We start from the raw sequence: 121,896 nt of genomic DNA, 5'->3' as shown, positions 1-121,896 counted from the left end.
CAAGGGCCTGATCTTTCTGGGTCCTATTTTCTTGTATTCGTAGCTCAAAATGCACTGACCCCTCTCTGCTTCCGCCTTGCTGATGGTGAGCTAAGTAAATGGCGGTGGAGAGTAAGGGTGGAGACATATTGACATAATAACTCATATTGCTAATGTAATGTATTTAAAGCAATCGTTATTGTTAAATCATAGATGATGGGGTATTTGTATCAATATTGTTGTTGTTTCTCTTAAGAGTATAAAAAACAATTTAAATAACATAGTATGACATACATTACAATCGTTCATTTTATTCAACAGCATGTATGGTAACAAGCAAAATACATTTCATTTCTTAATTTTTTTATTTTAACAAAAATGTTAGTACAAATGTTCTGATATGTAAATTTTCCAGTGTATATGTAAGTCAAATTACAACATGAAATGCAAACAGTAAAAAAACATTTAAAAGCCAAATCAGATCAATTCTATATACGTCATGGCTTAGCATACTGTAGGCTTGGTAAATCTGTAACCATACATACAAACATGTCTTCTCTAGCATAGCAAGCTAATAGTATGAGCTAAACATTAAGCTTTATCAAGCTCCCGGTGAGCTGGTTGGTGCCTTGCATGGCAGCCTCCGCCACCGGTGTGTGAATGTGTGTGTGGATGGGTGAATGTGAGGCATAACTGTAAAGCGCTTTGGTACTCGTACGAGTAGTAAAAAGCGCTATATAAATGCAGTCCATTTACCATTTACCAAGGTTTTAATAATAAACTGATGTCCAAAATAGCACATTTGTGAGAACATTGATCCACAAATAAGGTGTCAACCACTCTTATCTTCAGTCCTTCTGGCTTTAAATAAATCAGTTGGATATATATATAAAAAATCAAGTAACTACGTGGATGTTTTTGGCAGTATAAGCTGAGTGCTACATAATTAAATGAATGAAAACTGAAGACAGTGATCGCTGCATATTTTGGTCTGTTACCGAGCCAAAATAATGATGAATAATTGTAAATAAATCTGTGAACATTAGATCATTAGACATTAAATCTAATTAACCTGCTGAAGAAAAGTTTTAAATTGATCTCTAGAATAGAACCAATAATATCCAATCATGAATATCCTTCCAGGTTGTACGCTAATAAACAGACATACTTACTCTCTGGAATGTAAACACTACGTGAATGTTTTGTCTGCACACAGAATGCGTGCATGTGAACTGCACAGTGAGGAACTTTCCATGAAAGATGCTGACGCTTATGGTTTCAGAGAGACTAGCAATCTTTCTTCCCTGAGTTTGGTAGATAAAAACAAAATGTTATTCATAGGCACTCGTGTAAGCCAGTAATATTGTAACCGTACTAAAGAAATTCAGGATTATTTTCTTTGAAATATGTGTATCCATTGAACAAAAAAAGACAAGGAATAGATGTCCAGACTGTCTTACTGGAAACTCTGCATCATTTCATGGTTCATCGTCATGGTCACTGTCGTTCCTCTGCTGTCTGCCTGATTCAGCACCCTAAATAACCCTTCTGTGGGTTGAATGACTAACTGCAATATAACTAGGTTTATGCTGGTTTACGTTGTAGCATAGTAGTTTGCAAAAGGTTGGCTGTTGATGGTTAATATGAGACAGAGCCTGGACACCTCGGGCCGGAGATGGGCGCCTCAGCAGAACTTATAATTGTTGGTCTTCATCAGTGGTTGCTCCTCTTCCTCCTGATCACAGGAGCCTTCGCAGTGCTTTGGAGCCTCTTGTGTTTCACTGGGTTCTTCATCTGGAGCATCCTGTTGAACATTTTGGTAAATCTGCTGTGGAGAAGGCATGGAAAATGGCAGAAATATCCATACAATATCTGACGGCTGGTCTGAAGTGCAGGCTTAAACACTGAGCCCTGCGTTAGTATAAATCGGGCAAACAGAAATAACATTAGTGTACTTAGGGATCTGAATCAAATTAAGTCATAACAGACTTCAGTTTAAAAAGTAGGCTTTGTTTTGAGATGTTCAGTCTAAATGCTGCCTCTTGCATATTGGAAAATGTGTTTGATCTTTCTCTATGCTAGATTCTTCTCATCCTATGGGAACTACGACTCACCTGGTCGGGCTGCTCTCCGAGAAGCCTTTCGATCAGCTGGCTGATCTTGCTGAAAGTCGGTCGCTTGGTAGGCTCCAGGTCCCAACACATTTTCATGATTGTGTACCTAACAGGAGAACTTCCAGGTTCAGGCGTTTTATAGATTGGGTTGGCGTACCCTTCTGCTAATTGTTCCTGTAGCGGTTAATTAGCAAACTGAAATTACCCATGCTCCTCTCTGTCCTGATAGATTATTTTGATGATGTTGATGATAATAATAATAATAATAATAATAATACATTTTATAACTGACTTATTGCCATGAAATTTTTAATTTTATTCTAGCTCACATAAAACAGACTAAAACAGTGTAAATGTGACCAGTATATGGTACCAAAGGCTGTCACTCTCTGACAAAACAGAGAAACTTTCTTAAAGTATGAAATGCTCTGGGAGATGAGATCCCAGTCTTTCTCTTATTTGGTTTCAGAAAAGGAAAGTAATGGGCAAATCCAGTTATTCTGTTCTTATTCGGTTGTTAAAGAGAATGTTCCTAAAAATGTGCTATGTTTTCAACTATATTAAATAGAAGTACACCCAAATAGGGAGCTTCTGAAAAAATGTTGGCCTAAGACCAACAAAACAAGATGAACTTACATCTCCGGTGGGGCGTAGTCTGGCCTAGACATCTGGTAACCACATTTGATCATCTTGTAGAATTTGCCATCCACAAGGACGCTGGGGTATGGGCCCTTACCTGACAGAATGATGTCATGTAAAAGCCCAGTGAATTCAGAATCACAAAGACAGATTTTATACAGGTGTTAGAAGCAGCTTGTGTTTATGTTTGTGAATTTCCCATCTCACCCAGCGAGAAGATCTCCCACAGTAAGATCCCATAAGACCAGACATCGCTCTGCACAGTGTAGACGCAGTCGAAGATGCTCTCGGGTGCCATCCACTTAACAGGAAGGCGAGCCTACCAGCAGAACGCCCAACACACACAAAGCAGCATGTCTTAGTTTCAGCTATTATAACTTTTATGCCGGAATATGCATGTAAAGAACACTGAGGATTGTCAAATGAGGTTTTTATTGCTGTCATAACTTAAAAGGGAAGTTGGGTAAAGTTGGGTGTGCAAAGACTTTTGTTGCAGTCTGCAGTCTCACAAAGGAAACCACATTTCTTTGCTCCTCTGATTTATATTTTATCAGAAACCTATAAAGAACCACAAGAGGAGCACTGGTGGCCCATGGTGTCACAGCAAAAGCAGTGGGAAAAAAATGTAAAGAATAAGTATGTGAACAAAACATGCAACTTACGTTTCCTTTTACCACGTAGTTGGAGTCGTTCATGATGTCTCGCGCCAGGCCGAAGTCACAGATCTTTGCTACGCGACTGTTTGCCAGAAGCACATTCCTGGCAGCTACATCTCTGTGGATGCACTGTACAGATCATCACAATCAGTTGATGGAAGCCTTGATGTCCCTCAAAGTGCCCCCACAATTGATGGTTACAGCTTTTTCTAGTTCATCAGCACCATGATCTGATGCATAGAGACATAAAAACATCCAGCCACAAGTGAGCAGTTGGGTTCTGCTGCTGCCTGCTCACATTTTTGGCAGTGAGGAATTCCAGTCCTTGTGCCACCTGGTAGGAGAATCTCAGCAAGTCGTCAATGTCCAGTGGCCAGTTGTCCTCCACAGTATTGTCACACAGGGGCACTAATTAAAAAACAGAAAAGTGACATAAGTCTCCCATGTAACCAGCTGCCCTCCCTACTGCCAGACCTCCAAACGAACCGGTGTTTCTGCTGGGAACATTTCTCCATCATGACCCACCTTTGCCACCACAGCAAAGAAAGAAAGAAAAAAAACAACATCTATCCGAACAATCAGTCAAATGTAAAACCTTTGTGCCCAACTGCAAGCATTATAGCATTCAGCTGGTTAACAGCACTAATAGGCTATATTACACTATATCACGCTGTCATTTAGCAGATGTTTTTATAAAGCTGTAACAGAATGACCTTATTTAGGTATTTTTCAGAACAGGCATTTAGTTAAGTGGCGGTGATGACACATGTCTCTCCATTCTTTCAAATACACCATTTACACACACATACCCCTTTGCAAAGCAAGGTAATGAAACTGTTACATCCATGTAAACGTGTGTGCAGATTAGTCTGGGATTGAAATTGTCACTCCAACCAGGTGACTAAAGTTGCCAACCCTGTATTATAACGTTATGATGCGGGAATGCGGTAAAGTCTCCCAGTTAATCTATACCCGGGTAGCATTAGCCGTGTCTTCCTATCTATCCCATGTTGTTCTTACCTGACGACAACAACAACAACAACAACAACAATAATAATAATAATAATAATAATAATAATAAAAGCATTTACAACAAAGGTGTGATGTCTACATTGCCCTCCACATGAAACCTCTTGATCCACAGAAATAAATGAAACCTAAGGAACAGGGAACAGCATGCTCAGATCTGCGTGCCCAGCAGAAAAAATTTATCCAGGTACTACAGCCAATAAAATGTCTGCTCATAATATGCATTGACAAATAAGATTTCCTGCTGATTTCATGACCGTTATATCATTGGCTGACACTGAGATGGATATCCTCTCTAAATAATAGCACAAGTGCAAATGAAAACAAAACTACTATAGCTAGCCTCTAAAGCAAGGGTTCTGCTGTGGAGTGGTTATGGAGCAGCCAAAAGCATGCAGATGGGGGAGGGGGGGAGCTGTGTTGCAAATGTTGTGGTGTGGAAATGAAAGAAAAAACACTTTGTGAAACTCCAGAATCTCACAATACACAGAGAGAGATAAAAATACATACTGATTTTGTTACTTGAGTATCTAATTTTTTTCCTAAATTCATGTTGGTTGTCGTTCCATCTAGAGATCAGGAATATCCATGCTACAAAGTTAAACTGCTGATCTAGCGCGCTGTAAAAATTTGACAAGAATGATATCCTGCTTACCATTTGCCGAGGCTGGCACAAGTAGAGGGACTGGCTTCATCTCTTGGTAGTTGTCAGAACATGAACTCGAGATCCCACTGTCGCTGTAGACACCACATGGGATTAGCAGTCAAGTAAGTAAAGAAAACCAAGGAAATTTGCATGCCAAAGAAAATGAATTCTAATCAAAAAGTGCTAACATGGGAGAAAGTTGCAAAACTCTGTGGAAAACGTGCATATACACTCACCTAAAGGATTATTAGGAACACCATACTAATATGGTGTTTGACCCCCTTTCGCCTTCAGAACTGCCTTAATTCTACGTGGCATTGATTCAACAAGGTGCTGAAAGCATTCTTTAGAAATGTTGGCCCATATTGATAAGACAGCATCTTGCAGTTGATGGAGATTTGTGGGATGCACATCCAGGGCACGAAGCTCCCGTTCCACCACATCCCAAAGATGCTCTATTGGGTTGAGATCTGGTGACTGTGGGGGCCATTTTAGTACAGTGAACTCATTGTCATGTTCAAGAAACCAATTTGAAATGATTCGAGCTTTGTGACATGGTGCATTATCCTGCTGTAAGTAGCCATCAGAGGATGGGTACATGGTGGTCATAAAGGGATGGACATGGTCAGAAACAATGCTCAGGCAGGCCGTGGCATTTAAACGATGCCCAATTGGCACTAAGGGGCCTAAAGTGTGCCAAGAAAACATCCCCCACACCATTACACCACCACCACCAGCCTGCACAGTGGTAACAAGGCATGATGGATCCATGTTCTCATTCTGTTTACGCCAAATTCTGACTCTACCATTTGAATGTCTCAATAGAAATCGAGACTCATCAGACCAGGCAACATTTTTCCAATCTTCAACTGTCCAATTTTGGTGAGCTCGTGCAAATTGTAGCCTCTTTTTCCTATTTGTAGTGGAGATGAGTGGTACCCGGTGGGGTCTTCTGCTGTTGTAGCCCATCCGCCTCAAGGTTGTGCGTGTTGTGGCTTCACAAATGCTTTGCTGCATACCTCGGTTGTAACGAGTGGTTATTTCAGTCAAAGTTGCTCTTCTATCAGCTTGAATCAGTCGTCCCATTCTCCTCTGACCTCTAGCATCAACAAGGCATTTTCGCCCACAGGACTGCTGCATACTGGATGTTTTTCCCTTTGCACACCATTCTTTGTAAACCATAGAAATGGTTGTGCGTGAAAATCCCAGTAACTGAGCAGATTGTGAAATACTCAGACCGGCCCGTCTGGCACCAACAACCATGCCACGCTCAAAATTGCTTAAATCACCTTTCTTTCCCATTCTGACATTCAGTTTGGAGCTCAGGAGATTGTCTTGACCAGGACCACACCCCTAAATGCATTGAAGCAACTGCCATGTGATTGGTTGATTAGATAATTGCATTAATGAGAAATTGAACAGGTGTTCCTAATAATCCTTTAGGTGAGTGTATATATATATATATATATATATATATATATACTCAGATTTTAACTGGTAAAGTCCAATTAATTTGATTAATTAAATTAATTGCATGAGTGCATAGCAGCATAGGGCTTTGTCATGGACTTTTACCTTCTTATGTACTTCTTATCTAAACACACATTCTTGTAGTTGGTGGTCTCCTCCTGGCAGTCTGGCATGTTCATTACAAAGCTGAGGAAAGTGTCGGCCTTGTTCCTCAGGAAATTAAGGAGGTCACCATGCCTGCAGTACTCAGTAATCACCAGGACAGGACCTGGGATGGGACACAAGGACAACAGGACTTGAGTCCACAGCACCATGACCACACAGATAGCTGCACTCATCACATTCATCTGCTTAGCTCCCAGTTCCAGGAGTGCAGGAATACTTTGTTGTTTTTCCCGGTGTTCCCTCTGGCCATTGGACCAACCTCCATGAGTGCAGGCGCCCAGTAAGTTCACAATGTTCTTGTGCTCCCCCAGATGGCTCAGGATCTTCAGTTCAGATATCAGGGCTTCTTTCTCATCAGAGTGTGCACTGGCTGCAAGGGAATTCAGTCATGATGGTACCCAATACCATGCTACAAGATGCTTCTGATCAACAGAGAAATATCCCTATGTGTGAGGTGTCTGGGGTCCACAGCTCCAAGGTCACTCAAGGACAAGGGAGCTGTCTGTCACCCCAACTCACGTTTGAGCATCTTCACAGCAACACGTGTGACGTTGTCGTCCTTTCCCAGGCCGAATGCAGTGGCCTCCACAACCTTCCCAAAAGCCCCAGCACCCAGAACCTTCCCTGGAAGATGCAAATAACAGGGTGCATTTTTTAATATGACCATGAAGATTTCTTTTGGATGTATCATCATATGCCATTTTAAATCATATATACAAGTATGTGGAGTAAGGAGGGAGTACCTAGCTTCAGCTGGGTCCTGGGAAACTCCCATTTCTCATTATACGGCAGATGCATAGGGTCAATAAAGGTGTAGTTGTTCCCATTGCTGGCTTCAATGATCTTCCAGCGGATTTCATACCTGGGTTTCTGCAGATCAAAATATATATTCAGTCAGTTTACTTGCTCCAAGATGGCTGTATGCTGTCCTACCAAACACAGCTTGTTTTGTTAGTGTACAGATATGGTCACTATTGGGCTACACTGTTCCCCGGACCAAGAGTTACTAATGTTAAAATATACGACGTCCTTTTTCTTGAGAGAGAATTTATAATGGTCATCATTACGGGGGGGCTGGAAGTGCCAGAGCACGTGCCCCTTTTGGCCAAACGATTTGAAGAGCCTCACTTTTTGATCACCAGGTTAGTAAGAGGGACCCTAGACATCCAACATTATGCTTGATTTCAGGGAGGTGGATGAGAGCCATTCCAAAACAGAAACCATAGTTCATCAGTGATTTCTGAGACAACTCAAAATGTGACATGCAGTCTTCAGATCAGACAACACTAAAGCCTACAGTGACGCCAGCTCTCCACACCCATCGCCAAGGGACGTGTCACTGCTGGACAAGCTGAACTTCTTTGTTCGTGTTGATAGAGAAAACTGGAAGCCTGGCCCCAGGACCACACCTTCTGAGACTTAGCAGGCACCTGTGCTCCACACCAACCAAGAAAGGCAGACCCTGCACAGGGTCAACGCCAACAAAACAGTTGAGCTGAATGGAGATTCTGGACTTGTTCTCAAGGCCAAGGGTGTCACATGTTCAGCCTCTCACTAACACTGTGAGCAGATAAAACCTGTCTTAAATCAACAATCACTGTACTGATACCCAAGAAAACTGCAGTCTGTTCCCTGAATGACTAAAGCTCAGTTACCCTTAACTCAATAATTGCAAAATGATTTCAAATATGGATACTTCCTCTGGAGCTTGGTCAACATTGCTGTCATGTCTGTAGCTATCCAAACTGGTCTCCAGATTGCTCAGCCTGGGCCTACACCAATCTATAACTGGATTAGGGACCTTCTCCCAAACTGACTGCAGCATGTAGTTCACTTTGACCCTCAATATCGGTGTCCTGCAAGGCTGTGTGCTGAGCCCAATACTCAGTTTGCTCTTCATTTATGACCGCATGCCCACCCATAACACAAAGATCATTATCCAATTTGCAGACAACAGCACCATCCTACGATTAATCTCTAACAACGATGAAAGAAGAAGTGCTGAATCTGACCAGATGGTGTGTGTTCAACAACTGGTCACTCAATGAAAATGGGAAAAAAAAGTACTTCAATAATTTAATATGAATATTTTATATTACAAGTCTGTCTGCTTCACTGTTTACCAAGAGGACATTTTGCATCTGTTTTTCCTACCTGCTTGTACTTGTAGAGCAGTATCATCAGGAGCAACAGGAAAAATGCTGCCAGGGCAGAAGCTCCAACCAGGGTTGGCATGAACAGCTTGTCTATGGAGTAACACATAGAGTATTAATTTATTTCATAGTGACACATACTGTAGGTACCCGGTTACTAAGCAACCAGTCATTATTACTGGACAATTAGAATGCTACAAATTGTGGGCAGCAAGCTACCATCTTTTATTACTGGGTGGAAAAAGGACAGCCGGTTGGGGGAGACGTACTTTGAGAGACCTCCATGCTGAATGCGTCACTTGCCTCCCCCACTAGGCTGGAGGCCACACACTCAAATGTTGTCCTGTGGCTGATTGGTCCCACGGGCAACGTGCTCTCCACCTCCTCTTGGCTGGACGCCTCATGCAGGACCTCCACTGTCTGCGCTGGAAGCACCTTTAGAGCATCTGTGGTATTCTCTCTGCACCTGCCCAGCCAAAAACATTGGAATCACCACCAAATATATAACATTTTGTTCAAAACCAACCACTAGAATAGGGGGTAGAGATTTAGTGAGCAGAAAACAATATATCTATAAAACCACTAATATATTTTGATATTGTGCTATAATTAACATCATACAAGCTCAAGGGAAACATCCCCTCCCATCCCTGAACCTCAACACATACGTGGTTCTAATTCCAGAGCACTGGTACCAGTGGATGCTGGGAGCTGGGAACCCAAAGGCATTGCAGGTCAGTGTGGTGCCATTTTCCCACCTCACTGTGGCAGAAGGTTTCTCTAGAATATTAGAGAGAGAGAACACTGAAGGACATGCCAAGGTGATGAATGGAGAATGAGAATTGCCTTTAGTCTTCCAACATGGAGGGATGGTTTGATCTAACCGAGTTCTCTGTTCTTGATCCAATAAGTCTTACAATACGATTACAATATGATGTAGCTTCGAAACCAGAATTGTGTGGCAGAGGACAAAGTCTTCTCTTTTATAATAAGATCATTTAAAAGTGTCACCAAAATAGGAACTAGTTGAACTTTCATCATAAAAGTGTGTGTGAACTCATTTCCTGACTAGGGGAATGTGGTGGCTTGCTTACGGTAGGTCTGCACTCTGAAGCTGATGGAATTGTTGATCCTTTCACTCCTGGCGTAGAAGGTATACCAGCCCTGTTCCAGGGAGGTCATCCTTTTCAGCACAAGCTTTGCCGCAAACCTGCCACAAATCAGGCCAGCTGATTCAGCACAACAGGAAACTGCTCTTTGCCCAAATGATAAGGGTTTAGTTTAGCTTTTGTCATGCAGGTTGTGGATTGGAGAAATTTATCAAAGAAATAAACTGAATAAAAAAGATCTTGAACTACCAAAAGAAATAGTTTTGTACATGCGTTATAGTGAATATGACAAAATGCCCGTGTGTGTGAATTTAAGTGAGGAACTATACAGTAGCTGACCTGTTGTTGTAGCGATTGAAGCTGCTTGACTCTGAGAAGTCATTCTGAGATGCAGAAGTCATCCACCCTTGATCCTTGATCTCAGGGTATGCTTCAATATGGACGCCAAGCTCCAGATCATCCCCCTCATTGACCTTCACAGACATATCCTCTCGAGTAACTTTTGGTGAAAGCTCTAGTGAAAGCCTGATATACGGCTTCTCTAAAGAGTAAAATAGATGTACCATGAATTCATACTTACTATAGGACTTACTCACCTGGCACTGTTAAAAATGTCAGTGTACTCTTTGGAACTTACCCACAACCTCCAAGTAGGTGGTCGTCCTGTTAACACCTGCTTCATTACTGCCAGTGCAGGTAATGTTTCCAGTATCGGACAGGTTTACTGCAGGGATTGTTAATATGCTCTCAATGTCAAGACGGTTGCCCTCAGTATCCACTGCATTCACAATTTCTTCCACGTTCAGTTTCTAGGGAGGAGATATTAGCTTAGTGAGAGTAACAATCAGAACACAGGCAGGAAGTAACAAGTCATTAATGGAGCACCAATGTCTGTGGTGGCTGCTTTTGAATTCAGACAAGACCAAAATTCTTGTGTGGGGGGTGAACGTCTCTGCATCTGACAGACTGTGGAAAGTTCATGGGAAGTCTGACACTTACAGTGCGGGAGGAGTGTTTCCACGTGACATTGTAATTGAAATTGGGGTTGTGAGTTTTGCAGGAGATGCGAAGACTCTCTCCCACAATGCGAACGTACTCGACCTCGTCCAGGAATACATATGGCGGGAAACGTAGCCCTGAATAAAAAACATGAAAACTCAAACTTCTTACTGCAAGGCTCCAGAACCAAAGTAAACTACAATAAGCCATTTTGTCTTCGCATCAAGTGGAGTAATATAATTCATTGGCTCACTCTGAATGACGTTGATAGAGAAAGGTCTGGAGATTTTCTCCACCCCGTTGATCCTGGCAGAGCAGACATAGTCCGCAATGAAGCTAGGCTGAAGGTTCCAGATGAAGATACCCTTCCTGGGGTCAGTGGTGTAGTTCATGGCCTGGGGCACAGAGGTGCCATTGTCCATACGAAGGGAGAAGTCAGTGGCATCAGGGTCCGTCAGAAGACAAGGTAACAGGAGGTCATCGCCTTCTTTCTTTACTGGTCTGTACATGTATCCCGACGTGAAAAGGTTTTGGGGGTCTGTCAAAGGAAAACACATACTGAAAACGAAGGACAGCCTAACAGGCCGCACTCGAGGTTGAACTAGCAAACTATTCATATTAGCTAGTGATAACAGAAGAAGTTTTATATTTTATATATAATTGGTTTGGTTTCGATGCTTACCTTTGACGTAGACATGAACCGAAGAGCCCAAGTCCGGCTGGTTCTGATTGTAACACCTGTATGTGCCTGTGTAGTCCACAGTAGGATTGTCCACCTTGAAGATGCTGCGTGCACCATTGATATCCGAGATGTGTCTTCGGTGCTTGGACAGCCTGGGCATCCATGTCACATTCCTTCCCACACAGGTAAGGGTTAAGGGCTTGTTGACTCTCACAACCACATAGTCTTGAGCCACAATCACAGAATTCAGTTTGATCGTGGGGGGTTGCTGTGCTGCTGGTCAGAGAAGGGAATTGATTTAATGTCACCCAGTATATAGAGTTTATAAGCTCAACCTCTCCAAATATAAGTATAATTAAAACATATAAAAGAAAAAAAGATACACAATGAAAAAGGCATTGTCGTAACAACAACAACAACAACAACAAAAATTAATGGATATCTCCATTGTACATTTACTTTGCAATAAATAAATGTTCTAAATGTGTGAACAGCACCTAAAATTTGCATGTTGTACACTCCCAGTGATGGTGAGGTTCATGCCTTGGGCTTTGGAGGTGGCACTGTATATCATGATCACATAGTTCAGTTTGTTAGGGTTTTTACATGACATGATTTAGGGATGGTGTGTATTATGCATGGAGGGAAAGGAGGAAATGAAAGTACCGGAACCAGCTTCTGTGGCAGGACAGACTCCGACTAAAAGGCAGCAAAATCAAATTCAGGAAACACATCGCACAGTTATCTATAGAACGTGGAGTTTGGCACTCTTCTCATTTCTCCTTTCTCTGTGACCAATTGCTAAAGGAGTCTTGGATCTGGGACTCAATTTGCACAATGTCAGTTATCTTAATACGATAAGGTAAGGTATGTACATTTAGAGTCCAGTATCCCGGTACTGGATGGACATATTAATAAAATGGTTTTCGATCCATCCCCCCATGCAGGAAGGTCATCAAGGGCTTCATAATTAGTTGACAAACAACATCATGTGGTGCATTAGAAATCGAATGTGGCTTAGCTGGGTTGCCTGAGGATTGGGACAGGAATGATTGCACTAATGTCAGAGTAAAACAGCTTCGTTTGATTTTTCCATGTATAACAGATTTTTTTACAAAGGTCAGTAACATAATATGTTGTAATATCTTGTGCGTAAATAAAGTTCACGACTTCTGTGTCATCGAAACAAAAACAATCAGAACTTTGGAGATGCTGCTGCCTTAGTTAAGTTCCTCAGAGTTATGCTTACATTTTTTACCTGATGTATCCATGTTTTTTAGTAATTCTCGAAAGTCAAAGTGATAAAATTCCAGAAGGTAAAGAAACCACTGAACCCCAAACAACACTTTTCATATCAGGCACTAACTACTGGAAACGTGGCTCAACAGTTATGAATTCTGTGCTCGCTAATAAGGTATGTGATTGTATAATTGTCCTATATAAAACTATATGATTATTATTTGGGATAACTTGAGATGAAATATGAGATGAATAAATGTTTTCAAAGCACTTGCGGGGTGGTGCTTCAATTCTGACATGAACCTCAGTTCTTTCAGAAACTCTGACTGCTTTTCAAATATCTAATATATGTGGTCTAGATGGATTGGTGTGTGTAAATTATGTGTTTCATTTGATAGACTATAATCCAGTGTGTCCTGTTCATCATGCCCTCTGCTTACTGGAATAATCTCCTGGCTCACTGTGACCCTACCTTAGATACATGTGATGGATATACAATCACTTTCTGAATATATGTACACTATATGGACAAAAGTATTGGGACACCTGGTCATTACACCAACAGGAACTTTTATGACATCTCATTCTGAATCCATAGATATCAACATAGAGTTGGTCCCCCTTTTGCAAGTGTAACAGCTGCGACTCCTCTAGGAAGGTTTTGCAGTGTGTCTGTGGGAATTTTTGCCCATTGAAACAGAAGAGCATTTGTGAGGTTTAGCATTGATGTTGCACATGAAGGCCTGGCTCCCTATCTTTATTTTAGTTCATCCCAAACGTGTTTGATGGGGTTCAGGTCAGGGCTCTGTGAAGGCCAGTCAAGTTCTTCTACACCAAACTCACCCAACCATGTTTTTATGGACCTTGCTTTGTGCACTGGGACACAGTCATGCTGGAACGGAAAAGGGCCTTCCCCAAACTGTTCCAACAAAGTTGAAGCATAGAATTCATAGAAATGTCTTGGTATGCTGACACTTTCAGAGTTCTCTTCACTGGATCTAAGGGGCCTAGCCCAACCCTTGAAAAACAACCCCATACCATTATCCCTCCTCCACCAAACTTTACAGTTGGCTCAATGCAGTCAGGCTGGTAACGTTTTCCTAGCATCTGCCAAACGCAGATTCGTCCATCAGACTGCCAGACAGAGAAATGTGATTCATCACTCTGCAGAACACATTTCCACTGCTCTAGATTCCACTGGAGGTGAGCTTTATACCACTCCATCCAACACATAGCGTCGTACTTGGTGATCTGCATGCAGCTGCTCGGCCATGGAAGCCCATTCCATGAAGCTCCCAGCGCAGTGTTTGTGCTGGAGTTAATGCCAGAGGAAGTTTGGAACCATGCAGTTAATGAGTCAACAGAGCGCTGGCGACGTTTATGCTGTATCTACCTCAGCTCTTGTTGATCCCTCCCTGTTACATTACATGGTCGGCCATTTTGTAGCTGAATTTCTGTTGTTCCTAAATGCTTCCACTTTGCAGTAATACCACGTACAGTTGACTGTGGAATACTAGCAGGGAAGAAATTTCACGAACTGGCTAATTACAAAGGTGGCATCCTATGAGAGTACAGTAACACACTTGAATTCACGGAGCTTTCATAAATGTTGATAAACCTGACTGCTTGGTTAGGTGCTTGATTTTACACCTGTAGCAATGGGTCTGAATGAAACACCTGAATTCAGTGGTTACGAAGTGTGTCCCAATACATTTGTCCATACAGTGTATGTTTGTTAACAAAAAGAAAATTAGTACATAGAAAAAATACCTAGACTTTAATAATAAAACATAGGTTTTCTAACCATAAACTTATAAAATTATGAGAACAATAGTTTGCATTATTTGAATATTTGGTGACACTTTACATTAACTGCACCTTCATAATGCTTTTATATTGCATTCATAAGATGTTCAGTGCACCTTCATAATGTATTCATTAAGTATTCATAAAACATCCTAACATCTCTTAACAGCTGTAATATACATTAATAACAAACATTATATAATAATAACAAACATTATAATTGTATAATCATGTAATATTTGATATTATTGTATATTAAACCTGTTAAGGGATGTTAGGATGTTAAGGTATACTTGCATGCTGCTTATGAATGTTCTATGAATGCATTATGAATGCATTATGAATGCATTATGTAGGTTCACTTAATGTAAAGTGTTACCAAATATTTTTTCATTCTAAATCAATGTCTGGCTAATATAAGAAGACATAATTATATTCACAGGAAAGTTGTCCAAGAGCAGTATTCTCAGTGGGAAAGAAGTATCTGGTTATTTCAATGCGAAACCTGAATATACATATTTTTTTTTTACTTGAAAAAGGAACTGAAACATGGAATGCTCAGCAAAATCGGAATTTTGCACCATATAATTTGGATTAACCACAGGATGCATTATTTCCTTCTAGCATAGAACTGTTTGGTGCCTTTATCATTATTTTGTAGTAAGCCTTTTGTAAGGTGTAATATTCATTAACTTACAAAGAGGAACAAAAAGATTTAAACAAAGTCACACTGCATAGCTCTACTTCACACATCATTACTGATTTACATTTTGTCACTTGTAAATATTCTAATGTACATCTTATAGATTTGCCAGTGTTACGGATTAATCAAACATTTAGTACCTCTGTTAATACTGCTTCCAGCAGCACAAATACATGCAGCCCAAATTTCATAGTGACAGGAAGAAATAGCTAACTGAGACAGTGCTATTTTATCCTGTCAATATCTCCATGGTGGTTTGAGTCAAGTGAAAATAGGCGCAAGTAATGCAAAAACAAAGTTTCCTTAGATAGAAGCCATTGTTATGGCTGCAGAACGCTGACCATACGATTAAAAAAATTTGTTAATAATATTGAAAATACAATAAAGTAGTCATGGAGGCTACTAGAGTGGTTAGTGTTGTTGTGCGAACAACAGAACATTTTTGCCCCGACAACCAGATTGGAAGACATTGCTCTAGAGGGTTGATTTATGAAGTCAAAGAGTTCAGGACCGCAAATATGTCCCATTTGAAACAGAACAATTTCATAACGGACTTCCTGTTTAACGACTTTGAAGTCCAAGATGTCAAATGTCGCTTACCAAAATATCTAAAACATATAACTCGAAAGTACCCCAAATGTATGCCATTTGCTCATATTAACGTTAAATATTAATTATAATTTTTACGAAGCATTAATTCTGTAGTGGAGAGCGCGTAGAAGTACTGTATGAAGCCAAATTAAAAGTCTGGACAAAGTAATATATCAAGGCAGAAATGTGCAACCGATCGCATGACTTTCTCTAGCTTTACATGTATTTACATTTACATGCATTCATGGATTTAGGTGGCATGAAGATGGCAATAGTTCATTAGCAGGAGACAAAGGAGAACAGGCTTACCGTCGCACAGGAAGGTCAGAAAAGAGGCCACAAGCAGGATAAACATCCTGGCCGCCTTTCAGAATGAGAAAATAAGATCAACGTCCACTTGGGTCGGGTACACTGCGGGTAACTGGATGTCTGAGATGATTCAGTCCTCATCTTCAAGCCAAAGTTACTTCTCCTTTTCTTCTTGATGTTGGGAAACCAATAGTAAAGCACAATGAAGACAGCATGCAGCAAGAAGCATGTAAGCATGCAACTGAGCTATATGACACGCTATTCAAGGGTACAATGGACATCAGGACCACAGGTGGATTTCAGTAACAGTTTATGTAAATATGCGCTTTGAGAAATAAAATGCATCTGATTACAATGTGCTGTGCTGTGTATAGTCTTAGAAAAGGGATCCATCTATCTTCAAACAATGAACCAAACGTGTGCCAAAGACCAGATTGTCTGTTGTGTATTTTACCAGATAGAGCTGATGTTTTACATCAGTCATTTCAAACATCAGTCATTTCAAACAATTTGGATGAAACAAACACATCACTGTGCATTACTCTGACAACTGACAATCCTTCTCAGTCTGAGACCGTGGCAAGTTATGACTAAGTTATCAATGAAAAACTTCTTTGATGTTTGCAGACCTCAAAACCTCATGAATCTTTGTGAAGATTTTGGGTTTGAATTAATTGGTGTAAAAGTATGTGCCATTAGTTTAAAAAGTATCCTTTTCAATCATTTCAGCCTAAGGGTTTTTTGTCCAAAATTGTGAATCTGATCAATTATATTATTGTGCAGAAATCAAAATAGTTTTTATTAGGTGTCTGTTACACTGCAACTATCCAAAGTCAGAGTTCAGTGACTTCCAGCTTTCCACAATGTTCCATATAGGAGAACATGGTACTGTGATGTAATATGGTAGTTTTTTTGATCTCCTGTGGGCAAATCCTCTTTTTGCACACTCCATCTCAATCTTCATGAGGCATCTAAACAAATGCAGGTGAGAGAATGCTTGGGGGATTTCAGGGCAGGGTCAGCCACCTGTGGCACACATGGAGTTGGTGGGAGGGGCTTCGGTGAGGTCGTTTTCTTGAAATATCTTTGTAATGAAAAGTTATTGTTTCATATTCCAGGTATTCCTTAAATAACATGTTTTTTTATATCATTCCATTAACATTTTTAAGTTATCTCTTATACTTTTTAAGAAATTGTAATATTTGTATTACTACCCCAAGCTTCCATAAGTGGGTCAAAAATGAGCCACATGCATTTCCCATACAATTTCATGAGAACCTGTGATTCTTAACAATTGTGACTGTCAGCGATATATTTACTGTGGACCACACACCCTATGTCAGAAGTGTCACCGATCAGGAAGATTATTTTACACAGCAAGACCTGATGCACGCATCCCATACACAATAGACGGGATGGTTTACACAGGGAGACAACCAGGGGAAGAAGTTCAGAAGAATCTGGGGGAAAACACTGTGCCGCAGTTGTGCAGTAGATTCAGAAACACAGGTTGCAACATCACCACAGATAACTTTTTCACTAGTGTGCCTCTTGTGCAGCATCTCCTGGAAATGGATCTCACTATTGTGGGGACTCTACGACCACAACAAGCCAGACATCCCTGCTCTGATGAAGGCTTTCAAGTCCAGGGAGGTTCACAGCACAGAGTTTGGATTCAATGGCAGCATTACCATGGCCAGCTATGTCAGAAAGAAAGGAATGGCTGTTGTCCTCCTGAGCACAATGCACCACGATAAAATGATGGATGACAACAGCAGAATAGTAAAAACCAGAAGTGATCACATTCTAGAACAAGACCAAAGGAGGTGTTAACACCATGGACCAGATGGTTGGCACCTACACCTGCAAGCAACAAACACAGAGGTGGCCCATGCTGCTGTGGTACAACATCCTAGACATCGCTACCCTAAATGCCTATACCTTTTTCACCACTCAGCACCGTGAATTCAACAGAGGTGTCACCAATGCACAACAGCTCTTTTGCAAAGAGCAGTGGTGGCTTAAGGGCCTTACTCAAAGGCCCACAGACGTGTGACTATACTGTGAAGGCCAGGCTGGAACTGACGACCTTCAGATTATAGGCACAGAGGCTTAGCCTGCTGAGCCACACACCACAAGTCTCCATAAGCAACAGTAATAGGTATCAAAGCATAAATTATGTCTTTTTCTTTCCATGGTGTACTGGGAACAAGGCAGTGTTTTTAATTACATGCTATATATTTTGAAAATGCTGCATTATTGTTCTACTGATCATATCCATTGAAAATATGTTTATTATTTTAAAAAATGTTTAAAATATGCAATTAGAAAGGTGTTTATGCAACAGGGAACAAGGTTAAAGAACACAGTACAAGAACGTAATAGTAACATTATTTAATATACTTTTTTTATAATGATTTTTAAACATTCATAGAATACTAAATACATACAAAATACAGCTGTAAACATTTTAAATGCTTTGGTACCACAGCGTATATGAATGTCTGTGTACTATAGTATGGAACACGCATTGTGCATATTCAGGTTTGCTAAATACCTAATAATTGACCTACAGTACTTTTAGTACCTTGAGCAGAGACAACGGAAATTCTGCCTGAAATTCTGGACTGATATCTTTAAAATGAGCTAGTAGGAATCTGCTTGCTATCTATAGCAAAGAATTGTGTCCATTAATACAGGCAGATTTATAATTCAGACTTTTATCTTCACAAGGCTACAAGCTTCATCCCTGCTGGCATCTAAACACGCAGCCTTCAGACTTGAACAATTACACGTTTATTCTGTATTCTAACGCCATGTTTGCATTTGTCTCACATAACAAATGAACATATTAATTTACCTGTAAGCACGTTTGGTCTCACTGAAAAAAAAAATAGTAAAAGTTTTCAGAATGTATCTACTACATTCATGAAATCATATTGCTACATTGATGCAGTGTTGTTAAGAATATAACAAAAATGTTATAATACAGTTTAAAGGAGCACAATGCATTAGCTACCTTGTCAAAATAAAACATAATATTGAATGTTTTTAATATAATACAAAGAAATTCAATGTATAACGTAACATAACGTAAAATATCACCAAAAATAGAATCTTGTGGTAAATAATGATGCATGCTTAGTTTAGATGACTTGAAACTGTCGAGGCTGGGTAAATTGTTGCATATTAATTTCAGAAGGTGCCAGAAAATATTTCCATGGGTCTCAGCCTGTTTGGCGGAATGCTTCAGGGAACAAACATACACTTATGTTTTTTACGTCAAATTGGATTTCAGAGCTGCCATCTCATGACGGTCACGGCACTGATGGATGGAGGCCCTCCCGTCAAATGGAGGATGCGGACAATACTGTCAATCCCGGAGAGGGTTCCCTTAAGAAAAGGTTGGATTTTCACGAAACACAAGTGCATATTAAACGAGACAGACACTGAGTACCACCAGTGACAAGAGAATTATCTTTATACAACTATACTATAATGTGAGTAATAATCTCTGTCACTCATCCCCTGCATATGATGGTAAAGTGCAAATTTGGAACAGCTATTGAGTTATTGCATTTCCCCTAACACAATTCTAATACTGACTGACTGCTTGTTAAAGTACCTCCCAAAAGCTTTTAAATGCATATTTTAAGGCTTAACTACTACAGCTATGAAAAACACAATAGATTTACATGCTACATGATAAAAAAAATCCTTTTATACACAGAAATCATAAAGTAGAAGATAACATACTTGTGTCCTATTTACATTGTCATTAAAAATCTAAATTCTTGAACATTTGGCAGTGATTGAGCAATGTTCCAAGGCACTTCACATTCATTTAAAATGTACAAATTTGGCACTATATCAAACCTTGCAAGATTTGGTGCTTATGATGCTATTTTACTAAAAGGTTGGTTAGACCAGATAATTCAGCTAAATAGCTAAATCCAAATAGGTATATACCTATGCATACATATACACAACATATACTTGAATATTAAGTAACAATGATATGGATCAAAATAGCACAGGGTGATGTCAATGGGAGCCCCTGTAAACATTATACCAAAATATGTGGCTGTGCTATTTATTTATTAGAAATTTTGTTATTTCAGGACAAGACATTAAAATATGCACACAGTTTTGTACATTCATGTGCTACGTAGTATACAATCAATAATTATATAGCATATCACCCTATATATTAAGATATTACATGAATTTTGTGAAATTTCTCAGCAATGTACTCTGGGTCTGAACTGATGATTGGTTACATTCTCTTTGACCAAATATTTGACCTGTTGTCTGTATTCCTGTAGTGCACAATGAATTTAAAAATAATAATGGCATGCATGTACGCACATTATTATTATTATTATTATTATTATTATTACTGGGGAATATCTGTAGTTGTAGAAGATTCCCCTAAACAGGCCCGGCCTGCCCAATAGATGATTGCCTATGGCGCTATTTGATTAGGGAGTGCGACAGAGCAAGTGAAAAAAGTCAGAAAAACTCTGTGACAGTCCATGAGGTTGCGATCACTCGCACTAGTTTTAATATTTCAGTATTCTTATTGTGATACACACGTGAGCTGCATCTGGAATATTATGTGTCTGTTTTTTAATTGTGTCCATATTTTCCTGCAGAATTGCACTTCATCACAATTGTAAAGGTTTGTTTGACGTCCAGGAAACCATTTACCTTAAGCCATTCAAATGAATCTAGGTAAAAATTTGGAAGGAAACCATAGTTTGCATCTGTAAGTTGTTGCAGTAAAAACCAGCGTGTAAAAAAATACAAAGACCAGCTCTAATTACACACTGGCATTAAAGGACAGATTTAAATAAAGAGCCCTCCTTAAATAAAGAGCCCTCCTTAAATAAAGAGCCCTCCTTAAATAAAGAGCCCTCCTTAAATAAAGAGCCCTCCTTAAATAAAGAGCCCTCCTTAAATAAAGAGCCCTAGATAACTGCAGACATCCTTACTGCGTAGACAGTATTTGGAAACGTAGCCCTCTGCCATTTCAGTAGAACATGCCTTTTTTTAAGCAAGCCTACATTTTGCAGTGCATTTGCTTCTGGGACAGACACTGGGTTTGGAGGCTACAGAAAGCTTTCCTCCACGTCTGGGGTTGCCTTGCCCTCAGTCAGGTCCTTCTCCTGAGTGTCGCTGTCCTTTGTGTCCTCTGGGATGGCTACTTCAGGGATTCTATAGCTGTCATCCCCCACGGGATCCTGACAGCTGGAGAAAGATAAAACATCCATAGTTGTGGACTCGGTCCCTACTGACCCAGTTAAATATACTGTTTTGCTATTTAGTATTTGAGCCAAGAATAAAAGCATTAGTTTGGAAGCAGTTCATAAACACATATATTTATTCCCTGCAGTTTTTAAACATCATTAATAACAGAAGCTTATGCACCGGTTGCCACTTCTGGTTAAAAAGTAGTTAAAAAAAAAAACCTCATTGTTGTCGTGCAAATTATATGTTTTTCTGCTTAAAGGAAGGAAGTTTGGCTCCTGGAAGGTTATTGACTAAGAAATACCACATAGTTTTTTTTTTTATCGTGGCCACAATTTTGACACAAGAAACGATATTCCACGTAATTACTTCACTGTAACATTGTCTGGTCGGATTGTGTTACTTGTCTTTTTTGAGCACATATATATATATATATATATATATATATAGAGAGAGAGAGAGAGAGAGAGAGAGAGAGGGGGAGGATAGTTTGACTAAGCCTCATTAAATTTTAAATTAAACTTTAATTTAATTTAATTTAATTTATTAATTAATTAGGTTAATTATTTAAGTGTGCTGGTGGTAAAATTGGCTGAGGTGTCCTTGAAGATACAGTATATTTATGAACCAAGGCTGTGTTTTTTTAGCCATGCAACAAAGTGTCTAACTTTTGGAAAAACAGAAAAAGTTTGCGTTCCTTTTTATTGTATGACTGCTTATCAGTGTACAATCTAATGATAAACAATGTTTTTGTCCGCAAATATACACTTTCTGTCCAGATAACTTAAAACAGGAAATTCTTCAATGACTTTTGCACAGATCTGTATCTGTAAAGTGTATGTAATATTCTTATCGCACATCTGGCAGCCGAGTATTGGGCAATGGTGGAAGAACCCTCTTTATTTAAGCTCAAGTCTCCTTTTTCTAGCACGTTCCTCATGCAGACTTAGACTGACGTCATCGCACCCAGACGCTAGTCAGCCATCCACTCCTTAGCCATACCTCAAGGGACTTTCAGGGGAAGTATCGCCTTTGTCACAGACTTCCTCCGGTTTGGGATCCGGGATGGGGATAATGTACTCGTTGTAGGAAGTTGTGGCCTCTTCCCCCTCGGCCTCTTGCCGGATGGCCACAGCAGGCTGGCTTGGGGACAGCGACGGTCTCGACAGCCTGGATTTAGTGCGTGCCACGGCAGGGTGATCACTCTTTAAGAAACTCTCGTTCACCTGGCTGTATTTCTGTTCCGGGGGAAGAAAGAGGGACATATCTGTAGCCAGTAGATTTCCCTTCTCCAACAGGATAAATTAGAAATGCAAAGTACGATACCTTTTTGTAGCTGTCAGGCAACATGTTCCCCATTGTGTGAACCAAAAATGAGAACTCGGGTCTCTTCTCAAACTTTTCGTCCCAGCATTTCCGCATTATATCATAACTGGAAAACATGGTTGGGAATAAACTGCTTCACCCCGTTTCTGTTATCTTCCAAATCTAAGGTACCATGACTATAATGATGAGCCAGAGAGAAGCATGGAAGGAGGAACGGAAGGGTGAGGACGTACATGTCGTCGGTGGCGTGAGAGGGCTTAGTCATCCTGTAACCTCCCTTTAGCGCGCTGTAGAACAGGTCGTTCATGGGGAGGTCGGGGTAGGGGGTTCCTCCTGGGAATTGGCAAGTTTAACAAACTTAAGTTGAAAGGGGGAAAAAAATCAAAGCAGGAAATCTTCCAGTTCTTTTTATAATCTTATATGCAGGCCTAGATTGAATTGCACAAACAAATAATATGATTGATGAAAGAAAGGAGGAGAACGACTTGTTGAGAATGTAATGACCAAAATAGTAAAATGACATCAAAGGTGGACATTTCAGGTCCAGAAAGTAAAAATCCAAACCAGGATTTTGTTTCAACCAACCAATTGAGAATAAAGAGTCACTGTCACAGAGAACTCAACTGGTTGGTTGAAACAAAATCCTGGTTTGGAGTTTTACTTTCTGGACCTGAAATGTCCACCTCTGAATGACATTAAGATAAATTAAGGACGTCAGGGTCAGCTCCTGTTGTTCCCAGTCTGTGGTGTCCCTTCCCCGTTTGGCCAGCAGGTGTCGCTGGCCATCCTGTCCCTCCTGTCAGTGTTCATGTTTCCCCTACTCCATGTCAGCTGCATAGCTCACTGTGTAGTGCATGGAGCTACCTCCAAATCCCTTTGTCGCGTGTTCAAATCCCACCTCCTGTTTCTGTAGTTTTGTAGATTTTGTTCCCTTGTGTTTCAGTTGTATCAGTTTTCTAGTCCCTGTGTTTTGATTTGTATTCAGTTTTGGTCTTTTGCCCTTGTGCCCTTGATTGTGTTTTTACCCGTCTGTTGTCCCCATTGTTAGATTCTGTTTCCTAGTTTTTCATGTTTTAGTTTAATAGTTTCACCTGTGGCCTGTTTTACTAGTTCTTGTTAATTAGTCTCACCTCTCCTGTGTTAGTCTCGTTACCCCTTAGTATTAAAGTCCCTGCCTCAGTTCAGTTCCCCGGTGGCTCATTGTTTGATGTATGATGTTCTTTGCTGCCTGCCCTCCTTGTTTCCCGACCCAATTTTAAATTAGTCTTTGTTTTTCCCCTTTTTAGTTTTGACCCCTCGTGGTCCTTTATTTTGTACTGTTTTTGTTAATAAACCCATTCTGTTCCCATGAGCTACAAGTGCAAACCTGTCCAGATCCATGATAAAGGATCAATTTTTATATTATGTATAAGATTTTGGTAGGAATTTGTTGCTGAAAGATAAAAAGTCGTCCAGGAAATAAGACTTCCAGGAAATTAAAACATTTTGAGCAGAACCCATGTTCCCATGTGTCCACCACAGCCCATTGGTATGTTTCATACGCCTTGAAATGAATAATATACTTGCCCAGGGTGAAGATCTCCCACAGCAGGATGCCATAGGACCAGACGTCACTCAGAGTGGTGTAGAGGTTATGGAAGATGCTTTCTGGAGCCATCCATTTCAGAGGAAGGAAGGTCTAAAGGTACAAAAGTACAGGCCTCCATTTCAGAGGAAGGAAGGTCTAAAGGTACAATAGTACAGGCCTCCATTTCAGAGGAAGGAATGTCTAAAGGTACAAGAGTACAGGCCTCCATTTCAGAGGAAGGAAGGTCTAAAGGTACAAGAGTACAGGCCTCCATTTCAGAGGAAGGAAGGTCTAAAGGTACAAGAGTACAGGCCTCCATTTCAGAGGAAGGAAGGTCTAAAGGTACAAGGGTACAGGCCTCCATTTCAGAGGAAGGAAGGTCTAAAGGTACATGGGTACAGGCCTCCATTTCCACATATTTGCATTCAAAGAGTTGGGCACTTGATGATGGCCAATAGCAGTGTGACCTCTAGTTTTGATACCATTACTGTAAAGGGCCTCAAGTGGTTCAAGTATCATGAAAACTCCAACTACTGCAACCTTGAGGAAGTGCTAGACTGTAACATGTGCGGCTGCATACATTTCCTGTGACTCACTTTTGCAAAAGCAAGTTGACCAGCACTTATATAAATAAACTCAAGGAATGTTCCAGTACTGAAAGGACCAGTACTCACATTGCCCTTGGAGATGTAGTTGGAGTCATGCATGATGTCCCTGGCCAAACCAAAGTCACAGATTTTCACCAGTTTCCCCTCGCAGATCAGGACGTTTCGAGCCGCAAGGTCACGGTGAACGCACTGCAGAACGAACGGGGACATCTTAAGCAATCACATGTTTAGCACTCAAAGCGTTAAATGCTACATTATTTTGCCACCACGTGATTTAACATAATATAAATATACAGCCACTATCTCTTTTCACTTGGTTTTGTCCCAAGTAGACACTTAATAATTAAAACAAATGAATGAGATTGATGAGACAATGCATGGAATATCATAATAAATTAAATGTTACATTTATTTACAAGAGTTAAAAAGAAGTGTTACAAATGTATTTAGGGGAATGAAGTATAATTTTCATTTCATTTGTGCGCCTTGTGCAACGAATTAAATATATTTATCTTAAATGAGCATTAAAGAGTCGTTCAGTAAATTTCCAGGGTCTGTGACCTTAAATGTAAAGAATTACACACAAATTACTATTATAAATTGGAAAGAGTTTCGGCTATATTCTTACAAATAATTCTCAAAATATAATGGCAATCAGTAAATCAACAGAGGTGGAGATTTCAGGTCCACAGAGTACAAATCCAGACCAAGATTTTGTTGCAAAGAACCGGGGGTGCGTTTCCCAAAACCATAGTTGCTAACTACGTTAGCAACTTGCGTGGTTCGAACTATGTAAGTACGACACAGGTGTTAACTGTCGTTAAGTTGCATAGTTTGAACTACAGTTTTCGAGCTGTAGTTAGAAGCTTAGTTCTGGGTAAATACGTCAGCGATGGTGGAAAATGCAGTCTAAGAAGGGTATGGTCATCGTCAAGTAAGAAATGTAATAATCTTTAGTACCTAATAAGGAGTAATTTAGCTCTACGATCACATATAATGTGAAGTTGTCTGAAAATGTAGTTTGAAACGTAATTGTTGTGTGGGTCTCTGGTCATAAGTATGATATAATTGTACATTAGATCGACCAAGTCGGCAACTGTCTGTAGTGAGCAATAGGGAGAATTCTCAGACTGCAGAGTATTTTATTAGCACAGGGGTGTCTAATTTTATCCAGAAAGCGTCTTTCTGAGTTTTTCTTATTATTGGTGTTATGTGACTGACACAATAAATTAATGATGATGACATATATATATGATTGTTATATATTTATATGATAATACACAGCACAGTTCGCGAGTTTTTCTACGCGACTGGCTGTGAAAGTTAGACCATTGATATTATAAAGTTTAAAGGTTAGTTTTTGTGCACAACTCGCCGTGAGTCAGACCAATCATCGCTGGATCCATTGTAGTTTCGAACTACGGTAGTTAAAAACTAACGTGGTTCAAACTACTGTGGTACGACAATTTTGGGAAAGTCGTACTTCGGATGTTGGTTAGTTTGAACTACCATAGTACGATACATCATTAATGCTAACTTCTGTCGTTGTTTGGGAAACAAATCCCAGTTGAGTACTCTGTGACTGTGACTCTTTATACTCAACTGATTGGTTGAAACAAAATCTTGGTCTGGATGTGTACTCTCTGGACCTGAAATCCCCACCTCTGTAAATCAATAAAAATGAAATAAAATTTCATATTGTAACGGGTCAACCAGTACAGAAGCTAGTTTCCACACAGGTCTCCCAGCACCAGGACTCAGGGGAAAATCATGCTGTAACATACATTTTTGGCTGCCAGGAACTCCATCCCTTTGGCCACCTGATAGCTGAAGCCCACCAGGTCCGCGTAGCTCAGGATGGGGGAGTCACTGATAACCAGGGCTGCGTCTACCCTCTCCTGGACTGCAACCCAGACACAAAGCAAGAGGATCTTCATTGGATCTCACGGTGAGAACCCCAGCTGGACAGTCACTCACTAAATTTATCTTTCTAGTAGAAAACACAAGACTAACATTGAATTCTATATCTGTACATAATGTATTACAGTGTATACATAAATTCTTTCCTCTGGATATTTATTTAAAGTCCTTTCCTCCAGCTCAAAAGCTATATATGGTCTATTGTATATGGTCTAATGTTACCTTGTTATTACTATGAGGGCAAGGGGTGAGAGTGGGTTTTGGATGCGGAGGAAAGTTCTAGTTCAGGCCCTCATTAGCTATTTCTTTTTTTACCTTGTCCCTGGTAGTTATCCTGCTGGTAATGTGTTTCATAGGGCGATGGCTCTATGTCGGCGTACTTGATGCTGTCATTCAGCTCCTGCATCGGCACGTACTCCATGGTGTCATCCTTGCTCATGTCCATGTAGCCTCCGTCACATTCACTGCTGAACGACATTTCATTGTCAGTCACACCGCTTGTGGCCTGTGAAGAAGCTTCTTATAGTGTCACTCTCTGTTACCTCTTGACGATGGGCCATTTTTAACCCCAGCATGATAAATATGAAAGTCAGGTCTAAGGCTGGCAAAACACCTGTAATGTGATGCCAGAAACAATGTCTCCTAACCAGCTGTGTAATGTTGCTATGAGTCCCTGTGTGATAGCAACCCATCCATCTTGCTCTCTCTGTCTGCTAATGATCCATCCACTCATTTTCCATAAACATTAACCCAGAACTGGTTGTGGGGAGCCACAAGCCTGTCCCAGCAGGCCCAGGGTCTGAGTAGGGGACACCCCGGACAGGTCGCCGATCCATCACACGGCACATACTCTAGAAACATGGACTATTAAGAGACAGTCAAACTTTTTGTATGTTTATGGACTGTAACCTAGAGCAGACCAGAGGAAACATACGCAACAAAGGATGAACAAATGGACCCCCAAATACAAGACTGAGAACTGAAAACGCTAAGCAATGAGTGACCATGCCATCCACAAAGGTACCGTGTATCTTCCAGCCACCTATGCATTCCAGGGACATTATGGAACCTATTCTAGGCGGGATAGGGTACACTCAAGATAGAACACCGGTCCATCATAGGGCATACACACATACATAACCACGCACTCACATGGGACAAATCATGGACTGCGGAAGCAAACCAGAGAACCTGGAAGAACGACGCTCAACACATGCAAACTTTGCACACACCCAATCAGGGGTGGAACTCGAACCCACATCCCAGGTGGTATGAGCCAGCAATGCTTCACTCTGTACCACAGACCATCTTTTCATTGATATAAAGGCTTTCATGCACCCCGGTCGCCCAGAGGAGGATGGGGTCCCCTTCCAACTCAAGGTTCCTCTCAAGGTTTCTTCCTGCTAGAGGGAATTTTTCCTTGCCTCTGTCGCCTCAGGCTTACTTGGTGGGGGTTCGGGCCGATTATATGTAAAGATCTTTGTGACAATGACTGTTGTTAAAAGCACTATATAAATATAATTGAATTGAATTGAATTTTAGCAGTGTATTAATGCTTGGTCCCCTGTCTAGGGATGATGTCACGCAGAATGTTCCAGGGCCTGATGGTGTGGTGAAGGGACTGGGAGCGATCGCCCTCCTTACCCTTTTCCCTGACCCGTTGACACGCTGTTTGCACACATGTCTGCATCCCGGCGACTCTTGTCCGCATAGTACTGCAAAAAGGTGTGCTTGTTCCGGTGAAGGTAGTCCACCAGGTCTCCATAGCGACAGTACTCGGTTATCAGGTAGATCGGACCTGTACCAAAAATAAAAACAGTATCAAAACTGTAGACACTTTCGGTTTACATACACCCGTGTTTGCAAATATCACAGAGGTTAACTTTTTTTCCAACCCTTTTCGTAACGTGCTTGCTTACAGGGGACAACTAAATGCACAGATGCATGATTCCAACATTTGCATCCAGTTTAATTCCACCAAATTATTAATTTTATACAGTATTTAGTAGAAACACGTAATTCAAATACACAGTGAGACAGCTACCGTTTTCATGTAATTTTTGGGGAAAAAAGTACAAAAAATAATTAAAAATCAAATACGTCAAAAAATACTCAAAATTGCAGTGATAACTATAACATTTAAATAGTAAGGCTGGAGAACATGGCAGCAGAGACTGACAGCCGTGTCTGTGGTGCAGGGCAGATGGCAGGAGCTCACCTTGCTTGGTACACGCCCCCAGCAGGTTAACAATGTTGAGGTGTGGCCCCAGGTGACTCATGATCTTCAGCTCGGACATCAGGGCCTGGGTTTCGCTCTTGCGTGCTGTGGCTGTGGTTTTATGGGGGGGGGGCAGAGTCAGCTCACAAGCAATATCTATAGGCAATATATATATATACATATATACACACACACACTGTGTCTGTGTGTGTACATATGATAAATGTGACACATGTTTGAAGCATATACATTCAAGGGCACATTACAGATTTCTTGATCAGTTCTGTAAGTCCTCTGCCATGCAGAACAGAACCAGGTAACTCAATTGATGGGAGGTGGAGGTGAGTTTTTGAGGAGGAATGAAAACGACGAGGGAAACACACTGAAGAGGGAAAGGTGACAACACTGTGTGAGACTGGGCTTCAGGATCTAGGCCCGGTCCCCTGACCTCACCCCACCCTGAGATGTCCAATAACGTACATGAACGTGGTTATAAGGCCCGGTCCCCTGACCTCACCTCACCCTGAGATGTCCAATAACGTACATGAACGTGGTTATAAGGCCCGGTCCCCTGACCCCACCCTGAGATGTCCAATAACGTACATGAACGTGGTTATAAGGCCCGGTCCCCTGACCTCACCTCACCCTGAGATGTCCAATAACGTACATGAACGTGATTATAAGGCCCGGTCCCCTGACCTCACCTCACCCTGAGATGTCCAATAACGTACATGAACGTGGTTATAAGGCCCGGTCCCCTGACCTCACCTCACCCTGAGATGTCCAATAACGTACATGAATGTGGTTATAAGGCCCGGTCCCCTGACCTCACCCTGAGATGTCCAATAACGTACATGAATGTGGTTATAAGGCCCGGTCCCCTGACCTAACCCCACCCTGAGATGTCCAATAACGTACATGAACGTGGTTATAAGGCCCGGTCCCCTGACCTCACCTCACCCTGAGATGTCCAATAACGTACATGAACGTGGTTATAAGGCCCGGTCCCCTGACCTCACCTCACCCTGAGATGTCCAATAACGTACATGAATGTGGTTATAAGCAGGCATGCTAATAAAAAGCATTAAATCTGTGAAATGGGAATTAATTTTGATAAAGGAAAGGAGGGTATGGAGGGAGTGTGGTTAGCCTGAAGCATCACAGCATTCCAAAGAGCGGAAAAGCATCAACTGCCCTTAAAACAAGCTGGAAAAACAAACACAGGGCTCCATGTGATACCTACACTTCAGCATTTTCACCGCAACCTTCATGGTGGACTGTGAATGGCCAAGGCCGTAGGCGGTCGCCTCGACCACTCTTCCGAACGCCCCGGAGCCCAGAGTGCGACCTGAAATACCACATGCGATCAAAGATATTTTATTGTTTTTTTTTTATTATTTATTATGCAGACACTCTTCAATTAATTAAGTTCCGTTCAAACGACTAGGACGTTAAGCGGATTGGTCGATAAGCGAGGAGCTGCCCCTTACTGATATTACAAGCATATTGTTTTTGCACCATTTATTACATTTTTTGTATATGTATAGATGTTATTCAGTAGTGTACTCTGTACTGTAGTAAAGAGAATAGAGTAAATCGGCTCTAATATGTATCGTGCTGCCGTGGAAACAGCCAAAGTTCTCATACAGCGTACAATGCTGACCGGTCGGAGAGCTGCTCGTAAGTCCACGTGGTCGTTAAACAGGTGGGTCGTTAATGAGGAGTGTCTGTATTTGACTTTCTCCCCCTACCCTTTGCAGCAAAAATGGTTGTAAGATGGTTGAAAATATTATTTACCACTATTTTTAATTAATAGAGGTAGGGTTAGGTAGGGTTAGCTAGATGGATATATCTATGCATTTAGAATGTTAACTACCCAGGACTCCCCTTACCCAAAACCAGGCTATCTCGGGGCATCTCCCAGGCCGAATCGTAGGGCAGGTGCATGGGATCCACGTAGATGTATTCATGTCCATCTGAGCTCACTGACTCAATCACCTTCCACCTGATCTCATATCGTGGCTTCTGTAGGAAAGGCAGGGAGCCACAGAGCAGGCTGATGTTAGAAAAATGTCCTTTCTTCACTGCCCGTGACCCAGCAGCTGCAGCTGCCACGATGGGGCACTTTGCTCTTCCTTCCCTTCCACGCAGAATCAGTAATCACGCATTAACTAAAATTAAATTAATTAAAGAGGTTTCCGGAAGTGCAGGCCGCTTGCTCTCACCTTCCTCCACAGCGCGATCAGGATAATGATGGAAATCACGGCAATGACCACGAGGGCCAGGACCGCGGCCAGAACAGCCACCTGTGAGAAGAGCGCTATGGAAACAGAGAGGATGTGGTTACAAGCTTAACTGTCAATGGCACAGGATTAAAGTCAGCTCTGAAACCTGTCATCCAGCTAACAGATTTTCATAATATTTATTCCTGAAAGTTTCATAGGCGTTCAAGTGAAGGTATATATAGTGCTGTACAAAAGCCTTAGGCAGCCAAAAAATGTTATAATGATCATCATATTGGTGCAACTCTTCAATATTATTTATATCAACATGTTTTAGCTTAGCCATTACAAAACCCACCCATTATTTGCAGTAATTCAATATGTCCAATGCATGTATTTGCCAGCATACCATATTTGGCTAATCAATACCATCCATTTTTTGTAACCGCTTGTCCTATTCAGGATCGCCAGGGGTCTGGAGCCTATGGACACAAGGCAGGAAACAATCCAAGATGGGGTGCCAACCCAGCACAGGGTATACACACACACACGGGCAATTTGGTAATGTCAATTACCCTCAGCATGTTTTTGGACTGGGAGAAGTACCCAGAAGGAACCCCACAATGACATGGGGAGAACATGCAAACTCCACACACATGGAGCCGTGGCGAAGACTCGAACCCTGATCTCAGAGGTGGGAGGGAACACTGCTAATCACTGCACCACCATGCCACCCCTAATCAATGCCTCAGCAAGTTAACTAGTTTATTGTAGTTGCTTTTTAATTATATTACTGTTCTTTTGCATGTATTCTGTGTTAAATTGTGTTTTATTTTACTGACCAAATATACATCTACTACCCAGATAAAAAGCTTTATGCATTTTCTCTGACTGCCTGAGACTTTTGCACAGTACAGCATATCAAAGCATTATAGCCTTATGTGTTTGTTTATCACGTCAAGGAGGAGCGTACTGCTTGAAAAGAGCTTTATGTTCCGTGCCCGGCCACCCAGGGCGTTGCTGGCTTCACAGCGGACGGACATGATCTTCTGCAGCTTGAGGAAGGTCAGAACGCTCCGTGTCTGGTGGATTTTCCGGGTCTCGTTGTAGGTCATGTTTGTCTGGATGTCCAGGTTTTCAGGTTCGGACTTCAGTGGTCGCCATGCATTGGTTTGATTGCTGCACCTGGAGTGATAGTACACAAAGCCATTATACTTCTGAATGTTCTACTGTTGTGAAGGTAAGAAACAATATTCATAATTTATTAAAACTTCCATCCACATTAATTATTGGAAATAGGCACAAAAGATGTAGCATGTCATAAATTTTACTTGGTTTAAAGTAGAACCTTAAAATCTGACATGTGGGGATTTAAAGCATTATCACACTTATTGACTGTATATACCATGAATATAAAATACTTGTGTTATATCCTAGAAATAAGATTTTAGCATTTGTGTTTTTGACATAATAGTGTCCTAGTAACACCACAATAAATGTGATGTCACTGAAAAGCCCAGGATGTCCTACACAGTATTTCAGGTTTCAGCATGACTGAACGTATGGTTCTTAAAACGCAGACTAGAGACTGTGGTTTTACGATGCACACCAGAGAAAGCAAACTGCAAGGTCTTAGAAGGATATGACATAATTCACTGGAATATGGAACTATGAAAAATGACTTCATGACAGAAGGACTAAGAAAAATCATCGAGAAATGCATGGAATACGATCAGCAATAAGCATGTTTCAAGTTACCACATTGCCCCCTGGTGGAGAATGTAAAGCACAGCAAGAGTATTAAAAACACAGACTGCGTACTCACTTGTACATGCTGTCGCAGCTGTACCACTTTATTCTCGGGAAGGGTGCGCCCTCTGCTGCACACACAACGCCATGTTGCTTTTCGGCAATACTGTAGTCCGACAGTTCCACGATGTGAGGGAGAACTGTCAGGGAGAGGTTGCTTGACAAAGGCCCAACCTGACCACTCTCTTAGGGAGGGGAGTGATAATCACTTCACACATGGGGGAGGGATGCAGAGTGTGCATAAACCGAGGCTGTGACAACAGCTGTTAAGACTTTCCCTGAACGTTTTCTTGTTTTGAAGATGGCGTGATGGAAGATTGCACTAAAGACACCCTTCCTGTTTATTGAGTGACGGGGAGGTTTGATGGCCAGTTGACCTCAGACCCCCAGGATTTTTTCTAACTATAGAATTTTATTTTCTCTGCTCCATATGATTTAAACTATTGTTACCCCACAAAGTGGCAGGTCAGTAAGTGCCACTATAATGCAATTATATGTTAAAAAGTTTAGCGCAACCATTTTGGCAAAGACATTATATTAAATAAAATGTCTTCAACTGAGTTGATTTGAATCTATCTGGTAGGTGGGAATGGAAGAATGAACTGTGAGGAAAAACTGTGTCGGAAGGAAGGAGAAGGGGGAGCTGCAGAGGACGCATGATTGGTGGGAACACAGGTGGTGATGACATGGTAGGGCTGCACGATTTATCGATTTCAAATCGAAATCGCGATTTGAAACAACGCGATTAGCAAGTCGCCAAAATCGCGATTTAGGATATACATTATACAGTACATCGGACCCAGGGTTTAAAACTGCCGTGAGAATAGTTTTAGAAATTCATGACGTGTTCCCTGTGTGACAGTCATTCTCACCAATCACAAGCGCCGTGCTTGTCACGTGCCAGTCATGCTCACCAATCAGACGTGGCCCATGAAGGACTATAAACCCATAAACAGCAAACACGTGAAACCCAAAGAAAATGTTACATTCACGGTGCGGAAAAATACTGATTCCGTTACTGAGCTATAAGTGAATTGCCTTCCTATTTCATGGTCTGAGATTGTTTCAGAAAGGTCCTATCATCAATAGAACCGGCAAGCTCCTTTTAAACAAATTTAAATAAATTTCACTGTGTCATTTCACCTTATTTCACATAACTTAATCTATGTACTTATTTGTTTTGATTTCTTTGTATGTGTGGATTACTTGGGTTGTTACCGACATCTGGTGTAAATTTCATGTCAATAGATCCTTTAGAAATATATTTACTGAGAAAAATGTTGACGCATTCAATACTTATGTTCCACGCTGTAAATTTTAAAATTACTACACACTGAATATTGAACTGAAGCTTGACATAAAAAATCAAATCGCAATCGCAATTTCTGTCAGAAAAATCGCAATTCGATATTTTCCCCAAATCGTGCAGCCCTATGACATTGGCACATGACCCAGCCCCCCACCCCCGTACCAGTGACATCGAGATCAAAGTTCATCTCCTGTTCGTCATCCTCATTGGTGGCGTGGATGGTGTAAAGGCCCTTCTGTTCCATTGTGACTCGCAACAGGGTCAAGGTGCTGATGTACCTGGGAGTGACATAACTATATATAACCCCGAGTAGTCTCTCGGTCGCATGTTAAAGACAAAACACTTCTATTAGGTATTCTGTGTGGTGGCCGACGGAAGCAGAGGTGCAGTCACCTGGTCTCCTGCAGCTGTCTAGTTTCAACAGAGACGGTGTCTCCAAAAAGTAGGGCGTGGTCATTGGTCCAGTTCACCAGGGGCTTGGGGTAGGCGTCAATAAGCACCCTAAACTGGACGCTTTCCTGCAGCTGTGTCGAGATGTTCTGGCTCATTACCGAGTGGAGCTTCACAAATCCTTGCTCTGCAAGACAGAGATTGGTCTTGGTGACTTAATGCTGGTTATACAGACTGTAGGATCCTCACTAGAGCGTGTATATGTACACACAGATGTGTTTTATTCACTAGTATGTTAAATACAGTACAACGTTTCACTTACAATGAGGGATAAACGAGGTGTACAAAAATAATCAACGACAACTTGGTTTGACTGCTTGTCCTGGAACGGGGGAGCACGTGAATGATGGGGCGGTGTGGGGGCGGTAGTGAGGGGATTTGGGGGGGGGGGGGGTCTGGGCATGGGGGAGGGAGGGTTGGGGGGGGTCTGAGCTTGGGGGAGGGGCGGTCGGGGTAGCCAGGGGCGGGGGTGCCTGGTGACTCTCAGGGAGTCCCCCTGGTCCCCCAGGTGGGGGTTCTTGGGGGGGTGCAGGTCTCCCCAGGGGTGCGCAGGTGGACCGGGCTCCAGGCTCTATTCGTGCCTGCGCAGCTGGGCCCCGGGGGGGAACCGGCGCGCTGCTGCCTGTGGCCGTGGGGCCCCTGGCTTGTGCTCGCCGGTGGGGGGAGCCCGGTGCCTCCCCCCTCTGCCACCTTGGGCGGACACGCAGCTCTCCAGTGGTGGGAGGCCTGGGTACCTGGCCGCTGTGGGGCGGCTGGGTTCATGATCGCTCGGGGCTCTCCTGCCCGTCTAGAGGGCCCCGGGACGACATTGTGGTCTCGCACACTCATTGGAAATTATTCCATGTTAACCTGCACACTCATACATACACTCACAACACACAAACATACACAAATGCGTGCACACACACGTATATATGCACATGCACACATACATTCACATCCACCCATACACACATGCGCACACACACGCATATACAGTATGCACACACACACATACACACACATTCACATCCACCCACATACTGTACACATAGAACGCGCACATACATAGACACGCACACACACACATACACACACACACACACATACACACACACACACACACACACACACACACATACACACACACACATACAAGATAGCCCAGGGTTTTCTTGCCCTATTTTATCCCTCTCCTTCTTATCTGTGTGTGTGTGTGTGTGTGTGTGTGTGTGTGTGTGTGTATGTGTGTGTGTATGTGTGTCTGTGTGTGTGTTTGGCTTCCATCCTTCCTTCTCAGATGCAGATACTGGTATGGCGATATCCAGACCGTGTTCCTGTTGGTCTGCTTATGTATTTTTTTCTTTGGTATTAATGTATTTAACTCCAGAAGCAGATACTGGCACAAGCTTATTCTCTGTCATAATGGTACCACTGGTTTCTTTCTCTGTATACTTTTTATGCACCTGGATCTTGTTTTTCAGATGCAGCAGCTGGTGTGATGACACAGTGTCCAGCACTAAGATGCAGAAGCTTCCTTTTGTTCCTCTTTCCTTTTGCTCCACTTTTTCTTAAGTTGTCATGTATTATTTTTCTTTCCCTGTTTTTCTCTCTCTATCTGTCGCTCTTCTCTTTCTCTCTTTTTCCCTCTTCTCTTTCTCTCCCTCCTCTCATCCTCTATTTATCTCTCCTATTTCAGTAATCTTTCCCTGTCGGCTCCAGCTTAATGGCGCAATAATCTAAAATGGTGAATAAAGAGTATATCTCAAGTAACGAGAGGAGCTTAATCCGAAGCTCCACTTGGCACAATAAAAGTGTCGGCACAATATAAAGAATGACTGCTTATTTATAGTTTTCATATCACAGATTTCATATTAACATGTTTAATAAAATATTAAAAAGCATTAATATATAACTGTTACTGGGATGCTGGAACTACCTGTGCAATTACAGGAAAATCATCAATACCCATGTGACATCTCTGGACCAATAAGAAAGCAGTATTTACCAAATTCCTTATGGAGGCTTCAGTTCTAACAACATAGTAAGCAATTCAGTCAGATGTTGGTAATTCAGTCATCCACTAGGTGGCAGTGATCAAAATTGAAGAGACCTTGTAAGCCACTAAATTCCCCTAAGTAACAGAGTAGAAAGCTTGGGAGGCTTTGCCAGGAAGGGGGAATGGTTAGGGGCCAAGTCACGGCGGTGGTCTAAGCCCATTAACCCGGAATGGAGGCCTGCTGACAGCAGCTGGGGCTTTTCCACTGTGATTTTGCTTACCTGGCACACTGCTTAGCAGAATGACTAGGCTGTCCCTTTAAAAGCCTGGTCAGGTCCCCTCGTTTACATTTCTGGCAGTCAGAGCTAGTGAGCTGCCAGACATCCTGTATGCACGCCTTACTGTGTTCAAGGGAAACTATTGTGCCATTTTGGCTCTGTGGTGTTAAGCGGGGAAATTTAATTTTGAGACACCTCACATAAGGACAGACTTCGCATTCACAGATGTTGGAGCCCTTCTACCCCAGCTGTGGCTAAAACTAAAGTACGATTCTCCTTTTTCTTCATTAACGTGCTGCTCTCTTGGGTGAAGCTAAGCGACGGCTCGACCTCCTGCCTGTTGTTTTCTGAGAGATCTGCGCGGCTCACCAAGGACTGTGATGTTCATGCTGATATTGGCCTTGTTTTCCTGAACTCCTTCATAGACGTGGCAGGTGTACTGGCCTGAGTTGTCCAGGGTGGCACTGCTTATGTTGAGAAAGGAGCGCATACTTGTGCTGGACATGAAGTCAGTCAGGGGCTCGATAGTCTTGCCCTTTTAAAGAAACAGCAACATACTCTGCATCAACTTGAATCTCTGCAAGTAGAACTTTACCACAGCACATAAAACACTTCATGAACATGAATTTCGGAGCCAATTATCCTTTATTTGCCATTTGCACAAGTATGAGTGCAGGCACATCGGAATGAGTCTCTTGGCATAACCCTTCTTTCTCTCGTCTGTGACACACACACACCATACAATAGCGGTGGGGAACCTGATCCATGGAGGGCCGGTGTGGGTGCAGGTTTCTGGGATGACCTCTCAATCAGCCAATAATAAAGCAGTGGTTTTCAACTCCAGTCCTGAGGACCCACTGTTATTGGCTGATTAGGAGGTTATCCCAAAAACCCGCACCGGCCCTCCATGGATCCGGTTCCCCACCCCTGCTATATACAGCTGAGAACAAAGCTTGGGATCCAAGTGCAGGATGAGGTCACTTATCCAATGCCCCAGAGCACTTTGCGGGGTTAAGGATCGTGCTCAAGGACCAAAAGATACGTGACTATTCTGCCGAGACCGGGGCTCGAACCAGCAACCTTCGGATGACAGGCACACACATTTAACCCAGCTGATATAATGACAAGAATCAGCATAGTTATGCTTACTTTTGTGTGCGGGTAATTCCATGAAAAGTAAACTATTTCTGCTCCGTTTACAGTACAGTTGACCATGAGGGGCTCGCCCTTCCTCAGCACAGTCTTTGAGGCCTTGATTTTGGGTTCAAGAATTTCTGGAGCTGAATAGACAGAGAGAGATTTGTATTAAACCGACTAGCCAACTTTCATCTGGTGCATGGTTGGCCTCTTATTTATTTTATTTTTTATTTTAACCTTTATTTTACCAGGCAAAGCATCAAGTATAGTTTCTTATTTACAGCCTGGGAAGTGCTAGAAAGCACTTCTAAAGCAAACACACACAAAAAAGAACCACAGCAAAACAACTACACAGAATTAAAACATTTGCAAGCATCATTAAAAAAAAATCTGAGAGGGAATGGAATTGAATGCCTTTATCGTACCCACAATGCTGAAAATGTAAAACAATTGGGAACTCCTCTCCTCGCCATTAAGTTCCCCTTTGCAGTAGTATGTCCTGTCTTCCAGAAAAGCTGTGAATCCAGTACTTGGGTTGTACTCTCCAAACATAGGAGTATCAGCTGATTTTTCATAGAGGGTAACGTTGATTTTGGGGTTGGTGACAAGGCAGGGAACAGTACCCTCATCACTTGTCTTGGTAACCATGCCATGCTCGTTTGGAATGAACCACACCTTGGGGTCTGTAAGAAAACAGATGGAAAGAGAAGTGAAATTGTTGACATTTTTGCAATTTCTTCTGCTGTGTATGCATATCAAACATCCACCTGTTAACCAGTCATCAGCCTAATTACACAATAATCAACCCCTGAAATTTTGTTAAACATCTAATATTTTATTATATTAATTTACCCTCACATTATTACATAAAAGTATGCCAGCGATAAAAGCAAGGCTAGTTTCAATAGAACGCTCAAGATTGCATTCAAAAATGTTTGCGATTAATAAAACCCAGTTTTTTTTCATATTCACCAAAAGAAATACCCCTCTCCTCAAAAAAAAAACTGAGGCTTGAACTGAAGCTTGGAATTGGAGAACTGTTACACCCCTGACATATGATAATAATAATAATAATAATAATAATAATAATAATAATAATAATAAACAGATGATAGATAGATAGATAGATAGATAGATAGATAGATAGATAGATAGATAGATAGATAGATATAGAGAGCATGTCTGTCGTCTGGCCAGGTCCTACCTGCCACAAAAATGGAGATCTCTCTTGCTTCCTCCGCAATGGTTTCGCTGCAAATGTACACGCCTGTCTGGTTCCACGTCACATCCTCCAGAAACAGGGTGCTAGAGGTGGCACCATTCTTGATCAAAACCAAGGAGGGATCCCGCTGAGACAAAGTTCTTTTTGTCCAGACTACTTCACTCCAGCCAGAACATGTTATAGAAATGCTAGAATTGGCTTCCAGGACGATGGTTGAATTGTTAGGGGTGATTTCCAGGCCCTCGCTGAAGAGGTACAACTGAACAAAGGCTGCAGAACAAACCAGAAAACCTTCAGAATAGGTTAAGGCAGTGCACGTGTGTGGACTCAACCGGCTGAGAGACAATGTCATCCAGTGTTCAAAACCCAGAGTGCTTTAGGATCGTTTAGAGAGAACACTTAGAGATGTGTGTGTAGTGTCTGCATTGTTGAGGAATCTCTGTCCTGGCTGGTAAACAGGGGCAGATCCAGAATATTCTGCATGGGGTGGCAAGACGGTGGCATGGAAATTTTAAGGGGCTGCATCACAAAAACATTTTTTCAGATGTACAGGTATTTATGTGTGATGTATTAGAATTTTATTCAAATTTACGCTGGCATTTTATTGAATATATTGAATATAATAACAATAATTTATTCCGCACGTTTAATTCTGACCGCCTGATCCTGACTTTTCCCTCACCCCCACAGCCCACTTCAATCTTCTAGTCTACATTTCCGCTGCTATTATTTTTAACTCCTCATTTACTATCGGTGTATGTGGATGTCATTTGTAATGGTGGTGCCATGCTCGGGATTTACAAGGGGGGTGGACGACTTGATATTATTGGAAAATTATAATTTACTTTCAATATCACATATTATTATTATTATTTTAGATATCACACGGCCCTACGGAAGATGCAGAGAAATGGTGTAAATCACTAATTCATACATTTTTGAATTATGGAAACTATGTTGACATATAATTAGAAAGTAACATTTTAACGTTACCTCTCTGACTGATGGCGTGCTGACGTCTGAAGCACATGCACAGCACGATGCCGAAAGGAATGGAAGGGGAGAGAGAGCTAACATCATCTACTGGAATACTATCTTACACAGCACTCTGAGCACTGGAGACTACGGCTGTGTCCAAATTCAGCGGCTGCATCCTGAGGCTGCGTTCAGAGACTGAATGTGTCACAGTGGCAGGACTGGGCCGGCCCACATCGAAGGTTCCTTCAGATGCAGCTTATGAATGAGTTATTCCTTTGCCAAGATCCCAACGTTCACTGCGTCCTACAGAGGCTCCATAGATTGCATCCTTCGAAGGATGCAGCCCCTGAATTCGTCCCATTTGCCCCACCAAGCACACAATTACACACTAGCCAATTTGGCAGGCGCCTTCATGTGCTTGCCGTAAGTATCCAAGGGTGACCTGCCCCTCAAATAAGCCAAGTGCAGCACGCTTAATGTGCACTTCATCCACACATTGGGAAATACTGCATGGAAGCAATGCAGTGCATGAGTGATGTCTAATGTTTACATCGAACACAAGCTAAAGGTTACTCAGAGCCCAACATGCCTCTGAAGAAGTTTTAATTTAAGTGCCCAGAGTTGTCCACAAATAATTACATAGCCTAAGTTACAGTGAAGGACAACCTCAAACATAACCAACACAAATGACAATTTGTAGCGTGTCTCTTAATAATAATAATATTATCTACTACTTCAGATTTCAAGGGTGTCCCATTGCTTTCAAGAAATCCCTGCACACTTGGGCGCTTCACTTACACTTTCACACTTTGCGTCTTAGGTCAAGTTGGGTAAATGGGATGAAGACACCTTGTAAGCCACTAAATCCCCCAAAGTAACATCCCCCTCCCCCACCCCAGCCCCCCTGAGAAAGTCTATACTTGGCTGTGAGTCAACTTCACCTGAGAACTTCACCTGAAACTGGGGTAGCAGATGGGGTAGCAACCCAAAGGAAGGGATGGCAGCTGAACCCCCCCTACCCCGATCCACCACTGCTGGTGTAACAGACGTCCTGTGAGCAGTGCAGTGATCTTGAACTCGCTGCTCACGTAAGACTGCTGTCTCTCACCTGTAAGGAGGACCAGAAGGATGCTCATGTTTCCTCTGTCAGTCTTCATGATGACTATGTATGTATGACTATGTATGATGACTTGTTCTGTAGCAAGAAGAGAAAGACAAAAAAAATCTGTTAAATGAAGGTTCATTTCATTACCTAGAGTGTAATCTTTTATTTTTATCTATCTATCTGTTTATTATTATTATTATTATTTTTTTTTTTTATTTTATTTTTTTTAGAGGAAGGCTTCTCAGGGCAGTTTGTGACTCTAAAGCTTACTTGTCCAAATCCTGTGACTGGCAGAATAATTGTATTATTGTTAGACCTGTGAGCAATGCCCCAATGCCCCAACAGCCAAAGCTCTTCTGGGGTTCCAGAAAACGGTGAACCCTGAATTCTGACCCAAAACTTTTGCTCTTGTGTGTTGTCTCATAGAAGAACAAGCTGGGACATTGAATTCTGTTATACTCGCTACCTTACAATGACAACAAAGTCACTCCCTATTGCCTTCTCAAAGTGCAGGCTGTCAAGATGCCCGGCTGACCTCAGTTGGCAGGAGATCTTCCGCTGGAACACTCCACACAGGCTGAACTTTTTTCCCAATAGGTCTTAATGCCCGGCAACACACTTGGGTGGTCTTGCCCATCAACATCACTATGATTTGTGCTTATTCCAGAATTCTGACACCTGCTATCTCTCTCTTATGATAATTGAAAATTCTTGTGCATCTCCTGATCTCCTTTCATGGTTTCTAACTCAAGCTAGACTGCCACCTCAAAGAGAAGCAATATTCAGCGATATAATTCAGCAGTTATGTGACCTAGATTCTACTTACCCCACAGGTGTCAAACTGCAGTCCTGGGGGGCTGTTGAGCTGAATCATTTGTGGTGGAACAGGGAAAGAACTAAGCTACACAGGGCTGCGCCCCCCAGGACTGCAGTTTGACACCCCTGACTTAATTCCCTATACTGTGTGTGTTGGGGTAAGAGATCCCAACTGGACTGGGAGAGGAACACCATGCGTACACAGGGACAACAGGCAAGCTCGAAATACAGGAGGAGGGGGAACCCAGCCCACAGCCCCAGAGGGGTGAGACTCTCCTCTCTGAGCCTCTGAAGAGAGGCAGATACAGAAAGAGGCTGGTGAGTGGGTCTGCATTAAATCTGGATGGACCTGAGCGAAGCTAATTACTGCATGTTTTATTAAACATACTTACGTTCCTACAATATATAGTGACCACAATAATAATACAACCATGACATATAGTTAAATGTTTGATCGAGCAGCAAGAAACTCCCAGAGAATTATAGGCCTGAGTTAACATAAGATTAGTCAAGAAACGTAAGAGAAGATGCTCTGAATGTTATTATTATTTATACGTAATTATACTAATCCCCAAGACAAAATAATTCACATTTAATGTATTTTGTGAATCTTAATATTAAAAAATTGCATTATAAAAAATATTTATTTTTATCAATCTGAATGGGGGGGCCCAGACGGGCCCATGATAAAGTGGCGATAAGTAAAATTAATTTATGTCATTACTTGCCTTACATAAGCCAGTTTGTGTGTGGAATCAGAGTAATCTGAAATTTAATGTGCCCTGTGTCATTTTAATAAGTTAATGCATTTTGCCACAGGAAAATAGCAATGGCTGATGGGAATGAAAACCAGCTTCCAAAAAATAAAATCACCAGACAAATCACCGCTGGGCTGTCCCTTCAGATACCTCCCTGTCATTCATATCACCAGGGACCGTAATGGGGGGCGGGGGGGATTTTAGTCTCCAAGGGCCCCTGACTGACTGTGGCCCTAAAAAATTTGTAACACAATCGGATTGGTCTGGGTTGGGGGCCCAAAATATGTGGCAGTACCCCTGCATATCACTAAAGCTAAAGATTAAAAATAAGTGAGCAGACATCCACACCGTCAGAAAACCACCCCAACTTTCAGCCCACCTACTGGGTGACCCCCCCCCCCACCATGCATTCCCAAAAGAAATCAGTATAGAAAACAATTCCATGCTACAGTCCGAATGAATAAACCCCATCAGGTACCCCCCCACCTATGCCTCTTTAGCAGCACAATGGCTATTCTTTCGTCTCATTTATGGGATGGTGGTAGAGCAGCATTGGTCAAGCGGGATGATAGCTGGCTGGAGGGTCAGTGTGGCCTCCCGTTATCTGGGATTTTGGCGTCGTATCCGCTTAAAGCAGTGCTTCTCAGCCCGGTCCTCGTTTGTGGACTGTCTGGCAGGGGGCTGGGAGGGAGCAAAATCTCGGGCTACCTGAGGACCGGGTTAAGAAACACTGCATGTTAGGTGGAACTTGGTGACCAGTGACTAATCATGGGTATTCAGTGGTTCAGCGCAGTGTCCAAATCAGCATAATACGACCCCCCATCCCCCCAAAAATTCTTACTTATCCTCTTAGTCAGGCCTGATGAGTCTGAAATTGTGCAGAGTGTCCAGGAGGCTGGTGGATGGGGGCCCTGCTGGTTAAAGGCAACATTGTTGTAATTCCCCCCCCCCTTTCTGACCTCAAAAAGTTACATATGGAAGCATATGAGTGAGTAAATACTGCGTCATATGCTGTGGGAACAGATGGAATGATCCAGCATAAAGGGGGGGGGGGTTGTGGTGGGTAGCAAGTGTGTGCGTGTGTGTGGGGGGCGGGGGGGTCTGGAAACAATTAAAAGACAGGCTGGAGGCACGAGTGGGGTGGGAAAGCTTGGAAAGCGGAAGAGGGGGATCGGGGGAGGAGCGGTTCCGCTGAGGGAGCCCATGGGAAAGCTACCTCCAGGACTCTGGCCCCCGCATTGAATCTGGGGCCAAACGCAGGCCATCGAATTCACAAAACCCGCAACCCACTTTGTGTGCTACGCCATTGGGGTCCACTGTTGAAAGGTAGGGGGGCTGCGTCTCTGGGACGACTCCGGACTCTTGTGGTCCCATTGTAGGACTTTTCTAGAGAAGAACTGCAGGTGTGAAGCACAGACCAGCAGACCCCCCCCCCCCCCAACACACCAAACTGTTAGCACAGAGCTAACACAAAGGCAGCGTGGGTGAGCATTCAAGGCGAAACTGCCACAGGAAACATCATTTATGGCAAACTTGGTTGATTGTTTCCAGCTAGTGAACAACCCCCTCAAAAGAGCAGTCAAGGAAAGTCTAAGACATCCATCCTCTGTCAGGAGGCTCAACACATTTTTTTTTTACCACTTTGTTTTATTTATCTTAGGTTACGAGCTAACCCCCCCCTTGCTCTCTGGGTTACACTTCCTATTCCCAGCATTAATATCTGCATTTTTTCCCATGGAGGGCATTCCTCTAGGGAGTTTGGGATGCAGAGTCCTCGGGGTCACAATTTCCCAGTGCTGATACTCATAACCCTAGATAAACATTAAAGAGTCACGTCCAGCCAGAGCTGGGAAGCCCTGTATCGGAGCTGTCCATGTGCCTCGCTTCAATGTCAAAGCCAAATAACTTCAGCAGTCGTTAATGAATGAACTAGAGAAGCTGCCAGCTGAATTTACTCAAAAATAATGTCCGAAAAAAACTTTGAGTATAGCCTTGTTTGGTGTTGCTGGGGTCATAGTAAGCTCTGTGTGATGTTTGTACCTTAAAGGCTGAAAAAATTGTGTTCTCTTGGCCTAAATGAAGAGATTTGCACCTATATGCCAAGTCATTGGTAATTCTTGGCTGCCTGTTTCTGTTTTTCCTGACTATTTGAAAAGAGTTTTCGGAGGAAAGGGCTGAGGAGGATAGAGGCTGAGGTTGAAAGTGGGATTAGAAACATTTAAAGCTGAAAGAGAGGGCTTTAAACTTCAGGATGCAGGCCTTAAAAATGTGACCCTTGTGATTTGCAGTTGCTTAGCTACATTTCCGGTAAAGGGTCTAACAGCAGTGACTGGCAACCTTCTTGTTTACAAGTTGATATTCACCATCAAGTATTTCCCCCACCCCTGAAAAAGCCTAACCTCCATCATCAAGAATGAGAATTGCATGTGTATGGATGACTGCACTGATCCTGTCATTACTGGCTCCCCAAAAGCACTGGCAGCCACAGTACGAGTTGTTTGTGGCATGGTGATCCCAGCCAAGAGCAGCTGGCAGAATCCCAAGACACTAAAAGAAGCCGACGTTGCCTAAAACCGTGGCGACTCAACAAAAATATATGCCACTGCCCAGCCATAACACAGACACAGAGGGAAACACTGGGGTGACCCCAAGGCCATCAGATTGACTCTTAACTACTACAGTATTTGGGCTCTGTGTCCATGATCGGAACATTACTTGTTTAAATCCTTTATTTGGTAGAGTAGTCACATCACCACTGGGTCCTTGGGCAAGTTCCCTAACCCTGAAAAGTACACCGGAAAGGCACAAAAACGGCTAACCCTCTGCTCTGACCCTGAGCTTCTCTCTGACATATATATATTCCAGTGTAGGCCTACTTGTGCAAATGGTGCATAAAGTATCATTTCAAACCAAGCAACATGGGACCCTTTCACTAACTGCTGATTTCTTCAGCAATTCAGAAAGTGAGCTGAATTAGTGACAGTAAATTAGTGTGTGGGACCATAATTAGTGTGTGTGACCATAGTGCGTGACCAGCAAGTCCCCTGCTTTGTATCTGAAGCTGCCAGGGATTGGTTTCAGGCTTTCTTTGACTCTGGATAAGTGGATATGAGCTATGGATGGAAAGATAACTGACTTGCACTGAATAGCTGTTGACTAGCATATGGTGATAACGTGCTATCAATAATTCAGTGCATTATCATAAACTTGCTTGAATTCACTCCAACGTCAACACACACAGTAATAAAGACAGGTTACGATGCTATTCCTGTCATCGGATGGTTGCAGGTTCAGATCCCAGCATCAGCAGAGGTTTCAGCATCTGGTTGTTTTGTAAAGCCCTTAACCCTCAATTAAGCCACCCCCCAAAGCTGCCTCAATCGTTCCAAGAACTGTCTACCCCTCCAATCTTAAAAAAAAAAATTAAAATTAATGTTGCTTTGGATAAAAGCGTCTGCTAGATAAATAAATGCAAAGTTTTCTTGCAATGGGCGAAAATCTGTTTGGCCCTGAATGTTAAAGACAATAAAGCTTAAAACGTCTTAACGAAGGCTGATCTGCTCCATTTCAGGGGAGTCTCTGGAGTACAGCTGGATTTCTTAGAGGACCTTAATGTATATAGTGGGTAGGGGGTGATGGGGGGATGGGGGGGGGGGGCAGAGTCAGGAAGGGTATCATTAGGACGCCTTATGCCTGAAAGTTCCCAGCCCAGGCATGGGAACCAGCCGCCTCGGGGGTCGCAAGCAGCCCCCCTGTGTGCTCACTTCCCACCCTGACCTGCTGCGAATGTCACACTCTGACATAAAACACTGCCGGGACCTCATTTCATCTATCCTCAGGAGGACTAGGCCGCCTACACGCACCCAGAGGAAGTATATATTTATATACAAAAAAAATCTCTTAAATGTATTGTTTTAGTGAAACATCTGGTAACGATGTTCCATACCGAATGGGAGGCAGATAGAGGTGCTCTTCGTCAAGCCGTGCAGCGAAGCGCACGGTTCTCGGAGTCTTTCCCCCGTGGGATTCTGGTGAGAAAGCCGCAGGAAAACAGGACTATACGGCGTCCTGATCCTGCAGCTGTGTCTTCCGGGGCCGGGACGCGGGGCGGCTGCGTGTGGGTGTGAAGGCATGTCAGGGGGACCTCATTCACTGACCCACCAGCCCAGCACCCCAAAGCCGCCTCAGTTCCTGACCACAGATGTGCTCCGTCTCGGTGGTTTGAATCAAATAGACACCTCGGGAACCCAAAATGTCTGAAGTCACTGGTTCGTCTGCTCCTCCCATCCCTACACTTCCGTCTGTTTTTGTAAGAAAAAAAAATATGAAAGATGCCTTATTGTTGCTGTGTTTTGTGATGATGGGAGGGCATTACGGGAAAACAAACCTGGGTTTACCAGATAAGGATAGCGTGTCTTTGGGGCTGTGAGGCTTAGTCCGGCTCCTGGCCCCCATTTATAGATAGTGACAAACTTAGGCTTGGGCGGGTATTTGGAGCAGTCTGTGGGAAAGCAAAAGCTATGTAATGGAGTTAAAATAAACTGTTACTTTTTGTTATCTGTCCACATACAGGGACTCAATCCCTGTGCAGGGGGGGAGGGGGGGGGGTCATCCACAGTGTCTATGGGACCAGATGATGCATATGTAGTAAAAACACGGCCCTGCATGTTCTTTGACCTACACCTTCAGAACAGGACCTCCAATACAACACAGCCTCACCTAGAACCTAAACCATCTACTACTATTAATGTGTTCAGTAGCCTGAAAGAGTCTGACTACTACTAAATTAGCAACTGATAGTGTGTGTAAAACTGATGTGAATAAATAAACAAATCTCTGAAAATACATACAGCTTATTTTTTTTATATACATGCGTTTATCAGAATTTACACACGTCACTGGGTTAAATCTCTTTTATTTTTTGTTTTTTCTTCACACACTCAATTGCAGAACGGCTTTCTCCACAGCAACAAAGGACTATTTATTGGTGTTTCTGAGCAGAACCTGGGATGGGCCATATTCAAGCATCCAGCAGTACGCAAGCTTCACAGCCAGGTTATTGAAGAAGGAAAATTCTCATTCCAGAGAGTGATTCAGAAATGTCTCAAGGTTCTGGTAGCACAGCACCGTAGCTGAGATTCTAGGGAACTGTCAATTAATCAGGCAGAGATGTTTTTCCTCTTCTATTCTAACTGTGAAGAAGTTTTGTAGGTGTTTGTGGGGCAGAAGGAGAGTCAAGTGACTGAGGCTGCATTTGCTGATTCGCTCTGATCTGCAGAATGATGTGTTCGCCTCTCCTACATCCTCGGTTAGTCTGACCATGCTGTGAAACATGCCCTGTATGCCTCATTCCCCCGGCACCCCCTCCTCTGACCCTGCTCCTGTCACCGAAAAGGGAAAACTGATGGTTCTGTTTGAGGCCCTGACCAGGGTTACTGTCATAGCAAAATATATCAGCCTGTTTTACTTTGTTTCTGAAATATTACAGTATTTTTGTAGATCCAGATACATGCTTGATGCAGACATATTCACTTTAGTATTTATGATCTATATAAACAGGGTTAAGGGACATGCTAGAAAATATCTCAGTCATTTCTGGGGGACTAAAACTCCATCAGACTTCATGGTGATTATACTGAAAGGTGTGTGCGGGGGGGGGGGGGGGGGGGGGGTTTCCCACTGCATTGAGCAAACATGAGCAACGTGTATCGACCGTGGTGACCCCCTGACTGGATGCCAACCTTCCGCAGAACCTCTGGAACTGCAGAAAGACGGGGCTGAAGTCTGTGACTCATGCAGACTCCCTGGCTCCGTGCTGGGGACTTTCTGGGGTCCGTAAAGCCTTACGTCTTCTTCTCTTACATCTGCCTATTTGTGCCTCTCCAGCTGCTTCCAGTTTCTGAACATTACAGAAAAGGAATACAAAGCATTTCTGGGACAAGCACGTGACGGACTGGAAATGCCTGCATAGATCCGCTCGGTGGGGGGATAAAAGACTGAGAGCTTCTTCCCGCTGATGGAATGCCCCCCCCCCCTTCCGCCACCCAGATTTCCTAGGCCCTGTCATCAGTGCCGTGTTTGCGGGGGATAAATATTTGCCGTTGCTTGGACGCCTCTCAGCTGCTTTGCTGCAGGAAATGTCTCGCACTTTTATTGCTAATTGCACCTTTTACATATTCAAATGAGTTCAAAACAGCTGAGCAAGATCCAACTAAGTATTAAAGCAATGTCAAAATAAGGACAAAATCCCCCGTATTCTGACCTGAACCAATGTCAGTATTTTCCAGCACATTGGCTTTTTAGGATCAAAAACCATACCAAACTAATGAATACTTAGCATGGAGTCACATTCTTCAGTATTGGGTCTGAGCCAGTGAGCATTCATCTATGTATACAGAGCTATCTCAAAATGCTAAAGTAGCCTTATATCGCAATAACATCTGCAATATTTATAATTATTTGTAATTTTAAATGACATGACAATTCACAGTTGTATATACTGGATGATGTTTAAGCTAAAATTCCACTCTTCGTTACAGTAAAATGTTCTTTTGTTGGTTTCTGACATTTGTGCAAATATGGGACTGCAATGTTTTTTATTTTATTTATGAAACGCAGCAAGGTTCTGTCAAGACTGCACCATTAACAAGACTAACAGTTCATTGTTAAACGCCCAGAGTGGCCTGACTGGAAGGTACAGCATTTGCACACTAAATCATTTCATCTGCCAATTTAGACAGAGCACTGTAAAGCTTCCAGGGGAAGATGGTCTCCCTTCGGCTGTTTGAGGGTCTCTGGCGACAGAGGCCTGCACAGACCCGCGCGCACAGACGCACGCGCACACACACAGAAAGCACAAAAGTGGGTAAGAAGCATCTGCGTCCAATTACTGAGTCCCGCCTCACTTTAAATTCCTCTTCTTTTCCATTATGACTTCCAACTTCCAAAAAATAGAGAGAATAACAAAATCTCTCTTTTTCAAAAATAACTTTTTATACAGTAAACCTACTCCAGACTAGGGAGTAGTCACTACTCAAGTACAAGTCATGAACTAATATAATAACTGTATGCAATATATGAATTATCATGATTGATTAATGATAAACAAACATGGGATCAGAATGTAACTAACACTTAGTTTCTGGTTAATTAATACATTAACTAACAGTGCAATACTACATTGTGCCCCTTCAAGTGGTGTTACCCGTTTATATATATATACAGTATACACATATAGAGACACACACACACAAACAAATTTCGTGTGGCAATGAAAACTGTCACAGTAGATAAGCCAAGATAAAAGGACTGGTAAAGTTAAGCAGCTCCTTTTCCCTTTGATTTGCCGATCGGCAGTGTGGTTTCATTAGGGAAATCGGGGGGGGGGGGGGGAACTCAAAACATTGCTACAGTAAAAACAACACAGCATGGTCATGGAGATTGGGCTTGAGCGATGGAGACAATTTCAGGTACGATACACATTTCGCACATGTCAGATAGCTTTCAAACAATCCCGTGCAGAGATATGGATGTGTTTGAAAAAGAAAAGCTTTGCTGGTGGAAAAAGCTGTCTGTATATATTTTATAGAAAAAGGTCAAAATGTCTGTTTCATCTGTCAGAACTTTCCAGGATTTCCTAACGCTGTGAAGCTTAGTTGGGGTGGTGGGTGTTTCGCTGTTTGACAGTCTGCAAGTGACACATTAAGTGCTGACCAACTCCCCATACTCAGGAATGCGGCCTTTCCACTCCTTCATTGTGGGCTGGTTTGTTTCATTAGAATCTCAGTGCTGGGACCTGTGTTTCGGCCTCCCAGGAGTGTATCTACCGCCTGCAACCTCAGGTCAGTGTGGGAAGCTCATGCTGTAAAGCTGTAAGGTGGTGTACAGCTTGTTGTTAAGGAGCTGTGCCCACATCCAGAATGTTGTGGGTTCAAATGCCATGACTAGTAATTAGAGCACTAATGAGCAAGGTCCTTAACTGCTCCAGGAATTCTGGATGACCCCGATCTTCACATGCACATCACTTTCAGACAAAAATGTGTGCTCGATGATGTAAAGCTTTTACATACAGCTAAGCAAAGAAAACACCCCATCTGTAAAAGTGCTTTTTTTTCCCTGTGTGTTTGTGAAAATGTACGTTCCGATCCGTTTATTTTAACAAGGGGAGTAGCTTCCAACATGCTGAGCTTTTATCTTACAGTTAAAATTTAGTTTTGATGTTCAATCCTACATTTCCAACATGCTGTAGCTTCAGAAACCCTTAATAAATTTTGCTTTGCAGCCCACATGAGTTTCCAGCAGGACCCTAGCCTGGTGTTTCTGTTTTAATTGGCCAGAGTGCGACGAAAAGCTGGGAATGTGCTGGTTTCAATGAACCACTAAGACTCCACTCAGCCCCCACTCCCCACCCCAAGAGAGATCTTCTGTATACTGCTTCATCGAAGCTGCGTGGGCATCCAACAGCTGTAAGACGCATCTGGTCTGGCCACGTCCATAATCTATTAAAAGTCCTTGTTAAACGCCATTTGTTCTTAATAAGTGTGTCGCAGTAATCTTCCACGACTTGGAAAAAAGGCTGCAACCTCCTAGCACTGGTCTGGAGGAGGAGGAGGCGTTGACCCTTGGTATGGCAAACGTATCAGATTTTGGATGTTTCTTTGGCGGAATCTTCAAAGAACTTAATACAACCTCTGCAGTGAGGCTGTAACTGAATGTGCTCCGAAACACTGCCAGGAACCCAGGAATACAGGTCTCAGAGGAAAATATAACTATTACGAAAACTGAGCATTAAAAATCCATTTAAAAGGCAGCAAGAGGAAGAAGGGGGCGTAATATGCTGAGGAATCAGGATTGGGTGCATAGGGGATATGTCATATTTAGCAGTATTACCAGGGATGCACGTGACTGGTACACAAGTACGCATTCTCTGCATAAAGCAATACATGTCAGGATCGGCGCCCATCTGGCCCTGTCCCATGTGTTTTGTCCCCATTTGGCCAGCAGGTGTCACTAGCCATCCTATTCCCTCCTCTGTCTTGTAGCCCTAAGTCCCCAGTATGTTTACCTACTCCCTGGCGGCTTAACACGCTAAGTGGTCAACCCCTGTTCTCAACTCCCCTTGTTTGGTTGTGGGTTCTAAGCTGGGTTTTGTACTCTTTCGGTTTAACATTTGTATTGGTATTTCAGTTTCAGTTCCTTGTTTTTTGCTCCTTGTTCCCGGCTCATTTGGTTTCCCTAGTTCTGGGTTTGGTCCTTTTTCCCTATCTGCTAATTGACCTCTCTGTGCCTGTTAATTGTTCTACCCCACCTGTTCCTTGCTACCCCATGCCCTTAATGATCAGTTGATTCGTTATGGTCCTCACCTGTCCCCCATGTTAGCGGTGTATTTAAGTTCTTGTTCTGTTTTTTGGTGGTTCATTGTAGTTCTTTCCCTGTGTAGTGATGTGTTTGTTGGTTGTACTTATTCTCTGTTAGTTATTGTAGTCTTCCTTTGTTCATTCTAGCCTTAGTATTGTGGTTTTTGGTGTTGTTCCCTGCCTTAATTTTTGTTTTTGCCAGTTTTATTTTGAGCCCTTACTGTCCTTTTGTTTTATGGTTCTCCCATTCTGCTTGTTTTGCTAAATAAACCCTGATTTATTGGAGCTGCTATGTGGATCATCCTTCCTCCGTCATGTCAAGTCATAACAGATACTTGCATCAGTTTCATATCATAATGCTGCAAATGTGTATTTATGTTATACTTAGCATTACTGTGGTACGATTTGACGGGATGGACGTATGAACCTGTTGGAAACAGAGGAGTATAAAACCTGCAGAAGCATTCCAGAATCCTTCTGTATGACAGCAGTATGCTTGCTGGGGTACAGAAAGGTTTTCCTTCTGAATGGTCCCCCTCCTCCCACCAAGTTGGAAATTTCAGCTGGAATCCTCAAGTCGGAATTCCGACTGAGAAATTCGACCACAGAATTCAAAGATGGGTGCACCCTTATCAACAAAAGTGAAAGCTGCAGTTATAAACAGTTTATTAGCACTTATGTCTTATGTTTCATTAAATTTTTTCATACACACAGTACTGTCCAACCGCCATCTGTGGACATGTTGCTGTGGTGTTTATATATGCAAAATACAAAGTAATGTGTCGTTAACAGCTGATATTGCTAACAATGGCTAACAATGAACCTGGCTAGAACTGGGTTCTGTTTCAGAAAGCAGAATGTCTTTCTTAGCTGGATAACTTGATTTAACGTGGTCTGGGCTAAATGTAAGTGAACAAAGATAAAAGCCACTGAAAGTATTTTACATAAAGTTGTCCGGCTAAGCAAGAAATCCTGATTTTTTTAAACCAGTCCCTCATTTGCTAAAGGCTTTCTGACTCCATTTGTGCTGAAATGCGGTCAACTCAGATGTGACATCATTGCCAGGTCAGACTTCTGTGGTAAATGGAACGTAGCATAAAAATTCAGGAAAAGATCTTTTAAATCCTTTTTAAGTGCTCTTTATTGAAGGGTGTGAGTCAGTAGTGAGACAATTAAGATATTGTAGGGCATTTATTGTCTCACATTTTTATTTATTGAGTGGGGAACTCAGAAAATATAATAAAAACATGCTTGTTAGTTTAATTTAGAGAATGTTTGCAAGAGGTAGCTTAACCCAAAGCTGTCTGGACCAGACTCTTTGATGACAAAACATAGCTCTCCTTCCAGCTCTCGGAAATGTCAGCCCCAAAACCGTAGGATATAGCTTACTCTGCGTTCCCCCGCGACCCAACTGACGATGGAGATTTCCAGGGAAAAAGGCTGCAAGGATGCCTCGTGGCCACTTGTTGGGCTGCCTGTGTATGGCGGGAAAGCCCATCTATCCTTCTCCACACACTTCGAATTTGAGGGTGTTGCCCTTTGACACAAGCAAGTGGTAACAGTCAAGCTGGCCTTGGAGTATTTATGGTATGTAAACGACAATAAAAAACGTAAACTTACGAACGTGTTTGCAGATGCATTTTTTTTTTGCATACCTATACCTAAACAACATCAGTCTCAAAAAAATGCACATTTTTTCATGATAAACGTGCTTAAAATTGTGGGATTTAATGTGCTGTCATCAGTATGGGAAAGCAAGTCCTGTTAAAAGAAACACCAAATAATATATTTTCTGAAGTCTGTAATAAGCTTTTCCCTTAAAATATGTATATATAACTGTTTATAAGTGCAGTGTCATCGTCTCAGGTGACAGAATAAAATTATGTTTATAGTTATTTATCTGTGCTCAGGGAAAGAAAAAAAAAAAAAAAAACATAATTTAGCCATAGAATATATTTCAGGGTTCCCTAATTCCAGTTTGCAACTGAGTAGTCGGATTTCCCTGTGCAAACACACCTTAATATTAATTGCCAAGTTTAGTAGGTGTGTTTCAGCAGGGCAGTTACTGCAAAGTGTGGCCCTCCAAGACTGGAAGAGGGGAACCCTGATATATAGTAAGAAACAGTAACATGACATAAAGGAACATGATGTTTTTCCTCAAAAAGTTACTTGTTACCTTGCATTGGCTAGAAGAACATCACTTTGGTTGCCAAATCAAAGCCAACCAAGCTCAACAGCTTACTTTAATTTAATCAATACTGAACTTGATGCGGTATTGATGATCCAAACAAAGTACTCTAGTGGTTGAGTTCAACATACATCTGACTATACTGGATAGTATGGTGGAGAATTGAGAAGAGGTTTTTAAATGACTAAAGCTGGCACTCTTTGACAGATATAAAATTACAGTTTTACACCAACATAATTTTCTGTGGCAGTCCTAAACTTTTACACAGTACTGTATGTATTTCTCATGAGTAACTGCAAGTTATTAAAACACCAGACATGGATTCGTTTAGCATAGAGCATCTGTCACAAAGCCGCCTCTCGGGTCAGAACAAGGAGTTCATTCTAGGTGCGCCAGGGCTGCACAAACATCCCTCCCAAAGAACCACACAAAGAGGACCCTGGCTAGCACACTTCACGCTGGGCTCTGACGCTTTGGCTGGGCTGTCAAACACACTCGAATCGCGCGGGAACAAATGTAGTCAGGGCGAGTGCAGAGAAAGCGGATCCAACGTGGGCCAACGGAATGCCAGTCGCGGGCTACGTTAACACAGGTTTGCACCCGCCGAGGCATCTACCTCTGGCCAAGAATGGTTGCTTCATGGACAGAGGGAAATTGTTCCAGTGGATGCATTGGAGTTAGCATGTGAGTTCTTTACAATCACAGATGTGAGAAAGTTCCAAATATAACACGATAGATCAGCACTCCAGGATTGGGTAAAATTTGCCCTTGGTGCAGGTGGGTCCCAGGTGTAGTAATAATAATAATAATAATAATAATAATAATAATAATAATACACCCTTCCACCATCTCACCCAATACTTGTCAGTGAAATAGAATGCTACCACCTCTGCCTCCTGTTAATAATACTAATTATTATCATTGTTATTATTATTATTATTATTATAAGGTACTTGTCAATAAGCAAGCTTCTGAAGAAAAAGAAAAAACTAAAAGAATCACTGCAGATTGCATCCTGGACAACAACTTTAGTTTAAACCAAGAGCAGCAGTAAGTAAAACACAAACAGCTCCTCCTTACCCGGTAAGGTCCCTGTCTGTCCTCATACATCCCCCAAGGCAGCCTCTCCTTGAGATGTGTGTTCAGTCCCTCTTCCCTGGTGTGTGTGAGTGACTGTCTCCAAATTGGCTTCCTTTGGAGGAGCAAGATAGATTCCTCAAATCTTCAGGGGTGAGGCTTTTAATCTCCCTGCTCCCCAGAGCCCCCAGTGGAAGAGGCACCACGGCTCTGTTTGTTTAGTCAAATTGCAGCCGAGGGGGCTGTCACTGATAAAACCTGCTGTCTGGCAGGGGACAAAAAAGACTTTTTTTCTTTAAAATTCCTTCAGTTCGTCTGCAGTCAACTTTCGAGACAGAAAGAGAGATTCAACGCGAGTAGGACTCACTCTGCAAGTGGAATAACATGCATCTGTGCGTGTGTCCCTCACGATGTCCGACACACACGTAAGAGGAGAAGACAGGCTCCCCCCCTTAGCAACAGTAGCGATGGACTCCCTCTGCTCCTCCAAAAAAAACAACCCAAAAGAAGGAGATGAAAAACGCTAAAGGAAAGAAAGTTCTGGCAAGGTCTGCCGCGTCTTCGTCCAGCAGAAAGCAGTAAATCACTTTTCCTGAGACCTTTTCAGGGGGAAGATTCATGCAGATGACTAAAAGAGAGAAAGAAATTATAATAAATGCCCAGTTTCTGGGAAAAAACAAAAGCCTGAAAGGAGTGACTGGCGTCTGAAAGTGTGGAAAGGCTCCGGTGGAAAGGGGTGCTCTCCCCCACAGCTCTCCACAGCGGAGTGCCTGCGTCTGTTTTCAATCTTGGCTTTTCTCCTTGATTTCTCCTTTCCCAGGATATGAGTGGATAGTAAGAAAATTCATAAGCCTGGCCAAAAAGCTGAGTCAGGCCTTCTTATTTGAGGGGATTTGGAGAGAGGTGGTGGCGGTGTGTGTGTGTGTGTGTCTGTATCTGTGTCTGTGTTTGTGGGGGGGGGGGGTGGCTATTGTGGGGATGTGTTAATTTGGACTCCCTGCTTTAATTGCTGAAATTAATCTTAGAACCTAGTAGAAGCAATCAAGATGCCACAGTTTTCAAACAGGACAAGACAATAGTGATCTGTTGGTCACCTTGACAGGTGTGTCAATCCAGGTACTCTAAAGTATTTTCACTGCCCCCTGATAAAGATTGGTCACACTATACCCAATGTGAGAAGATACGCTCTTTAAAAAATCTGTGTAATCCTGTTACAGTAAGTCATCACAGATGTAACGGAGTGAGCAAGCTTACATACCAAACGTTGAAGCGCTGTGCTTGGTGAATCAGGGCTCTTGCTGAATCACTCATGTTTAAGGTTCCCGCAGATGGCCCTCTGGTGTGGGGCATGGCTGACGATCTCCCTGGCTTTCTGTGGCACCTCTTTTTAGATCTCCCAGATGTCTTTCTTGCAGATGTTCGCCTGTGAACAGACCAGAGGCCGGAGCTCATGTAAACATCTCCTCAGTGGAATGGCCGCTTGTAATTCCTCAAGGGAGCTTGCGTGGTGGAGGTTCACACGTTCCAACTGTGTGACTCGACTTTCTAGAATGCATCACGGTTCTGAGCCTGACAGATTCTGCCCCATGCAGATTGTTGGGGCTCATGGGGGGGGGGGGTGTCAAGAGGATTAGGAGATCATCCATTATCAAGATAGATAAAACATTTCACACCCAGTATAAAATATCATTGAGCCCAGCAGAAGAAATACAGAGAGATATTGCCAGGGGTGATAAGAGTGGATGTCATCCAAAATTCTCGGTCTGAATCAGTTTCTGCTTAAATCAAAAAAAGTTCTTTTGTTGATTTTGAAGAACCTGATCCTACTCCTAGAATCTGTTGCCTCAGGACAAAAGCTTTAATTTCCTTCTGCAAAACAGAGAATACAGTTTGCATAACGATAGTGCTGAATACTGATTGTCATCTTCTAGAACTTTCTATATGAGTTCAGCAAATAAACTGCAGGTGACCACAGCAGGAAACAGCGCAAACCAAAGGTTGCGGCATTGATTTCTTTTTTCTTTTTTTACAGCATCGTTGAGCTTTAATTGAGACCCGCCGGAACTCATTAGTGCTGAGCTGGTCCCCACAATGCACCTCGTCACAGAGGTGGCTGAGGTCCGTTTGAAGCTCGCTGGTGGTACTGGGCTTTCCTGCGGCTCACCAGTCATCACAACTCCTCGTCACGGATACACGGGAGCCATATCTGCAAGGAAGTGTCACACACGCTTTGCATGTGTGTTACTCTATAACACTGATCATCAACTGGCGGCCCGCTGAGCCGTTCAATCCGGCCCGCGACTGGATTCCAAAATTGTGAGGATCAAAAAGAAAATAGTGGTCCACATTATTAAAGCAACTAAAAATAACAACAACTGAGTCTCTTGTCAGAATAACCACCATTTATGACTATATTTAGGCTATGACATGGGACAAGTATAAACATTAAACATAATGTTAAGCCAAAATTAGATTTTTATTTGATTTTCTTCTTGGGGGTCCGGCCCCCAAGGAGACTGTCTGGTAAAACTCTGGCCCTCTGACAAATATAGTTGATGACCCCTGCTCTATAACATTATTTATACCAAACAGGTATGTGTATATTATGTCTAAAAATGTCCCTGTGACTTTTTCATTGTTTTCTGAGACCAGAAAGTCAAACATCATAGATTTTTGTTCTAGTGCAGTGTGCCATCTCCTATTTGAACATTTTGTGGTTTGAATCATTTCAGCAGATGTCTTGTCACAGCAGTCAGGCGGAGGGTGCCGAATTAAAGCTGATTGGTCGATAAGCTCACTGACATACACGGGAAAACAAGGGACACACGTCTGTTTTCAGCTTTGAGCCGCTCTGCAGTTTTCCTGATTTTTTTTCTGTCGGTTTGAGTGTGAAACACATCACCTGCATCCAGGAGCTTTCACATCAGGGGTTAAGTTTTTCTGAACACACAGAGCCTCAGCCCCTCGTCCAAACCCCCCCCACCTCAGCCCGGTGCCTCATAGATAAACAGGCCTGTCATGGAGTACAGGGAAACGAAAGCAGTAAGGGAGAGATGTTTTCCGAGCGAAGCGGGATCTCTCATGGCTAAATAAAATTACATGCTGACACATAATCACATTCCGACACAGCCGTCCCCTGACCTTCCGAGTGTGGAGTGACTTCTCTGTTTGAGTTTTCCCAGTAATCTCACTAAGACACTTCCAGAAAAAAAGGCACCCCTGAATTCTCACTGAAATGTACCATGGAAAAACTAAACGCCCCTTTAGACAAAGGAATGGTAAGGCAGAATACCAGAAGAATGCACATGATGTTGCCTAAATAAATATTAAGTTATTGAGGTATTAAATATATATATATATTATTGAGTTTATAATATCAAACAATTAAAATCAAACAATGCAGCTACAAAACAGGCCACTTTTCAGGTTCTTGAATTGAAATGTCGATTATATACCATTTTTGCAGAAAATAATTACTTAACCGCACACACATACGAATTAAACACTGACGTTAATAATGCATTTCAACCTGTTTTTGAAACTAGTAACGGGAGTGGCTGACAAATATGAAGAGGGAGTGTACAGTATTACACAACTTTGGAGCATGAAACCGGGACTCTGCTTCTCCGCTTTCTTTGAGCTTGACCCCTGGAATGTCTCGCAGTCCAGCACTTGAAGATTGGAAAATTAGATTTGGAACATAGAATGCTAGACATTTGGAGATGTATGAGGGCACTGAGCCATCGGGAGCTTAGAAAAACAGCGTACTGCTGCTAAGATGTGTAAGGCGCTCCCTCTTTTTAGTGAGGGATCTACTCATTGGTTTCTTTGAGAAACATGTAAAACAGACTTTTGTACCATTAAACACCACATTAGTGTTTATAACAATACCTAAAAAATGCCATTATAAGGTATATATGATCTTGTATTTAAATATAAATATTGAGGAAACCCCTCAGTTACCCACCACCTCAGAAACCCATCCATCCATCCATCCATCCATCATCCACCGCTTATCAGAGGTTGGGTCGCGGGGGCAGCAGTCTAAGCAGGGAAACCCAGACTTCCCTCTACACTACATCCAACAGGAACTGGAAGCAACTGGAAGTCGTTCACCATGGCCTCTCCAAACTTCTCCCACACCCGAGTTTTTGCCTCAGCGACCGCCGAAGCCGCGTTCCGCTTGGCCTGCTGGTACGTGTCATCTGCCTCTGGAGTCCCACAGGCTAAAAAGGCCCGATAGGACTCCTTCTTCAGCTTGACGGCATCCCTCACCACTGGTGTCCACCAGCGGGTTCGGGGATTGCCGCCACGACAGGCACCGACTACCTTACGGACACAGCTCCGGTCAGCCGCCTCCACAATGGAGGCGCGGAACATGGCGCATTCGTCACATGGGAGAAGCTCTGCCGGAGGTAGGAGTTGAAACTCCCCCTGACAGGGGATTCCGCCAGACGTTCCCAGCAGACCCTCACTATATGCTTGGGCCTGCCAGGCCTGGCCGGCTTCCTCCCCCACCAGCGGAGCCAACCCACCACCAGGTAGTGATCAGTTGACAGCTCCGCCCCTCTCCTCACCCGAGTGTCCAATACATGCGGCCACAAGTCTGACTACACAACCACAAAGTTGATCATCGAATTGCAGCCTAGGGTGTCCTGGTGCCAAGTGCACATATGGACACCCTTATGCTTGAACATGGTGTTCATTATGGACAATCCGTGATGAGCACAAAGTCCAATAACAAAATTCCACTCGGGTTCAGATCGGGGGGGGGGCCTTCCTTCCAATCACGCCCCTCCAGGTCTCACTGTCATTGCCCATGTGGGCATTGAAGTCCCCCAGCAGAACAAGAGAGTCCCCAGGAGGAGTGCTCTCCAAAGCCCCTTCCAAGGACTCCAAAAAGGGTGGGTATTCTGAGCTGCCGTTTGGCGCATAAGAGCAAACAACAGTCAGGACCCATCCCCCCACTCGAAGGCGAAGGGAGGCTACCCTCTCGTCCACCGCGGTAAACCCCAATGTACAGGCGCCCAGCCAGGGGGCAATAAGTATGCCCACCCCTGCTCTGCGCCTCTCCCCGTGAGCAACTCCAGAGTGGTAAAGGGTACAACCCCCTTTGAGGAGACTGGTTCCAGAGCCCAAGCCGTGCATCGAGGTGAGCCTGACTATATCCAGTCGGAACCTCACAACCTCGCGCACCAGCTCAGGCTCCTTCCCCATCAGAGAGGTGACATTCCATGTCCCAAGAGCTAGTTTCTGCAGCCGAGGATCGGACCGCCAAGGTCCCCGCCTTCAGCCACTGCCCAGCTCACAACGCACCTGACCCCTATGGCCCCTCCTACAGGTGGTGAGCCCATTGGAGGGGGGACCCACGTGCCTTGTTCGGGCTGTGCCCGACCAGGCCCCATGGGTGTAGGCCTGGCCACCAGGCACTTGCCATCAAGCCCCACCCCCAGGCCTGGCTCCGGGGGGGGGGGGGGGGGGGGGGGGCCGGTGACCCACGTCCGGGCAAGGGAAATCGTGGATCCATTATATTTCTCTTCATAAAGGGTCTGATGAGCTGCACTTCATCTGGTTCCTCACCCAGGACCTGTTTGCCTTGGGTGACCATACCAGGGGCATAAAGCCCCGGGCAACTTAGCTCCTGGGATCATTGGGACACGCAAACCCCTCCACCACGATAAGGTGTCGGCTCCAGGAGAGGCCTCAGAAACAAAATTCAGATTCAGCGCTGATTTTATTTCTCCAAACCATGAGCCCTGAGGTCACATTTTTAAACCTTTATATCTAATACTATAGTATTAGATTTACTAAGGTAAGTAGACTGCTGTGTTTTACACAAAATTATTTCTTTAGGACAAAAAAAAATCTTAACTGTTAGCTCTATGACCTAAACTAAAAAGTATTGTTTGCAGAATTTCAGAAAAATCCTTGAAATGATTAGTTATCTTGTATGACATTAAGAGCCAAAGATGAGGACACCGTCACGAGGGTGTGGTGTGTTTGGGGCAGACCACACTTCTCCAATGAGGCAAGGGCACATTTGTCTATCAAATAAAAAAACAATTCTACCCAGGGGGTGGCCTTTTTAAGCCCTGTATCTCCATTTCTTTCAGTTGCTAAGTCTTGAGCATATCTCTATGGGAGTAAGCCTTTGTAGGGCAAGCTATGGTTCAGTAGGCCTTCTTGGTAAAAGTATTTCTTGTTTTGTTGGGTTCTTACACAATAAACATTTTTTCTGACCTTTTTTTACCTCCCTGCACATGAGTCTGGTATGGGCTGATATTTGTGCCACTAGAAACTGAATATTTACCTTATGATACATATGAGAATAAGCTTTATATACACAATCGATAACATAAACATTAACCATACGTCTGCTTAGTATATGGTAGTATATGTGGTTAAATGAACGATTTCTGGCACTGCTAGTTTATGTTAATATGGTAGACCAACGCAAAACTAGCTAGGGATAGTAGGGATATGAATTTTACTTCTAGTTTAGTTTAAGTTATGGCTCGCCTGTTCATCTCATGTGGCTTTCCAGCAGTGTTTATGCTAAATATCTTTTTAATCACTATTTTTTTAATCACTATTAATTTTATGTGAGTATGGAATATTATTTAGCACTTCATAATACATAGAGAAGGTAAATATGACCAATAAAGTTATGTCCATGCAATGACATTTTTGTGGTGTTCGTGACTCTCTTCCTTTCTTAAACACCTACATTACTAGTGTGTTTTGGTAATGAAAATTGCCTATTACTGATTACATAAAACATTCAATTTTTTGTGGAGAAAAAAAACACTGAATATGAAATATTAAGCAAATGTGCTTACATCTGCGATACACTCAAAATGGCGAAGGGGGGCGTGTTAGACAGTGCAGACACGTGACTGACAAAGACCGATGCAAGGTTTGCTACTGAAGGAAGGGATTCGCAAAATTTCACGGCTGGGTATTTAAAAAACACAGCTAGACATGGTCATGCCACCATTATGTTCAGCCGAGGGACCAAATAGTAAAAGAGATGATTGACAAACATCACCTAGGGGTGTAGATCAAGGGAGAATGATGGTGAATGGTTAAAGAAATGATGATGCTTAAGTGACGAGATGTTGTTACACGATAAGAAAATGTATAACAATTAGTGTAAAACTGTATTGGACACACTCCTGCAGGGTGTCCAGCCTTGGCTGTAACCTCACTGTGGCAATAAAGGCTGAATCTGAAGATCTACACAAGCGGCTCCTGACTCCTGATTGACATCGTATGGATGGCAGCATATGTTTCTCTAGAACCTGGATATACCTTTCAGCATTGATGGTGCCTTTCCAGATATGCAAGCTGCCCCTGCCATATGTACTAATGCACCTCCATACATCAGAGATGCTGGCTTTTGAACTGAGCGCCGATAACACGCTGGTTGGTCCTTCTCCTCTTTAGTCTGGATGATACAGCATCCCTGGTTTCCAAAAAGAATTTCAAATTTAGATTCGTCTGACCACATAACAGTTTTCCACTTAGCCACAGTCCATTTTAAATGAGCTTTGGCCCAGAGAGGACGTCAGCGCTTCTGGATCATGTTCAAATACAGCTTCTTCTTTGAATGATAAAGTTTTAACTGGCATCTTTGGATGGCACGGCGAATTGTTTTCACTGATAACGTTTTCTGGAAATATTCCTGAGCCCATTTAGTGATTTCCACTGCAGAATCATGCCTATTTGTGAGGCAGTGCTGCCTAAGGGCCCGAAGATCATGGGCATCCAGAATACTTGCCCCTTACACACAGAGATTTCTCCAGATTCTCCGAATCTTTTGATTATATTATGTACTGTAGATGATGATGTTTTCGCCCTCTCTGCAATTTTACAACGAGAAACTTTTTTCCTGAAATTGTCCACTATTTGTCTTATGCAGTATTAGGGGGATTGGTGATCCTCTGTCCATCTTTACTTCTGAAAGACACTGCAACTCTAAAATGCTCTTTTTATACCCAATCATGTTACTGACCTGTTGCCAATTGAACTAATTAATTGCAAATTGTTCCTCCAGCTGTTGGGTTTTTGTACCACTAACTTTTCCAGCCTCCTAATACCTAGTCCCAACTTTTTTGAGACGTGTTGCTGTCATGAAATTCAAAATGAGCCAATATTTTTCACTAAATAGAAAAAAGTGTCTCACTTTAAACATTTTACATGTTTTATATGTTCTGTTGTGAATAAAATATCAGTTTATGAGATTTCTATGTCATTGCATTCTGTTGTTATTTACAATTTACCCTACGTCCCAACTTCATTGGAATTGGGGTTGTATGATAAAATTCAGGACCTTAGCAAAAGAGAGAATGGATAAACTTACACACCAATCGAACCTCCAGTGCAATAACCCCCCCCCCCCCACCCCAGCAAATGTTACTGACAGCATTTCCTCCCCCACCCAGGTTTTTAAGTGTTACCCCGCACTTTTACTAGAATATTACAGAATATTATTGACGTTCCTTAGTTTAGAATTCCCTCTCCAAAGACATCTCCAATGGCCCCCCAGCCATGTCAGCCTGGGCCCCCCAGGGAAGTTAGCCTGCCCCTGGAGAGGCAGAACAGCGATTTTAGTACACTTTTAAAAAATAAAAAGTTGGGAAAACTTAAAAATTTAAGGCAACTTGCTGTGAAGCATTTTTAAGTTTTTTTTAAGTTTTCTCAACTTCATGCCCATGTAGCTGCACTGACTTTATTTCCTAAGTTACACTGTGAGTTCTCACAGGGCAGTGCTTTAAGTTTCCTCAACTTCACTTTGCAAGCACAATCAAATAGCAAGTGTGATTTTGCTGAGATTGAAATAAGTTGGGTGAACTATTATAACTCAATGAAGAAAAGCAGGTTTGCACAACTGCATGGTGATTGAAGTTGAGAAAACTTAGAAATGCTTTGCAGCTGGTTGCCTTACGTTTCCAAGTCTGCTCAAATTTGTAAGTTTAATGAAAGACATAAAGAATTAAAGGAAATTAATTACATGTTCATCTTAATCACAACAGACAATGAATTATTAAATACAACTTTTTATTTCATCTCTCCTTTTTGAATATCGTGCATACACATACACACATTTATTAACCTTTTTAAATCTAAAGGAATATATAAAGTACAATCTCTTGCAGCACCACACTCCACCTTGAAAGATCACCGCAGACACATACACTTCAGCAAAGCACCACAAGAAGGATGAGTGCCCTAATTATTAGGCTAACATATATACCAAACATGCCTGATTGCATATGAGCAGAGCTTTTATGTCAAAAAACATTACATCTTTGAATATGTTTCAAAAAAGAATTACACTCACACTGAGCATATACAGTACAAACACTGCTTACATTCAAAAGATCTTAAGGTTACAAAAAACGATAAAGAAATCCAGTAATATCATCTCTGGAACAAAATCGTACAGGTCCAAATAAGAATGCATATTACAATCATGAATATACGGAAGTCTGTAGAGGACAACCACAGTCGTTATCTCAAGATAATGACTTTTTTTATTGTGATCTCGACATAACCCATGTCACTTTCCCATGATCTCGAGGTTTAGTATTATCCTCATGGACAAATGCATCAGATTTTACTTTGATTGTGGACTGTCCCAATCACAATCAGAATCATAATCATAATTAGAAGACCTTATTAATCCCGGAGGAAATTGCTCACATTGCGACTGCACAATCACATATAAACACGAAGAGAAGAACAATACAATACAAGTATAAAAATAGAAATGAAGTGTAAAACAAATTATGGTACTGTTAAACATTCTAATAAATAAAATAAAAATAAGATAGAAAATCTATGTATAGGAATCTAAAGTACCTTTAGAGCTGAGCGATATGGCAAAAAAAAAATCACGATATTTTCTCCTGTATTGCCCGATGTCGATAATTATCAATATTATAGTTTCACAATACTGTTCCATGTAATAATGTAATAATCAAAATAATAATAAAAATAACCCTGTTCTGACAAATAGAATGAATACATTGAAATAAACAATATTAGTAAACAAATACTTATTTTCCAACAAATGTTACTGTTTGCATACAAAATTCCCTTAAAATTATAAAAGGCTATTGATTTTCAAATATTCAAAGAAACATAGTTCAAATGAACAAAACCATATAATAATGTAACAATGTGCAAAACTGTATAATATTGCAAATATGTTAAAGGGCAAACATAAAATAAAGCAGGACAGAACTGACTGCAACAAGTATCTTCCTCTATTCTTGGTCTCTTAAAAACTTTTTTAAATTCTGAGGTAGAAAAGTATCTAAACCAAACAAAAAACACTTATACAAAAAAATGCCAAATCATGGTTAGATTTTTTTGACAGGTGTTCTGAAATTCTTTCCTACCCATGAAAATGTCCTACCCGAGTTAACTGCGCATGCTCGTTCGCTACTTAACACACGCCCATAAATATCTGCTGCTTTCGAGTCTCTGCCTTTCGAAGAAGAAACAAGGTTAGTTTTATCGCATTTTTAGTTTTATATATATATGTATGTATGTATATATATATATATATATATATATATATATATATATATGTATGTATGTGTGTGTGTGTGTGTGTGTGTGTATGTGTGTGTGCGTGTTTGAGTATCATACATTCTCGACTTACCATGTGCATGTGCAGTTTGAATACACTCTTGCCTCAAAGCATCCGCGTGATTTTCACGCTGCTTTAAAACTTGGCTGTGTGCGAATTTAACTCGGGATTTGCAGTATCCATAGTTTGCATAACAGTTTATGTCTCTATGATAACTGTTCATCTTTCATGCTGAAACATGTAAAATCGCATTCTTATTATCTGTTAATAAAAAGAGATTTCTATTTCATGTACACGTGTTTACTCACGAAAAAGTGAACAGTATTTCTAATGATCCGAGCATTATGTTTGCATTAACAATCTAATACTGCACTTAGACCCTGGCTATAGATACATTATATGTGAAACGTAATGAAAACAAAATGTATGAATCGATAAAAACGGAATTTACTTAATTTTTTTAGTGCTGAAAGTCATGTCGTGACTTCTCTATGCAAAGACTACATTTTATCCCAAGACACATTATATTGGAACACGCATGAATATATTATCCTTTCTGTTACCATTTCTGAAAATATCAGTTTTCTGAAGAATCATGGGTTATAAGAGTTTTATATTTTTTCTTTTACAAGTATGTGCTGCTTTGTGTAACATTATTAAATTTCCTCTGTTTTCAGGTGCTGTGTAACTAATGAAGCTAGTGGGGACATTGTGATTGGACAAAAAGAAAACATTATTCCAGTTAATTAAATAACAACTTAATTAGTAAAACCTGTGTGATCCATTTATTGCTGTTCTTTTCTAAGGATATTTTTTATATATATTTATTTATTTATATGCAGTGTATTCTATACTCTACACCAGGGGCCTGTACTATGAAGCGGGGTTAAATCCGACAAGTTACCCCGATAAGCCAGTAACCCCGCTTCGCAGTACAGGCCACAGGGCTCTTCAAATCTGGACCTTGATTCCAAATCCAATTCCAAGGCCTTGTTTTCAGTTCTCCCAGGTAGTTTAATAATTACTGATTCTGATTGGTCAGAGGCTTCACATCTGGCTCATAGGTAAAGGAAAGCTGGAAAACCAGCAGTGCTCGGACCTCGAGGACCGTGATTTTTATAATAGGGCTCTACACAGTGGTCATCTTATATGAAATATTCACATTCCCAAATGTTTTAAATATGAAATGGACCTGCTGGTCTAATGAGTAAGGATGGGTTAGGATACTCAGAGATACATTCACTAAAGGGAAGAACATGGACATTTAAAGATTAACTATGACAATATGGAAGATAACTATATCTATATTTCTGTATCTTTAATAATGTCCTACCACCCTAATCATGGAGGGGAGCAGATATTTATGGAGTGTTTATATCTATAATAATGTCCTACCACCCTAAACAGAGAGGGGAGCAGATATTTATGTAGTGTTTACGTCTATAATAATGTCCTACCATGCTTAAAATAGAGGGGAGCAGATATTTATGAAGTGTTTGCATCTATAATAATGTCCTACCACCCTTAACAGAGAGGGGAGCAGATATTTATGTAGTGTTTACGTCTATAATAATGTCCTACCACCCTTAACAGAGAGGGGAGCAGATATTTATGTAGTGTTTACGTCTATAATAATGTCCTACCACCCTTAACAGAGAGGGGAGCAGATATTTATGTAGTGTTTACGTCTATAATAATGTACTACCACCCTTAACAGAGAGGGGAGCAGAACTTTATGTATTGTTTACGTCTATAATAATGTCCTACCACCCTTAACAGAGAGGGGAGCAGATATTTATGTAGTGTTTACGTCTATAATAATGTCCTACCACCCTTAACAGAGAGGGGAGCAGATATTTATGTAGTGTTTACGTCTATAATAATGTCCTACCACCCTTAACAGAGAGGGGAGCAGATATTTATGTATTGTTTACGTCTATAATAATGTCCTACCACCCTTAACAGAGAGGGGAGCAGATATTTATGTAGTGTTTACGTCTATAATAATGTCCTACCACCCTTAACAGAGAGGGGAGCAGATATTTATGTAGTGTTTACGTCTATAATAATGTCCTACCACCCTTAACAGAGAGGGGAGCAGATATTTATGAAGTGTTTACATCTATAATAATGTCCTACCACCCTTAACAGAGAGGGGAGCAGATATTTATGGAGTGTTTGCATCTATAATAATGTCCTACTGTACCACCCTTAGAGAGGGGAGCAGATTTTTATGCTGGTAGGATATTATCACAAGGTAGGACAAAATAACAGATATGGTTATAAATTTCCGCTACAGGTAGGAAAATATTTTAGGTAGGCGTTGCAAAACGTCACCACGCGTCACCATGTCACATGGTACAAAATCCTCGTGAGAGCAAGACGACTTGAGACAGACTGTGCAGCATAAACTGGAACCGCCTCCGTGACGACACAACTTTGCCCTTATTGGCTGAAGATTTTAGTCACACGCATGACGTTTGTATTTTTATACAGCATACCAACACATGTATGTAGTTACATCAATATATTTCAAAAGGGTAAAATTCTGTACTATTAACAGCTAGGGATACCTGCCTTGTTAACAAAGCCTATTTTAGGCTTACCTTGGTCACAGAGCACGATGCTGCTCTTTATTGCTTTGAATTATTATTATTGTTGTTGTTCTTATTGTTATTGTTGATGTTATTGTTGTTGTGTTTTTAAACTTGTATGGTAGTCAAGAGCAATTGTATCCTGATGTTTTGGGGGGGGGGGGGAGAAATGTTTCAAAATTCAGATCAGATTGTATGTTCTAACATTTTTACAATTCATGTTGATTGCACTAATAAACTCCAACATGAATAGCGTGCCAAGTGGCCTGTCTGCACCCTTCCCTCCACGGCGGCCAAGCGGCCTGTCTGTGCCCTTCCCTCCGGCCTGTCTGTGCCCTTCCCTCCGGCCTGTCTGTGCTCTTCCCTCCACGGCGGCCTTGCATATGATCCCCACCATAGTTCACGGTGCTGCATGGGGATGCTCCGATCGCTCAGAGACGCGAGTGCAAATGTACGGCTTGTCAGTGACATGGAGAAGAGAAAAAAGTGGAAGGATCAAGTCAGCAGGACAAATCTCACTGTAACTAAAGATTGCAAATTCCACAAATGAAATAACATTAAGAGAATGGAATATGATAAGTTAATAGGCTGTTCATGGTTAATCACTCAGACCTTATTTATATAGCACTTTTCCGACATTAGTAAACAGACAAACAAACAAGCGAATAATAAAAGAATAGACAACAATAAAAACATGAACTAAGGACACATTATCATGGATCTCAGATATGTGCATGAAGAAACGCCAGAGGCAGGTTAAAATAGTCAGTAAAATTATGAAAGATAATATAAAGGAAGAGATAAAGCTATGATAGATAAATAAATATGGTAAAGATAAATGAAGGAGAGAGGTCTTCAGGAAGACATGGACCATGGCAGCAGAAGGATGCGTCACCGTGACCGCTACCTGAAGACCTGAGACTGCTAGAGGGCTCATAGGATAAATGTAAATCTAACCACTAAGATCTTTGCAAACCAGAAAAAGAATCTTGAAATCAATTCTGAAGCAGACGGGTAGATAGTGCAGAAACTTTAAAATCGGTGTAATGTGTGCTCTCTTTCCGGTCTTTGTTAATACACGTGTGGCTGAGTTTTGAAGTATTTGTTGTTGAGATATATTCTTCATAGGGAGACCAGAAACGCATTACAGCATTACAGTAGTCAATCCTGCAAGTAATAAAAGTGTTGGCTTGAGAGAGAAATGGATGCACTCTGGCAATGTTATGTGCTGCTAACCGTTGTCTGCTAATGTTCCCTAAATCTACAAATTAAAGGGCTGACGATTCACTAACATGCTTTAATGCACGTGGTAATTTGATGCTGATGTGCTGATAATATACAATCTGATTATTTAAACATCTTTCCCTTTAAAAACGCATCAGAACTCTGCAACTCTACTGCGTTGCTAGTATTTGCTGCTAAATTCTGGGAACTATTGAAAGGTTATATAATCCTCCATTGCAGTGTCCACTGGAGTGAACAGAGCTGACGCGACTCTCTCTCTCTCTACGTGGCTCTGGTGGAAACAAGGTATTAGAGATCCTACTTGAGGGCAGATTGCTAGTCATCAAAGATAGTGACTTAACCTTAAGGTTACCTTGGTCAGGTCCCTTAAGGACCTATGCTGAATCTTGAGAAAGGTGCTTGACCTGAACATCTCCAGCAAATGACTTCAGCTGCACAAATGAATCAGGAACAACATGGTGCTCTGGGTGTCATTGTCACCACATGCAATTTTGATATACGACATGGATGGACGCTTATTCAGCTTTAACATGCACCCTTGGCCACACAAAGAGTAGAAATCACAGCATAAATCTGAGAGTTCTTGGTTACTGAATGAGAACTGAATACATTTTAGTAGCTTAAAAATTACTTTAAACTTATTATTCCCTTGATGCTTTTACAGCCAAGAAAACTAAGTTTGACAATAGGTGTGGAAGATTGCGAATATTGCTGAGCTCAGCGATGCTACTATGAAACCCCCTTCTGATAAGATGGAGAAGCTTGATGTTTGTAATGGGAAAGGCAGAAGTTTATATGAAAAAGAAATAATTCCTTTATTTCTCATTAAAGGAGAATTTGACCAGAGCAAGGTAAAAAGAGAGAGTTTTAAAAAGCATTTCATGGGTACAACACTTCAGAATAAATAGATTTTTTAAATTTCCGTCTAACTAATAAAAACATAACGTACAGTAGTTCCAAAATGCCTCAATGAAGAGCTCTGTTTCCCTGTGGTCTGAGTCTCTGTGCTGATTCTGCCAAGACTGGTGACTGATACTGAGCCGAGCGTGTCAACATGTGGTAACGCTTACGCCCATGTGCTCCTCAGGAAGTGGGCCGGCACCGGGAAATGGACCCGCGAGTTTATGGACAGAGAGCCTTTTCAGACCCAGGACATTCCGACACCCTCATTCTGCTGCGAGACCCTCTCAGACGCCCATACTCAGGAAGGCATGCTTCCACTATATGAACAGGAATTGGAAAGAGATTGCCTGCTTTTTGGCAGCAAGATAGAGAAAGTTTAGCTTAAAACAATTCAAAGCAATTGATTCCAGTTTAACCCCTATTGATTAATATAATCTGTGCTTTTGTTTATCGTACCATATGAAGGTAATGTCTAGACAGATAGAGTTCAGTGATAGTGGAAACAAGTCGGCTAAGAGGAAATACAGTCATTTGAATGGAGCCCCAATCTTGGCTTCCTCCTTCTTCGTCTGGAGCGCATTTCATTTGGTGGAAAATTTGGTCGAAATGACTATTACGTAAAATGTGAGAAATGTACGCTCGTCTGCAGAGACTCCGTGGACGTGAAGTCAGTAACTGCTCTTCATGGGGAGAGGTTATATGTGCGGTCTGGCTGTAACTGACTGCAGGAAAGCGTCGCCTTCCTTTCAGACCGGCTGCAGTTTCACATGGCCTGACATGAACGAAAACTGGCAGCACGTTACAGTGCTCAGTTGTTTCCGTTTATATCTCTGCTGGAAAAAGATAAATCTCTGCAAACTGCTGCATACTGTACCACTGCAATGTGCCACTGCACTCTTTCTGTGATAATGCTTTACATATTATATTATATTATATTATATTAATCAAACACTACTGTTCACTTCCATTAAAATAATTTATAGACTGTGACCGTTTTTATAGACTTTATGAGTCTTAATCATCGTTTGTTTGGCTTCTTGCAATTATGATGTGGTGCTTTTAATAATGATTGATGGTGCTGGATGTGATTGTGTTCTGAGTAGTAGTTCTATTTTCGGTATGTCTGGGTGGGCCTCTGTCAAGGGAATGTGATGGCTAAGGTTCTAAAGACGTCCAGAGCTTAGCGCAGGGACCTAATCTGTCCAAGGGTTCTCAGACTAAGAACATGGCTGAGCTAAACAAGCCATTTGGGGGTTCATGAAAATTCCTGACTGGCTTTTTTGAAATGATGATGGTCTTGCTACATTACATTTGTTTACTTGGCATACACTTTTATCCAAAGCAACATCCAAATGAGGACCAGACAGCAGGGTCATCCGGGGTCTCGGGTGTAACTGGAGTTAAGGCGCAAGGGCACATTGACATGATAATCTCCTGCAGGCCAAGAGATTAGAACCCACAACCTTCCGATTGTGGGAACACAACATTGCTGCTGCCTCTCCCCCCCGGCAAAATTCACCACCCAATTACATCTTTGTTATGGATGGTGCATGCTGGGGGGGGGGGATGGTGCATGCTGGGGGGGGTGTTGCATTGCCGGTGGGTGGTGTTGGCGGTTCACTAAGTTGGTGCCCCGTGAGAAGATGGCTAAGGGATCTAAGCTGCCTAACTGGTTGAAGAGCTTCATCTAACCCACTGAGCTGCACACCACCCGCATCACTGGAATCCTTTACAATATTATTTATTATACATACATCCCCCTGCCCATTTTCCTAGTCAAAATTGCAGGGGGAAAGGGGGATCGTACACGAGAGCACTAGGCTGGGACACACCTCGAATGGGATTATATCTCTTTCATGCTTGACCTTAAATGACGATTTTGCCTGTAATACATTTTTCCACCACAAGAGGGATGGAAGTGTCACTGAAAAACCACTGTTACGCTCCAGTAAAAAAAATCCAGCTCATCAAGGGTCTGGCCCTAGCCGATAGCTGATAGGCCCCATGAATTCCTTATCCCATGCCACTCACCAATTCAGTAGACTAATGAAAAGGTTTATAATTTATAGAGGTTGGTCCCTCTATAAATTATGACTCTTATGTCCCCCAACTTACAAAATATCCTAGAATCTCCCCTGAGCTGAAATTAATATTTTTGATTTTTTTTTTTTGCTCGCACACACATTTAATCATATTCTTCGTACTTATGTACCCCGACCAAAGAAAGTTTTCAAGACTGTACCCAGCTTTCGCCAAGGTCACTTAATGGGCTCCGCAAAATGTTCATAACACTTACCAGTTTTAGCAAGCGAAAGACGTACTCTCCTTTACGCTGGAGGAACCATGTGGAACCATGTGTAAAATCCTATTAAATTAATTACACCTCCATCTCCAACTAACCTTAAACTAATTCATTTATATTTACATGAACTTCCACGATAATTTTCCTTTAATTTATAGTAATTATAAAATATATAATATAATCAAATATGAACGAATATCGAATATGAAACCTGCACTCACAGTGGTGTAAAGGCATATCAGAACGGAGGCTTTTGCTAATATATGCTTTTTCACCAATCATGATTATCAAAACTTAAACTAGCATTATTTTAAGGATTATATTAATTATCTAGTAATTATGTAAACGTCTTTTAAAGTTTAACAGTATAGTAATGAATGTCATAATAACATAGTATAGCCTAGTTTATATATAAAACTCATGTTTTTTATATCACATATTGACTGTACTCATATGCCACTTCTTAAATTAAGATTAAGATGCGCTTTATTGAAAAAGTCTGGTACATATACGTGCAAGAACGGGTACAGACGAACATGCATAACGTGCCAAACAGACAATGTGCAAAAGAAGGACACGTAGTACAAAGTAAACGTACTGCACACGGATTTAAAACGTACACATTGTACAAAAAAACTGAAATTCAGAAATAACAAGTGACATAAAAAATAAATATTTATGATTATTATTATTAATAATAATAATAATAATGTGCGAATGACAAACAAGCAAGATGCAAACAAGTAACTGTTTAGGCGGCCCCCGGGTTAAGAACGAGATCATTTCTATAAATCTGCCTTTAAGTCGGAAGCATATTAACACGTACAGTACATAATAAATATAATAATTATGCAGTAATAAAAAAAATAACTACACATGGTGCTGTACTGTACCTCAAGCCGGCGAACCGCTGAATATTTTCACAAGCGTCACAAAGTAGCACGTGCGATGGTTATTACGAACCTTTGCATTTAACCTAAATTTTTATTTTTTATGGTAGTCCATTCGTAAGTACGAGCTGTCTGTTCGTTAGTTCTTAACAGGGGGGCTGCCTGTAGTGCCAACAGTACACTAATAAAATATCCTGGAAATAAACAGAATATGTGATAATTTGTGAGATTAACTTTTCCGATCTTCTAGCGTTCTTACAGCCTCCTACTTCAATTCCCCGTGTTAAACTATCAAATATTGCTCTGAAACTTTACCAGGCCAGGTGTGCAGTCTCAATTTCGATTGTATGCTATAATCAATGTCAATGCCTTTTTTGTAAAGTTAACATTGGGTGGCGCTAAAAATTCACTTCACAAGTTGCATGTTCGTATTACAGTTCGTAAATAAATTAAATTACAAATGTAACAGCACCACTACTCATTTTCTTTCTTAAACCGAAGGCCAATAAGATTTATTTAAAAATTACAAAATACCTTGCATAAATGGATGTGAAAATATATAACAATTTTTACGCGCATATTTTAATTATGTATTTTAAATCGCTTAATATTATAAAGCAAAATGCTAATTATTAATAAATTATAAATTAAAATTACACATGGAGATCAAACGTCTCCATTTAAAATACGTAGCAGTTCTATTAGTACTTGCATAAGTGCATAATGAAATTTTAAATAGGCCAATAAATTAAGAGTTTAAATATTTAACAGAACACATACACAACCTACTCACAAATACATTTGAAACACGAAACGTCTTTCCTGAAACAAGGCAAAAGTTGCTGATGCACATTCATATTTTGCAATAATTTTAGAGGTTTTAGCCTATTATTATTATTATTGTTGTTGTTGTTATACAGTCCCATTTCCACATGTGTGAGGTTTGTATGAGTTTTGTTTCTTCCTCTGGATTTCCTCAGCATACCGCAATTTCCCGCTATAGTTAATCTTGCGGTTGTGACTCGATCTCTGTTTCCTTCAGCGCGGGTAAATGTCCGCTTGCATGTGGTGGCACTGGCGCGTGTCTGCTTACCGCCAACATGGTTAATTATGTCTTCATTGATTTATCAAAGAAATATTTTTTCGATCTCCCCGCTCGTAGATTTGCATGCAGTATTCTGATGACTGGTATAACGATAATGGAAAACAAAATTATGCATAATTAGATTATTTGACCATAATGATAAAAATATAATGTATGCTCCAATTTCATCTCCTATTCCAGGTCCTTAATTTGGGGAAAATAATGTGATACAATAAACAATAATATATTTAATCAATAAACTTTAAAAGATACGTAAGAATACCTGTATACATTAAAAGCGACAGATTAAATATATTAAAATATTTGCTATCATCTACAGGAAATTTAATAAATAGGCCTAATCAATGCCTAAAAATAAGAATGTAGCCAAGTTAATTTCGTTGAAATAACAGTGACAATTTATAAATCTAAATACGACCATAATATACCAATATAAATGTATAAATGTATAAATATTATTAAACGTTGTGATCATGAAAGAAAATTATAATAAACTATAGTCAGACATTTTAATACGAAATATGTATAAGAAATTACGATTTACAGCTTTCCTCCCATATGTATACGGCTGTGCTAAAGTTTACGGCAAATTCGATGCACACAGAAAGGTCAGCGTAATATAATTATTATCTAAACGTCTTATTATCGAATGCTTACCTAACAACATCTTTGGTCATCTTATTTTTATACAGTACACCAGCTTTTCTCAAGAACAACATCTTTCCCTTCAAATGGTGTCGCTATACTATTTAAATTATATATTATAATTATTTTTCATTCTTTAAAGACTCTTCTTTGATAATATACCCTACATAAAATAATGCAGCTCTGTAGCCAGAAATTAATTTGGTGGGGGATCCGGTAGATTTCGCAAACTGGGGAGATAAAGCATATTTCGAGGGGGTGGGGGGGTCACTGACTGCGTGCTTGATCGGTGACAAGAAAAAGTCGGGGAAGGGGGGGGGCAGTGTGCGTTAAAAGCTGTTATTTTAATACGTGGCTACGTGCCTGAAGTAATGTAGCCCTATTTATTGCATTTGTCATACTGCGCTCGACCAATCAGTGTTGCTTCATCCACTATTTATAAATCCTTCTTGGATGTGTAGTCCTACATGTTCATTCCTGTGAATATTTCTGTGTACACGTATACAAATATAGGCCTACACTTATTTACAGAAATGCATAGATCCAAATGGTGTATATTCTTGTAAATAATTGTATATTATAAACATAAGATAATATAAAATAAAAATATTTGAAATACATAAATATATAAAATACATTTATATAGTGTTATCTAAATTTGAAGTTTTTCCACATAGAAAATAAATACTGCACAAAATGTATTTGTTTTCATTTTTATATGATGTCTCTGGTGAGCGACGGTCATGCACCTTCCTAAGCATGCTAGCCTTAGTCAAATTAGACATCCAAATTAGTAATTATAATTATTATTATAATACATTAATTATTGATACATGTAATAATATACCACAGTGCTTGTTTGATTCATTATATATGCCCATGTTTATTTGCATGAATATGTATCCGAACCTAATGGACAAAGCAGTATAATGGATGACTGTTGAGTATGTGCTGACCTTAATGCCTGCAGTTTCTCAGTGTGCTTTTCATACTAGAGCAGTGGGCCTACGGAGGCTCCGTGACTCTCTGTGCCTGGACTCCTGTCTTTTCGCTCAGGAAGTGACACCCCAGTGTTAAGTGTGGCTTTCCACGCTAGAGCCGCCACTTTGAACCATCCTCCCAAGTCGTGCCTCCTCCCTCCCTGACTGAAGCTGCTTGCCAGGCAGAACTCATTGGAACTTAAAAAAAAAAAAAAACAAGTTCAGATCTGCTACATCTGCATCTGTGCATCACTTTGGCACTAAGGCACTGGAGGTAGCTACCTGTCGGATGACAGTTGCCCAGCTTCAGCTGCCTAATGCTGAAATCTGCCACTTTGTTCACACCTCTGCTGACCTCTACCCTCTGAGTCACACCCCCACTTTCCCCCGAGCCCTCTGCCCGTCTTCTCCCAGCTGTCTCCCAGCCCCGACCCCTCTGCATGTCACCGAAGCCCTGGGATGTTTTCCGCGTGCATATAGAAACACACAGAGACGCGCGCGATGCAGCAGACAGAAAGGCTGAGGTCGCCTCAGAATGAAGGAGAGCGTCATTACAAGCCCTTTGTGTCACCAGCAGCGCTGGAGCGCAACAAAAGCTGGGCCATACAAGAGAGAGCGGGCCGACACAATGACAGCACTTCTGGGGGGAGTCTTCTCGGGGAGGTGTGAAGATCTTCCTCAGCCAGCAAGGCTGCACTCCCACAGGTGCAGGAGACTGCTGGAGCCAGGACCACTTTCTATAGTAACTGGCACTGGTGGTGTTTCCCGTCCACAAAATGGCCATTTTCAAGTGCTAAATGCAAGTAAATATAGACATTGATGTCTCTTTTGCACATTAATGGAGCTGAGTAAAATTAACACTGAGTTGCAGGGCAAAGATTTTAACTTTTTCACCTCCTTCGTTGAGTGCAATTGTTTGAGAATAACTAAACACCACATTTTACTGCCATTGCCATTGTTGTATTTTGTAACGTTACGTAACAAAACACGTATTTCGAAAATTTAGCTTCATAGCCAAAATAGGTGAGTTACGATTAAATTCCGTTAGCAGAGAAAATGCGTTTTCCTAAGTTACTTCGTATACTTCGCCCCAAAACTAGGTCTTATTTAAATGCCACCGTGCAAGTTTCATTCGTATTATCATTTAATTATTTACATACAATTATAATAAATGACCTAACGACTGGTAGTAATTTTACAGATTTTAATTAAAACTAAAGTGAAGAACTTAGTAGTCGCCTATAAACATCTAACATGTGATCATGCGTATTATTCAAATACGTTTCTTAAAAAGTTAAAATAAGTTAACTTTTTTTTTTACTTAAGTAAAAAAGACTCAGGGGGAAAAAAACGGTGCTCGTGGGTAATAAAAAGACGGGGTCCCGTTTCGAAGATCAACATAAACTCTTGTAGGTATCACCTATACGATTTGTGACGCTCCTTTGTTTCAAGTTGGATGTCGCTTTGATGCCAGCAACTTGACAGCCTTTGAAATGCAGGCCCGTCTTTCAATGCAAATCCTCCCTAATGAGAGAGGGAAGTCAGGCGCTATAAAAGTTGACGTCATGGTGGTTCCTTTAAACTGGCGACGAGTTTGGCAAACAAGAAGTTAAAGCATACAGGTACGGTAAGCCGTCCAGGAAGGAGAGGGGACTTTGGTTAAAGAAAAACTTAGGGCGGCACTTGGGACACACCGATTACTGTTTGCAGCCACATTATGCGAAGGACAAGTGTCTTGGGAAGATGTACGTGAGTTACCTTTTGGAGAAAGACACCGGGATGTACTCAAATTCCGTGAGGCACTCGAGCCTGAACTTAAACCATCAGAACTATGTCCCTGCACCTCCACAGTATACGGATTTTACCGGGTACCATCACGTCCCAGGAATAAGCAATGATTCTCATCACAGCCAAGCCACGGGCACCTGGAACCCGACTTACGCCCCACCGAGAGAGGAGTGGTCCCACTATGGAGCAGGGACGGGGCCCTCCACGTCAAATCCCGGACAAATAAGCTTCAACACGCCGGAATTTACCGCGGTTCAGCCGCAGAGTCAGGGGCTGTTCCCACCAGCCATCAATGCACCTGTTGGTCAGCTGTCACCAAATTCACAAAGAAGAAACCCCTACGAGTGGATGAGGCGCAGTGCGACACCATGTAATCCAGGTAATGCACCGGGTCAAGATCTTCATAATAACACAATCATAACAGACCTATGTAAGACCATTATAATCAGTTTATAACTAGGCGATCATACGCATGGGAATTCTTCTGCATATCTTACCTTTTCATTTCTGTTTTTTAAAGGGTTTTAAGGGTTAATATTATGAAATGAACCGCGCTCTAGTCTAAACGAACAGAGATTATATGCTGTAGTATTTACGCCATGCTATTTTGTCGTGGTGATACCTGAGGCTGGAAAAAGTGCTGCAATTATTAAAGGATAAATGTGTTGCCGCTTATATCATGTAGCCTACCTGTTCTGTGTCCATACTTGGCGCAAGGATGTGCACCTGTTCGATTGAACGGATGCAGCCCTCCCCCGCACCAGCCTTTAAAACCGTTTTCAAAAAATAAAATATAAAAAACATACTTTATCTAAAAACTTAGTTTAGTAATTTACATAGTACAATTAAGTGCATTTAAAACAGCGCAGAAACAATATAGAATGATTATCTAAAAACATATTAAATAAAGCTATATAATATAATATACTTACAACATACGTATAACAAAGCCCCCAGGATAAGCTTTGAAGATACATGGCAACTGAGCGTTTTTTAAATATTTTTGCCCAGAATCTATTCTGTTGATAGTATTTAATTATTTCTTGGATTTACTTAAGCCTATCAGTAGAAGCCCAGTAGATGTATAATAATTAAACAACCGTTAGATTTTAATGTTTAATTTACCGAATGTTGTACCACACACAATATGTCTATAAGGGCACATTGTTGCATATGTTTGTACTCTTTATATCAAATGATGAATTTCTGTAGGCTACTAGCCTAGATGCACACATATCAGGTTTGCTAAATGCTAGAAAATCGCGACAATATCAGGTGAAACGAATGAACAGTTCTTTTGGTGAGAGTTCAAAGGAGGCGTCAGTACAAAAGAAAGTTAATTCGGAATTCTGTACGCGGCTTCGCCCTGTCTCTTAAACCTAAAATAACCTTACCGATTTACTTGTCATGCAGATCGAGCGTTTTGTTATCCATTGTTATCTCCGGGCGGTCTTGCCTAGTTAATTGCCCTCCAACTTGCTATCTGTTGTTATTATCTTGTAGTAAGGCGGGGATAACTTGGTGCTCTCAAAACTTTGAAGTCCTCCGTCGTTTTGTTTCCAGCATTTTCTTCCAGGCTGGAAGTTTCTAATAAGGCAGAGAAACGATGACATGATTTGCAAATTACATGTGATTATAGTTACACTTGAGTTAATGTTCAAATTATTAGGAAAATTTGAAATTTACGCAATATATAACTAAAATTTGCATTTTGTTTGACTAAATATTTGGTTGTATAGCCGAGGTGTGCTAAGAAACTAGGAAAAGGATTGGTTTCACCTTCGAAAGAAAAGCTGTTTGGACTACTGTTGCATGTGCATAAATGCAAATGCCATGTCTTTTGTTTATGTGTTTCGAGTTATTTTTAATTGTCTTAATTTAAGTTACATAAGCTCAAACGCATAAGATAGCATATTCAGAAATGTAAAGTAATTGCTATTTTCAAAATATATATCTAAGCAGGGGCTTGGCACGGTGGCACAGTAATTAGCACCGTCGCCTTACACCTCTGAGACCCAGGTTCCAGTTGCCACTACGGCCCCGTGTGTGTGTGTGTGTGTGTGTGTGTGTGTGCATGTTCTCTTAGTGTCATCATAAGGTTCCCTCTGGGTTCTCTGGTTTCCCCCCAGAATCCCAAAACATGCTGAAGCTGATTGGAGTCACCAAACTGCCCATATGTGTGAGTGACTGGTGTTTGACTAACCCCCATCCTGGGTTGTTCCCTGGCTTATACCCATAGGCTTCAGACCCCCCCCCCCCCCCCCCCCTATATTATAGGGTAAGCAGTTACAGGAATGGATGGATGGATATTCATGCGGTCCAACTAAAATAATACAGACAGCTGAAAATAATAGCTAATAGCTGATTTATATCAGTCCAATTTCCCACTCTTTACCCAGGACCGGTTTGGGAGGGGTTCAGAACCTATCACAGGCAGCATAGTGAATAAGGCAGGGGAGACCCTGGGCAGGGTGCCAGTCCATCACAGGGCACACACACTACAGACAATTTAGAGACACTGATTAGCCTGATTATATGTCTTTAGACTAAAAGCGGAACACAGTGGAGACATGTGACATGGGGTGAACATGCAAATCACATACAGAGCCAAGGTGGGATTTAGTCCCCCCATCCTGGGAGGTGTGAGACGACTGATCAGGCCACTGACCCATGCCTATAGATCCTTAAGCCATTTGAAAAACTACACATTTTGTGTAGTTTTTAATTAGTTTGGTAGCCCTCTCTGTGCCATATGCTGTAGGTAGCAACAGGGTTGCAGGATTAGGTGCCTGTTCTCTTTGAGCATTCCTCCAGTGTTTATTTGGGCATTTCCATGAGTCTTCCAGTTTTCTCTGGAAGGGAAGATGATGAAGCTCAGGTTGTTCCTACAGTTCTTGTGTGTGTGAACCTGGAGCTGGACTGGTGTTGTGTTCAGACTGAACTTCACCATCCACTTAACGTTACCTAGTACAGGTTTCAAATGAACAGGACCTCAGTCATGCATAACAGTGCATTCTATGTGGAAGACTGTACGCAGACTGATATATCAGTTAGTTTAAGGCTCGAAACCTTTTAAATTTGTCCTAAATATACCTTTTATTAAGCAGTTTAGAAGTATTATCGATAGGTATTTATGCTATCAATGTAGGACAAGAACATTCCGATGACTAAACTTTTTAGATTGTATGCTTTTTTGTAACCTTAGAGTATATGAATTATGTAAGAAAATGAATGCATTTCATGTGGATAACTGCTTGCCTGGAGTATTTTACAGTGGTCCAAAGGCCAGCACAGAGTCACCAGGTGTTAATGCGGTGTGGATAAGCCAGAAGAGCAGTGGCTATCGGGGAAGGTGAGGTGTGGTGCAGAGCAGGCAGGTCACTGACCCGCACGCCCACCTGACTTTGAGGAATGGATGTGACCTCTGGCTGCAAACTGCAGTGCTGTGTCAGCTCAGGCTGCTTCCCACACTTGATGTCTCATTGCAGATGGACTTATTTCTTTACCTACAACTGAGTGCAATCAAACAATAAAAGTCATAGACTCATGGCTGATTCTGGTCAAGGCCATAGTGCCATCCCTGCCCATGTGGATTTTCTGAGACTTCCCTAAACGATTCTCAGCTTGCCCCAGCACAACTGAACCTTCACGTTTATGTTCACCTGACATATGGTCTTGAAGCATGACAAAAAAGTCTAAACATTGAATAAAAAAGATGTTAAATTTGCAGAATACCAGTTCTTCAGTGTATACAATTCAAAGGCCTGAATTATAAGCAACTGATTTTAGTTGTTTTGAAGTGTACTTCTGTAGTGAATCTATTCATATGATTAATAGGCATGTATTCTACCTTGGGCAGCATGGTGGTGCTGTGGTCAGCATGGTTGCTTCACATCTCTGAAGACTAGGGTTCGATTCATTGCCCTTGGCTCTGTGTGGGGGGGGATTTGCTGGTTCTTCTTGTCAGAGGGTCTCAGATTTCCCCCCAGTCTCAAAACATGATAAGATGAAGTACAGTTGCCAAAATGAATATGTTGGGGCTGGTATTCTCAGGGGTGTAGCCAGATATGAATGGACGGAGGGGACTGAGTCTTTACTGGGGGGGGGGGGGCATGGCATTCTCAGGGGCGTAGTTAGATATGAATGGAAAGGGGGTCTTTACTGGGGGGGTGGCAAACACACATATATATATATATATATATATATATATATATATATATATATATATATATATATATATATAATATAAAAAGCTATTCATGACTTAAGGCAACAGATGAAAACATTTTTGGGGGCTAGTCCCCATTTTTTTCCGGAATATGCACAGGACACGCTATTAGATAAGCCATACCCATAACTAATATTTCACTTTTTTGTTTTAGGTTTTATTAGCAGTGATAAGGAGACACACTTTACAAAACCATTTTCTCTTTGTTCGTTAGGCTTGTGTCTTGGGCAGTTTCTCTTGAACCTTCTGTTCAGCCATTGTTTACTTAAGACAGGATTAGACTATATTCAGATTTTTCGGTCCCATGTCAGAAAATCTGCTTTTACTCTGATTTGTATTAGCCATACATCAAGGTAGGTTTACTGTTGAATTCAGGAATCCAATGAAAATACACATAATAATTTCATAAAAACTTAAGAAAGACCTGCCTGGGGGAATTTCTATAGTAGCGTGATTTAACAGAATTGCTTTCTGAAAAATATACAATAAACACTTGAATCCAATTACAACTTTTCTGCATCAAAGCCTGTCACATTGTCTCAAACAAAAAAAAAAATACTGTCCATGTTACTGATTAACCGTGAAAAAAAAGCAGAAAGAGTTTATCACGTCTTGCAGCTGATTCTTTGTCATGAACTTCCCATTAGGTGCAACTGCAAAATCATTTATCTGTGATTGAAATGACATCATAAACAGAACCACGAGCAATAATCATGGAGTACTCACGAGGTAGTACTGTTAGTTATACCTGCAAAGTCTTCAAATATGTGAAAGACCAATGAGACTGCGGCTACGCCTATGTCAGCGATTTTGTGCAGTATGAGGCTATTTCCACTTCGGTGTTAGCTTAATTACTCAGACCTATGGAATGGAGAAGCTCGTAGTGTGAAGGGTTAAAGAGGAGGTGTGTAGAGTTCACAGTACAGTCAGATGATTCAGGTTGTGTGAGACGTTTTGATTGGCTCTCCAACACAGTAAGCACACATTGAAATGGAAGAAGGCAAGCTGGATGTTCACGGAGACAGGCTATTGTTGCTCAACTACATGTGTGAGGCAGCCATATTTCATCACCAAAGACACCCTCTCAGGAAAAGCTTTTCCCCAGCCGGCAATGACAAAAGGCTTGGGGACCCACCTTTTGACAACTATGGGAGTGAATGAAAAAACACAATTTGAGATAAGTCTGACTGTAAGGGTCAGACGTGTAGTGTCGTTATCACTGTGCATGCTGCCCTCCCTCCAATCAATAAAGTGTCTTAGTGCTCCGTCATGCATCCCACATCGATCCCCTACATCTTAATCACCCTTGACTCTGTGTGCGTAGGCATACTTACTTATATAAACAGCACCGCACGATAAGGGCTAACATCAGATTTGTAATCTGCTGTCTCAAATATGAATCAGTTGATTAATAGGACCAGCTGGCATTTTGCAGGCGCCACTGATGTCCAGGGACTATCTGAGTTGGGTTTAGTCATGTTTGACCCCCTGCCTAGAAACATGAACACAAGCATTACAAATAGGCCATCAACCCACTGCTATCAGACCCATAACTGAATGCCGGTTTAGAAATGAGCTAGTAATGTACAAGTGTGCTTTCAATGGATGACAAATCTACTGATATATCAGAGCGGACTAGTCTGAACCCACCACTCCCTGACAGAAGAGAAATAGAGACCGATCGGTTCTTGCTAACTAGTCTTAGCCATTAGGAATAATTGATCTTTTCTTCATTGTGAACTCTCCACTTGCAGCGTATACTTCCTCTTTGGCGCGGTGACAAATACAGGTGAATTTCAACTGATAGTGAAGGTTCTCATTTTGTGACATTTTTTCAGCATTGAATGGTGCGAACATTGATGGTCCTCAAATGATTGATTTAACGGGCAAAACCACAGGAAATCCATTTCACAATCTAAGCACAAGCACATGGAGAGTTCTGTAAGCTGAATGTGTTCAAATACTGTAACCAAATCAAAGTATGGAAAGTCTTATGTTCCAGTCTTCATCTTATGTCCGATAGCTGCTGACTCCGAGTATCTCTATTAACCCGTATGCCTGCAGGAGGGAAGACCAGGACAAAGGATAAATACAGAGTGGTATACACAGATCACCAACGTCTGGAGCTTGAAAAAGAGTTCCACTACAGTCGTTACATCACCATCAGGAGGAAGGCTGAGCTCGCCACCTCTCTCAGCCTCTCGGAGCGGCAGGTGAGTCTCCGTCACCTTGAACATAGCTCCGCTAACACATGTACGCACACCCTCTGATAGACGCTAATGTTATTTCGTAAAAAAGCCTGGTATCTGCCACGTTAGCAGCACAACGTTATTAGGTTATTACCTGACGGTTGGAATCATTTTGGCACTTAATACAAAAAATGTAAACCATTCGTAAGGGCAATTTTATGTAGTGTCATTCTAAATCCCAACCAAAACGCGATGTTGGTTCCATGGTGTAGGTGAAGATCTGGTTCCAGAATCGACGCGCCAAAGAGAGAAAAGTGAACAAAAAGAAGATGCAGCAATCCCAGCAGGCCTCCACGACAACCCCCACCCCCCCCTCCATAGGCACTCCCAGCATGGTGACCAGCAGCAGCGGCCTGGTGTCGCCGTCAATCCCAATGACTATTAAGGAGGAGTACTGACAAAGCAGAGGAACGGGCAGGACAGCTTCTGACAGCAACAAACTCCGGGCTTCAGTCAGAGGGAGCAGCTTCAGGCTCAACATAACAGACAAAGGAAAATCTGAGCATCGAATCTCTGTCCAGATCACTGCCTTTTTCTGGACAAAAAAAACAAAACAGATTAAAAAGAGATATTTTATATATTAAGTATTTTCCGTATCTATTAAAATTTCAACTAATATGGAGTGCTGTTCAGTTGTTATTGTTGCTACTTAGCTGAAGCATTTGTGTCAAATGTGTAATCTTTAACAACCAGCACAGTGGGAATATTTTTTGTAGACAACTTTTAATATTGTGCTTGTTTTTTTGATATGTTTATATGTTTCTACAGAGAGTGTTGACATATTGCCAAGTGAGACTGTGAATAAGCAGAATCAAAGTAAATAAAGCGCAACTTCATCCTCATTGTTCAATGCCTGGTTTCTTGCCTCTGGTGAGAGGCCTGTTTCTCACAGAAAGGAAGCCTGGAGATGAATAAATTCTATATCTTAGTAGGTGAAATAGCTGTAAAGCAGGACGATTGGAAAGATCCCCTCTAGTGCTGGGACAGACCTTTGGTCTCTACACTGTCACCTGACATTGAGCTAAACTCATCTGTGCATGGTCCTGCTAAGGAACTTCCTGCCGAATACAAATGCAGAAGTGTCGTACAATCATCGCTAAATCATGGGTCTGTATGGCATTACATCTCAGAAAGGGAATAATGAGATTCAGCGTAATGTGAAGTACCATAAAAAATACTCCACATAAAAAAAATTTCATTCACCATGGTTTTTAAGTAAATAATTGACAGTGTCATTATTGGTTGCTGCTTTATCCGCTGGTCTGTAATAATTATTTTAAAACAGCAGCCTGAAGCAATGAGCAAACAAGGATATTTTTACTGGCAGTATTAAAACCGACTGTGCATGAAGTAGCATTTCCGTGGGTTGAGGAGAGACGGTAGATGCGGGGAGCCGTCGCTGTTTGTATAGCAAAACGAGACGCCACCATAGTGAGTGATAATTGCATTCAGGAGAATAGAGGAGCCGTGTTAAGGTGCCTTATCAGGACGCTGTGTGGTGTGGGCAGCGGGTTGGCCCGGGAGTCAGCCACATTGCACGCAAAAACCTATTTGCCAATCTTGTTAACAAACTAGGGGCGCGACGGGCAAAGGGCAGCGCAAAGCCTGAGCAAACAAGAGGGACTGATCCTTCTGCTGGAGCATCTTGCTGAGCAGGGAGGGGCAGCAATAAGAGGACTGGGGCAGGAGAGCACAAGGTGTGCTTTGGGGGGGGACCTTCCCCCCCGATGGCCTGGACAGGAAGCCCCATGGGGTTCAAGGACAAGTTCAAACCAGCACATTATGGGGGAGAAGGATGTTGTCGTGTAATAGCTCTCCTAGGACTCTGTTCACCAGCTCAAAATAATCCTTGCATTCTATGTCGAAGTAAGGACAATCACCAATAACCTGAACTGTCTTCTCTTTTCAAATTTTGCCTCTCCATTATTGCTTCCTTTCAGTGAGAAATGACCTAAAATGCAAACAGACCTGATGCCTTCGGGAGTTCAATCTCATTTTATGGAACATGAGGTCAGAAATGGACAAACGGTTACAACTAAAGTATCGTATTATTCCGAACCCATTATTTGAAGCTGAAGTCTTCAAAGCACATTTCTGGTTATTGTTCCATGGTGGCATTTTTTTCCTGTTGCCCTTCAGCCCTCATGTAAAGCCTTTTAACGAGCACAATCATGTAATCATCTCTCCCCACCTCAGTCCAGCCTTAACCCCTCCTGCATCGATCTTGCACTTTGGCACCTCACAGATATGAGAAGGACAACGTATTTTGTCTCCCATTGCTTTCATTTCTCTCACAAAACGTCTTATTTTCCTTACTTGAGCCTGCAATAAAATGTGTTTCTTTAAAAAAAGCACAGAACACATCTTGTAGCATCACATTATGTAATAACTTTCAATTCATTATGTAATAGCACCTGCATTTTGTAATAATCTGCCACATTTTGTAATGGCTTGAACACAATATGTAACAAACATTTTGTAATAAATTATTACATATTGCAGTGGTTTTTACAAAGGTCCCATTTGAGGTGGTCATCTGGCAGGTAGGAACTGTAACTCCCTTTTCTACCTGTAAAAACCATGCATGCAGAGGCACAGTGGCAGGACAGGGGAGGCAGGCAAAGGCCCGGGGGCCCCGGGCTGGGAGGGGGGTCCTGAGGGCGGCCGATTACATAGCACACTGCAACGACAAATCTGCTTTATTTGTGTATTATGTTATTCACAAAAGTGAAAATAATGGTCTTTTGTTTTTCTCATTGTTGATATTATTAATTTATTAATTTAAATAAAGGTAAGAGATGTGACCATGCCGGGGGGGGGGGGGGGGGGAGTTGGTTGCCCCATGGAGTTTTTTTGCCTAGGGCCCCCAGAGCGCCTAGAATCGCCTCTGCACGCGTGCATTCCTCTCCCCTGCTTCTTCCTTGCCTGGGCTTTGAGTGATGCTAGGCTTCATTCTGGGTGGCCTGCAGCTCCGAAATGGGCATGGAGGGGGGCAGCTTCATCCCAGCTAGTGTTCAGCACAGCGATAAGTGCAGAGAGACTGACAGCTCCACCAGCGCTTATGTAAAACGAGTAGAGCAGCAGGGCTACTCTGGCATTCAGCAACTGGCACAGTGTGGCAGGCAGCATCTTCCTGTGTGGCATTTGGGGGCTCAATTGGCACAGATCCACCTTGTCTGGCATTCAGCACAGCACAGAGGGACTGGCCACAATCTCTTGGCCCCATCTAAGGACTTCTGCCTTGGTTACTGCAGCCTCCTGTATCATAGGTGAGATCCTGAAGGGTGGAGGCAGTTATCTGGGGGCCCGATTCTCCACCACAATCAGAGGGCAAGGAGATTCAGGACACTGGGTGCAAACAAAGGCTTCCTGAGTTCTGCTAAACCTGTTAGCTCATTTAAATCAGAGCTAAAACAGTACTACTTGCTGCAGCTTTCCAATAAATTAAATACATTTTGTCATACGCTGTCACTACTATATAAGTTAAGTTGTACACCAGGGGTGGGGAACCTGATCCATGGAGAGCCGGTGCGGGTTTTTGGGATGACCTCTCAGTCAGCCAATAACAAAGCAGTGGTTCTCAACTCCAGTCCTGGAGACCCACTGTGATTGGCTGATTGAGAGGCCATCTCAAAAACCCGCACCCACACCGGCCCTACACTATGCCATGTCGCCCCCTTCTTACCCTCATCCTGACATTTGACTTGGTTGCCCACATATGACCTCTCTCTGGGTCCTGCTGGAATGGCCAGAGTGTCTGTTTCGGGCCTTAGGAAAGCCACTGTCCTCCAGGAAGCAAGTGAGCTTCTCCTTCTTCTGCTGCCGCCCTTCCTTTCATGTGAGGTAAGGTTCATTGGAAGGTTTCATTGAGTTGGCCTGGTCTTTGATCGGGAATGCAGAGAAGGCTAGCTCTTTGGCTATTGAGTTGAAAACATGCTCAAATCAAACAGCATACAGTATTAGGACCAAAAGGTCTTCTTCCTGTGATTTCATCTTTCTCCTACTATAGAATATTCTAGACTTGGATGATGTTAATATCGACATTGCATACCATGCACAGGAAATTGTCTCATCACAAGGACCTTGATAGTGGGTTGAGATGAGGCTTGGGTGGTATCTCATGACCGACTTATTTGACAGACTATTTGTAGATAACAACAAGTTCTATTTGGCAAAAGTTTATTTAGAATACATTTTCAACCCATTTTTTTCTTTATGGATACCATAATACGGCAAAAAATTCACATCACAGTATTTGAGTTTTTTCAAATATCGGGCAGCCCTACAGAGAGGGAGAGTTTAAAGACTTTGCTGCATTAGAATATGATGCTTCAGTGCTTCAAGTAACACTCCAAAAGATCAGCTTGGCAAATCTATCAGTTGTGTTTAATTAGTTTTACTTTCCCACCAGACTCACCAAAAGCAAATACTCAGGAGAGCCTGACAGTTAGAAAATCCCATATCATCCCTAGTTTTTAATATTTTGAGCGACCGAGACTAGGGTTAGGAAACACGCATGTGTAGTTTGGCTGAAACAGAAATGTACAATAAATAATAAAAGTGGCTCCCAGTCAGGAAGAAATACTGTAATTCCCATCCTATAACAGGTCCCTGTCTGAAGATCTCCTCTGCTACCTATGTACAGGCAATCCTTGGGCTAAGATCATCCGACTTACAGACAGCTTTCGAATGGACTGCCGTAAAGCCTATTATTTAAAAAAATTCAGGTTAAATACAATGGTTCATAATAACGAACACATGCACTGCTTTCTGTGCTTGTGAAAAGATTGTGCTGTTTCAGTGGTTTGTCGGGTTAAGGTACAGTACTGTATGTAGTTATTTTTTATTATTACTGTATAACAACAACAACAATAACAACAATAATAGTAATAATAATAATAATTTTTATTATTGTTGTTCTTATTATCATCATCATCATTAATATGTACCGTATTATTATTTTTCCCACTGACCTACAAATTTGACCTAAAGACAGACATATAGTGATGGATCTCACTTGTAATCTGGGCACTGCCTGTAGCTGAATTTTTGTCCTCCAGTTCTTCGAAAACCTCAGGAGCTGTTGAGTAAATCCTTTAATATATATAGCAGGAGCCAAGTGACTATCACTGAAAAGTAAAAGCTAGTTTAATAGACCCTTGATTGGTGGAAATAAAACGGAACCAGACAAGCACTCCACACTAGTCACTGCCAATAAAACCAATTACCTCATTATACCTTAAGTAGGCTCATCTTTATGAGGCAATTTTACCATAAAGCTCAGCTTTTACAATATACTTACAGCTCACTAATAACCTCTATATTGTCAAGATTTACTCTAAAATAAACAGATGAGCAGTAAAGCAATGGTAAATGGAATTGTCTCATTGTGGTAATCATCTGGAAGCATTGGCAGTATTAACATACCGATATGATGGAGATAGAAAAATCAGGATGAGGGCATCCAACTTGTTGGGATCTACTCAGTCCAGCCTGGAACGGTGCCAGTCAGGCATCAAGGGCAGAATGGCAGCCACTGATGTCCAAATTACACTGCATGACCTTTAAATGAATGTGACCAGTAATCTGATGACACAAATGTAAGGAAGTCTGGAGGAATCTTCCCCCAGGGGAAAATGATACATAAAAACCCAGCAAAACTAATATTTATGTGAGAAACCTGGTTATGATGGAGTTAAAAAGGCCAGAACTCAAGCATCATCAGCTGCCTGGTTAGGACCAATGGAGCAGTCAAAGTTCCTCTGTAATGCACCAATGACAAAGTGTACACCTAGACCTGGTAGAGAGGCCACAGCAGAGGGCGGCCCCAGCTGTTATAGCAGCTATGGAACTAAGCTGACTACCTGCTCAAACCTTCAGAGGGGAGCTGATGCTCTGCTCTGGAACAGGGTAGCTGACCTCAAACACACCGGCACCTTGACAATAAGAAATGTAAAACTGTGGCTTGACGAGTAAAAAATGTTACAAAGGTCACTAGGATACACAGAAACAATTTAGTCACTGTGCTATAGGTTAAAGACAGATTAACAACCGCAGACGTTTCAATGTTAATGAACCGTTGCTTTGATGATGAATGGATTATCGAAACATGGCTTGATGAAACACAATGTAAATAATGCCTGTGTTTATCTCTGTAGAAGTAAGGAAGGCACATTTTTCTTTGGTCATAAAAATCAATAAGTAAACTAATGAGTGTATAATAGTTGTAAACTAAGATATTCAAAGGCTAAGAAATCAAATGCTAAGTTTTATCAGTCACCAGAAACAATAGAGAAACAATTGAAGTATTTGAATAACTGGTATGCTAAGCACACTGTACATACAGCACATTTTATTTAGTTTCTTAGCTGATACATTTATTTATTTATTCCCCCTTAAACAGCTGAAAAAATATGGGTGTAACTATCCCAATACCTCCCCCCAGGATTTAACACTTATGAATTCTTGTCTTCATCCAGTACAATACTAGAACACTACGGGCATTTACTATTTACTATTTCGCTTTTGAATGATGAATGATTTAATAATAATTACTTTAAAAAGCTTACTAATTTGATCAATAAAATAATCTCTAAACTCTATTCTCAAATTACAACACAAAGAGTACAACATGTTGTCATTACTGATCCATCCATCCATGAGACTAGTGAAGACTGGAGTACTTAACTATCTGTTGAATAGTTGATGAGTCCTGATATATGAACCACCCATAGAAACACACGGTGCCTACATTCTTCGGAAAATTCCAGAAATAAAAAGTTCTTACAGATCCCTGGAACGTGTGGTACCTGAGTACAAGGAGCAGTGCATCCTGGGACATCACAAATATCACGTCATAACATGTCTCTGTATATCCTCCTGAGACCCAAGGAAAAAAGTGCCCTTCAGTTTTAGGTTAATTGTGATTTTCTATGTCTTTAGAGAAAATGAGAGAATCTTTAGAGAATCTTTTTTCAAATGTATTTTTATTTTTAATTTCACAGCATGTCCTCTTTAGTGTACAACAGGAATAAATATGTTTCCTTACATCAGTGAAAAGATAGATGCAAAAACAAAATGTCCACTACAATGGACATAAATGAATGGGTGGGGTCTCAGGAGGATATAGTTGTATATAGTGCCATCATTTGCAACTGACAGTCAGTCTAGTTAGTCATTCTGGATGAATGGACCCTCCACATAACTTGATACATACTAGAACATATGTGTCCACTTAATTTGTGCCAGTATTTTTATTATAATGGTATTATACTATAATGAGAAGTACAAATGCTGCCAGTTTTTCGGTGGTCTGAATTGTTATTTCACAAAGAGTTCCCATTTAATTGTCCTTTGTGGCACTTTTAAGTCCTTTCACAAAGCTGTTGATTGTCACACAACCGGGGATCCTCAAAAGCTCACAGCTGCCCCCCCCCGTCTCCGTCTTCCCTTCAGAAGGTGCCCAAAAGATCCAGCTTGAGGGCAGGGCAGGCATATGGAGCATTTCCATTTATTGCGGGGACACCCCCCGCCACACACACACACACACACACAGAAACGCACCGCATAAACAATTGTGAGGGACCCCCAGTCTCACAATATACAGTCTTTCAGTTCATATTTGTAGATAAAGGTGATGTAATTGCATTGCCGAAATAAAAACAAGAAACAAATTTACTTATTTAACAAAAAAAATCAACGATGATGTGTATTCCTACTGAGGAAAACGTTAGGACACTCTGTGCCCTGCCAGCAAGTATTTCCCCCTTTGGCTGAAATAATGTCAATGAGACGTTTCCTATAACCATCTATCAATCTCTGACACCAACTGCCAGAAAGTTTTCCCCGCTCTCCAATGCAGAATTCCTTAAGCTGTGTGATGTTTGAAGGGTGTCTTGCATGCACTTCCGCTTCAAATCACCACACAGCATCTCAATAGGATTCAGAACCGGGCTTTGACTTGACCATTCCAGAATGCTCCATTTCTTTCTTGTAACCATTCCTTGGTAATGTTTTGGGTCATTGTCATTTGCATGGTCCACCCCCACTTCAGCATCAACTTCTGGACAGAAAGTCTCATGTTGTCCTCAAGCACCCCCTGATACGATGAAGAATCCATTGTGGATTCTACGATGGTGAGCTGGCCAGGTTCTGCTGCAGCAAAGCAGCCCCAAACCATGACATTTCCACCCCCATGCTTCACAGTTAGTATGAGGTTCTTTTGCTCAAAAGCATTTTCACCAAGCATATCCTCTGTTACTGTATCCAAATAATTCAGTTTTAGATTAATCTGTCCAAAGCACATTGTTCCAATAGTCCTGGTCTTTGTGTAGATTGTCTCTGGCAAACACTTTTTTTGACAGCAAGGGTTTCCTCCTTGCACAACTCCGATATAAGTTAAACTTCTGCTGTCTCTTTCTGATGGTAGATGCATGTACCTTGACATCAACTGTGGCAAGAGCTTCCTGTCCCTTGATGACATTTTAGGATTTCTGGAGACTTCTTTCAGTATCTTGTAATCTGCTCTTGGGTTGAACTTGCTAGGATAGCCATGGTGTGAGATGTTTTAAATTTTCTCCAGTTGTAAATAATTTTCCGGACAGTGGAATGGCTGACTCCAAACTCCCTTGAGATCTTTTTATATTCCTTCTCAGACTCATATGTATCTACAATCATCTTTCTGAAACCCTCAGAGAGCTCTTTGGATCTCACCATGGTGATCCCACTCACTTCAACATTCAGGAGCAAACCAAACTAAATGTCTGTGGTTTAAATAAGTCTGACTCCACCAAAAAGCTCTGTAATGATATCCTAAACATTTTCACCTGGTGTAGGGCACCTAAATTAAATTTTAGGCAATTCTAGGCAGTGAATTTGTGTCTTGTTTTTGTATATGTTACATTGCATTTACATTACCTTTATCTATAGATATAATTTGATAGAAGATTTGATATGTTGATTTTTTTAAGAACTAAATATTTAATAGGATGTCCTAATTTCTTCACATGACTATATTACTCAGACATGGTGGCCTCCCTGCCAGCAAAATTTACTATGGGGGTCTTTAAAGTTCAATGTGTAAAGTAGTATTTACCTTGTGGTGTCTTCCCTCAGCAATCAGAGAAATTATTTGCAGCATTTTTGTAACCAAAACTGGCTCCAAAACAAGGGTATTCCAGCTGTAATAAAAAAGAAGAAAGGAAATTCAATCAATCATTTGCTTTGTTTTCATCTTTTCTTATCTATGATTTACAATGAGCTCCATAAAATCTTGGTTTGTGTCTTTAATTTGAATGTCACATCTCTCTCTTTGACCTAATCTCTACCTGAGAGGCGCTAACAAGGAGGCTTTATTCTGTTTTTTGTTCTTGCGTGTGTGTGTGGGGAGGGGGGGGCGGGTTACATTTTGGGGACCACATGTGATAAACACCTGTTATTTTTATTTTGTCAGGACAATTTTTTCGGTCCCCGCAAGGGGAAGCTCAATTTTATAAATATCTGTTAATGCAATCAAGAAACTAGAGATGCCAAAAGTCTTGTACAGTAAAATCCCGTTATAGTGGTCTCATTTATAACGGAATATCATCTATAATGGATAAGATCCGCTGGTCCCAGCTGTGCGCCTTTACGAACATGCAGAAATAGCATCGGAAATAGCGGACTCACATATAACGGAATCTTGCTTATAACGGACAAAACATTTATTTCCCAGGGCCGCTTTTAGCTGTAGTTTTGTTCGGCTATAACGGACATGCAGCTCCGCCTACAAGGCGTGTAGCGTGCCGGTGATATCCAGCGCAGATACGTACGTAGTCGGGATTATTAATAGTCACGCATCTGGTCAGGTAAAGTTGGATTACTACATGTACAATATAATAATCTATACCACAAGTGTGTCTGCTGGGGTGTGGCATGAGTAAATGGTGTCCTGTAGTTGTGTTCTGGGCTTAAAGCAACTCTGGATATAACAGACTTTGGATATAACGGACTGTTTTGCCAGGTCCCTTAATTAAAGTCCGTTATAACAGAATTGTACTGTATTGTGCTTAGTGACTTATGGTTAAGTTTAGGGCTGGGTAGGGGTCAAGCTTGTCATGTTGGGATTAGAGTTTACTCCATAGAAATGAATGGAGAGTCCCCACCAAGATATAATTACAAATCTGTGTGTGTGTGTGTGTGTGTGTGTGTGGTAAGTTTACTTGAAGCTGTCATCTATTTATGACACTGAGGTACCCTGAGCAAGGTACAGCCCCCAAGCACTGCTCCCTGGGCGCTGAATTAGCTGCCCCCTGCTACGTCACGAAAGTCACATATGGGTTAAATGCAGAGGACACATTTCGTTGTTGTGCACTGTGTGCTGTGGTGTGTCGACAATGACCGCTGATCACCAAATTCTAATTCTAATTCTAATTTATCTATAATGCACTATTCATGTCTTCATAATGCATTATAATGGTGGGCATAAATATGTGTTGTACTGCATTATGAAGGTATCTATAATGCATTATAGTTGAGAGCTTTGTAATGCATAATAAGCATAGCTATAATGTGTTATGCTTTTTAATGAATTTTTGTAGACATGTTTATAATGCTTTATGAACACATTCATAGATTCTTATAGACATGGCATTCATATTCAGTAAAATCACATTTAAATCTGATTATTTGTATAATAAGTATATATTTATTCAGAAATTCAGAAAAAATATAAAAATTTATGCAAAAAAAGTAACAAGAATTTCTTTTGTTCTCCAAAAAGGGATTGATGTCTTGTTGGATTGCTAGAAGTTCCCAAACCTCTTCATGGTGGAAACGTATTCGTTAAATTTCACCAACAGCTCACTTAATTAATGTATTTAAATAGTTAAATAATGATATAAATTAGGTATTGATTCACCAGAAATTGTACAGTAGTCTTCAGGATCCACCTCCTCCATGTCCCTGTCGCCCCAGAGGTCGCTGGCCATGCTGCAGTCATCTAATTGTTCCCAGCCCTAATGTGTCAACCATCCACACCTATTTCGGGTTTGTCAATCGTATTTGGTGTATATATTTTCCCGCCATTGCCATCCTCCCCAAACTGGTCATTGTGGTTGTCATTGGTGTTAGTTGGTAGTCGGTGTGTATGTAAGTGTAGGTAGTGTTTGTTGTAGTGCTGCTTCATGCCACGTTCCTCATATGTAGGTTCATCCCAGTCCTTCCTATCAACTCCTCCCCGTCTCCCTTCAAGAAGGGGAGGGGTCTTTTGACCCCTTGTGGTCTGTTTGTTTCTGTTTTTTGGTTCTGCAATAAACCCCTTTTTGTTCCTGAAAGGCTGTGTGTTTGTCCCTTTCCTGTCCGTGACCCTAGTGATCAAAAAACACATGGAGATATTGGTTAGGTACCGGGGTGACTTTAGGAGATATTTTGAAATGGCTAATCTAAAACATTTAGTTGTATACCAACATATAGGAACAGTGATGAGGAAAGACACTGATCAAAATAAATCAGGACTATTCCCTCTGGAGGAATCTTGGTGTCAAAATGGTGCAAGATTATATCAATATTATAAGAAAACAAATAGTCTTTAAAATATCTAAGGTTATATAAAGGACCTTTTTTCATTTTTAATTTATACTCAAAAGTGTAAGATGTGGTGTAGTTCTGTACTCCATGTCCCAACATGGCACTGGCCTCCCAGTCCTTCCACAAATCTTCAGGCTGCCGCATATAATCCCTGAGGTCATTCGGTTTTATTACTCATTGTTAATCTCTCAGGTCTCTTTGCAAGGGCCTGCAGCCCAAAGCTTTAAGCCACTCTCCAACGGCCCAGAATCCAGGATTCCCAACCCTGTTAAAAGTAGAGAGCAAACAGAGCACACACAGCGGTGCCACTGAAGTATAGGCCATAACTGGCACTGCAGACTGTATCTCAGCTACTGTAAATAAACATATGGATCAGATATTGTGAGAAGGGCACATCTTTTGTGTTTTTGATGACTGTCAAATGCAGCCTGGACAAATAAGCAAGATAACAGTTTGGCAACAGCTGGGGGTGTCTTTCCTTATTTCTGAAGCACCCTGACTGTGATTAGAACGAGAAAATAAAAAAAACTATGAAAAGTGGGAATTTCAGCCACGCAGGTTCAACAAAGGCAGGGATGGTCCTTTGTGAAGAAGGGTCTACACAAGATTAGGGAAAGTGGGAACTGAATGTCTATATTGTTCTGTCATACTAAATTGAAATAGTAAATTGAGTACAGTCATTGACAGGCATGTTTTACTGGGAGCTCGAACTTTCAGCTGCCCTGTAGCGGGTAAAGCTCCTGTACTGTTGCTGTGTGCTTCAGAAGGTTAAGAAGTTCTGATATTTAGCTACCCCACAACAGGATATCACACTGTTTGCTTTCTTGCAGCAGTTTCCTGGTGCCTCAACACATAAGGGGTCTGTGTAATGATCTCTGAAGCCCCATTTTGAGGTGACAAAAATAGCACACAGGGCTTGCCTTAGGCAGACCCACAAACACCCAGATGAGTTTTAATGAACAAATACTGCATGCATAGCAAAATATAGAAATAGAATATCATGAGTAACAGTGAAATATAAAATGAAAATGTGCATAAAAGACATGGGAAAATATCAGACAGACAGACTGATTAGATAGATAGATAGATAGATAGATGGATAGATAGATAGATAGATAGATAGATAGATAGATAGATAGATAGATAGATAGATCGATCAAACTTTTGTTTTCCACAGAATAAAAAACAACGTTATTTCACTAGTTGTCAAGGGGTAAAATTGCCATATCAGTGCACCATTATAAAATAGGACAGAAAAGCCAGAACATTTTTCCTTGCAGGTTCCAATGTTTACAGAGATTGCACCACTAATAAGTAGCACGCTACTTAATACAATAAACTCATTCATAAGATTGGGGTATGTTGCAAATTCACCCAAGGCTGCTGTTGTCAGACCTGTCGTTAAGAAACCAAACCCGGATCCCACTGATTTGACTAATTACAGACCTATTTCTAACCTTACATTTATTTCCAAAATATCTTATAAAAGTAGTAAGATTTAAAAAATCACTCTATGGGACTTCGGGGGCTCTGTACTAGTCAGCTATCTCTCTTCTTGCAAAAGAACAACATCACTATTCTGGTCCAGTCAGGGTTTAGGCCAAATGACATCACTAGTGAGGTTCATTATAATGACTTGTTAATAGTTGCTGATTATGGTTGCATATTCCTGTTGATCCTATTGGATCCTAAGTGCAGCATTTGAGACTATTGACCAAGACGGTTTATTGGAAACGCTGCTTCTGCTCATATCTAAGGATACATTTCCATCGTACCAGGTACCGTACTTTTGGTACTTCAGGAAAGTAACAAAAGTATAGTACTTCAAAGTCTTGGTTTGTCAGTGGCATAAGAACTGGTACTAGTGCCGCGAGGTGAGGTATTCTGTATTGAATTCGAAAAATGGCGGTACTATATTATAGGCTGGATGACTGCGATATTAATGCCAACATCACATTGTTATGCACATGCAATTGCTATATTTACAAAATCACATTGTCAGAACAACAAGCTACATGCTATATGTGTGCTGTCCTAGTATATCAAACAAAATACTAAATATCTTGCCAATAAAATCTGATGTTTTTGTTGTATCTGTTCTTCTGACCATCTTGCAATTACATTTTTTTACTTTGTTTATCATTGTTTCCAGAGTCCGCAACTGTTTTCAAGGTGGTGTTTGTATCGTGTTTCAGCGACAGGCTATTTGCATAACCAATCGACAAAGATAGCGTTTCAAGTCCCACCCAAAGTACTGAAGTACCAAAGAAGTACTGGTTTGGCACTTTTGGTACTGGAACTTTTGTTACTGGTACTCGACTGGAAGTCAATGGAAAAGGGAAAGTACCAAAAGTAACACACCAAAAGTACTGTACGTGTTGCATTGGAAAAGCACCCTAACTGACTGTCATAGTTTGCTCATGTGAACAATGAATCCTCTGATTCCACCAAAGTGAGATATGGGGTCTTGCAAGGTTCTGTCCTGGGCCTGCTATTAATCACCTTAAACATGCTGCCTTTTGGTGAGGAAACATAGAGTGAGTTTTCATTCTTATGCAGATGCAACAAGGCTGTACATACATATCTGCTAAAACAAAAGGGCTGTTACAGCTACCAAAGACTGAAGGATGCTTGGCTGAAGTTAGGGGCTGGATGACCAGTAACTTCCTTCTGCTAAATCCTGACAAAGCAGAGGTATTACTACTGGGCCCTAGAATACCCCAGGGTGTTGTTGATAGAATAAATCTGGGCGGCTGCCTAGTCAATGTAATCACAGTGGTAAAAAGTGTTACTGTCACCCTTAACTCTTGTCTCTGGATGCTCACATAAATAATCTGGTTAAAACAGCTTTCTTTCATACAGTATGAGGAATATTGCAAAACGTAGAACAATGCTCTTACTTCAGGATGCAGAAAAGTAAGAACATGCTTTTATAACCTCTATACTGGACTAGTGTAATGCCCAATTGGTCGTGGGCACATCTGCATCATTAAATAAACTCCAGTTGATGCAGAATGCTGCAACAAGAGTCCTAACAAAGGCTTGGTAACATGAGCATATCAGTCATGTACTGGTCTCACTCCACTGGCTTCCAGTTAGGTCTTGTATCAACTACAAGGTGCTACTGTTTACCTATAAGGCACTGAAAGGTCTAGCACCACAGTGTATAAGCAGTCAACTGGGTCCATATATCCAATGTCCCAGGAGCTACAATCAGGCCGTGGTCTGGTGGTGAGAAGAATCTACATATGTAGAAAAACACCATGTGTGATATATCTACATGCAGGCCTTTTTATAGCTGTAGTAGGTATAAATGGTGGTTTACCTGGATTCAAATACCATTCTGAGGGATAGCCGACATATATTTAGGAGAGGTAGATGCTGTTTAACTAATAGACTTGAGTTCTTTGAGGAAGCTACAAGAGAAATTCATCACAAAAAGGCCTACGACGTGATCTACTTAGATGTCCAGGAGGAACAGATACAAAAAACAATCAAGACCCAACGTTACCATTCAGGTGTTTAAGAAGCTGATTGCTTGCAGTATAAATGACTGTTTCGTCATATTTCTAGAAAAAGCTGGATAACGGTACCTATGGCCTGAAGGTAGCAACTCAAGGCAATAAAAAGTGGGTGCCTAGATACTGATAGGATTCTCTCTGCTTTGTTAAAAGCTCTGGATCTGTAAATGGCTACTCAGATCAATGCCTTGGAGTTCGCTGGCAGTAGTTACTGTTCCTGAGGGTGTTTTTGTGCTACTGTTATACTGCCAAACCAACACGCAAAACAATAAGTTAAAACACCCTCAACAAAGGCACTATAGAACATCTGAAGAATTTTGTGGTCAACATCAAATGAAACCAACTTTTTGTTGCCCTTTTTTCTGAATATATTCTGTACAGTGATCCCACGTCAACTTGTGATCTAAGACCACCCCCAGATACAGACACTCAGAACCTGACTACATGGATAGTCCTCTGATGGTTCTCGGACAGGATGTCATCTCTCTCCTAAAACTGATAGACATCTCTTTCGTCTTTGAGGTGTTCAACAGGAGATGGGACTTATCACACCAGTTTATAAACTCATCTAATGGTACTATTAAAATGGTAGCTGTCACAAACAGTAATGATTCTAGGAACGCTTTCTCAAACAATAATCAGAGCTTTTATTATTCTGGAGGAAATTGTTTGTGATTGCAGGCTGTATAGTACACAACCTCACAAAACACAAAAATAGACAATACCACATGCAACAATTTCTGTATAAAATTTAAAAAGTATAAGATATAGAAATGGTAATAAACAGGTGGATGAATATGGTGTTAAGTAAATATAGTGCAAGAAGATAAATAAATCAATAATCATATACATAGGATATATTGCAGATGTGCCCTGAGTGATTCACTGGATGGACAGTCTAATGGCTATCAGAAGAAACGACTTCCTGAATTGTTAGGTGCAGCATTTAATGTCGAGCAATCTGTGGCTGAATGTGTTTTTCTGTCTAACCGCCAGACTGGGAAGTGGGTGAGCGACATAAGTCTGGACAGCATCCTCCTCTTTTCCACAGTGACCTCGTTTCCACCAACATTGAGCCGGTGCTAGTGCCAGTGCTGGGCTGGTTCTCCCTTTGGTGCCTTTTCAGAACTTGCTTGCGTTTCCACTGGCTTCAAAAATGAAATGGAAATGTTACAGTCGTAATATTTCTGCAGATGGCAGGACGTGTTGTGCTTGAAGTCAGTGGTGTACAGGGTGAAGAAAAAGATAAACAGGACCGTACCCTGCAGAGCTCCTGTACTTCTCAGCACCTCGTCAGACACACCATGCTGAAGACGAACATGCTGTGGGCATCTGACCAGGTACTCCATAATCTATGCCAGCAGGGGAGCTTCCACCTGCATAGCCGACAACTCAGTTCCAAGCAGGTGTGGCTGGATGGTATTGAAGACACTGGAGAAATCGAAGGGCATCCTCACAGTCCCTTTTGGCTTGTTAAGGTGGGGATAGGTATGGTGCAACAGGTAGATGATGGCTTCACCAATCTGGGCTTGGTAAGCAGGCTGAAGGGGATCAAACAAGGACCTAACCAGGGGACAAAGAATCTTCAGGATCAGTCACTCAGGATCAGTCTTCATGCTGTGTGAGATCAGTGCCAGTGGTCGGTAATCAGATGGGACACTGGGACACTCCTTCTTTGGCACAGGAACCAGGTGGAATGTTTTTTATAGTATTGGTACCTTCCTCAGACTGAGGCTTAAGTTAAAGATACTCTGCGGAGTTGGGAGGCACAGGGTCTGAGCACCCAAGGACCAATGCAATCAAGACCTGCTGCTTTTCCTGGACAGAGTCTGCACAGCTCTATCTTCACTAGGCACTGGGAAATGATGGTACAGCAGGAAACAGAAGCAGGTGTAGGATGGAAAGGAGCTGGGTAAAGTAGGGTAGTGGGAGGAAGGGGACTCACCAGTCTGGAAGTCTGGGTGGGGGATGAGAGGACAGGTGAGGGGCACCGGTAGCTGTTACAGGTGGGGGAGGGAAGGCAGCTCTAGGAGCAGCAGTTCTGATGGTGGGGGGCAGCTGGGGGGGTTCAGCAGAGGTGGATGCTCAAATCTCAACTCACAATAACAGATTAAACTCTTTTATTCATTCTGGTTTACCCCCTGTCTTCTGTTCTTGTATCCAGCGATGGTCTTCATGCTCCACCATACCTCCCTGCTCCTGTTCCGCCTGTAGGCATCATTCCCCTCTCTGATCTCAATGAAGTTGTGTATGGATGAAGCTTTATGACAGGGGCGTCTCTAGGATCTGAAGATATCCGGGGTTTAGCCCAGAAGCGGGGGGGGGGGGGGGGGGGGGGGGGGGTGTTGTGGGGGGGGGGGGAGGTTGTTGCCAAGATCAAATTTGCTGTTGGGGGGGGGGTCACTGATTTATGTTACTTGCGTCAAACTATTTCACACAATACATTTACTATTTTTTTACACTTAGTAAATGCACTTGGATCTGTCTGCCCCATACAAAGTGCATTAGTAACTCTATAGTAACTCTGAATGTTGTGTTTCATGACAGCAAGACCACATTATACATTGCACATATGATACTGACACCCATCTGGAACAACCCTGACATCCTGTTAAATAAAAAAAATGATAAACTTCCTTGCTTGGGATAATAAAGGAATCAAGCGCCTCGAACATATAATCCAAGACAATCGCATGATATCATTTGACAAAATAGAAACTTATGGCATTGAGAAAAACAAATACTTAGAATATCTTCGACTTAAATCAAACATAATAGATGGTGCCGTAAGCAATTAGATCTGGAGCTTTCACCTAAAATAGCAAACTTCTTAATAACTCCAACTAAAAAACTACTGTCTAGGATTTACGTGCATCTAGCAGAATCTGATACAACGCTCTCACTCCCTACCCACAAATGGGAAAGGGATTTACTCATCAATCCAGACACTAACTTCTGGAGGCAAATTTGCTTGAATACCTTTCGAATGAATCTGAACTCCAATCTGCAGCTATTACAGTACAAAATTTTACACAGAACACACTACACAGGGCAGAGGATGTTCCAGATGGGTATCAGAGATACTGACATATGCCTAACTTGTAAGAAGGATGCACCAGATTATTACCTGCATGCTTTCTGGTATTGCACACCGGTCAGCGAATTCTGGCAAAGGATGTGTGAAGACTTATCGACACACCTAGGGCATCCCATCCCACCCTCCCCCTCACTCTGCCTGCTTGGGGACCTCACTAACACTAATATGGACACGAATAAATCTTGCATGCTTCTCACAGTACTAACCATTGCTAAGAAAACAATCCTTCTGAACTGGAAGTCAAAAGAAAATTTAAACATAACTCAGTTCAAAAACCTGCTCTTGGATTATGTTTCCATGGAGAGGATGTCTGCCTGTAAGAAAAATCAATTGATCGATTTTGAAGATAGCTGGACTCCAATAATTAATTTTTTTATGTAATGTTGTCGGGGGTGGTGGGGCCTTGCCTGGGTTGGGGGTGGGGGGGCTGGGTAGTTGGGGTCCTCTGGTGTTCCTCTTGGCTGAGGTCACGTGGTTGGTGTCTATGGGTGGCCGCTGGCCCGGCCTGTTGGGGGCGGTGTGGGGGATGGGGGGGTTCTGCCCCCGCTGGGGGTGGGTGGCGTGCTGGGGGGGGGGTCGGGGGGTGGGGCTTCTGGGTTCCGCCTGTGCCGCTGTGCTAGGGTGGGTGGGTTTGGAAGCGTGGGCTCTGTCGGCTGGGGCCGCTGCTCCGGCTCCTGCGGGGTCGGGGATGGGGACTAATCGGGGCCAGTCGGGGATCTGGCCCCGGTGCGGGGGGGGGCCCACTCCTGGCACGCCCTTATTGCTCCCCTGGGCCCGACACCACATTTCACACAACACTAGGGCCTTGTGTACTTGCATGTTAGACACCACATGACACTAGGGCTGAGGAGGTGGGTTGAGGCAGGTGGGGCTCTGCCGTCTGCCAGTGGTGGGGCCCTCATACCCGAACTGCACCTACTAATTTTAATGCATTGTAGACATAAACACACAACTCTCTCACACATATACACTCACCTAAAGGATTATTAGGAACACCATACTAATACGGTGTTTGACCCCCTTTCACCTTCAGAACTGCCTTATATCTACGTGGCATTGATTCAACAAGGTGCTGAAAGCATTCTTTAGAAATGTTGGCCCACATTGATAGGATAGCATCTTGCAGTTGATGGAGATTTGTGGGATGCACATCCAGGGCACGAAGCTCCCGTTCCACCACATCCCAAAGATGCTCTATTGGGTTGAGATCTGGTGACTGTGGAGGCCATTGTAGTACAGTGAACTCATTGTCATGTTCAAGAAACCAATTTGAAATGATTCGAGCTTTGTGACATGGTGCATTATCCTGCTGGAAGTAGCCATCAGAGGATGGGTACATGGTGGTCATAAAGGGATGGACATGGTCAGAAACAATGCTCAGGTAGGCCGTGGCATTTAAACGATGCCCAATTGGCACTAAGGGGCCTAAAGTGTGCCAAGAAAACATCCCCCACACCATTACACCACCACCACCAGCCTGCACAGTGGTAACAAGGCATGATGGAACCATGTTCTCATTCTGTTTACGCCAAATTCTGACTCTACCATTTGAATGTCTCAACAGAAATCGAGACTCATCAGACCAGGCAACATTTTTCCAGTCTTCAACTGTCCAATTTTGGTGAGCTCGTGCAAATTGTAGCCTCTTTTTCCTATTTGTAGTGGAGATGAGTGGTACCCGGTGGGGTCTTCTGCTGTTGTAGCCCATCCGCCTCAAGGTTGTGCGTGTTGTGGCTTCACAAATGCTTTGCTCCATACCTCGGTTGTAACGAGTGGTTATTTCAGTCAAAGTTGCTCTTCTATCAGCTTGAATCAGTCGGCCCATTCTCCTCTGACCTCTAGCATCAACAAGGCATTTTCGCCCACACGCATACTGGATGTTTTTCCCTTTGCACACCATTCTTTGTAAACCCTAGAAATAGTTGTGCGTGAAAATCCCAGTAACTGAGCAGATCGTGAAATACTCAGACCGGCCCATCTGGCACCAACGACCATGCCACGCTCAAAATTGCTTAAATCACCTTTCTTTCCCATTCTGACATTCAGTTTGGAGTTCAGGAGATTGTCTTGACCAGGACCACACCCCTAAATGCATTGAAGCAACTGCCATGTGATTGGTTGATTAGATAATTGCATTAATGAGAAATTGAACAGGTGTTCCTAATAATCCTTTAGGTGAGTGTACATGCACACTTCATACCAACATGGGACAGGGAGGCGATGGGGGCTGCTAGGCGGATTGGGGGGTTCGGTTTGGGCTGGGCAGGGCAGGGTGGTATTTTATTGGATTTATTAAACAAGGAGAAGCACAAAAGACAATGTTCCATGTGAAAACAATGCAACCGTAGATATAGGAATTGAAATATACATGTGTATGGGTAGGATCACGTGTGTGTATGCTACATGTATATAATACCTATTTGTAACATTATCATTATTATTATTATTGTTATTATTATTATTGACATTGTTGTTGTTATAATTTTTGTTGTTTGATGTCCTTGTAATGAGTGTTATGTTTCTTATGGTTGTTTGTATTCTGTATTCCCCTAGTCTTCATTTTCTCCATCCCACCTACATTATTATAATTATTATTTCTGTATAGCCTTGTTTTCTTTTTTCCTTTTAATGCCTGTTATTGTTACGATTGTTTCTGTATCCCCCCCCTCCCTTTTTTTTTCCTTCACGGTACTAGGACGGGTGAGTTCGGAGCGGCCACACTCTTTACTCTTTAATTTAATGTAAGATAAAGTTGTCCTCCGAAGAGGGGGGGTGGTGGTGGGCAATTAAAAAAAATAATAATAAAAATACATTGCACATATAACACACAAAAATAAATGAATAACCATGAATAAAAAAGATTCTGATTTTGCTAAAAACACTGTGGGCTGAAGCCTCATTAGCCTGACACTGGCACCGCCGTGGCTTTCCATCCCTTTCAAATCACAGGTTAGTTCCTTTAAAATCTCAGTAACGATGGTGCTGTAGCTACCAGGTGATTCTGCATTATTAATTCGTTTGAGGAATAAATGGCACAACTGAACAAGTAACGGTGTTATAAGGTCAGTGTTACTGCCTCCTTTTCTTTGCTTGTGCTTATTTGTTTTCTACAAGGCTATTTTAATGATTACAGGCAGTGTTTACTGCTGCCCTGCAACATCAGTGTCTTGGACCAGGGCAGACTTGGGGCGCTGGCGAGGCATGATGCAGGCAGGGAGGGGGACGACCCACTAGCGGCTTGCAGGGAAACTGGGGTTTATAGACAAACTGAAAACACAAGGAACACTACAAAAACAAACGGACCACGAGGGGTCAAAGGCAGAAAAAGGAATAAACAAGGACTAACTACAAATGGGGCAGGGAAACAGGGGGGGGGGGGGGGGCTACAAAATAACAGAATATTCAACATCAGCAACAAACATCAAACAATGAACCACTGGGGAACTGAACTAAGGCAGGGACTTTAATACTAAGGGGTAACGAGACTAACACAGGAGAGGTGAGACTAATTAACAAGAACTAGTAAAAGAGGCCACAGGTGAAACTAATAAACTCAAACATGAAAAACTAGGAAACAGAATCTAACAATGGGGACAACAGACGGGTAAAAACACAATCAAGGGCACAAGGGCAAAAGACCAAAACTGAATACAAATCAAAACACAGGGACTAGAAAACTGATACAACTGAAACACAAGGGAACAAAATCTACAAAAACAAAGGACAAAGGGATTTGGAGGCAGCTGCATGCGCTACACAGTGAGCCATGCAGCTGACAGGTAGCAAAAGAAAACACAAAGGCTGACAGGAGGGACAGGATGGCCAGCGACACCTGCTGACCAAACGGGGAAGCGACACGAAAGACTGGGAACAGGACCTGACCCTGACAATCAACCATTCTTATAAAACTGTAAAACAGTCAAATATATAAATAAATCATAATCTTTGAGTTAACTTGTTGAAATAAATAGCAGGTTTTCAGTACATAGGTAATGGAACCATTTTTTCCCCTGGTTGGTAGCATTTAGCAAAATGAACAACAGCTCATAATCCTGGACATTTATCACCAGGTGCTGAACGTGAACCACCCATGGCCCTTCCCTGTGTCCAAAACCAGCCACACCAGCAGTATCTTATCTCCTTAAGGATATTGCTGCTGCAATCTACCAGGTCTGCCCAGCTCCTCCACGTCCTTGCAGCAACAGTAAATATTGACGGATAAGTATGGCGGCGAAGTGGGACATCGTTTTCTGTCTGCTCACACCATCAAGTGACTATCGCATGCTGGATGACTGAAACACGACTGAAGATCAAAGACTGTATTAAACAAACTATTCTGCAGTATTATTATGTTTGATTACACGTGCAAGTATGTCTAAGGAGATATTTTACAGCTCCCAAGATAGGGACATCTTTTGTGTCTCAGGTTTTATTTACATTGTAACAGGCTAAACGTGCTAAAGTAATTCCACTTTATTTTAATTTATGATTATGAGACTAGTCATTCAACAGGCTCTTTAATGGTCAGACATATTTAGTATTGTTTAGAATGATATGCCAAGGATAGGTCAGTTTGAATCTTTGTGTTTGATGCAGTCTTTTTTCATTAAAGAGGAAGTGTGGTGGGTAATTTCCTGTCACACCACTGTACAATGGCAGTTCTTACACTGAAACAAACACACTGAATCTCTTATTGAAGTAGCTGTACTGTACACCATCACAAAGAAACTACACCATAAAGCATTACTAGCAAGCACACTGTATACCAAAAACAGGCAGGATTTGGCAAAACCATCATCAGGCAAACACAGTATATACCAGCATCAGTGAAAGACCGCCACCAAGGAAGAACGTAACAACCTCCAGCTTGAAATTTGCAATTTGAAAAGTAAGAAGATAGAAGCTTTCGAGGGCAATGGGATGTGAAAGTCTTTAAAATCATTGACTGCTTGTTTCAAGATTTAAGAGAACTTCATTATCAGCCCATCAAAATACATCTGGGACAAAATACTCTCCCTGCAACCCATGGTGCTACATTTGTACATTTACTACACAACACATTATGACATATTAACATTTATACATTGACTGAACAATGTACTTCACTACCTTTTGCTACTTTTACATGGTGACCAGACAATATGCCACAATACGTGCAGAAGGGACACTAAGTCCAGACATGGCCGTACAAGAACTTTTTGTATCAGTGTCAGTGCTTACAAATCCTGTGCGCCTTGAGCATAGGGTATTTTGGCATTAGCTAACCATAACAGCCATTTTTGAAATATGCCCCGATTGTAGACAAAACCAGGATGAAAATAATTACATTTGTCAACCTTTATGGTTAATATAAGTAAAAAAATAAGTATAATTTAAAAAAAATAATAATAATTTCATAACAAAATATCTGTGGTCACCTGTTACTTAAATGATTAACCAAAACAAGGCTGTAAAGCTTTAGTTTACGGAAAGTTTGATTATCATGGGCCGTAAAGATTGTGTTTTATTGCTCTCCTGTACCTTTGCACCATAGGCCTCCTGAGCTCAGGACCTCGGGCTTCTGCTGGTTTCCCCAGGTCAGGTACAGACCATGGGACTCATCATGCTCCCGTGATTACTGCATGAACACGATTACACAACGCTCCGCTCTGTATGCGTGGCGTTTATATGGTGACCCTGTGTAGTGTGGCCTTCCTCATAGGCCAAAAACAGTTAGGTGAATTGGTGTCTCTAAATGGCCCATAATGTTTTATTATGGGTGAGTGTGTGTGAGTGCCTTGTGACAGACTGGCATTCGATCTGGGTGTTACTCTGCCTTATGCCATGTGCTGGGATAGGCTACTGTTCCCCCATGATCCTGTACTGGGTAAGTTGGAAAATGGATGGATGGATAAACATGCCAATCAGTCCACAGTGTAGTATTATTTATTAATTACTTTGATAGGATGATTTGTGCATACTCTAAAATGTCACGTCTATAAAAGATTTGTCCTTCTGTGTTACATCCATCAGTATACTGGAAGACATCCATGACTTCATTTATGTCCAAGAGGGTAACTGACTTCATGTCTTTACTGGAACTTGTCAAGAGTACGAGGAAATGTGAGCACTTGCCATCAGCTAAGTATAAGGCTCTCCCACTTGACCGGCACAATTGTGATAGGAAAAAGACCAACTTGGTAAACAAAGTCCATTTAGAAGCAAGAAGGAAATAAACCTGTCTGTTTAAGAGCATTAACTTAGGAAAGAAAGGTTTAATCTCTTGAGTTCCTTTGCTTTAGTTATCTAGGGTAAGCTTACTTTATGATGTTTTTACTCAGGAACACTGCAGGGCCTATGTTACAAAAGGCTATGTTTCCCTCTAGTGGTCATACTTGGACCTGATCACCATTACCCCATCATGAAAAAGTAGGGCATATTTGGTGTATCATAATCCGATTTCATATTTTGTTCATTCTTTTAACTGAAATATAAAATATTACTTGTTGGAATGTGTTACATGTCATGCATAGTGATTGATATTGATTTTGATACTTTAGTTGTATGTATAAGGTATAAGGTTTATGATTTTAAAGTTTGTTCACACTGACAGATTGATCCACCTTTCTCCTTCGGCTATTTGGGAAATTCTTCAGGCTTTATGTGATTTTCCTCTGACTGTAAAGCATCACTTTTATGGACAGAATTTCTAGGCACAGCCAGGGCGTTGAGGGTGTCCAGTTTGGTGACCTCAGGATTAGGTCTCTGCTTTTTGCAGATGATGTGGTTCTGTTGGCCTCATCAGACCGTGACCTCCAGCTCTCACTGGAGCAGTTCACAGCCGAGTGTGAAGCGGCTGGGATGAGAATCACCACCTCCAAATCCGAGACCTTGGTCCTTAGCCGGAAAAGGGTGGAGTGCTCTCTCCAGGTCGGGGAAGGAGTCCTTCCCCAAGTGGAGGAGTTTAAGTATCTCGGGGTCTTGTTCACGAGTGAGGGAAGGATGGAGCAAGAGATTGACAGGCGGATCGGTGTGGCGTCCGCAGTGATGCGGGTGCTGCATCGGTCTGTCATGGTGAAGAAGGAGCTGAGCCAAAAGGCAAAGCTCTCGATTTACCGGTCAATCTACGTTCCTACCCTCACTTATGGTCACGAGCTGTGGGTAGTGACCGAAAGAACGAGATCGCGAGTGCAAGCGGCCGAAATGAGTTTCCTCCGCAGGGTGGCTGGGCTCTCCCTTAGAGATAGGGTGAGGAGCTCGGTCATTCGGGAGAGACTCAGAGTAGAGCCGCTGCTCCTCCGCATTGAGAGGAGCCAGATGAGGTGGCTCGGGCATCTGATTAGGATGCCTCCTGGACGCCTCCCTGGTGATGTGTTCCGGGCATGTCCCACTGGGAGGAGGCCCCTGGGAAGACCCAGGACACGCTGGAGGGACTATGTCTCCTGGCTGGCCTGGGAACGAGCTGAATGAAGTGGTCAGGGAGAGGGAAGTCTGGGTCTCCCTGCTTAGACTGCTGCCCCCGCGACCCGACCTGGAAAAGCGGTAGGAGATGGATGGATATTCAAGGGCTCCTGTATAGTGCTGGGTTCTGTGAATCTGCCAGGGTACTCATGCCCCTACAGTACCCTTGCAGAGACATACATTAAATAAAGAAGTTAGGAGAGAATATTTGTACATAAGAACATACTGTAAGAAATTTACAAATGAGGCCATTCAGCCCATCAAGCTCATTTGGGGAGAACTTAACTAATAGCTCAGAGTTGTTAAAATCTTATCTAGCTCTGATTTAAAAGAACCCAGGGTTTTAGCTTGTGGGAAGACTATTCCATACTCTAACTACACGCTGTGTAAAGAGGTGCTTCCTCAAATTCGTTTTAAAATCTTCTCCCGCTAATTTCCACTTATGGCCACGAGTTCTAGTATTTAAACTAATATTGAAATAGCCATTTGGCTGAACAGCATCCAGGCCTGTTAGAATCTTATATACCTGGATCATGTCCTCCCTTAGTCTCCTTTGCTCAAGGCTAAACAGATTCAGCTCAGCTAACCTTTCCTCATAAGACATTCCTCTAAGACCAGGAATCATTCTCGTAGCCCTCCGTTGCACCTTTTCTAAGGCAGCAATGTCCTTCTTAAGGTATGGTGACCAAACCTGCGCACAATATTCTAGGTGGGGTCTTACCAAGGAATTATATAATCGACTTGACTTAAACTCCACACACCTAGAGATGTAACCTAACATTCTATTGGCCGTTTTTATTGCTTCCACCAATAGCGGCTGGCCCATAGGGGGCGCTCGGGCATCGCCCTCCCAGATGTGGGGGGGGGGGATATAAAATATATCAAAATAAAATATATATATATATTATATATATTATTTTTTGTCAGTTTTACTCATTCAACAGTGAATTTCCACCGACAGATTCCCACCAATCACTTCTCTTCTTGGGCACTCATCAAAGCGCCCCAGAAGTGCAGCGAAATAGCCAATCGTGTATGGTTGCTAGGCGAAAATAATAAAGATTTGGCCTATGAACATCGCAGAATTAAATGGTTTTGGGGCGCTGGAAATTTTGCCCCAGCTACAGAAAATGCGGGAAAGTACCCTCAAAACAATTATTTTTCATCCAATTTGTTTCTTACCTCTTGGTTACCTTGTTAGGCTTCCTTATCCATGAAAAGATTGGTTTTAATATTTTTGGTGTGGATTTCTGGACCTTTCTTTGACAGCATTCCTCTCGTTTTCAATAAAAAAATAATGATAAAATAAACCTCTAGAGAATTATATAAATAAACTGAACTGGTCTTATCTTACCTTACATGTATGGGCATGCCTTACCTTGATTTTGTTTTAATTTATTTAGTTTAAATAGAGATTCCTGACAAAGTCAAAAAGCTTTGATCCAGTATCACTCTTAGAAAAAAGGGGTCTTGGGGGTGCTATATCCCACCAAACATGAGACGTCCATCAGACGTGCAGATCATGTCTAGATGGAGTCGGTCGGTCCAGAACCATATCTGGATGTCTACACAACGTGCAAATCAGGTGCAGTATCTGCACGTCTAACTCTGACCCCTCTTGGGCGTAGATATGTAGTTCAAGCTGAACGTCTAGGTAGGCGACTTTTGGAAATTTGTAGACAGATCGTCAATTCCATGTAAACATTGTCAGCGTCAATTCTGGTGCCTATTGTAGCTCATGCTGTTGTGATTTTAATGTTTTAAAATGTCCAAAAATAAACTGCTACACGTAAGCAAATCCCATAATCACAATTTGCCGATGCACGTCCGGTGTGTGGTTTGGCCAAGTTCTGTTGCCGTAGCGCTAAAAAAATTTTTAAAAGAAGCCGACACTGTCGCTTAAAACGGTTGTGAGAAACTGCACGTCGTTGTGGACAAGTTTAAAGTTTAAGGTAAGTAGTATTTAGCATTGTTTAGTTGTGTACATTGTTTAATAATCGCATTGCTGACTTTTTTGCAAACCAATATGTCCACATAATTAATCTGAAGGTAAGACACATCTGTTCATATGGAACTCCAAAGTGTTCAAAAGTATTATGAAATATATGAGAATGATATTGTGAAATACAGCTCATTATTGTGAAATATATTGCATTCTGTTATATAAATTTACTTATTGTGAAATAATATTTTTAGCGCTCTTGTGAGCACAGAACGACTTCCATTTTGCAGTAAAGCGGGAAAAGTAAAGTATTTCATCATTCAGCGTCATGAAATGATGAAATAAGGCATCATGAAATGATGAAAAACGGCATTATGAAATAAATACTGATTTTGAAAAAATATATATACATATTTCACAATAAGAAGTAGTGCTAGGCGATAAAACGATCTCGATTTTTTTTATCGATAAAAAAATGAGGATGATCACGATGATACACACAGACTATAAAACTCGATCAACCAAGTTGGCTCCGGTTTATAGAATGCGCTGAGACAGACAACTTGATGGCCTATCGAGCAGAGGTTTACTGAACGCTAGCAAAACAGCCAAAAAATAATCAATGGGTGCATTCTACTTGGGCTTAGGTCTGTCTGCAGCTGACGCGACGTGGAACGCGATCTGCCGGCGGCTGCAAGGGTGGAGTATAAACTGACTGCAGCCAAGTCGGACTACTTATACTCCTCGTAGTCTGTGACACCTGACTGCAATGGCAGCACTACCAGAAGGGTGTAGATAAATCTATACAAAAATCACCTGCATGCACATTACTTCTTTTACAATAACCAACTCCTGATACAAACTGTTAGCAGTGAATAAAATTATTGTGTAAAGTGGCCCTGTGTAAAAAGATAGCTGCCAGGAAAATTATCAAATACATGTATTTCAAGGATTCAAAGTTACTATTGTCATGTACTCAGTACAATACAATTCTTACTTGAATGCCTTCTCAGACTGGACGATTAAACCAAATAAAGCAGCGCAACATCACAGTAACTATGTGTATTGTGTATTGAGTGAATTATTGATGTTTAAATTCACTTAGTTTTTGGTTTAAATGTATTTATTTTTGCTGTGATGTTGTAAGACACAAGGAGAGGGGGAGGTGTGTTATCATCTGATCTGATACTCCCAATAAAAATGTATTAAGAATGCTGTGTGAGACTTTTTGTACTGAATTTGCTTAATGATACTAGGTTATTGGGGTGAAACATAATATGGTATTAGAATATATAGTGGGGATTATTTTGTAATGAATAAAGCTGTAAATACATAAATTACGTCTAAAGTAAGTCTATGTGTGACGTTCAAACGACGTCTACACCGACCATTTCCGAACTGTTTTTTCACCTTATACAGACGTCTTATAGTTGTCATAACTGAACATCCAGAGGACGTCTAAAAAAGACGTCATAAAAACTTTCATTCTGCACCCTCTGAAGACGTCTTTTCTACGGTAGGCCAAGACGTCTAAAAGACGTCATTTCAACGTCATATTGTTTGCTGGGATAGAACTAGAGGCAGGGGTGAAAGTAAGCCGGTACGCTCCGGTACGACGTACCGTTATAAGATTTACAGCCGGTACGTAGTACTGGTAAGAGTAGAGGGTCTATGCGGTCTAAAAAACACATTTACAATGAGTAACGTCCGCTGTTTAAGTCTACCCACGAAATGTAATTTGAGACATGCATTCGATGAAGAGAATAGCGTTTAGGCTACTCGAAATAGCTATTAGTCTGTGGTGCACTTGCACGCGTCTGCTGCAGACAGGTCTTTTATTTGCGCTCTGTCGGATTTTGGCAGGGCGTTTGGTGTGAAGAATCCCCTCGATAAAAATGTGTTCCTCTTTTGTGGTGATTTGTGTTTATTCCGACATCACAGAGCGCTGCACAGGTGTTTTCTGTCAGACAAACTATTGTCATGACTTAAATGTTTCCTATGCGCGCATATTAGGCTACTTTGAAGGGGTGCGCTGCAGGGACGCTCGAATTCATTATACGAGGATTTCACACTACAAATTTTATTACAGTAGGGCCTGGGCTTAAAAAGAAGGCTAAAAGGTACCAATTGTTTTTTAAAAGGTTGACAAAGCCAGCACTATGATCAATAGCTTTTAATAATTTCTGCAAATGTCTACTTTGCTCTTTCTGTCGGTGCGTTTTTGGAAATCCCCAGTCGTCACCTCTCTAAAGTCTCGAGCTTGCGCTGCATCTTCCGCAGTTATTCAGCCAATAAAGTCTTTGTCTTTTATAAAAAATGTGTAAATTATATAATTGTTTAATTGGCATCTTTATTTCAAACGACCTGACCGACCGCGACCCGAATATTGTTAAAAATTTATATTTTTTTAGTGATTGCAAGTAAAACATTTTTGTCATTTCACGTAAGCCCACTTAAATATTAAAGTTTTTTTCAGGAGCGACTGAAGAGAGATATAAAACGATAAAGTGATTAAAAGATTGTAGTACCGGCAAGAAATGAAAACTACTTTCACCCCTGACTAGAGGGGTTCTAACCAGAGGAAATTTAATAATGTCTCTAAGGATGGTAGCAAACAGGGCTCTTGGGCCGTCGCTTCACCAGACGCCGCGGGTGGCGAGTCGTGTTGAGCAAAGTAAACCGCATCATTATTAGCGTTGTTGATGTTGTCTATTTCATTTAATAACGCTTCGGGTATAGGAGGGGGTGTTGCTTCGTCCATACCTGCTGATTCAGGTCTTGCGTAGATTTTCTCTTGACCGGTCCGCGCCGCGCGTCTCTCGTACATAGAAAAAAAAAACAGAGAATACCTATTATTAGAATAAGTTATTTTTCATGTATGGCGTTTATCATAAAACACGTATAAAAGAAATAATATACTCACTCTATGCAAGTCCTGTGTAGTTTTCTTTTCTTTCTTTTTGCAGTGGGGTACTTGTGTTTCTTTACCAAAGGAGGAAAACCCGTACGGTGACCGCTCAGTGTAATAAAAATATCTGCGACTGGTTATTCTTAGGATTCTTTAAGGAGATATAGCCTGTCAAGTTATAGGATTATCTCAGTTTCTTAATTATGTCTATTTCATGTATGTCGCTGTGTTTTTCTTTTAACTCATATTTGTACTTGTGCGCAGATGATACGCTCGACCCAGGGATGTACATAACGGGCGTATCGGAAAAACCAAAACTTAAAAAAAAACTTTTTGTAAGACAAAATGTCCAATTTGATGTGTGGCCCAATTACACTTTGACCGGGATTTGACCTACGCTGATGTAGTATAACGGCTGCATGAGGAAAAACACAAACTTGAAACAAGTTTGAGAAAACAAAACCCTACCACACACACACAGACACACAGACACAGACACACCCCCCAAACTGCTGCTAAGCGTTTATTGGAGGAGGATAGCGTCAGACCCATTTTCCCAGACCCACCTCTGTTCTGTAAAGGATAGTTGTGTTGTATTGATGTTGCAATGAGGACCCATTAGGAGGGGACATATGGGGCGGGGCTTCCGGGAGGAAGCATATACAGTAAAAGCGTATGAACGTGATGCTGCTCTCCGTCTGTTTCTTTCGTGATATATAATTACCCGGTACTTACCCTTCGATGTTAACATAACATAACATGGTGTCAGAAGAGGGATAGTAGAACGACGGTAAAACGACATACGAAAAAAAAAAAAAAAAAAAAAGTAAAGAAGAAGGCGAAAGAAATATGGACGACCGAGCACCGCAGCAACAACAGGTGGTACAGCCACAGTTAGCCGCGCAATATCTCCCGCCAGGCAAGTTTGACTTCTCGAACACTAATGATTGGCCAAGATGGATAAAGCGGTTTGAACGCTATAGAGTCGCATCAGGGCTGGACAAACAGTCAGAGGAGTTTCAAGTGAATGCCTTTATGTACGCGGCGGGCGATGAAGCCGAAGACATCTTCAGTGTTTTACCTCTGACCGACGGACAGAAAAAGTCATACAAGTTGGTCACGGAGGCGTTCGAAAAACACTGCATTAGCAAGCGGAATGTTATCTACGAAAGAGCATGCTTCAATCGTCGGAATCAGCAGCCGGGTGAGAGTGTAGAGTCTTTCATAACTGCTATTCATACGCTAGCGGAACATTGTCAATTCGGCGTTCTGAGAGAAGAATTGATAAGGGACAGAATAGTGGTCGGAATACAAGATGCTAAGCTGTCAGAAAGCTTACAGTTAGACCCAGAATTGACACTAGCAAAAGCAATGACCAAAGTCAGACAAAGTGCAGCAGTAAAGAAGCAACAGTCAGTGCTGAGGGGGGCCGAGCCGACAGCAGGGCAAGTTGAGGCAATATACAAAAAACAACAAAAAGGGAAAAAAGTTTTAGGTGAGAAACCAGACAGCCAGTTGGCAGGATGTGGCAAATGTGGTAATGTTAAGAGACACCTATGGAAAGACTGTCCGGCCCGGGAGGCGGAATGTAGGAAATGTCATAAAAAGGGACATTTCGCTAGAAAATGCAGGTCAGCAAAGTCTGTACATGACATTTCACAGGGGTACAAGAACAGTGAAGATGAGGAATTTGCTTTTTTGGGAGAAGTGAGTTCAAAAGGAGAAGAGGAATGGATTGGAGTGCTGCGGTTGAACGGGGAGGACACTGCGTTCAAACTGGATACGGGAGCCGCAGTTACTGCAATCCCAAGCTGCAATTACTCCAGTAAAATACATGGAGCACTGAGACCATCTAGTTTGGTGTTGTATGGACCAGGGTATCACAGACTGGATGTTGAAGGGTGTTTTGAAGGGAACCTGACCAGTAAAGTAAGAGCAACTAAACAAAATGTGTATGTTGTTAATGGACTGTCAAAGCCTCTTTTAGGTCTCCCAGCAATAATGGCGCTTAAGTTGCTGAGACGCGTCCATATAGTGGAAGCCCAGCAGGAAGACTTCAAAGCTCAGTTCCCCACTGTATTCTCAGGGCTGGGGGAATTAAAGGAGCGCTACACAATTGTGCTAGAACCAGATGCTGTCCCATATGCCCTGTCTTCTCCACGGCGTGTGCCTCTCCCTCTGCGTGACAAAGTAAGAACAGAGCTGGACCGTATGGCTAGTATGGGAGTCATCTCCAAGGTGACACAACCTACACCATGGTGTGCAGGCTTGGTTGTAGTGCCCAAGCCTAACAGAAAGATACGGCTGTGTGTGGACTTAACCCACTTAAATAAGTGGGTTCTGAGGGAAAGACACATCCTCCCAGCAGTAGACCATACATTGGGAATGCTGGCAGGGGCAAAAGTCTTCACAAAGCTGGATGCCACCTCCGGCTTCTGGCAAATCCCATTGGCAGAAGAAAGCAAGCTGCTAACAACTTTTATTACCCCGTTTGGGCGGTATGCCTTTAATCGCTTGCCTTTTGGAATTTCCTCCGCGCCAGAACACTTTCAGCGCCGCATGTTTCAGATGCTGGAAGGATGTGCAGGCGCCGTGTGTCATGCTGATGACATTCTGGTATATGGGGAGAACAAGGCTCAGCACGATGAGAGACTGCGTCAGGTCTTAAAGAAACTCCAGGAAGCGGGTCTGACATTAAATGGTGAGAAATGTGAGTTTGCAAAAGACTGCATAACATTCCTGGGCCATCGTGTCACTGTGGATGGTGTGACGCCTGACCCTGGGAAGGTTAGAGCAATACAAGAGATGCCGGCACCAACAAATGTCGAAGGGGTGAAGAGATTGATGGGAATGGCAAACTATCTCAGTAAGTTTTTGCCACATCTCGCATCTTATACACGCCCAATCAAAGACTTGCTCTGTGGAAAGAACGAGTGGTGTTGGGAAGCACCACAGAAGGAGGCATTTCAAAGACTGAAGATGGAACTGAGTTCCACACAGGTGTTGGCCGCCTACTCTCCAACAGCTGAAACGTGTGTTTCTGCTGACGCCTCATCGTTTGGACTGGGGGGCGTCCTAACCCAGCAGCAGTCAGATGGAACATGGAAACCGATTGTCTTCATCTCAAGAGGTATGTCAGATACTGAAAAACATTATGCTCAGATCGAGAAAGAAGCTCTGGCAGCTACGTGGGCATGTGAGCGTCTGTCATCCTATCTCCTGGGACTGAAATTCAGATTGGAAACGGACCACAAACCACTAGTGCCATTGTTAAGCACGAAGGCTCTCGACGAACTTCCCCCAAGAGTGCTGAGATTCAGGCTGAGGCTGCTACGGTTCACTTTTGATATTGTACATGTGCCCGGTAAACGCCTGATAACCGCAGACACTTTATCAAGGGCCCCGGTGGAACATACTTTCACACAGGAGGAGAAAGAGAACGAGGCAGAGGTCAAAGTGTTCCTGGACGCAGTCACTCAGAGCTTTCCAGCCACCGAGGCCAGATTAAAAGAAATCATAGAGAAACAGAAAGCTGACCCGGTCTGTGCAAAGTTAGTCAGGTATTGCGAGACTGAGTGGCCAGAAAGACACGCGCTCCCCCCAGAACTGGCCTGCTTCTGGCCTGAAAAAGATAACCTCACCTTGAATGGACAGCTGCTTCTCAGAGGTCAAAGGATTGTGATTCCACGAGACATGAGACGGGAGATCCTTCACAAGCTTCACAGTGGACACCAAGGGGTCGTTAAATGCAGAGCAAGGGCTCGTCAGTCAGTCTGGTGGCCAGGACTGTCAGTGAATATCAGCCAAATGGTGGAAAACTGCAACACATGCTCTCGGCATAGGGCAGAACAGAGAGAACCCTTGCTGACGACGCCTGTGCCAGATAGACCCTGGCAACGAGTTGGCTCAGATTTATTCTTCTGGGAGAATAGGTCATACCTTCTAGTGGTGGACTACTTTTCGCGCTACATAGAGGTAGCTCACCTCAAGATAGCTTCTGCTGAGACTGTAGTGGCTGCTCTCAAGGATGTGTTCAGTCGCCACGGGACACCAGAGACTGTCATGTCCGACAATGGGCCGCAATACAGTGGTTCACTGTTCAGGACCTTTGCCAGGGAGTATGGATTTACCCATGTCACGAGCAGCCCTAGATACCCGCAGGCCAATGGGGAAGCGGAGCGGGCCGTTGCCACAGTTAAAAAACTGTGGAAAGGAGCAGGCGACAAAACAAAGGCGCTACAGACGTACCGCGTCACACCTCTGGAGGGTGGCTACTCCCCAGCGCAGCTCCTCATGGGGAGACAAATTCGCTCCGATATTCCACAACTTCCAGCAGCACTGCATCCTCAGTGGCCGAACATCAAAAGCTTCCGGAAGGAAGAAAGGCAGGCTAAGGAGTACCAGCAACGCCGCTACAATCTGCGTCACAGAGTTCGCTCCCTGCCACAGCTGCAGACAGGTCAAGTTGTATGGCTGCCAAGAGAGAACAAACAAGGGACGGTTGTGCAGAAAGCGACAACACCTAGGTCTTACATCATTCACACTAACGAAGGACCAGTCAGGCGTAACCGCACTCATATGCGGTCAGTACATAATACACAGCTCCAGACATCTAGGCCTGACACAACTGACACACCTGATGTAACCCCAGTACCAGGTGACACAGAGACACACATTCACACCACTAAAGAAACAGATAGCCACACATATTCAGATGCAACTAACACATATGTGACATCTTCAGGGCGTGTGTCACGTCCTCCCAGTCGTCTGGATTTATAGGTGACTGTGGTGAAGAAAGAGGAAAAAAAAAAACAGTAATATAATTTAGGTTTATGCGTTTGGGATACCTGTTAGAGTGTGTCACCTGTAAACTCTGTTTTGATGTTTAAAGGGATTTCTTACTTAAGGGGGAGGTGTTCTGTAAAGGATAGTTGTGTTGTATTGATGTTGCAATGAGGACCCATTAGGAGGGGACATATGGGGCGGGGCTTCCGGGAGGAAGCATATACAGTAAAAGCGTATGAACGTGATGCTGCTCTCCGTCTGTTTCTTTCGTGATATATAATTACCCGGTACTTACCCTTCGATGTTAACATAACATAACAACCTCCTCTCATTCTTAGCTGCAACTTTCTCATTCTCCCAGTTTCTTTCAGTCTCGCGCAGCACAGCTCTCCAGCATCGCTCTCTCCGAGTCCTTTGCGCTATGCCCAAGTACACGCTCCGCCAGACCGACCGGGACCTTCCCAAGGTACCGCTCCACAGGCACCCCCGGCGTACGGTCACACTCCATCAGGTAACCGACCCACTCAGCTCCGCGCTCAGCTCCGTGTTCGGCACCGTCAGCCTCATAGCACAGGGCTATTCCGACAAAAACCCCACTCATAAGCACACAATTCACTCTCCTCAAAATAAAATAAAATAATAAAAATAATTTAAATAAATAATTTAAATAATAAAAAAATAAATAATTAAAAAATAATAATCATAAATAAATAATGTGAAAATATTAAGAATAAAAATAAATAGTCACTAGTCGTGACATCACCTGGCTCCGCCCCCAAACCACACCCACCCAGTGAACTTTTGACCCGTGACCTTTTTGACCTTTAGGTCATAAATCTTTTTGAAAGAAGCGGCATTATCCATCTCTCTGATGTTCATCGCCCGCCGTCTGCCCTGTTCCTCCTAATAAACCCTCGTATCCTGCATCCTCGCCTGCCTCGTCCTTCCCTGCTTCCTGCCTGTTCGCTACCCCTGATCACAACAGGTATGGTGGCAGGGTCCGGAGAATGTCATGTATAATACGCTTTATGAAGATTTATATGGATGGCAAACAAAATACACTGGCCGTCCAACAAAAAGTCACACACTCTAATATTTCATTGGACCGCCATTAGCTTTGATTACAGCATGCATTCACTGTAGCATCTTTTCGATAAGCTTCTGCAATGTCACAACCAGAGCATGTGAGCGGAGTGGAGCGGAGCGGGCGAAATTTGGTCAGAGCGCGGATCGGTTTTTTAATTA

The 121,896-nt window shown here is 42.0% G+C and overlaps 3 protein-coding genes and 1 long non-coding RNA gene across 10 annotated transcripts; 2 read left to right on the top strand and 2 right to left on the bottom strand.

Annotated features, from left to right (window-relative positions):
- Window positions 1-270: 270 nt before the first annotated feature.
- Window positions 271-16,445, bottom strand: csf1ra (colony stimulating factor 1 receptor, a). 4 transcript variants are annotated; one of them, XM_023833972.1, is made up of 21 exons: window positions 16,290-16,445; window positions 11,642-11,914; window positions 11,213-11,497; window positions 10,960-11,096; window positions 10,598-10,769; window positions 10,300-10,501; window positions 9,946-10,061; window positions 9,520-9,631; window positions 9,121-9,317; window positions 8,853-8,944; window positions 7,442-7,568; window positions 7,218-7,322; window positions 6,958-7,068; window positions 6,639-6,801; window positions 5,073-5,155; window positions 3,687-3,796; window positions 3,395-3,517; window positions 2,940-3,051; window positions 2,730-2,829; window positions 2,094-2,199; window positions 271-1,807 (listed from the first exon to the last, which is right to left on the bottom strand). In XM_023833972.1, the coding sequence occupies exons 1-21, from the start codon at window positions 16,333-16,335 to the stop codon at window positions 1,664-1,666; spliced, it is 2,916 nt and encodes a 971-aa protein (XP_023689740.1). In that variant the 5' UTR covers window positions 16,336-16,445; the 3' UTR covers window positions 271-1,663. The 4 variants fall into 4 exon arrangements, with proteins under 4 accessions (XP_023689740.1, XP_023689739.1, XP_023689741.1 ...); XM_023833971.2 differs by having other exon boundaries at window positions 11,642-11,917; window positions 16,290-16,431; XM_023833973.2 differs by having other exon boundaries at window positions 271-1,804; window positions 11,642-11,917; window positions 16,290-16,431.
- A 2,223-nt stretch (window positions 16,446-18,668) lies between these two features.
- pdgfrb (platelet-derived growth factor receptor, beta polypeptide) lies at window positions 18,669-57,293 on the bottom strand. 4 transcript variants are annotated; one of them, XM_023833902.2, is made up of 24 exons: window positions 57,120-57,293; window positions 55,865-56,489; window positions 41,670-41,756; window positions 39,566-39,853; window positions 38,787-39,044; window positions 38,374-38,504; window positions 37,594-37,759; window positions 34,912-35,095; window positions 34,681-34,796; window positions 33,226-33,349; window positions 32,374-32,585; window positions 31,404-31,498; window positions 31,071-31,203; window positions 30,422-30,526; window positions 29,179-29,289; window positions 28,605-28,758; window positions 27,276-27,427; window positions 26,825-26,943; window positions 25,107-25,229; window positions 24,432-24,543; window positions 23,099-23,198; window positions 22,866-22,971; window positions 22,542-22,777; window positions 18,669-21,539 (listed from the first exon to the last, which is right to left on the bottom strand). In XM_023833902.2, the coding sequence occupies exons 3-24, from the start codon at window positions 41,716-41,718 to the stop codon at window positions 21,401-21,403; spliced, it is 3,213 nt and encodes a 1,070-aa protein (XP_023689670.1). In that variant the 5' UTR covers window positions 41,719-41,756; window positions 55,865-56,489; window positions 57,120-57,293; the 3' UTR covers window positions 18,669-21,400. The 4 variants fall into 4 exon arrangements, with proteins under 4 accessions (XP_023689670.1, XP_023689671.1, XP_023689669.1 ...); XM_023833903.2 differs by lacking the exon at window positions 57,120-57,293 and having other exon boundaries at window positions 55,865-56,126; window positions 56,229-56,646; XM_023833901.2 differs by lacking the exon at window positions 57,120-57,293 and having other exon boundaries at window positions 55,865-56,646.
- Window positions 57,294-78,762: 21,469 nt separating this feature from the next.
- Window positions 78,763-86,100, top strand: cdx1a (caudal type homeobox 1a). Its single transcript, XM_072717079.1, has 3 exons — window positions 78,763-79,292; window positions 85,206-85,354; window positions 85,603-86,100. The coding sequence occupies exons 1-3, from the start codon at window positions 78,869-78,871 to the stop codon at window positions 85,786-85,788; spliced, it is 759 nt and encodes a 252-aa protein (XP_072573180.1). The 5' UTR covers window positions 78,763-78,868; the 3' UTR covers window positions 85,789-86,100.
- A 26,766-nt stretch (window positions 86,101-112,866) lies between these two features.
- LOC140593163 (uncharacterized) lies at window positions 112,867-114,167 on the top strand. Its single transcript, XR_011993423.1, has 2 exons — window positions 112,867-112,965; window positions 113,603-114,167. It is a non-coding gene; the product is annotated as an uncharacterized lncRNA (long non-coding RNA).
- The last annotated feature ends 7,729 nt before the right edge of the window (window positions 114,168-121,896 follow it).

Source organism: Paramormyrops kingsleyae, chromosome 10, assembly GCF_048594095.1.
Source record: "Paramormyrops kingsleyae isolate MSU_618 chromosome 10, PKINGS_0.4, whole genome shotgun sequence".
In the NCBI taxonomy this organism is placed as follows: Eukaryota; Metazoa; Chordata; class Actinopteri; order Osteoglossiformes; family Mormyridae; genus Paramormyrops; species Paramormyrops kingsleyae.
This window is presented reverse-complemented; position numbering and strand designations above follow the sequence as displayed.

What these genes read in the sequence shown, in the direction of transcription:
- csf1ra (XM_023833971.2), bottom strand. Translation starts at nt 16,335, where the DNA reads ATGTTTATCCTGCTTGTGGCCTCTTTTCTGACCTTCCTGTGCGACG. An exon ending in TCTGACCTTCCTGTGCGACG is followed by an intron (nt 11,918 to 16,289) that starts GTAAGCCTGTTC and finishes TTCTCTGACCAG; the next exon opens with CAGCACAGCAACCCCCCACG. An exon ending in TGCTCTGGAATTAGAACCAC is followed by an intron (nt 9,318 to 9,519) that starts GTATGTGTTGAG and finishes TTGGCTGGGCAG; the next exon opens with GTGCAGAGAGAATACCACAG.
- pdgfrb (XM_023833902.2), bottom strand. Translation starts at nt 41,718, where the DNA reads ATGAAGACTGACAGAGGAAACATGAGCATCCTTCTGGTCCTCCTTACA. An exon ending in CTTTGATCTCGATGTCACTG is followed by an intron (nt 33,350 to 34,680) that starts GTACGGGGGTGG and finishes TCTCCCTGACAG; the next exon opens with TTCTCCCTCACATCGTGGAA. An exon ending in TCCCCTGAAAGTCCCTTGAG is followed by an intron (nt 21,540 to 22,541) that starts GTATGGCTAAGG and finishes ATCTTTCTCCAG; the next exon opens with CTGTCAGGATCCCGTGGGGG.
- cdx1a (XM_072717079.1), top strand. Translation starts at nt 78,869, where the DNA reads ATGTACGTGAGTTACCTTTTGGAGAAAGACACCGGGATGTACTCAAAT. An exon ending in TGCGACACCATGTAATCCAG is followed by an intron (nt 79,293 to 85,205) that starts GTAATGCACCGG and finishes GTATGCCTGCAG; the next exon opens with GAGGGAAGACCAGGACAAAG. An exon ending in TCAGCCTCTCGGAGCGGCAG is followed by an intron (nt 85,355 to 85,602) that starts GTGAGTCTCCGT and finishes TCCATGGTGTAG; the next exon opens with GTGAAGATCTGGTTCCAGAA.